The sequence below is a fragment of the Centropristis striata genome, chromosome 2 (assembly GCF_030273125.1).
Source record: "Centropristis striata isolate RG_2023a ecotype Rhode Island chromosome 2, C.striata_1.0, whole genome shotgun sequence".
Classification (NCBI taxonomy): Eukaryota; Metazoa; Chordata; class Actinopteri; order Perciformes; family Serranidae; genus Centropristis; species Centropristis striata.
The window spans coordinates 40,761,742-40,905,920 of record NC_081518.1 but is presented as its reverse complement, the minus strand read 5'-3'; the positions used below and the strand labels follow the sequence as shown (position 1 = coordinate 40,905,920).

At 40.0% G+C, this 144,179-nt stretch overlaps 1 protein-coding gene across 1 annotated transcript; it reads right to left on the bottom strand.

Annotated features, from left to right (window-relative positions):
* Window positions 1–40,551: 40,551 nt before the first annotated feature.
* On the bottom strand, window positions 40,552–113,811 carry adamts18 (ADAM metallopeptidase with thrombospondin type 1 motif, 18). The gene is made up of 24 exons (XM_059352651.1): window positions 113,518–113,811; window positions 113,160–113,241; window positions 111,593–111,906; window positions 95,236–95,518; window positions 93,944–94,158; window positions 92,782–92,865; window positions 92,514–92,673; window positions 90,926–91,031; window positions 89,607–89,744; window positions 89,348–89,501; window positions 86,417–86,512; window positions 84,031–84,179; window positions 76,392–76,564; window positions 75,288–75,418; window positions 74,277–74,400; window positions 73,729–73,973; window positions 65,123–65,243; window positions 62,549–62,675; window positions 56,060–56,264; window positions 51,497–51,691; window positions 46,639–46,709; window positions 46,308–46,473; window positions 43,489–43,687; window positions 40,552–41,467 (listed from the first exon to the last, which is right to left on the bottom strand). The coding sequence occupies exons 1-24, from the start codon at window positions 113,617–113,619 to the stop codon at window positions 41,352–41,354; spliced, it is 3,756 nt and encodes a 1,251-aa protein (XP_059208634.1). The 5' UTR covers window positions 113,620–113,811; the 3' UTR covers window positions 40,552–41,351.
* Window positions 113,812–144,179: the final 30,368 nt, after the last annotated feature.

Here is a 144,179-nt window from a genome sequence, read left to right as displayed (position 1 = left end):
TGACTACCACATAAAATTATATCTTTGACTGCATTGTAGTCACCAGAAGGATTGACAAACAATTTCTCTGTATGTTTGGCCTTCCATTCACACTCGCAGGTATTTTCACACGCAGCAAAGGATCTTTTTGAGAGTGGTCTCAGGAAAGATCATGTGTACTATTATCATTCTGTTTGCTGTCGATGTCAGTTGTCAGTTGGCATCTGTGGTACTGCGTTGGAGTGGTTCAAGTCCTATCTGACTGACAAAAGTATGAGTGTAAGCCTCGGTACCTCGGAGTCCAGCTTTGCTCCGCTGCTGTATGGGGTTCCACATGGGTCGATTTTAGGGCCCCTGCTTTTTTCTTTGTATTTACTGCTTCTGGGCTCCATTTTGAGAAAGCACAGCATCCCTTTTCATTGTTATGCTGATGACAGTCAGATATACGTGCCACTGAAGAAAAAAAGATGTTTTCTCTCTCACACCGCTCCTGTCTTGTCTGGAAGACATCAAGGCCTGGATGGCCTTGAACTTTTTAAATTTTAATGAGAAGAAAACAGAAGTGATGGTGTTTGGCCCTAGTGGCTCTTGTGTGACCCCTCCTGTTGACTTGGGCCATCTGGCTGATTTTTTAAGACCGACTGTTTCAAATTTAGGTTTTAAGATGGACAGTGATTTTAAATTAGATCGTCAGATTAGTGCTGTTGTTAGGTCCAGCTTTTTTCAGATCAGGCAGCTGGCTAAGGTGAAGCCTTTTCTTATGCACCAGCACTTTGAAACAGTAATCCATGCCTTCATTACATCTCGGCTGGATTACTGTAACTCACTGTACTTTGGAGTCAGCCAGTCCTCCATCACGTGGCTCCAGTTAGTGCAGAACGCGGCTGCTCGCCTCTTAACTGGAGTTCGTAAGAGGGAGCACATAACTCCCATCCTGGCCTCCCTCCACTGGCTGCCTGTGCAATTTAGAGTCAATTTAAAGATTCTTTTATTTGTTTTTAAATCTTTAAATGGACCTCTCTGAGCTCCTCCACCCCTACGCTCCTGCTCGGTGCCTCAGGTCAGCTGATCTGCTGCTCCTGGAGGTACCGAGGTCCAAACAGAAGCTCAGAGGGGACAGAGCTTTCTCTGTTGCAGCCCCCAAACTATGGAATAAGCTACCTTTTCACATCAGACAAGCCTCCTCACTGTCCATTTTTAAAACTCATCTTAAAACCTATTTTTATTCCCTGGATTTTAACCACGCATGAGACTCTGCTCTTGTTTTTAGTGTTTTATGGTTTGCTTTTATTTTTATTTTTTTTAAAGCAATGAATCTATTTATTTTATTGTTTATTCCTCTTTTTTTATTGTCTCTTGTTCTGTTTGTTTATGTACATAACTTTGTCGTGGCTGTGGTTGTTTTAAAGTGCTTTACAAATAAAGTTGAGTTGAGTAATATATATCTTGAAAATCTTTTTTTAAGTCTCCATGCATTTCTTCAGAGCTCTGACTGGATTTTTTTTTATCATCATGAGGCTCTTGAAGACTTGAAGTCTTTCATTTACAAAATGATTTTATTTCTTAATTGTGATCTCCATGCATATGCATATCCAGATTACCTATGTACATAGCGTGATTAAGTGTCAATGCCATTTATTGCTTTGAAGTTTTCTTTAAAACAGAATCAACTTGGATAGTGTACATGTAGTTGTGATATTATGACGTACTAAGTGGCCCTGCTACCATTTAAAGAAAACAACACATGAAATACATCCCTTACTTGCAATAATATTTGGAATTTTGGATTTTTTTTAGCTGCACTATCCTCCAGGGCTTTATCTCCATCCCAGCTCCACCTCTTCTTTGTCTCTTGTTCTCTCTTTTTTACCTCTTTCTCCACACTGCTTGGCAATGGTGGGTGGAGATAATAGCATTGATATTCATATTTCAATACAGATGTCATTTATTTATGTTTAAGGTTTAGGAAAAAAAGCACATCAGGCAATTCTGAACCAAACCGGTAACAAACCTTATTGAAAAGCTCTACATAGAACCATGTGCTCCAGAACTCATTACTCCAGATCCTGTTTTTATGTTTAATTTTGACAAGATGACTTTGAGATCATAAAGGCATGGATCTGATTGATGTCTAACTGCAGAAATTACTGCACTGAGACATCATAAACACTACAGTGGGTTTAACAGGTAGCATATTTGTTTATTTCCTTGTTCTGTTGTGGACAAAAGAAAAAGAAAAATATGTAAATGGAACAATTAAATTGTTAGTTTCGCTGTATCAAAACACAGTTTGGGCGATGATGGACAGCCGGTAGCGACTCAGGAAAGGAACCAGTAAAAGTCTTCCCCACTGCTTACCAGATGTTTACTGTAAGTTTTGAAGTTTGCTGACTGAAAGTGGAGGAAATTGAAGAGTTTTAAGTGTTTCAGTGTGAACAGAGATCTTTGATCTGCACATTTTCATGCATTATTGTGTTTTCAAATGGTGGCTAAAGACCATGTTCAAAACGGACATGGGTGCCAATGGGTGCTTTCTGTCTATACAGTAAGGACAAGTATCAAAAAGGTCTTATTAAAATGAAATATTTATCATAGAGACTAACATCATCACACATAAATCCTCAAGGGTCTCAGGTGTTTAGTCATACCCAATGTATGTAATTCCAAGAATGTTTAGGGAAACCAGAACGCAGAAATATTCAAATACAGAATTTTCTGATATCTGGATGGTTTATACCCCAAACTGCATGTAATCCACATAAAGTGGCCATGTCGGTACAGGGGACAACAATTTCAAAATGGCCCTGGCCAAAATGAAAAAGTCTAATTGTGGAGCATTACTTAGCCCCCCTCTTGACCAGTTATCATGACATGGTTTGTACCAATGGATGAGTCCACTACAGCCTCTTAAAGACAGTCATGTTGGCATAATACTGGCTGGAATTGTCATTGCTTCAGTCTGGATACATGAGTAGTAATTGGTGCTTAATCCTTGAACAAATCAAACAATATTACTTTCACCCAACAGCATTGATTGAGAAAGTTTCTGAATCTGTGATCCATAATTACAAAAGTCGTCTGTCAGCCCTCAAGTCTTTGCCAAGATTTGGCGATAACTGTCTTTGTGCTAATGTCAAAAGTACTGCTCTGCTTTGTGCTCTACTTTTCTTTTAACTGGAGCCAACAAACAATATTATTTTGATTTTGCATGCATGTCATCTTTAATCAGACCTTACAGAATGTAGTCCAACCTGACAGAGGCTCCTATAAAAAACAGATCCAGATCTGCAAGTAAATCAATTCACAGCATTCATTTTGCAAATGAATGATTGATATGTGAATTGACGTGTGACTACTGTCTGCTGTCTCCTCCCTGAGCCCACCCTTGCCCACGGTCTGTTGGTATATCGTGCTGCAGAAGCCATCAAGTTAATGCCCTCTATCAACACCTTATTATCAGACGCAGCCATGCTCCCTGCAGCAGATGAGAACTATCCCAGTTGTGCCTAATGCCTGTGGAGTGGAGGCTATCTGCATGGCCAGACAGGCTTAACAGGGACAGGTAACATTCAACACTCAGCCCACACAAACATTACATGCCTGCTCTTTATGGCTACAGTATGCTGCCACATAACGAGCCAAAGAGCGACGATTGGATCGAAAATTACAACCCTTTCAACCCCGACAGATGGAGCCGGGGACAAAATGAGAAAGAGAAGGGGTTTGCTGGGGAAATGACAAACACAAGTAAGCATTGTACGGATGTGTGTGTGTGTGTGTGTGTGTGTGTGTATGGGTAGGGGGGTGTTGCCCACTACCCACCCGCCACCACCTTGATTTTAATGCCAATAAAGGCGTGGAGGGCTTTAGCAAACACAAAGCCAAGGTTAACACAAAGATGGAGGGGGCCGATACGGTCACTCACGCTCGGCTGAAAGGGAACCCTGATGACTTTTCATTTCCAATGTTCATCTTGTTATCTGTAATTGTTAAAGGATTGGGCGCTGCTTGTCGCAGGCTGGGCCTTTACAGTCTGAGAGTTAACCGCCACGCAAATTGATGCTCGCGGTTGGAAGTGGAATAGGACGGGAGACGTGTGTGTGTCCGTGTGGGAGGTGGGAAGGTGTTTTTTCACACCCTGAAGGAATATATGTAGGGGGATGTTGGTAGCATGGGGGTGGGACGTGATTATGAAAATGGTCCTTACCCAGCGTGATGGATAGACGTGCTGCTGATGAGATGCAGGGATAGAAATGAAGATAACGGCGAGACATGAAAGCACGTTTTAGATACATGTGCTTACACACACATGTAGCGAGGGACACATGGGTGTGAACGCACGGATAGGTAATGAAAAGAATATTGATTTAAGAATTTACTCTTGCTTCTCCCAACCTGCCCATTAATATCATTATTGCAGATGAGCCGCATGGCCAAATGCTGTTAACATTAATCTCTGGGGATTTTACCTGCCCAATCATTATTCATTATTAACAGGTTGGATTGAGTCAGTGCAAGTGAGCAATATCAGTGGAACAGCTTCGTTCAGCACTGACTGTGGCTCAGCTTTTACTCTTATTCAGCTGTCTGGTCTTTGTGTAAACCACACTTTTCCAAAGGTGACAAGCATTGCATTCAACACTGGCTTTTAATAAATCTCTGTAGAGAGTGGCCCATTCTGCTTTCCTCGTCCTATCTTGCAAGGCAATGGAAGAAGACCCAAGTAACAACCTGATACTTCTGAACCACCTCCAGAGGAGCATCACTACTGAAATATCACCAGTTTAAGTGAAAAGTAATTCAATCATTTGGTGTACCAACTTGTACCAACCCTTAGTCTGTCTTACCTCTATATAATGATTGATATAATGATTTTTTGCAATTTAGTGCACCTTCAGTTTTGGAATGCAATGAACTTACACCGCTAATATAAAGAGTACAAACATTTTTTTTTATGATAACATAATATATGATGAAAAGCTAGTAAAAAAAACTAGTACTACGACTTTGCTAACACAGTCAAACATCAACCAAGTACAATAACACACAATGTAGCAATGCAGCTAATATTACCCCTGCGGCATTGTAGTGGCATTTTCTACTTTAAAAAATCAAGCTTCAAAACTCAGAAACTACACAATCTAACATGTTCCAGCAGGAATGTGAACTGAAATTAAGGCGAAATTACTGACATCACCAACCAAGATTACAGGTTTCCCTGACATTAGCATGTAGTAGTGATGTTCGGTACCACCGATTTCCTTTCCAATTCGAAACTGAGTAAAATTCAGGCTGGTATTGGCAATACCGATCCGATACCGATACTTTGGGCAAATACACCTAATGTGCCTGGTAAATCTAAAAAAGGAGTGTATTTCAAATGGCTTAAGAATACAAGGCAGTAGACATCCCTTTATTCTTGCAAATAACCAGCACATGTCTTCATACACACCATTTGGTAGAAGTGTGTCTAAGTGCCATCAGCAGGACCGAAGAAATGAGTAGAATCACCTGTGGTACAGTAGAGGAAAGGCTGTTCTAAAGTAAAACACAAACTGCAAAGGTCTCAAAGTGTGATGGAAGTGCTGGCTAGAAAGAGTAAAACATTTCTGTGTGTGTGTGTGTGTGTGTGTGTGTGTGTGTGTGTGTGTGTGTGTTGGTGTGTGTGTTGGTGTGCGGTGTGTAACAGATGTTAAGACTGCAGTGGGAGAAAATTGCCTCATAATATCAAAAAATCAAATCTACAAGAATAATTCAGTACCTGGAGATTCACTTTACTTTTGTGGATTACCAAAGTCTTCCACGCTCAAGTATCGTTTTTAGTCTTTGATACATCACAGAGAAGATTTGATTTAATCTCTCCCACCCTTTGGAAACTGAGAAGAAAAGTAGCAAAGAGGGGCTTTTTACTTTTAATTCAGAGTCTTCTAGAGATTTGGGATTTACTTCTGAAAACATTATCCTTTGGAGGAATGGAAATTTCTATTATTTATTTATATGAAAATTAAACACTAAGTGAAAGAGACATAAAGCATGTGCATGAGGATAAAAAAACATGTACTGGGGATATTAGAAGTCATACTTAAAGCAAAAGATAATAAACAGAAAAGAATGTGGTTGTGAATATCAGTCTCAGCAGCCCATAGCCATTTCATAAATGCAGTTGGCATAAACTATGCATCATTAACTATTTGTATCAATAGCCAAGACACATGTACATAGGGTTATAATACCACTTGACAACCGGAATGGTGTAATGGTAGTTTGGCTTACAAAGTTTCCAGATTGGGTCTTATTCACCAAACCGGGCTACTTTTTTGTGATTTTCTGGGGGGGTAAAATGGACTGTTTGCTAAAAAAAAAAAAAAAAAAAGCTACTTGGATGATCCCAGCCACCTCCATGAGGCTAACATTGACATCCATCCTCAGGATGATTTGTAATATTTTAGGGTAATTCCTTTTAAAAAGAAATAAGGGATCATACTTTCATGACTACATGACATTCACTCTAGCATCAAATGTACTTTGTGATTTGTGATAATTAGCAAATGTTAGTATGCTAAAATGCCAAACAAAGATGGTTGACATGTTAAACGTCATAGCATATGTTATCCATAGAATATGCATTACGGTATTGTACAAGTTAACATGCTATTGTTTGAGTATGAAAGCACGCCTGTGCCTGAACAACACACCGACACATAAACAGAACTGCAGAAAGGAAGAGCGCTAGGCTTTGAAGCCAATAAAGCTGCCATAGCGCCTGTCACCAAATGTTGACTGTTTGTCCGCGTCAGTGGAGGGGGTGGGGCTTAGCCATAGTTTTTTACAACTGTCGGATCTGTCCTGATGCCACGGGACAGACATTTTTCCAGTGACTTGCATTGTAAAAGACATTTTTTACATCAACTTTACAGAATGAATACTTCAATAGCACTTATTTAAATGTTGTAAAATGAACTAAAAGCAGAATCCAGAGGAATGACAGTTGGGCCCCACTGATGAGCAAAAGGCATAGACGACTGTCTATGTAGCCTACTAAAGCTGCAATACATTTTGGAGATTAGAGTAGCGTGACACACTTGTTCCTTGGTGAGGTTTATTGCAGTTGCGTGAGTGTTTTGAAAGCTGTTACAACTTATGTGATGGTATTCCTTACACCTTGTTCCCCAGAGATGCAAAGTCTGACTGCAGCTCATATAAGAGGACCACACTGCTTCAGGCTATGTGGAGTTACACTGTATATTACGGCAGCAGATGTTGGCCAGGGAAGGAGACACTTAAGCTGTCATGGCCTGTCAGAAACGAACAGCCTGCAATGATGAATGATGATCACGCTGTACTCATATTATTATATGCTGTGACATGATTGTAGTTGTTTAATTTTTAAAGCCATATGTGATTTATTATCTATAATCAACATATTTTCTTTCGTACTGTGTTAAACTTGTGACACATATGAAATATGTAGAGATGATGTTGCTGAAATTGACCCTTTTCTACATTTCAGATTCTTCATTCTTAAGAATATTGCATTTAATTGCATGTCCAGATTTGTGACAACTAGGGCTGTTTTGCATATTTGCTCGAAGCTGTAAAAAATTGCTCGAAAAAGCAATTCAAAAAATTATGAATGAATGAAAATGCAGTTATGTTATACTTTCTCTTAAATATTAAGTAAATATTTACCCTTGGTTCTCCTTTATACAAATACTTACTGTGAATTATAAAAGCAGTGGCTTGACTTGAATAAAATGTAATGATAACTTCATAACTGCTTATTAGTTTGATAATTTAATGATAAAAATGCAGACTGAATGCCTATTTTTTTGATGTACTGTATACATTCTTATTATCAATTATTGTTTATTTTTACATCAGATGCAAGTGGAGAAAGGATTTTTTTAAGAAATAAAAAGTGCATATATTTTCACTGATTAAAATATAGTTTTTTTTTTCTTTTAAGATATACAGTTGGGCAAATACAGGGTAAATCCATGTGTCTGACTGGCTATTCCTGCCCTGAGCAAATGTGATGTGATCCTGTCACCTGATAAACGTCCTGTTCTTATTTACAATGTACAGTCCAGTAAATGCCAAAAGAATGCATTTATATTTCACACAAATGACAAGATGTACACTACATGAAAACAGATACAGAAACTACAAGCAGTATATGACAATAGAAAAGACCCACCTGTCATTTTTTAAACAAGCCAGCATCAATTCAGCTGTGATTCCCTCACAGCTTTGGCCAGATTCAGGCTGTTTGAATCGATACGGCAGCATCTTAGATGTTAAGCTCGTCATATCGATTTGAATCGGTAAATCATTACACCACTAAGAGGTACTTGGCTGAAAGAATAACCTGTGGTTTTTCTTTTAAGTGAATAATATTTGAGCTGTCTAATAAAGAGGTAATGAAACCCCATTTATTAGTTTTATTAAATCATCTTCCAAATGTTCTCTTCTATAATGTAAGTTCCAGTGTAATCCAGTGTAATAGAGTGCGACTATTGACCACAAACTCAAAAGTAACTAAAGATTAGAGCTGAGTCAACAATGTCTGGTGCAGTTGGAACGTTGCAGGTTTACAGAGGTTGTGTTGCTTGCATATGTATTTGTTAACTAACTGGATTTTTCTGCTTGCTGACAAACAGTTTGACCAGGTAATCTGTTACTCAGAAGTTAGAAGCAAAGGCAGGTGGCAGCCCTCCCTGGACTTGTATTGGCCTCCCCTCAGCCTAGTTTTCAAATCAAATCAACTTTATTTATAGAGCCCTTTAAGACAGCGTTAGCTGATACAAAGTGCTGTAAATGGCGGGACAGATGAACAATAAAAACAACTAAAACAAAGCGAGCCTCATGCTAGTTAAAACATTCATGAATACAAGATTATCTTTCATTTCAATAATGACAGCTGAGAAACAAAAAAATATTTAAAAAATAACACTACAGTATTACTTGAGTTTCGTATCTTAATTCGACAATTCAGTGAAGAATGAAGATGTCGAACTCTTTCCTAACGAAAGAATAAATTATCTAAAATCCTCTAAAATTATTTATTTATGTTTTTTTTATTTTTTTATATATTTTTTTTTTTAAAAAGGGTGGGTCGGTACAGCTAATTATTAGTATTGAGGGAAGCATTGAACATTATAAGACAGATAAATTCTGAAGTAACTTTGTTTTTGATGAAATCCTATGAAACTGATATTGATGAAATTCTGAAACTGCTATTTGTTTATGTATTTATTTATTTTGTTCTTATGTCCTTCCTGGTACCTAATATGATGACCCACAGAAATTAATAAAATAAAATAAATTATAAAAAAAAAAATCTATAATCCCCACTTTACATAGAGAGAGAGCACAAACTGCTCAGTGTTGACCAATCATTCCTAAACATTTAATCCAAATGGCTATAATTTAATGGTTTGATTCTGCAAACTGTCTATTTAATTTGGAATTTCCTGTTCACAAGGAATGCTAACTAATTGTGGCACAATATTTTGTATAGCAGTGTTTGAGGTGGGAGCAGTTGCTAGGTAAAACAAGCACACCACTCACTTCACAAGAAGAAGACAGCAGACGAGTGAGGTAAGGATTTATTGCAGATCAAATTTAAACTAAGCATGACATAACATTTGAGCATGGCATTTCTACATTCTTGGATAGACGGCATAACGCTGCAGTTAGCTTCAGCCTATGGCACTTTGGGCTGCATAAATTAGCCTAAAAGCAGGTGGACCTTTCCTCTGCTGATAGCTTAATCCTCCTGAATTTCAGCCTTCATGCATGTTTTCTTATAATTTTTTTTTTAAATAGAGCAGCGTATATTGGCAGCGAAAGCAACAAGTTAGCAGATTGCCTGCTCCTTTCTCTCTGCTCTTCACCATATGTGTGCTTGCAAAGCCCTACCCACGGTGAACCACAGAGCTCAAAGGAGAGGAGACAAAATTACAATATTATGCAGTAAATTCTCTCACAGTGAGCTGAAATGGAAACACTGCCTTTTTCTGATCAAGGTGCGTTCATGTTGTTTCAAAAGCTGGGAATTTCTAGTTTACAGCGATACCAAGCATCAGATAGTAAGTTGATAAAACATTTTTTAATCACAAGTTGTTCTCATATTTACAAGTAAGTTTATATGCTAGGACTTTTATCATTAAAATACTGCGAAATAAGCCATAGTTTGGACAACATGCAACCCAGTTCCCAAAAAGTTGTGACAGCTGATTTACATTAATTGAATTAGAATGCATCAAAAAAAGATTTGCAAATCATTCCATCATCACTGTTTTTATTTACATTTTTTTCACAGTGCCCCCATTTGGAATAACAAATGTAGGTTGGTCTACAGTTTTAGAAAGTTGAAGACCTCAAGAACTATTATGTTACATTAATATGTGATATCAATAGATGATAATGAAATAGCAATTTTTTTTATAATTACACAATTGGTTGCCTCCACCAGCAGGGGCTTTCTGGATTAGGAGATTCAATTAATTTTGTTTTGGAAACTTCCAAATAGCCAGTTTGATGATTTTGTATTGAAATATTATAATTCAGTGGATTTGCTTTTGCTCTGTCATTGATCATTATGGGATTTTGAATAAAGACTATTTGTCTACAGTTGATTTATAAATGGGTGCCCACCCAAAGATAGTATTGCTCATCATTGCCCATTGCTCATCCCCCAAACTACTCAGAATTGCTACTGGACATCAACCCATACTGGAGGCATGATGATGTTCGTTCCACCTGAGATGATAAGGGTTCTATTTCATCTTTATTCAGGTCCAGTTTGGCATTCTGTCAGATCCATTAAATCCCATTTTGTGAAGAAAGTGCAGTTTTTCTTACCACTGCCTACATCAAAGGGAAAACTACCTTTATTTTTGACCTAGTTTGTTGCTGTAATTTGCCTCCTGCGAACAGCAAGCCTCCAACTTCAGCTGAGCTTTATTTGTATATTAAGGCTTTCGACCTGGAGCAGCCAGTTTGTTGTCCTAGAAAACTATTTCTCTTCATTGAAAATCATTACACTTGACATTTGTTTACATATAAACCATGCAGCTTTGGGTTTAAGCTCCCAGAAATGCTAGAAAACGATTCTACCCATTTAAAATGTTTGTTGCCCTTTAGCACATATAGCACATTTTGTGATTCTTTTGAAATAGGTCTTTTTTGAGCTGCACCACATTATCAGGCATAAAAACAGAGCAATGTAAGCACAACACAGTTGTTAGCACTTGACTTTTGGTGGGTTGCTCTTTTGGATGAAAATGCTATGCTGTCAGAAACATTAAGATGTACAGAGACAACAAGCTTCTCCAGCGGCAATCATGAATTTCTTTTGGCAAGAATACAGAAAAGCAAGTATAGAGGGAATGGCAAGGCTCACTGATTGATTTTGATGCTTGTGTATGTGTGTGTATGATAGAGAGAGAGACAGTCGGCTATAATATCAGACCTCCAAATTAAGATTCCCTAAGTCAGTAAGCAGCTGTGCACTTTCTATTCTGCCCTTCACACTGGGAGTTTCTAGTTCAGTTCATGAATAGAAAACAGCTCATTTTTGATGTGGCTCTTTCGTCTAAATGGTGCTCAAATCTGTGAACAACACTTCAGTTTTCTCCCCAGTGAATGAGAAATCTATTTCTCTCTTTATCTATCTTTCTGTGTCTTTATCCCGCTCTCCCACACCCTGATCTTAAAGTCTGTGTGTGTGTGTGTGTGTGTGTGTTAAAACCTTTCTCCCACTGTGACAAAGTGGTGCGACAGGCCATGTCACATGGTGGACAAGTGGTGGATGGGCGCTCACCAACACACGATAAAGCCTGTCAATCTCCAAGGCAATGTTACTAGCCATCTGCCACCTGGTGTGTGGCCTGCTATCACACACACACACACACACACACACATGAACCTGTCTTAACCCCACATCACCTCCACTTGTTTTTCTTAGCCTGCAGGCCTCCTCATGCTGCACTTGTAGTTTTGAGAAAGTTGTCTCCCCAAACACGCACAGCTGACACTTTCCCTGCAACATGTCCTTCTTCAGACTCTTTTTCTTCACTTACACGATCATTTGAACTGGGCAACAAGCTACAAAAAAGCCCCTCTAGACAGCAAAGTGTACAGTCTGGGAGCCCTACAGTATGAAATTCAGAAATTGGATCAGGCAAAGGGGGAGGAAATATATTCCCCCGAAGGATGAATTATAATAACTTTGATGATCCCTAGTACCAGCATAGGTCAAAGCTTTAAAGGGGACCAATATTGGGGCAAATCTTAGAAACATCGACATGCCATTGGCTCTGTGAGCATGGAAGCATTCTGATCTTAGCATGGCTGGAAACTATTTTGCTGTGTCTCATTTTGGATACTTCCATGTAATACCCTGTGTACCCTAGTTACTTGCTTTTGTGAATTTCAACAGGATAGTGTTTCAAATCCAGCACAGCTGTTGTGCACTTACCAGAAATTTCGATCACAAGAGAGAGTTACAGATGTAACAATACATTCATACATTCTGGATCGCTGCCAGAGACCGTACATAATACCTGGATATACAGCGTATACTTGAGCCGGAGGTCGAGACATAATACCAGCAAAGTCATATGTGACCTGGGTGACGAAAGCAACCTGATAAGCCCACTTTCATACAGTTTAATGTTGCTGAAGGTGAGGCAGCTCGGTGAGAAATTTAGAATTCGGTGGGAAGTTAACAAATTAATGCACTTCCTTCCCTCTCACTTCCACTGAAATGCCTTTAGGCAGTGAGGCTGCCAGCAGAAGCAGACTTTGGGCAGCTCCCAGGTCTAAATATGTGTATGGGAGTGAAGTCGAAGGTTGCTGAGAAAAAGCTCCCTCGGTCAGCCTTCTCTGCATAAATAAAGGTTAAAAACTGTGAGCCTTCTCTTTTGTCTTCCCCTCTCTTCACTGCTCTTGCATTTTTATACCTTCCTCCTTCTGTGCTCAAAGGCAGCCCATTAACATTTAACTATACACAGTTAATGAGGCCGTCCTCCTGTAAGTTTAATCCTCTGCTTGTTTCATGGGCATATCATCTCACGACTGATCTGCAACGCAACAGACATCAAGGAGGGAACACACACGTGCACACAAAACACACAGTTTTGACAAGAGTCTTATTAAACAGGCTTGTAAAATTATCTCTGGACCCTCCCTGTCCTGCTTTCAAACTGCCTCCATCAGGTGCAAACTGCTTCCATTCAGTGAATCTTCACAACTAGAGATAAGGAGGGTGGGAAGCCAGAGTGCGTTTTATGTCTACACTTAGTCTTAATTCATTAAGTCTGTGAATGCACTGTGAATGTCGGTCACTGCACTATAATTGTCTGCGTAATTGGGACAAATAAAGCAATTCTGAATCTTGAACCACACACACACAAACACATGGACACACAAACACACACAAGTGTGGGCTCCCTGCTGACAGACACTCAAGGCCACTTAATATTCTCAGAAGAAAACAGACAACAAGGACGGCAGCTAGAGACAATGAGAGGTGAAAGAGAGACAGAAGGAAAGTGGGAGGCAAAAACAGAGACGCATAGAAGAGTGACTGCCCTGGACCAGGAAGACCTTCACCAATTAGAGACCCTCCTACACCCACTCACATAGGAAAAACATAGGAAAGCGTGTCCTTACTTCCTACTCGTTTCTATCCCATGGCCCTTCTATAACTTTCGTGGAGACTCACTCGCAGCAGATCTGAGAAAATGCAGAAAACATTCTCTCTAACTGTCGTGTTGCACCCCAAGTTAGAAGAACTGCCTAAATGGCTGAAAATTACTGAGCAATTTTGACTGTGAATATTATGGTTTTAAATTGGGTAAAGGTTATTACTGACACTCTCTCAGTGGTATTTGTGGAGGGAAGAGAAATAGGAATTTTTGGAAGAATTTTACAGTGCAGAAGCACAGATATGGGGTTTCAGTCACGCCTTCTTTTCTCTAAATGTTCATATCAACATTTGGGTAGAAAAGCTACTCAGATCTTTATCTCACCCACTCAGTCTAAGCTAAAAAGCAGTGATGTAGGTCACCGCAGTAATCTGTAAATGCTAGAACTTTTGGAATTCGAGACACAGAACATACAGCGATCCAAAAGTCACACAATAACATAAATTAATAGTAATTAATGAGGTGGCGGTAATGTTAAACCATCCTACATTTTGTGAGATAAAACTGTTGTTTTTGTCAGTGGAATATGGTGGTTCTAAACAAAGCAAAGATAACAAATCAGATCAGATTGTAAAGGGTTATCCGACCACAAGGTAAAGGTGAAAATATTCAAAATATTACACAATATTACCAGCCAAAGACAAGCTGGTGGTCCAGAACAACTTGAGTCCAGCTCAGTAATGGTGGACCCCATGGCTAACTATGAGAAGCAATTACAGAATATAAGCACAATGAATGGCTATTGCTGAAAAAAGTAAACCATAAAAATGTCCACGGCTTGATTTCATTCAAATATTAATGATTATAACGTGGTATACCCATGGTATTATATTAATATATTTGTTTAGGCTGTTTCTAAAGCAAGGTACACATCTCCTACTTCAGAAACATTTCATAATATTAAACTTGCTAAACATGGAGTGGCTTTTATTGTGAAGCAATGACAGAAACACAAGGTATTTGTCAAGGTTGGTGCAATCATTCATAAAAAAAAATGTCTTCAGGCAGTTTCCTACATTATCTAACAGTAAAGTGAGCCCCTCTAATATTTTGAGCAGTTTGGCGTTTTATTGTGTTTTTTTTTACTATATATTTCCTGGCTTGATCCCACGGCTGTTTAAATAAGCCGACGTCTTGTAAAACAATTTTGCAAACTTTCTCCTCACCTCCCATCCTGAGTAAATTAGAAGAGAGAGAAACTATTTCTGTCTGCGCTTCAGGGTCTTTAATAGCAGCTGATATCTGCCGTCTTGTCAGCCTTTTGTCATACCATTGTTTTCTTTGTCGCTCCTAGTAATCCACATCAAAAACGAAAGCCCTCCAAGCATCGTGTCATTACTCTGCTTGTCACGCACTGCTTCAGAATCCGTTTTATTCTTCAGTGTCGCTCATTTGTACCATCCGTCGCTTTGCAGAATTGGACACTTCAATCCATTAGGCTGTTTACAAGTAAAGTTTTTCTGTTTGCTTTAGTCAAAGTGGTGCCATAAATTGAATATATTTGTCTCCTTCAAACAGAAGAGGGTGCTGACAAAATTATCAACAAAATCACTGTGAAAAAGAGATCTTATAAACACACCAATCAATGCTCCCTATTGACTCTTCAAAGAGGAGGGGGCAGCATTTGACGGAGCTGGAGACAGTGAATGTTGGCAGAAAAGGACACTTGATGGGATAAATGTGACTTGGGTCATATTTAGTTAGTGATAATGTGGCTGGCAGTTAATGTGACGAGATAAAGGCTCTCTAATGTGTGTGTGCATTTAGAAATATAGAAATATAACATCTTGTTTAAACTTTTTTTTTTTTTTTTTATTAAAGTATTTATTTAATTTTAAATTTTTCAACATATAATACAAACACTTACAAACAACCGAGACAGACACCAAAAACAGACAGGAAAAAAATAAAAATAATAAATAAATAAATAAAATTACGGAAGCCCTGAACCGCAAGTGAAGAAAATTTTTTTTGAGATGTTATCTTGTTATTTCGTGATTAAAATAAGAATTAAAAAAAAAAAAAATCTTCCAAAAATATTTTTTTTTACATAGGTGTGTTATCTCGTAATTATGAGATATTATCTCGAAATAATGAGATAATATCTGAAGAAAAAATTTCTTTTTTTTTTTAATTCTTATTTTTTTTTTACATATGTGTATTATCTCGAAATAATGAGAAATTTTTTTTTTTTTTTTTATTCTTATTTTTTTTTTACATATGTGTATTATCTCGAAATAATGAGATATTATCTTGAAATAACGAGATATGATCTCGAAATAACAAGATAACATCCCAAAAAAAAAATTCTTCACTTGCGGTTCAGGGCTTCCGTATAAAATAAATGAATTCAATTAAATTAAAAAAAATAAAATTAAAAATAAAACAGGCAGTCAACCCAAAACGAGGACAACAACATATGCTTTCTGTGACAAGTCCTTAATGTATTGAACAAAATAATCCCATACTAAATGATTTCCTGGCAATCATATATTCAAAAGATGCAGTCTCTGTCATCAGTTGGGTCCACTCTATTTTTTCTTGATCTTGATGCTTGCTACCTTATGCGACCGTGTGCTCCGAGAAGCCCCGGTCGAAGGCGTACTTCAACCAAACAACCAGTGTCCAATTCCTTCTCCTGCAGGTTAGGGTGTCTGTTACACCATTTGTCCCCGTAATCTTCCCCTCCCTTTTATTCTCCATCGCTCCCCTCATCTCCTCCCTCCTGTGTTTCTCTCCAGAGGGCTTGTGACAGCTGTAAAACCTTGTATCAAGGCGTTGACCTACGGTGTGCTGCCCCATCCTCCCCCTCATCCCTCCCTCACTGATTCACCCCTTCGACACTTTCCTGAAGTGTAACCCCCCCCCCCCCCCCCTCTCTCCTCAGCTCCACTGGCCCGTTCTGCCACTGCAACGTAGCTATCTGCAGCTGATGCTGTGGAGCTGATAACAGTCTCTTTTATCTGTCGCTTAGCAGCACAAAGGGACCTGGGCATTGATCAAATGCCAGCAGACTGATGGCTGCTCAACAGGCTGCTTTTTACGCCTGCGACACTGCCTAGGGGACAGAGGGAGGAAAGGAGGAGGAGGAGGAGAGGAATCAGCTCTAGCTGAAAGTACAAGGCCTAAACTGACAGCCCGATTCCATGGTAATAGAGAGGAAATAGCACAAAATGCTTGCTGTTTTGGTGAGCTCTCTGCAATATGGGGAGACAATGACATGAGATTGTCTGGCCTAGGCTGATGCTAACAACTGATGCCAGCAGCAAAAGTGCCAGGAGCAAGGTGGAAGTTGTTGTTCCACAGCAGGAATATGACTGTAATTCAACCCAAAAACGGGTAAGCAGGGCAGATGTTTTGTAACAAGCAAACCCTAACATGTAACCTTGTTGTCATGTCCAACATAACTTTTTTTTTTCCAGATATCTCTATCAGTTAACCCTTAATAGGGCACTCATTGAAATACTTGCAAATTCCAAATTTCAACCCTAGAGAATATTGGAGGATATTACATACTGCCAGAATGTGGACTGTGGAATGTGTAGAGGGGGGTAATATTTTGAGAAAAAAGTTTACGAGATTAAAGTGGCAAATCTACGAGAAAAAATGCACTGATTTATGAGATTTAAAGTGGTGAATCTGCGAGAAAAAAGTTGCTTTTTTCCCACTTTTTTCTAAGCATTTTTTTCTTGTAGATTTGCCACTTTAATCTTGTAAACTTTTTTCTCAAAATATTATTTTCGTATGTTTTTTTACACATTCTGGCAGTATGTAATATTCTCCAATAGAGTGTCCTATTAAGGGTTAAAGTGGTGAATCTGCGAGTAAAAAGTTGCTTTTTCCCCACTTTTTTCTCGTAAATCTGTGACTTTTTTCGCACAGATTTGCCACTTTAAATCTCTTAAATCTGCAACTTTTTTTCTTGTAGATTTGCCACTTTAATCTAGTAAATTTGCAACCTTTTTCTCAAAATATTACCATTTTGGATTTCCACTGAAGTTACCAAATATGGTTCTTCGCCTGGTAAAGGGTTAAAGTGTGCACTATATTTAGAGTGTTTTCACAGCTTTACCTTGAATTGAAGCTGTTATCTAAAGCCACCAGACTCCATTGACAAAAACAGTAATCTGACCTCGCAGAATGTGAGAGTTGCTGATGTATCACTGGCTTGATTATAATTTATTTGCGTTATTGTGTGAATTTGGTGAATCTGAACTAACCCTTGAAAACACTGAAGTCACACGATAACACAAACAAACATAGTGATCCAGACCAGACAGTCTGTTATGCAAGGTAAAAATTATGTTTTCATGAAAGGAGTCTGGTGGCTTTGAAGAAAGATCTGTTAGACTGCAAGGTAAAGAGGTGAGTACATAAGTTGTGCATTTAAGTGACTGTGCTGGAATGTTCCTGTTGTTAAAATTAAAGGAAGATTTTGCTGTCAGCCAGAGGAGAAACAAACTAAATATCTCACAGCAGCTGAGAGTTATTCCACTTGCCCCCAACAGACCTTTGAAGGAAATTGTAATTGCATGACATTTTTAAGAAATGCTTTTATAAGTGATTGACCTGTAACAGCATTACTGTTCTCTACTAAGTGCTAAGTGCTCATTTTGTGAAATACATAAATTATTATTAAAACACATATAGTGTTTAATTTTCTGGACACATCAATCTGATTTTCAGTCCAATATTTGGGCTTTGAATTCCAGTAATGTGTATACTATATGGACATAGAATTATATATAGAATTCAGTTGAAAAGATTGGAACTATTGTCACGATACCCGATTCAGTTATTTGAGCCAGTATCAGCCCAATTTCTGATCTCAGTATCAGCATCTGTCATGAATGGATTACTACACAGGCCAACTAAACATAAACCCAGGGCCCAAAGTGTCGGGGACCCATCTGGCTTTCACTTACAAATCAGTCACTTAAAGAAACACAACCGCAAACAGACTCGGAATTACTACAAAGAAACATAAAACCACTACAAAGAGACCAAAACCTCAACAAAAAGACTATAAAGACACACAAAACAACCTGGTCTTTTTAGGATCGCACAGCACATACGGTAGATTACAAAATAAAACAGATTTCAAAATAAAACACAGCGGATCGTCTTTTTCTGGTGAGATCTTCGCCACAAAGTGATTATTTACATTCACTGAGTGAACATTTAGAAAATAAAACATATATTTCTCGCTAGAAATGTAATCAAAATCCATTTTTATGCAGAAACAAAGTCAAAATATTGAATTTTTTCACTAAAAATGAGATAACTGTCCGCCATGTTTTTTGTTCCGACCACCGGAACCTTGAAAGTCACGTGACTTGGAACAAACCAATAGGAAAAAATACCAGGTTGGGATATGACTGTCATTAACTTGCATTGTAGCGAAATCCGTGTCAATTTCACGGAAATTTGAGTGATTCCGTGGCTTTTCCACGGATTTTGAGTTAAGAAAATCCGTGGCTATTTCACGGATTTCTGTGAGACCAGGTTGCACACAAAACAACAACAAAGAGACACGGGAAGACTACAAAGAGATTCAAAATGGCTGCAAAGAGACACCAAATGACCACAAAGAGAAAAAAAAGACCAAAACAATTACAAAGAGACACAAACTACAACTAGAGGTATGATTACTACAAAGAGACAACAAAAACATCAAAAGAGATCTAATTCCTGTCTGTGTATCTTGCTCCTACATAGCAGAGTTGATGGGGTCTTTTGCATGTTTGTGCCTTCGGGCCCATTGTCTGATAATCCATCCATGGTACCAGTGCATCTCCAGTTTAGATTCAGTGGAATTTGTACACCCTGCTAGGATTTTGTTTAGTGTGCAGTGTGATTTGACTGGATTCACATAATAACCACCACCAGTGCATTACAAACAAGCAAATGTTGCTGACACGAAAGACACGTTGTTTTGTTCAAGCTGCCACTTGTCATCATCATTTGCACTGCATGCCGCAAACATTTTTTTCAATACCAGACTAACACTATGTGTGTATGGGCCTAAAAACATGGAAATCATCATCTTTTCCATTCCAGCTAAAAATGCAGTAATTACAACTGTTCCATCTCCAGTCACCAGAACATTGAGAGTTCAGCAAAAAATACTTTTATGATATTAAACTTCACTCTGACATCTCTATACGTGGCTGTTATCTTGTCTAGATAATTCTTTCACAGCTCTAACTATTATTAGAGGGAGTTGCCTGTGCATTCATGTGTTTTATATTCTGTGAACACAATATTAAAATCCTGTCAGAACTGATGTCATGTTACAGTGGTGCTTTAGTTCCTTTTTGGGAATTACATGAAATTGTGAACTTTTGTGAAACCACACGCCACTTCTCTGAACAAAGCCAGACATGTGGGAGATCCCTGCAGCAGTCGCAGCTAACAATAGAGATACATAATGACATTTTAATTTTGTGCTGCTAACAAACCCACTGCTTCCCTTCCTCTCTTTTTTGTGTGAACTATCAAAGCCTCGACATCGCTGCTTTCAGAATTAAACAGAGGGTGTCAAAGAGGAAAAGCCGAGAGTGGCATTGCTTTCTGGCACCACTGCGACAAGAGCCACCTTTGGATTGTTTTCAGACTGATACTCAAGAAGACTCATGTCAGCATTTAATTATGGTGGAATGGTAGCACTTCATTTGTGCCTTGGTGCATCTTTCTGTGAATGGGGCAGGCAGCAGATTAGATTATTCTGACACTGTTCTGACATTTGGAAGTAATTAAAAGGATTCTGTCTTTAAAGGGTCACTTCACCCTAACAGCTGGGCCATTCAGATTGTTCTGGTTTGATCTGCAGCGGTTTGGAGATATCACTCTCTGGGTTTTCAATACAATGGGGGTGAAATTGAATCAAATGGAGTGGGGTTTTTTTCAAAGCTCAGAGTAGCTCAAAGAAAATCCCATTCACTTCAATCTTGGTGGCAGCAGTTTCAGAATTGGATATCTCAAAACCTTGGCAAACAAAACCCAAAGTTAACAACTAGATACCACAAGGTTTACGTTTTATGATGTTTGGTAATCTAGGTAACCTGGGTCTTTAAGGTATACATATAGAGACATATACATGCACCTGCCACTAATTTATGTACAATTGTTCAACTGCTTATAAAGGCAAATATCTATTCAGCCAATCACATGGCAGCAACTAAACGTATTTAGACATGTAGACATGGTGAAGACGACCTGCGGAAGTTCAAAACGAGCATCAGAAAAGGGGAAGAAAGGTGATTCAAGTGGCTGAGTGGAGTATTTCACAAACGATTGATCTACTGGGATTTTCACACATAACCGTCTGAAAAAGAGAAAATATCCAGTGAGTGGCAGTTTTCACAGAAAATGCCTTGTTGCTGCCAGAGGTCAAAGGAGAATGACTGGTTCGAGATGATAGAAAGGCTACAGTAACTCAAATAACCACTCTTTATACCCAAGGTATGCAGACCTTTGTTGAAGCAGATGGGCTACAGAAGCAGAATAGACTAGCAGACTAGAATGCCACTTTATTAGGTACACCTTGTATCTAGTGGCCGGTTAGTGTATAGGCTTCTATATCTTGAACGCTAATATAGAAAACATTATTCACATTTTTTGGTTCACTTTTACAGCTCTCATAGCATTTCCAATTAACAATTAGCAAGTGAGCATTTAGCAGCTAAAGAGTCAAATATTTCACTCAGGAGTTAGTGGAGAACATGACAGAACTAAAAGGACAATGAGTATTGGGCTAGTGATGTCCAAATGAAGCTTCATGAACCAATTTCCTATATTGACTTTAATGGAATGGCTGAAATGGCACTGACAGAGCATTTATTTATAATGTATCATCAACATGGATGTTAAAAAGAAAATGAGTTGTATTTTATTGCCTATAGTGTTTAAACAACACTGATAGTAATTTTGAGTATTTGCATGACAACAAAAAACTAAGGGATGGATCAGGTGAGGCATGAAAAATGATCAAGAAGTAATTGTTACAATAAATCCAACACCAACAAGATTGCATATAATATATAATATATAGCTATTGTGCTTACAGCCTACTACACTGCCCCCAAGTGGCCAAAAAATCATATTCAATTGTGATCTATCAATTTATCAACGTATAAGAATCCTTTATAGTTTAGTCTTTTTTTTTTTTTAGTTCTAAGCACTCTGATAGATTTAGATAATATGCCATGGATCCAAAAGGTAAATCACTCACAAAATGATCCAATCATTTCTCTCTTACTCAGATTTTGCCTGTGCACTTGTCAGTCAAACAGCTATTGGCCAGTACTGTGACCTCTACTGTATGTCCTTGGACTGTCTATTGTTGAAGTATAGGTTTCTGTTAAACTGTGCTCTGTGCAGTTATGGGGGGCAAAAAGGAAACGTCTCCTGTATGCCAGAAAATGTTTTACTTACAAACAATTGGTGTTGTTCACTACATGTAAAAGTTTCAACATTTTTTTCAACTACCATTTTGAGTAAAAATGTTTCATTCCGTGTCCTCACATTTTCAGCTAACATTCTCAGACTTTACCCTTAAATTATTTCATGATCAGCATTCCATAAATGTGTGAAAATATACGGCACACATACTTACAATCCTTAATTACATATATTTCCACCTTTGATGTGATAGCCCAACAGCTGTTGTTTTTCTTGTGTCTTCCTGTCCACCACTCGTCTGTCAGGATGGTGAGAATTCACACATGTATGCAGACACACACTCTACATGTATACGCACATCTTTCCTGCATTATTTTCTCTGACATGAATCAAAACATGCCAATATGCGTTTCAGCAGGGGTCAGTAGGTTACATAAATTCAAAGGGGAAAAAAATCTTCAATTGACCTGCTATTGTATCAGCACTCCCCCCTTTTCATCCTGAATGCTCTCTCCTCCCCACTTCCTCTTCTTTCAACGTATATCCATCTATCTTTTGATTTCCCTTTCTTTTTTTCTCCAAAAGTGACAATGGTCCTCATTTGTCATTGCATCATTGACACCACTGTAAATCTAAGCTCTGAGAAGATTGGGAAAAACTTGTCTCAGCTGATTTATGAAACCCCTCTAACTATTGATACAAGTGCAAAATCCAATGTGAAAGGTAGCCTGGTGACATTTGTCAGAGCCATGCAGTGGATACAGTTTGCATGCAGTTTCCTGGTAAAAAGAGAAATAGGCCATCTTTGTTGTTTGTGAGGCTAGGGCTGAGCCTTTCCTTTGAAATAGTTTAGTTAATTCACCAAAGGCTATTCTATTCAAAAGGGATGTGTGCTGTGACAGGAACATACTACCTCAGAATACAAATGTGTAACACTGGAGGTTGTCATTTCTTGCATAAGGACAGCATAAACAGGGTTTAGCTGATAGTTAGCTTCTTATCTTGCCTGCATTCAGACTTAATGTAAGGTGGACGCTTACTGTGCCAGCAAAATTCAAATGATACATTTCATGGATGCCTCCCCCTCACTCTTCTCCCTCTGACTTTTTCCGAAATGAAAGGTAAAAATAACATAAGGAGATGTGTACCCACTTGCCTCCCTGAGTATTCAGCTATCATTGCTAATTCCAGAATATTGCAGCCACTTCAGCCACGTCGCTGCACCCATGCCACAAGTGGCTCTTGTGGGCTTTTTCATGGAAATTCAAGGAGGGTTTTCTGGCTTTTCGGTATCACACAGGTGCAGAGACAAAGAGCAATTATTCCAACCTTTTCGCAAAAAGCCACATTGAGACGTGGGTTGTGGAAACAGGCTGTGTAATTTTCTGCCCTCCCAAATAAAGAATGCATATAAAACCATCAAAAGCTTGAAGCCCTGTGAGGACACAAGTGTAGGTTCGGTCGATGCCTTATTTCCAGATACAATGCTCTCGGGTATTCATTTATGGCAGTGTAGTCAATGGAATATATAGTGCAAAGCTATTGCAGGAATAAATTACACTTTTGATTTGTGCATTTATTTCCCATTGCAGATATGAGATATGAAAAGCACATTCCAGGGTCACATTTAATCACAGAGTTGTAAGTATTCACTTCACAGGCGTTATGTTTTGTCTTTACTTTGAGTAACGCAGCTTCTGCTATTGACATTATGCATTTATTAATTAACACTCACCCACTCACTCACACACACACACACACACAGACATAAAGGACATGTAAGGCATCATCTCTTGACTCTGATGTCAGTGGCTTGTTGGGACTCGTCCACAAAGTAGGTCTATATTTTACAAACTTACTTACAAACATACTTCTTATGTTCTTCTTCTCAAAGAAATCTCTGAGAGGGAACCTTGGTTTTGGATGTTATTATAAATCTATCTGTGTGTTTTTTTTTCATCCTCAGCTCTCTGAAGCTAGGCAATAACCTTGAATTTTAAGTTTATAAAATGTATCCAAATGCAGGAATATGTAGGATATCACTACAGACATTCCTCTACTCTTACGTCATGGCGTCTGCTGCTGCTATTGGCTGGTCCGACTGGACCCAAGCGGGCAAACCTGGTGTAACCTTCTACTGTAGTGTTGCCTGGTAGGTTAATAAATGTAATTATTAGCCAGAAAATATATGAAAATTGACAAAAATAAGAAAATATCACCACTATGACAACCAGGCAAAACAAATTTGTCAACCCACCCAAGATCACTTTTAATGACATAATATATCTTAAAGCCACCAAATTACATGGACAATTTCCAAATTAACATTTCTTGGGTGTAAAATTATCTGCCCCAGATTCAGTCATTTTCAGCAACATACTGATGTGGAGCAGCATGCAGACAAAGCAGTAGGCAGTGATTTTCATCGCATGTTTCTGTAATAGTGTATGATTTATGTGTAATACGGCATGTAGTCCTTAATAGCTCATAAGTCACTGATCGTAATTTTAGAAGAAATATTATGTTTAGTTATCTCCCTCTGACAATAAGGTAGAGAGGCTTTTTTGCAATCTTTTCTAAGAGAAAACTTTTTTTTTTAAAGTTTTGTTATTTTTTTGGCCTTTTTTCGGCTTTATTCAATAGTGAGAGCCAGAGGCGAAGACATGCAGGAAATGGCTCCGAGCTGGATTGGAACTCAGGCATCTACTCCTTTTAGAGAGTACTTCTATCTTGTTTTTATTGCAGAATTTGAAGCAATTTGTCCTTTTTTTATCGCAAATATCCTGCTTTCCCAGCCTTGGGCTCAGGACCTCAAGATGTGGTCGCCTAATATGCAATCACATAAAGTTGCTAAAAATTAATTGATCAATATTGAGTTAACTTAATGTCAAGTAAAAAACTTTTCTGTGATGCCTGCCAGGCCTGTAAGTTAGCAAAGTGGCTGATTGATCCATTCAAAGTATCAAAGGTTACTTCTCCAGATTTTGTCATAATAGACAATATGATAAAGTAATTGAAAAGAGTAAGAAAAAGGTTCCAGTAAGTTAGGACAAGGCCCCCGCTACAACTTAAAGAGGAAATTTATGTAGCATATGGTATAAAATATTGAGTAATGTATACCAATGCACAAACCTCAGACAGCTTGTCCATATGTAGGTGGGAAGGAACTTCAATCCAAAAGTCTGTAAACTAGTTTTTGCAAACTGTGTGAAAACTGTAACAAAAACAAGGCCTCTGAACAAAAACTTCCTTCACAGCTGTGCTGTTGACTGTTTCTGCATTAGAAAAAAGACTTGTCTCTCCCTTGACTTGTTGTAGGCAGGCAGACAGGAAAATGGAGAAAAAATGACAGTGACACTTGTAGCTGTGCGCCATTGTACCAGCTGAATAACTAATCTGCATCTGCCTGCTGATTTCAACAACACTATATTCCAGACACCCCCAAATAAGGCTGGGTGGTGCTGGGTTGGGGGATGTCTTGCCTTGCAATCAGTCCCCAGCAGCACATGGAGAGCTGCTGTAATTAAGGAACAGTGTCCCCCATGAATCGCATCCGTGAAGCAGGACTTTAATTCCCCACTAATTGAGGCCAACGCGGGGAGGGGCGGAGGGAGAAACGAGGCATTCGAGGCTCCTGCCGGGTGGACCGACCACTGAGTTAGATGATTAGCTGAGGTGTAGCAAAGGTAACTAGGAAACTGAACCTCGCCAGCACAGCGAGACACACCTGCCCACCTCTCCCTGCTTCCCTACTCACACCCCACAGCTCTCCGAAGGAAACCCGACCCCGAATGGAAGCAAACTTTCCCATTTTAGCTCCACTTTATCGGCAGCTGTTTTCTCTGCTGGTGGGAGGCAGAGTGGGGAGAGGAAGGAAGAGGAAGAGGAGCAGGCGCTTTGATTGATTTGCTTCATTTGGATTCGATCTATTGCAGTTGTGATTGCTGTCGACAGTGGTTTAGACAACTCCAGAGAAGAAAAGAAAGAGAGGTGGGGATAGATTTAGAGAATGTGCAAGTTGCTAATGAAAGGAATCATTTGTAAAAAATTGGATTCAATTATTCTGTTGATATTAAGGGGGATGTTTTATGCTAATTTCCAGGTTCATACTAGTATTTTGGGTTTTCACAAGAACATGTTGTGCTTATTTGCGTAAAGTGTCTTCAGTACCATCTGTCTTTACAGCCTGGAAAATGACTAATGGAATATAGCGCCATTTTTTTACCCTGAAAAAATCAAAAAACAAAAACTACAAAGTCAAATATGTTCCAGCAGGAATGTCATTCAAATTTGGTCGGGCAAAGGCTTCTATCCTTAGACAGTATAAAAAGACTAGCTCAAAACCTACTATATGGCTTACCACATTGGGTCAATATGATCAATTTTGTTGGCAATATGTTACAGGAATAGTTAATGGTAGTTTCTATAATAGGAATATTTCAACCTGGTCTCACAGGAATCTGTGAAATAGCCACGGAATCACTCAAATTTCTGTGAAACTGACACGGATTTCGCTACAATGCAAGTTAATGACAGTCATATCCCTTGGCTATTCCAACACATAAAGTGATTATGTACATTCACTGAGTGAATATTTAGAAAATAAAACATATATTTCTTGCTAGAAATGTGATCAAAATCCATTTGAAGAACTGTCCGCCATGTTTTTTGTTCTGACCGCCGGGACCTTGAAAGTCACGTGACTTGGAACAAACCAATAGGAACAAATATCCATGGAATAGCCACGGGATATGACTGTCATTAACTTGCATTGTAGCGAAATCTGTGTCAGTTTCACAGAAATTTGAGTGATTCTGTGACTATTTCACGGATTCCTGTGAGACCAGGTTCAAATATTTTGATGTCAAATGTTTGGCTACTGCCCGACCTCCTTTACTGATAATGATACATGTAGCCTAATACGTTTAGTGCAGTAGTTGTGTTGAGGCAAGGCTTAGTGATTTGGTAGTGTGGCTCCACACCATGGAGTCTCAATCACTAACGTAAACTGCTGCAGTTAGCCAGTCTCCCATAGCTGGTGCGGGCCGACCTAGTACAGTTAGCTACCCATCGAAAGCCAAGCAGCCATCAGCCACCACTGCCATTGATCAATACATAATTAATTTAATAAGTTCAAAACAAATATACAGTGGGATATATCTGTGATTTGAACAGCTGTCTATGCAGATTATCATTCACTTAACGTGACCATCGGCCATCATTTTGCATGCACAGAATGGATCAGGAGCCGGAATGATGCTACGGCAGTTTTGTTTAAACAAATTCTAATTAAATATGTTTTATTATTGACAAACTAACCAGAAGCTGTGTCATAACTGACATTCTCACTATACATGAAATTTCAAAGCATTTCATTCATTTTTGGAGCTATATTTAGAGAAAATCCAAACTATCTTGGCAACTTTCCAATTAAATGTGTCAATGTTTTTACTCCTGAAAAAAGAATCTTTATCTTAGAATATTTAAAGTTAAATTAGTGGATGTAATAAAATACAATTCTTATTTTGTCTAAACTTCAAATGTACCCGCAATTCTGAAATGTGTATATATATATATATCAACTATTTTTTTCTCAACAGATTTCTCAGTTCTCACTTTATAACTCAGGCATGAAAACTAAATATATATGGGAAGAGCTCAGTGTGCTCAGTGTAACCTCAGTAAACTGTGATCGTACATTATGGATATGCTTTGCACTGAGAATCCTTTGTTGTTGAAAAGTCTGTTTATTTCCAAATCCTGAGCTGAGCATCCAGGTGCTGGGTCTATGTGTGGTGAAAAATGATCTTGAATTTAACGTAAATCAGAACATAACAAATGTGATATTAATGATATAGAGTATGATACATAGTTATTAGGTACATCGAGCACTGAGCGTAACTACATTATCCTAAATGACCTACAGGTAGCTCCATCTACAATATAATTAAGCTATCAATCAATTAAGCGAGTTAACTGTTTTCTAGTAGAGTATTCTAAACAAAACAACTTGACGGAGTAAGTAAGAAGGTTTATTTAGTTATGATTATTTACAGCGCAAATGTCATACCTTACATGTATGTCTTAGGATTAGGATATGTAGGCAGTCTACCAACAGGTCACTACCATCATGAAGGCAGGGAAACCCTCAGTTGGTCAGCTACTGCAGACTGAGGCAGGACTGCATGCATCTGGGCAAATGGAGAGAGAGTCCAAATGTGTGGTGTCACCTTATTCATTTAAAAGGTGGAATTGGAGTGTTTTTGTTCAAGTGAAAACATGAGTAGGCTAGTTATATGCATTTATGTTTTGGGGTCCTATTTAAGCCATATGCAACTCTTTGGTATTTTTTATAGAATAGAATATATCTTTATTGTCTGTTCAACAGAGCAGAAATTTGTCTTTCGACACGGCTATAAAAATTCATGCAAAACACACAACAATTACATGAAGTGAGATAAAACAACAACACTTCAGTAAAAACACAACATCAATAAAGAGAATGACGTGGGAATTAACACATAAAACGTTGAGAAATCCACACTCAGACAAGCCGTGTTAGGAGTCGCCACGGAACAGCGCCCCCCAAATGACTTTAAAAACTGCAGTCTGGTTTATCAACAAGAGTTATCCTGTGACTTACCTGAGCAGACTTATAAACTTATAGAACACTTTGCTATCATATATAAAAATGATTTACTTGGGATTGATCAACAACATGAAAAATGAAATGCATTGTAGAGGGGTAAATTAACAACAATGGCAGACTAGAGTAGCTACAGCTTTTCCCTGAAGTTAGCATGTAGCTACACGTAGCAGTTGAATGACTGTAACGGAGAAAGCAGCCATGAAGAATCGCCAATAGAAGGTTTTTAAGAAAATACTAAACAATCGAAGGACAGCATGAATGTGATCTGAAATTGTGGAGAAATAAGCAACATCAAGCAACAGATCAACCAAGATGAGCCTACAGGGCGCTACATGACACTACATAAGGTACACCTAGCTGGACCTCCTTTTCCCTTCAGAACTGCTTTAATTATTGGTGGCATAGATTCAAGAAAGTGCTCTTCACCATGTTGATTTTATGTTGATTTTATGATTTTTTGTTTTTATTGTATTCATGCATACTTTATTTTGTGCGGGCAGTACATACATTTTATTTTATTTATTTTTATCCCATTTTTAATTTATTTTATCTTATTGCATCTTACTGTTCTATTGTTTACTACATCTCATTGTATTGTGTTATGTATTTATTGTTTGTGCAGCACTTTGGAAACCTTGTGTTTGCTAAAATTGTGCTATATAAATAAAGGGGATTGGATTGGATTGGATGTCTACATGCCTAAATGCATTAAATTGCTTAATATTTAATTATTAAGCAATTAATACTTAATATCTGTGTTAACAAGCAGTTGAACAGGTGTGCGTGTGTGTCCGTGTGTGTGTGTAAGAAAATAAGCACAATCATAATTCCTAAGGTCCCCTTAAAGATTTGCATGGACATGTGTCAGAGAGCACTTTTTAGTTTTCTGCTTATCATATTTTTACCATTTAAGTTCATGGTAAACAAACTAAAAGTAAGGTAAGGAGAGGTGTCAGATCCGCTGACTCCGGCTTCAGGTGACAGTTGTTTTGTATCTGTAATGGTGCCGTTCACCGTCTTGGCTGCATGCGATGCCTCCTTCACTTTCATGTGTGTACTTCACCAGAGGCACTGGGTAAAAAGCACTGAGGAAGTGGCTGTAAGGCACATTGTCACTGAAATCTGTCAGACTCCTCTCTCTCACTCTGTCTCTGTCTGTCTCTCTCTCTCTGTGTCTGTATATATATAAAAATCTTTCCATTTCAGAGCACCTTCTGACAGCCGCAGACGCTTCAGCGGGCTGAGATCTACCTGCAATTGTCACTATTGTCTTAGGAAAAGTTGTGATTTATTCCTACGCAACTCCGCAGTGTGCGCACACAAAAACCTGAGCATGCCGGTGCACACAGCAAAAACCAGCTCATGCACACACACATACAGAGTTCACTGCAGTAAATTGCTTCTGCTTCTGCTTGTGCTGTTTGAGACGTCACAAAAAACAACCATCAATGCTTCTTTCTCTGATTTAAAGATGCAAGCTTTACTGTACACCAAACAGCGTACAGATGGACCGCTTTGGCACCATTTATACCAATTTTCTGAAGCGTCCTGAAAACATTTTAGATATTTTTTATTTAGAAGGCACACCCAATAGAGAGTTATTTAGGCAATGTGAGGCCAAGGTAGGATGAAACACAGAACCAATTCGACTTTGTCTAAACTCGTCTCGCCTCATAGAACGACTTTGAGATTTTATCAAGTTATTCTGATCCATTAAACTGATCTGAGCTGTGAAAAGACCAACTCTACACAGCAGTGATGGAGAATGTGTCCTTTCAGAATGATTCAGAACATCTTTCCATTGAGTTGAAATAGCAGCAACTAAAGCAAATCTCCCTCTGAAATGACTTCAGAGACATTTTGTTCAAGCATAGGGCCTTTCACTTTCAAAATGCAATCTGTTCAGTCTCATAAAGGCCTCAATTAGATGAAAGTCTTGTTGAAGGCAAGCCTGATGTGGAGGCTCTTCATCTGCTGTGTGTGGCACTCAATACAACAGAACATACTATGGGAGGTCAAGTAATGGGGAGTGCGAGCCTGCGGTGGGAAGCACAGTCATTATGTATGAGGACGTCGGCAACTATATGTCTGAAAATAATGTATCTACTATAGTGTGACCACTGCTGTGTCCTTGTTTGAAGCGCTAGCATGGCTTTGATTTATTGAGGTTTGTAACCTTGGCCAATTACCTGCAAATACACTCACTAGCTGTTTTTTAGACAATAAAGGAGAACACATCACCCCCCCCTTTTACACTTTTGTTGCTTGCCTTGCACAAAAAAAGAAATAGTTAATTGGTAATAGTTCTGACCTTGTTTCTTTCCGTCTGATGATGTTTCCCCCTGATTATTTGTAATTCAGCTTTGCCCTCAACGTGCTGGAGAGCACTTCATTTACTTAGGAAATCAGTGGTGGTCTAAAAAATCAAGCCTGGCTTGTTTTCCGCCTATTCATCTTTTTATCCGCAAGGGGCGAAAATGAAGGATCGCCTCAGAGATTCAGCTGGCATTCCGGACCCAAAAAGTCTGAAAAATTGATAGGTTTGGAATTTACATATGTGTTGTGCAATTGTATTCCCCGTGGCCAGCGTGAGTGTGCAGTTCATCAATAAAATATGACTGTCTGAGACACAAATATTGAAATCACGCCCGTCAAAATGAAGTTTGGGAGTGTGCGCGTAGTCGAGTGTGATAGTGTTTAACTAAGCGACTAGAGGTCAGAGAAGTCAATGCTTTTGTTTGGCGAGGTAAGGAAATCAAGGGAGTTGTATTTGCATACATCTCAGGTGTTATGATTTATTTAGCTGTTGCTGTTCTTTGTTTATGTTGTTGTTTGTCATTTGCATTTAAAATGTGGTTTAAAATGTGCAGGAAGAGGGAGATAAAAGCCTCATTGTGGAATTATTAAGTAAGCATTGCCCTCTGGTGGGCAGACGAGGAACTGATCATTGATGTATGTCGTTTTAACAGCAGGCCCTTCAGCGTGTGTGTGTGTGTGTGTGTGTGTGTGTGTGTCAGCTTTCCATTGTTAAAAACAGCAGGATATCATTTCAAAGGTAGCCTGTGAGCGCACTCATACGTGTATTTATGTGTGTACATGTACTGTATATGGCTCTATATGAATAAATTGATGTCAAGCAAAGCAATGCATCTCCAGGGAGGAGGAGGAGGGACAAACATCAACTCCTCTGAGGATGAAATGGATGAGCTCCCTGCTTTACATTGATTAATTCGCATACATACCCAACAAAAACAACAAGCAAATCTGAACACGACATAGACAAGAAGGGCAGACACAAGCAGGGAGCACGGTCCTTTTGCAGGTACTTGGATGCTGTTTCGTCAAGGTCGAAGGGTTAACAGGCAGGTGGGCACTGCTGCAGCTGGTGCCTACAGGGCCCCAAGGATCCTAATCAATTCTTACATTTCAGGGGAAAATGATGAGAAACCGGCTGCTCAAAGGAAGATAGATGAGAGAGAGTTGCAGCAAACACACAGATCAATAATATTCATAGCCTCAAGGAGAAAATACGTTAAGTAAAAGCTTTTTACTCAATGGATCTGTGCAGGGATGCTCAATGAAGCAGCTGCTGTGTCCACCTTTATGCTCTAGAGAGAGAAAATGAGCTTGTATGAGCAAAAAGAAAGAAATTTCGTCCACTGTCAAGGTTCTGAAACATAACTATGTGCTGAGGGAGGATGAGGAAAAAAAGGCTCTGTAACACTGGTTAGTATATTTGTACATTTGTGAGGTCGATAACGTCTAAAAAAAATGAACAGGTAAGAGTGGTGCTCAAGCAACCATTGGGGCTTATGGTATGGGTCTAGGAGGATTTTTTTCTATGAATGTGTATTCTATATCAAATTTGGAGGCATTATTTTTCCATACCTATGCCCAATAGCCATATCAGAAATTGGGTTTCACCACTTCTGATGCATGTTCATAGTTTCATACAAGCAGCCACCTTAAAAGTGCAAAAAGTAATTTGGGTCTGCTCTGCCAAAGCGCTAATGTGGCAATACTAACTGGTTTGAGCATGGGTGCAAAGTTTTGTAGGTTTTTGCAATTTCTAGTTCAAGTCCTTAAACTTATTTGAAAAATTACAATTAATGTGCAAAATCCAAGATGGCTGACTTACTATCAGACAGTACTATCAGACAGTAATGGTGCTAGAGAGCTTGTTGGCCACGTCAGAGCCAACTTTGCAATTTTGCCAGTTCTCCAAGCCTAATTCCAAGCCCAATAAACATGCAATTGTGCATGCTTACATGGAAGAAGAAGAAGACGAAGAAGACAAATCTCTAAATAAACAACAGGTTCCTTGCGCTTTCATTGCCAGGGAACGAAATTAAAAGTCAAATTTGCGCGGTCAAAAGGTCATTGACAAAAACGTTTATCCTTCTGAATAGATAAACCCCAGAAGAAGAAGAGGCTTTTCCTTTAAAACTAAATTTGAAGTCTTGCATCAACACCAGCTGTGGTTGACTCCCAGATGACACCCACTGCAGACAGAAAACACACAGCAGGTGGGGTTATAAAGTGATCTGGGTGCTCCAAAAGCCAAACACTACAAACTTTTCAGAGTTTACAAAAGCATAAGCAAAGGTAATGAGATGAAAGGAGTGAGAAAAAGGTGATGTCGGTGTTGCGGGTTAGAGAAATCAAGGTGGAGGAGAGGTGCTGCAGACGAGAGAAGAGGAGAGGCAGGAAGAGGATTTAAGACAAAAACAGATGGAGATGAATGGAGGAGGAGGCTAATGAGAGGCAGGCTGGGAGCGTGTGATGGGCAAGGATCGGGGCGAGGGTTCAGGAGAGCCGAGGAGGTTTAGTTAGGCGCAAGCGAGATATCCACGGGTCTTTACCCGACTCTTAAATCACCCAGCGTGACAGAGACACAAAGGCTTGCTTCGACGCAGAGCTGTCAGTCGTCTTTTGAGCTGTTAATCATGGAGATCTGTGAGGGGCAGATCTCTTAACGTCGGAGGAGACGCCTGGCAGCAACAAATGAGCCCCACACTGCGACTCCCACGCAACCGCACACCTCTAAAGCCTTGCCAATGCCGTGATCCACCTGCAATCACCCTGCAGCAAATACCAGGCTCTCCCCTGTGCAGGCAGCCACATTGTCTGTGTGTGTGTGTGTGTGTGTGTGTGAGAGGGAGGAGAGGGGTGAGAGAAAGCCGGGGGAAAAAATGGAGAAAGGGGTAAGAGTGTGTGTCTGTTATCTTTTTGTATGTGTGGGCACGCGCTCAGTGAACTCTGCTTGATACAGAGGTACTGATGGTAGAGGTGGCGTTGAAATATGACAGCTCTCACTTGTTCTGAAGCCTGCCCTCAGAGTAAGCCCTGCAAGAAATAGAGAGATCAGTCTCACTTTCTCTCAGTCCACACACACACACACACACACACACTACACACACACTAAGATGGAACTCTGTTAAGATGTGATTAGGCTGACTGTCAGTTGTGAGGGGTCCTATCAAGGTTCACTGCACGCCATGCGCACACAAACGGCCATCTTAGCCGGGCTGCCTGACAGTCGGCTAGTAGAGGAATGTCGAAGCTGGAAATAACAGCCGGCCCTGACTTACAGCTGGACCGACAACGGCTGGTGCTTTGCCAAGTAGAAAAAAAAGATGGACCTGGAGAGCATGTTGAAAACAGGAAAGAAATACCAGCATCGATCAGCCTGGGTAGGGAAGGTATTAAGAGAGACAGGCCTATTTTGGAGTTGACAGACCAGGGCATCTACTTTAGCTCAGCGTGCACATTGTGTACACTCTTTCCAAAAAGGCTGAATTGGTGCACTTACTTTGCTTTAGACAAGCTTTTTTTTTTTTTTTATAGAAGAAGCTCTTCACACTGGTCATGAAAAAAAGTGATGAAATAGGAATTTTGACCAAGACTAAGAGCTACTTTATGCAGGGTGTTCTAAGGCAGAGCGGTGGTTTCAGCTATATGTTAATGTCAGCATGCTAACACACTCATACTGACAATGCTTACTTATGTGTAGCAAGTATTATCCAAGTATGTAGGAGACCTTACAGTGGCCATCGCGGAAACATAAAAGCATGAAAGGCCCTCTATAGTGCCAGTGTCTGGTTTGTCGGTTCGTGTCGACTGTATACATACACTCAAAAAAAGAATTTGTTCCCAGAACGAAATAAAATTATGGAAATAATTTCCACCTAAATAAAATGCTTTAATTTAGCGAGAAACAGTTTTGTTGAGTGAACAAAATGTAAATATGTCGGGTCAACATGATGTATTTGCGTTATTGTTAATTAATGACCAGAGGTCAGTCCAACTAGATTTGTAAGGGTAATTGTAACATACTAACGTAATTTTCTTGGGCCATTTAAACATGTATGATATTATTAAGAGTTACTTTATTTAACAGGGTAGTTACAACTACTTTTTAAAATAGTGCAGTACATGAATTAATTGTGCTGAGCCAACAAAACAAAGTTAGGTTGAAGTGGTTTAGCCTTAAAGATTACCTTTATCATATGAAAATGAACATTATAGTAATTATTCAGGAAATAAATAATTTTTAGACAGAGTATTATATTCAGCAATTTAATTAGGTTGTTTTAACATAAAGTATTCTAGTACATTTTAAAGTGTTGCGTTTTATGCTAAAACTACATGTTTTAAAGCTGTTCAACAACAAAACATCATTTTATTTAGTGGAAGCTACATGTTAGACTAAGGAGAAGGTAACAGACACCCAGTTTGCTTTTTTTGAGTGTATGGCAGTGCAACATGGACTCAGTGGAGGAGGATATGAAGGGTTCATTTTGAGCTAATGAAAACACTGTTCTTAATTTTGTGTGATATACACTAATGAAAACCGAGCTATGAATACTATGAACCATTTCTGGCAATACATCTCCCTACTGCTGAATTAAATGAGTAATTATCTTTCAAAAAGAATGAGTCTCAGCAAGCATTTGTTACTAAGTTTTCAATACTAGATGCTACATACACATTTCTGGTTGGTACTAAAAGGTATTAAGGTTCATAACGCAGCCCAACACGTGGGTACAGATCCAAATTCAAGTGAGAATACCAATAAAAACACCCCTCAGTTTCAGTCTCTTTATTCCAGTCTTGGTCTCTTTATTTCTCTGCTGCAGTAATGCTTAGGGTAGATGTGGCTCCCTGTGCTAAGATAATCAAAATATGTCATTATGAACCAATATGGACGGGGGATATTGAGTCCCATCTGGAAGTGAAAGCAGGATGGAGAAATAGAAATTCTCACATCGGCTCAGCAGTAAAATTGCTGCCCCACTGAGAGGTAGACATCATAAGCCGGGCTGTAGGGACATACATATGTATTGTACAAACACACTTTCTCCGTGTCAGACACACACACACACACACACACACACACACACACACACACACACAGTAAATGCATGAATTCACACAAACAGGCATATGGGAAAGCATGCAAAATGTGCATGCACACCCAAATTGCACAAGCATGCTCTCACCCACACAAATCCAAGCACAGTTAATACACACCTTCACAGCCAGCATGATGCTCAATGAACACGATATATTTGTGTATGTTAGGTGAACCGACATATCTGTGTGTATGTATGTGCGTGGGCCCCAGCTTGTGGTGTCTGGCTCACAGCATGCTGAAAAACAGCATGCAGCTGAGACGATGTGGGGACTCCAGGCTCCATGATTCATGCAGACGGGTTGATTAAAGAGCAATCGCTGCCCCCGCAGTGCGAGAAAGGGTGGCATAATCACCGTAAGAAAACACAGTTTGGTAGCATAAATCTCTGCACGCTTCAAGTTATGAAAGTTTGGAGTGGAGCAAAAAGTTCACAAATGTCTAAAGTTGCCAAAGAGGCCATTGATAGCCCAAGCAGATTCCCACTGAGTGGCCAGATAAATAATGTCAGTGTGTAGCTAACTGAGCATGATAATAAGTGTTTTCATGGGGCGGGCAGAACGGTTTAGCATACAAGAAAACACTGATGCCATACTTTAAAGCTGCTCTATCAATATGTTTGTTATAGAAATGGATTAAATGAGCATGCGTAATGTGAAAGGGGTCTTTTGTATGAATTAACCCACAGAGATCTATCAGCAGACTCTGCAGTTCCCCTCAGCTCTATGGAGAATTTTAGCAACTTTGCACAAGCACATTAGTTTGGTTTAATAGCCCACAACTTTCATGTTTTTATTCACTCTGATCAGCATCTTCAGCTATAGTTGGATGCTGTTTTCAGTGGCAAAGCTCTGATAAACCAAATGCACATTATCAACCTTGCAACATGATCTCACAGAAATCCGTGAAATAGCCACGGATTTCGCTTAACTCAAAATCCGTGGAATAGCCACGGATTCGCTCAAATTTCCGTGAAACTGACACGGATTTCGCTACAATGCAAGTTAATGACAGTCATATCCCGTGGCTATTCCAACATACAAAGTGATTATGTACATTCACTGAGTGAATATTTAGAAAATAAAACATATTTCTCGCTACAAATGTGATCAAAATCCATTTTTATGCAGAAACTAAGTCAAAATATTGATTTTTCACTAAAAATGAGAGAACTGTCCGCCATGTTTTTTGTTCTGACCGCTGGGACCTTGAAAGTCACGTGACTTGGAACAAACCAATAGCCACGGGATATGACTGTCATTAACTTGCATTGTAGCGAAATCCGTGTCAGTTTCACGGAAATTTGAGCGATTCCGTGGCTATTCCACGGATTTTGAGTTAAGCAAAATCCGTGGCTATTTCACGGATTTCTGTGAGACCAGGTTGCAACCTTGCATGGTGCGGTCGCTGCTCGACTCACTTTTGGTACCAGTACTTTTCTCTATCTCCCTTCATCTCTTTTCTCACACCACTGAATGGTTTGGACTGGTTGGAGATGGAGGTTTTCAGGCCCAAGGCGGGGTTGTTAATGCTGGTAGGAAGCGCTGCTCATGTCGTGCCAGAACCAGAGCAGGGGGAGCGAGCAGCAGAACTGGGTTCAGCAGCCTCTATGGACATCATGGCAAAGGCAAAGAGAGCAAGGACAGCGTAGACTGAGGAAGCTAAGAAGAGAGTACAGAGTGACCTAGCAAGAAGCTGTCGGACAAGAGACTTGGACTGACTTTTAGTTGTCAGTGAGAGCTTTGTGGCATAAAAAGCTCCAGACAGATGCAGAGCTGATGCTTTTCACTGTTGAACTCCAAAGTAGTATTATCTAACTTGCTATGTCTTGTGTTCTTGCACTTGCCTGATGTTTCACACATTATTGACTATTTCTTTTAAATATAAGTAGCGTAATTATAACAAATGTCATTCACCCACATCCTCCTCATTTGGACATGAGAGGCTGATAAACCATTAGGTGTTTTTGTTGACCCCATTTGGACATTGTTAGAGCCATTTTGTATATTGTGGAAAAGCTGATAAATAATTCAGATTTGTAGTTCATAGTTCATAGTTATTTATTAAGGTTGTAAGAATGCCTATTGGTTCGTAGGAATTGCACTCTTCTTATTGGCTGAGATGTGTGTAACGTCATAATTGCTTACTTTGCTTTAATTAGGATTATGGAGACGAGGAGAGCACACTAGTTTTTGACCGTGCTCATAATGATCATTTTTGGGATTGCTGCAGTTTATTGTTTGTAATGCTCAAACGAAAGGTTTTCAATAAACCATAAGAAAGAAACTGTGGGATTTTTTCGGCTTAAGACACGCGTCAACTACATCCTCACGCTCCATAATTGAAGTGTGCGTTTTAAGTAAAACTAGACATAGCCACACTAACAGACATGATGTACAAATTAATCTTCATGAACCATTCGTTGTATTGTTGACTCACCTAGATAAAGAAACAGGCTCAATGAATGGCATACCAGTGTACTTTCAAATCCATTGCTGAACAGTGGACACCATCTAGTGGGCTAAGAAAATACAGCAGATGGATCATGAAGCTTAATTTGGCCATCACTACTAAATTATGTTTTTACAAAAGCCTCTGGACTAGTTGAGTGCATTGGTTGCTTATTGGATTTCTTTTAAGAACTGGTTGGTTTAACTGAAGAAATGGATTGATGTTGACACTGTCTGGTGGATAATATAGCTGCAAAATAATATCTTGCTACAGCTGCCAGATTATGTGAAAGAATTATTTTGTGTGTGACATACAAGAAGTTTACTTCACATTTGTTTGTGAACACATCCGTGAACACACACAAAACACATCGATGTGTCAGCTTTGTGTTCTGGATGTCAAGTTCTTTGAAACAAATATAACCCAGTTCCATTCTGATCTGGCATTTTATTTGGTATCTTTCAGGGAATTTGAACCATCACTGCGTAGCTCGAACAAAAAGAAAAAATATATAAATAAAGTTTGAAGGAATTTGTAGAGCCCAGGAAATATTGACTTGGTGTGTTCCAGGAAAAAAATCTAATAAAACTGATTTAATAATTTCTTTAGATATCTACAGTAAATATTGCTGTTCTTTCAACAGCATTTCAAAGACTACATTTCATCATGTAATTAGGACTAGTAAAGCTTATGAACCATTTTCTTTATTTTCTGAGCCCACTAGATTCCTTTCTGTTCCCTGCCCAACAAAGGGTTTGAAGCATAATGTATTACCATTCCTTCAGCCTTTCTATGAAACCAAAAGTACTATCTAATGGGCTGAATAAACACAGATAATGGTTCATGAAGCTTAATTTGGACATCATAAGTTAAGACCTGCTTTAGACTAAATAGAGTCAGACAGTAAGTCTGAGACTGACATGGTACAAAATGATAATGAAGAATAATCTAAATGTATCTCTTGATTTATTATTCTGATCAATGTGCAAAGGACTGTGAGTCGCATTAAGCCTTTAAAGGAACACTCCACCGTTTTTTCATATTAAAACATGTTATTCGGGTAAGTAAGACGAGTTGATACAGACCTCTTGCGTCTCAATGCGTGCACTCAATCGCCCTGGCGCGCGGAGCTACTTGGCTAGCATTTAGCTTAGCCCAGTTCATTCATTAGGATCCACACAGATGGACAGTTAGAAGCGACCAAACTCCTCCACGTTTTCCCTATTTAAATACAGCTACACGAGTAGTTAAACGACCAAGTATGGCGACACAAAATAAAACGTGGCGCTTTTCGAAGCGGATAAAAAGGATAACTATAATGTATGGCGGAATAGCACTTGGGAGCACTTCGACTCGGCGCAGTAATATCATCACTTCCGCTCCCTCTCACTTCCGTCAGGAGTGATGATATTACTGCACCGAGTCGAAGTGCTCCTAAGTGCTATTCCGCTAGCTAAGTGCTAGCCAAGTAGCTCCGCGCGATTGAGGGCGATTGAGTGCACGCATTGAGACGCAAGAGGTCTGTATCAACTCGTCTTACTTACCCGAATAACATGTTTTAATATGAAAAAACGGTGGAGTGTTCCTTTAAACCATTTTGCCATTCTGTGAGTCAGACCCTGCTCAAGTGGTGGCTGATTAGCACCAAACTGAATGTGATTGTGTCATCATTCAACTCAAGTCCACCAGCCAAATCTCTGCCACATCAGAGCTGCCTTTTGACCAGACTTCTGCAGAGAGCACACCTACACTGTTCTCTCTTAACAAAGCAAAACCTCATGCTATCTAGACTGCACCCACGCTCACCCTGTTATCATCCTCTTTTCTCCCTCTAAGCCCAACTCTCCTCTCCTCAAGGCCCCGCAGACAGTGCAGCATATTATTCCCCTCATTGTGGCTGTAATCGATAGAGAGATTGCATACAAGAAAAGAAAGACAGGTAGATGATCAAGTTGTATTACCATACCATACAGGAGAGCGAACACTTACAACGTGACTGGATAAAATGTTTTACGTACACAGATAGTTTTCATAGCGTGAATGGAATGCACAGGAAAAATGGGTTCCAGCTTGTTCCAAATGATTCAGCAGCAGTAAACATTACAAGCGGAGGGTGTGTGAAGGAGGAAGTGCAGAAGGCATCTGACCATTGATTACTGATGCCTCATATAAAATCTCATAATGTGGATCCAAGGGTGACTGGCACAATCCTATGGTATATCCAAACATAGAAATAACATGACACAGATCCACTGTACACCTGACAAAATGTAAAATCATATATTACGAACCATAATAACTTAAATAAAGGTGTATGAAACCAGACGCCTTTAAAAATACAACATATAAGCAAGCTAAAAACACTATTGTCCTTTCCTGTTCTCTTGATGGCTTGTAGCTTTAGAGGTTTTAAAAGGAAAACACTCAACAAAATGACAACATATATATTACATCAACAAGTCTTCAGATGCTCTGTAATTAGTCTTTCCAGTTCCAAGGATGACATGATGACTTGACTGCAGATGAGAATCAGCAGCCCCACTGCCTTCTTTAACAAAAGGAGTCCTGGGTTTCTCTCTTTTACTTCTTTTTTTCAAAATGCATTAGTCAAGTACTCCAGGAGGAAAACACACAAGTGTTGAGCACAGTTCTGTGTGTTGTGAGTAATGGCCCCCAAATGGCCTCTGTGGTGTTGTATTCCTCAGAGGCTTGAAGCCACAGACTCAAAGGTATCAGAGCTCTATTGCCTCTTGCTGGAGCAGGACTTGCAGCACTGCTGTCCATAGAACTTGTGGTTACAAACACCGTGCTGGGGAACCAAGTGACACCAGCTGAAATGGTCCACGCAGTGCTCATCTGCAGAGAAAACAACATACAGGAACATTTTAAGCAACAGTTCAAACCAAGGCCACTGGACTGTAGCAAAGTAGGGGCCAATCCTATAAATGTCCGTGAAAAAGTTATTCCACTGATCAGTGAAGTTGTTTTTTCCCCATTGACTGTTGTTTTTTGAATATGCAGATGTTGCTACCTCTTGTCAACCATGGAACCTGGTCTCACAGGAATCCGTGAAATAGCCACGGATTTGCTTAACTCAAAATCTGTGGAATAGCCACGGAATCACTCAAATTTCCGTGAAACTGACACGGATTTCGCTACAATGCAAGTTAATGACAGTCATATCCCGTGGCTATTCCATGGATATTTGTTCCTATTGGTTTGTTCCAAGTCACGTGACTTTCAAGGTCCCGGCGGTCAGAACAAAAAACATGGCGGACAGTCAATCAATATTTTGACTTAGTTTCTGCATAAAAATGGATTTTGATCACATTTCTAGCGAGAAATATATGTTTTATATTATAAAATATTCACTCAGTGAATGTACATAATCACTTTGTATGTTGGAATAGCCACGGGATATGACTGTCATTAACTTGCATTGTAGCGAAATCCGTGTCAGTTTCATGGAAATTTGAGAGATTCCGTGGCTATTCCACGGATTTTGAGTTAAGCAAATCCGTGACTATTTCACGGATTCCTGTGAGACCATGTTGCAACCATCGCAGTCAGTTTCTCCGAGTTAGAATTGCTTCAATGATCATTGTTCAGGAGGTTTTTATCGTGAGATAAATTTATCTGGTAAACTGGTAAAAGCCCAGAATACAGCAGTTTCACTTTAAATATCAGAGTTTCTCAGAAGGGCTGTGAGCTGAGCTGCTGCTAATGTTTGCTCAGCTTCTTTCTCTGTCAACTTAAGATCCAGATGTTCAGGAGTTTTTTAATGGGAGCAGAATTAACCGCAGAGGTCTCCTTCTCCACAAAACAAATGGATTGGATGATTAAAAACCAGTAAAAACACTGAATAAAGAAGTTTCACATTAAAAATCTTGTTGTTTATGTTTTTGCGGAGGTGCTGGAGCCGAGCTGCTGTTAAAGTTTGCTCAGCTTTTTTCTCTGATAACTTGCAGACGTCTGATGACTGAGACATTCATTCTGTTTTCCAAGAGATCAAAGTTTGGAGCTATGGGCATTTTCCCAACTTTAATAGAATATAAACTTGGTCTTGTGTTGTTTGACAAATTAAAATTAATGACACAATAACACTTAAGATATGTAATCAAGAATGAAAGATTGTTGAAAATAGCTAATATTGTTGGATCTATTAAACTGAAGCAGTCCTTAATTATTATTATTAGTTATTAATATAACCATGTCATATGATGTAACTTAAGAACACACAAACTTTTCCAGAATTTAATTGAAAATGATGCCGTTTAATGTCTCAGTGTACCCTGAAATTAATGCACATTTGCAACATTTAAAATTATTTATTGAGCATGATAGTATTTTGAAAGTAAAAAAAAGATTCAAAATCACATTTTATGTTGGACTAAAGGACAAAAAAAAGACACAAAACGACAAAAAAAGACACCAAAAGCCACAAAATGACTAAAAAAAGAAACAAAATTACCAAAAAATAGGAAAAAGGTCTACTTGTATAATTCTGAAATGTACATTATTTTTCAGTTTTGGTTAACCTTACCTTTTTTTATTTACCTCTGGCAGTTCACCACTTACCTTTGTACCCTTTCAAGCTGTTCATTTGACTTGAACTGCTTGAATTTCAATAAAAAACTGGAAAAATTGGTGTGTTCTAAAACTTTTGACCAGTAGTGTATGTAAACATATGATGTAAAGATGGGCAATTTACTGTTGAATTCACTTGACCTACTTGCCATTGTACTATAGGAAGGAATACACCAATAAGAGCAGAAAACTCAGGCAAAAATACGGAATATAAACTCCACACTACTAATTTCATGGTTATAGGGAAATGAAAGTGTATGAATTTGTCTTTTTCCCTCAGTGGAATTTACCTTTCAGTGTTGGTCCAGCAGCTGTGACCCGGCCTGGCCGTTGTGCTGGAGCTGGGGGAGCAGCAGGGGGGCAGAAGTGTGTGTTGCACGCCCTGGAAGTGACAGGCCTCTGGTGGGGAAGGCAGCCAGCTGCAGGGCGACCTTGCCGGAGACACTGGATAGACCGAGTCTGGACTCCTCCGCCACAGGACACAGAGCACTGAGACAGAGAGACAGCAGAGACACAGAAACAAACAAGAAGTGCAGAATGAGAATGAGAGAAATGAGGAAGAGGCACGGGGATATAAATAGGAGCGGAAGATCAAAACGTTGAAGTGCACGGAGAAAAAGGAATCGTCATAAAAAGAAGCGAAGGAGAGGGATGGAGGAAAAGTCTATGCAGAGACAAAGAACAGATGAAGAAAACAAACATCCCATCCAGCATGTACTTGCCCTCCAGCTTGCTGTCAGGAGATATCTTCTCTGGTGGAAACATACAAGGATCACAAGCTTGAGATCAAGCAGAATACGACACTGTGCTATAAGAGGTTGCCCTTAAGACTTTTTGCATAATAGATGATACAACACATAGCCTACACAACCTGCCCCGATAGACTCTGTATCAGAGTGGAGCTTTTCCATTGCATCTGGGGCCCATTCCACACACAAGAACAAGAACTCTGCTATGCCTGAAAACTACCACCACCTACACTCTACAGGCTGCTGCCTCTGAGGTTTTTGGGGAAACATTGGTATTAGAACAGAAGAACCACTTATATATCTTGTATCGATTGATTGTCTTGGCCCTGACTCTGTGTTGCCTTCCTGATCATGCCAGGGCCTCCCAGAGAGAGAGGCCTGGTAAACAAAAATCAATCAAAATCTGAAATTCTTTTTAGTAGGGTTTAGAAGCAACCGATTACACAATGGGCTGATTTTGCTCCTAGATAACTTTTAAAGAACGCTGATGTTATTGGCAGCAGAGCACAATACCCACTTCCATCATCTTATAAAACTCATTTAGAAGAATTGACTTCTACCCCCTTTCTATTGCTTTGACTGTAGAGCTCTCTGTTATTGCACATAACCACTTAACGACTAATCTCAAAATCCATCTACTATCGTGTAGCTGACAGATAGCTGACAGATTAGCTAAATTAGCTAAGAATATTAAAAGCTGAAAAATGAAAATTTTCATCAGACGATAGCTGATGGGTTCTGAGATTTCATTTCAGCCAATGCATTCCATCTTTTTTGCTTTCCAAACAGGTTGTTTACCTGCAGTCAACCAACGCCTGCATCAACACGACTGATCAGTACCACCGGAACACTTCAGATACCAAAATATACTCCTGTCGCTTAAAGATTGTGTATTCATGTGCATATATCTTTTTATTGAGATTACTTGAGCACTTTAGTAATCTTTTGGAACAATGTATCCTTGATTTAACACAGCCGTAAACAAAAGTAGACTATGAAACCCAGAAGAAGAACTGTCTCTGGTAGGCCTGACAATGAATTCAAGACAATAAAATTGTATTTTAAGAACATATACACTACCGGTCAAAAGTTTTAGAACACCCCAATTTTTCCATTTTTTTTATTGAAATTCAAGCAGTTCAAGTCAAATGAACAGGTAAACAGGAAAGGGTACAAAGGTAAGTGGTGAACTGCCAGAGGTAAATAAAAAAAGGTAAGCTTAACCAAAACTGAAAAATAATGTACATTTCAGAATTATACAAGTAGGCCTTTTTCAGGGAACAAGACATGGGTTAACAACTTAACTCTATGGAGTCTTGGGCTATTTTGTCAATTTTTTTATTCTTTTCATGTCTTTGTAAGTCATTTTGTGTCTTTCTTTGGTCATTTTGTTTCTTTTTTTGGTCATTTTGTGTCTTTTTCTTAGTCCTTTAGTCCAACATAAAATGTGATTTTGAATCTTTTTTTTACTTTCAAAACACTATCATGCTCAATAAAGAATTTTAAATGTTGCAAATGTGCATTAATTTCAGAGTACACTGAGACATTGAACTGCATTATTTTCAATTCAAGTCTGGAAAAGTTGGTGTGTTCAAAAACTTTTGACCAGTAGTGTATGTCACCATCAAAACTACATCACTTTATTCGCAGTATGCTCTACACTGGTTTCGAATGTTACAATGCCAAAGGAACACTGCTTCAATGCTTAGTGGACTGTAATGTGGATAAACATTTTTGTTCGGAGGTTCCTGAGCATTAGAATGATAACAAAACTGAAAATCCCTTGTTGGCCAAAGCTGTGCATCCTGGGTGATTATCCAAGTGACTATACTCACTAAAAGAGTGACTGTGCATTATTAGACCTGTGTCTCTAACAAGAAACAACTACAGGTTGGAAAAACTGAAAGTATAAATCAATATGTGACGGATCTATCCATGACTAAAGAAAAGGAAAGTTGGCTGACATTTGCTCTTAGTTTTTTTGTGATGGAAAGACTTGAAATAAAAAATTGTCCATAGTAACCGCAGAGTATCTCTCTTATCGGTGCCCCGTGGACATTACTTCTGCATGTGGAGAAATACAAAGACTTCAGCCATTCTCCCAGACACAGATAAACGTGCAGGTAACTGATGAGAGATCTAAGCGTCGTCATGGCTGTGACAAAATCGAGTTTGAGCCTCCAGTCATACGTTACGAGTCCCAGGAGTCAATTTTCTCCCAAATATCCGTGTAGTGTACCTCATAACTGAGCTTCACGTGGGAGAAAAGCTCCAAATTGGAAGACTGTCAGCTGGAACGACTTGGAGCTCTAAAAGTCTCTCATGTAGACAGATTAGGATCAAAGCCTGAGCAAATGTACCTGTTGCCAGGGAGATGAGTACCAGCCTAAGACCACAGCACTGGAGCTGGTCCTGCCAGGGACGACCCGAGGGAGCTCTGGGCACGGACCTCGGTTGCAGCCCTGCTGGAGATCCACCAAAGGTTTGGGCATATTCCTGCACCTCCGTATGGGAAACTCCACTAACCTGCGCGGGAGAGGACAGGTTGTCAGCTCACAATGACAATTCCTACAGAGCTTACAATTCTAAAAGCATTTTGACTCTGAGGATAGTACACAGATGACACAGTGGGGCCTTAAGTGTGTGTGCAGATCTATTAAAGTGTCTTGGTGTGCAGTTGAAGGCACATACCCTCCCTGTGAATCTCTCTCCCCGCAGCGAAGCTCTCTTTTCTGGATGCCTGAACCACAAGACCTGGAGCACTGAAACAGGCAGGAGGGACAATTTTACAAAATGAACTCTGTGAGTGTGTGTGTGTGTAATGCGGCAGGTTCCCGTAGCAGGAAACACTACAAGGTCACTGATCGTTGTAGTAATACAGCCAAAATACTCTACTGAATGTCTTTCAGTCATTCTATTTGAAGAGCCGACAGCATATATGAACTAAGTGAGTGTGTAAGTGCCTGGCCCCTTTTTCAAAATTCAAACCACCATTCTGGGAGCTGCAGAGGTATCTTCACTGTGTTTTATCTTGCTAGTCTTGTGCTGCAACCCTAACCCTTACACTCACCGTTTCATTTCACATTCAGCAACATGAACTATTCAGCATGTAACTGAGTGCCCTCTCAAACTACTATACATGAGAACAAAGAAGATTTTACAGCAGCAAGGCAGGTAAGAGTTCACAAATTTTTGGCACAAACACTAAAAAAGTATGCTGTCTGAAATACGGTAACACTTTACTTGAAGGTATCGTCATAATAGTGACATGATACTGTCATAACTGTGACATGACACCATCATAAACGTGTCATAAACATTATGTCAATGTCATAAACGTTTATGACTGCTGTCATTAAGTGTCATTCGGTTTTTGTCATGACAAGTTGACATTCCTTGAGTTGTCTTGATTATGACAATTCTAGCAGTTTTGGGTATCTTGTCGGTATTCTGTCAAACATCTATGACCAAGTGCTAGAATTGGTCTGTAACCTTGCACATCTAATTATAATAATCATTATGCCAACTTGCCATAAACACAAATATAGAAACATATTTTGTTTATGTCAAATTGCAATGACAAAGACATTTTGTGGTAATGTCACTTTAATTAAAGTCAAGTTGTCATAATCAAGACAACCCAAGGAATGTCAACTTGTCATGACAAAAACCGAATGACACTTAATGACAGCAGTCATAAACGTTTATGCCATTGACATAATGTTTATGAAACGTTTATAATGGTGTCATGTCACAGTTATGACAGTATCATGTCACTATTATGACGATACCTTCAAGTAAAGTGTTACCTGAAAGGCTTTGTATAAACATAGATTAAACTTTCTAGATATAAAAATACTAATTTAAATTATATCGATTAGCTTTGGAGAGAGACAGCATATCTTGGGAATCGTAAGCGAATCCTTGATGGAGTATATTGTTTGACAACATAATTTGTTAGCATAAAAACCTTCATAATCCCAGGAGTAACAAAAACAAGAACACTGAACAAAGTTGGTGGTATAAAGTGGATATTTCAAGTGATAAGTGGTGGTCAACAGCCTGTCTGTTAAAATTCTGCCCGCATATAATATATTTTTCATTGTACTATCTGGTATATTTTTCATTAATACTTAGTAAAAGATAAGATACACCTGTATTGATCCATAGAGGGGAAATTGGGCTGGGTAGTAGGATTCTTACATCTATTTTTCAGAGTTAATTGAGGCATTTTTCAAGCATTTTTAAAGGGAATGTAAACAAAAACTTTCCAGACTCTCAAAGCCTAAATTGCTAGTTTTCAGAATTTCTTTATACCACACTATACTGTCACGTTATGTATTTTACCAGCTGTCCATATTAACTTTGATTGTATGTTTTGATCATGATTATTTAATGCGAGCTCATTTCCAGAGTAAGGGATCAGGGACTTATCTAGGAGGATGAGTATTGAGGATGAGTGAGAAAAGAATGTTTCATTTTAAATATTCAAAGCTTTCTGGGTTACATGAGTGATTGTGCGGAAGATGTTTTAAGATAAGTTGGTGTTTCAAGCACTTTTTCAAGGAGCATATTCAAATTCAAGCAGAATTCTCAACCTTGAAAGCATAACGGTAAAATTAAGCATTTTTTCAAGCTTTCAAGACTTTTTAACAGTAACCAAAAAGTAAAATGTATATATCTGTTATAAATGATAACAGCTACATAAACTAAAATGATAATATATTACATATAAACAGGTCTATGTAAACAGTGTACACCAGACTAACGGTTTTTAGTGTTTGTCTGTATTAGCATAATAGAATACAATGCAAGACTAAATGTAACATATTTATATACACTGAAAAAAGAAAATAGTTGAACCAACTTAATTGAATTGTTTCATTTGGTAACACCTAAATGAATTAAGTTCTTTCAAATTAATTTAATAAGTTAGATTAACACAACCGATTTTAAATAATTTGAAAGAACTTAATTCATTTAGGTGTTACCAAATGAAACAATTCAATTAAGTTGGTTCTTTTTTCAGTGTAATACAGCATATTATGGTGCATTATGGAGTATGAAGCAAGGTTATAATAGTTTGGATTTTTCATTAGTTTTAGTTTTAATTTCGATGTGAATTTTTGTCTTCAAATTCAGTTAGTTTTAGTTAGTTTTTAGAGTGAGTTTTCTAGTTTTAGTTTAGTTTTTATTTTTTGAAAATGCTTGGTTTTAGTTTAGTTTTTATTAGTTTTAGTGTTAGTTTTAGTTTTTTTGTAATGGGCTATGTGTTGGGTGCCAGATTCAAAGAGGCCATAATAAATTTTGCCTTTATTTCCTTTGGTTTATCCATCTCAGCCCCAATAAGGTTATTAACTCTTACAGTTCCGAGTGTTTTGAATTTTGGTTCGAGTGTAGAAAGTCTCAGTAAACATATTTACCATGTGTTGCATGTTCAAATAGAAACACTGAATTATGAATGAAAAAAGTTGACAAAAACAAAAACTAAGGACATTTTCACGATAATTTTAGTTAGTTTTAGTTCGTTTTGTAACCACGCAATAACAGTTTCAGTTAGTTATCGTTTTTTTTAAAAACTCTAGTTTTTATTTTTATTTCAGTTAACGAAAATGTTTTTTCAATTCTAGTTTTCGTTATTTCGCTAGTTTTCGTTAACTATAATAACCTTGGTATGAAGAGGTAAACAATAATCTGTCCAGCAGAGAGACAATGGAGAGGGAAAGGTGAGTGAAGCTGACAGTGAGGAGGAATGCTGTGTGTGCTGGAGTCTGTTCACTCTGCTGTTGTACAGTCTGATAGCAGCAGGTACAAAGGAGCGCCTGAAGCGTTCACTTTTCAGCATGTCTGGGGCGACCTGGTGGCTGAATGAGCTGCCCATCTGCCACAGCTCATCTTGGAGAGGGTGAGAAGGGTTGTCTAAGATAGCTTTGATTGTGCCCATCATCCTCCTCTCCAGACTGTCCAGCTCCAGCCCAACAACAGAGCTGGCCTTACCTAACAGCTTGTTGAGTCTGCTGGCCTCATCAGCCATCACAGCACACCATCTCCCCAGAACAGCACAGCAAAGAACAGAGCACCAGCTACTCCACACTGTCAGCAGGATGTTATATGTCATGAAAAATATCTTGCTGTAAAGCAGGGGTGTCAAACTCTGGCCCGCGGGCCAAATTTGGCCTGCAGTGTAATTTTATTTGGCCGAGGCAATACCAAATTATTATATTATTATTGTACTATAAAAGCTGACCCGCCGGTATTATACGGCGCAATGCCCTGCTGTTGTTTTGGCGCGTCAATCAGGACAGGACCCAGAAACGCTCCTCTGTGACAGTCGTCATAGCAACCTCAAGCTAGAGCTGTCTCCGAGCTACCCCTTCCAAAAAATGGCGAAAAGAAAGGCAGAATTTATTAACCTGTTGAAAAAGTTTATTTTGATATTTAAATCAGAAGGATGCAAATAGAAAAGAGGCATACAATTTTTATTTAATTTCTATTTAATAAATTAATGACATTGATGTGTTTTTTATTTGAAATTTGATTTTGCATGTCTGCACTATTTAGTTATATATTGTATGTTTATAAGCATTGCTGGTTCTATATTTAATGTTAAAGCAAAACATGTTTGGTATATATTAAAAGGTTTATTTGTTCAATGTTGGCCCGCGATTTTATTCAAGTTTTAAATTTTGGCCCATTGTGTATTTGAGTTTGACACCCCTGCTGTAAAGTATCTGGTAAGACTTTTCATATTACAGTGATTCAATCTCATCATGATGATGCTTTACAATTGTTGGCTTTTGTCAAATCACCAGTTCAAAACATAATATACATACAAATACATAAAATGAATCTTCACATTTGAAAATGGTTGCTTAATAAATAAATTGACTAAATTGACTGTTTTGGTATTAGCTGCCATAATCAGTGTGACATCTTATCTTGCATTGGTTTCAAAGAGGTCAGATGCTTTGACACTTTTTTCACATTTTTCCACAATTTGTCTTATTTTTCCACATTTTTATTTATTTTTTCTATTTTTATTTATTCCTTCCTTTACTCCCAGTCCAGTTCCTATATTTCCTGCATTTACTAGTTTACCTTCCAGCTAGCTCAGTGTTAGGATGTGACGTTGAGCAGCACTGATAGTTTTTCTAGCCCGGATGAAGTCGTGCTGTTGGCCTTGTGATCTATAGAGGCTGTGAAACTTGCTTTCTCTGTTCTATGATGGAGTTCTCCCTGTATGGTTGTTAAGTATTTTTTGAAAATGAGCGCACCATGAAGAAGCCTTTGTTTTCTTAACTCTGAAGGACTGACATCAGAGTTTACTTCTGTTGTTCTGTAAGGTTGCAAAGCATAGCTGGAAGTGTTCCACTGTGATGGTTTGTGTTGTCTACATTTGAAGTGAAACAAACCACCACCAAAAAAAATAAATGGACCCACAAAGAGTTTTTAAGGTGTTTTTTTTTTCTCAAAATTATGATCAAACTGAAAGTTTCTGAACACATTTCACCTCTACGGCTACTGCTTCTTCATGTCTCTTTTTTCCTACCTCTCCCCAGGGGGTAGGGATCCACTGCAGCCTTTCGTTCTTGGGGCAGCGCCGCAGGACGCAGGTCTCTTGGGCTTTGGGTTTGTGGTGCTGTCTGCACATGCTGTCGGGCACCACCACCGCTTTGGCCCCTGGGTCAGTGCTGCGGCAAAACACGCTCCGCTTCCTCAGGCCGCGGCCACAGGTCTTGGAGCACTGTGAGTGGACAAAAAGGAAATAAAGGAAGTCACAAAGTCAAAAGCAGACACAGATGAGCAAGTTTGTCCTCAGGAGAGTATTGATTCAATCGCCGAAAGTTTAATGACCATAAATTGTACATGCAAGCACATAGACTGTAACTGAGCCTTGTACTTTCTTATTAATGCTTTATCCTTCAGCTTTCATCACATTTAACAGAGGTTAAATCCTTGGCACGGGCACTGTGAATGTATTTGTGATTCACCACATGGTGTACAAGCAAACAGAAGGTCACCGGTTTGATGACAGCCCATTATGGCCTAACATTAAATACAATAAACCAATAACTCGCCGATGAATGTGACCCCAACCTATCAAAGTATCCACCAACAGCAGTCTGCTGCTGTAAACTCCAGCTGAAATGCAGCGGTGGACGACAGAGTCCAATGACTCCGCTGGGACTGACAACCACAGCCGTTTATGTGACAACATCGCATCAATCTATTAGACAAAAGACACATACACATCTGTGTGTGTTCATTTACATACACTACAGTGCACTCACATATCCCAGTTGTCTTTTGTCACTGAAAGGTCCGATTGATCTTTGAAAGGGACACTGGCCTTGGCTCTGCGTGACCGCCAGCTGAACTCGGACTCGTGTGACAAAATAGTCCGGGCAAACCACCCGGGCGTCCTAAAGAATGATGGCTGAACGACAGCTGAATGTCCGGACTGTGCAGGTCAAAGCAGCTACACATCAGATCTGCTGCCAGGCTATTAATATTATATAGAGGGAAAAGAGCAAATAAAAGCCGTCTAGTGTGTGATGGACTGTGGTTACAGAGGAACCAGCCAAAACCATGTCATACTTGGTTAATAGCCACGGGATTAAATGGTCTAATCAAAAGTTGGCTTTGCAAAAAACAAATGAACACAATCCTGCAAAACAACATCTTACAAGTTCTAATCACCCAAGACCTGATTGAAAACCAGACAAGGATCACGTATGATCACTTTTGTGTGATTGTTTTGTGGTTCATGGGTGCATTCAGGGACGTGGGAACTATTTCTTCAGAAAGGGACTACTTCACCCGCCGCACCTTTATCACTTCTTTCATGGTTCCCCCTATGGACAGCGTGTCCAACACAGCAACGCTGATTAGACCGAGCTATTAATGAGCCAAGGCTTTAATTTCTAATAATTAGAAGAGAAGTATACAGATATTCAGAATATTAGAAAGTAGGATTTACATGTTCACAAAGCATCTTCATTATTATGACAATAAAAAAATTGTTAATTTCAAAGAGGCATAGCTGCTGTCACACAGTCTCATTTGAATCATGAAATGAATTTTTAACCCCACAACCTGACTGCAGGTTTGAAGGGCATGTTGTCTTTTTTAAAAAAAGGATACTAATAGCACCATTCATTCGCCAGAAACTTTGAAAAACGAATCATGTGTGATGAATGTGTCCGTCACTACAAGATAAGATAAGATATACTTTATTATCCCATTGGGACATTCGTCTTGGGTTCCAAGCCACTGCAAAAGTAACCAAATCTGAGGCTAAAATAGTGATATTTCATCAGAATCAGTTTATTCTATCTATTTAATTTAAGATTGCACTAAAATAGTCGTAACTATATGTCACTAAGTTTGACTGCATGAGGAGAGAGGCTGAGCATTTCTGATGACCTTAAACAAAAGTCAAAAGTCAGAGAAATTTAAGCAGCAATTATTTGACTGTGGCACCCCCTATACCCCTACTTAAAACATCTATAGGTATGTTTGTGTAACATAGTTAATCAGGTCATTAGTGATTCCACTTGCCATCTCTAAATAACCACGGGTGTTGAATGCAGCACCCCTGGGGTTTAGTGTGGTGCACCCCGGGAGCAGCTGCATTCGGACCTTGTGGTGTAATGGTAAGGTTACGGGCTATGAGCTCCGTCTTTTTTTTAATATTAATTAATTTAATTTCACTTTATTTAAGTAGAAACTTGACAGTGTCTTTTAATTTTATATTTTTCAGAGGGATGCACCTGTTGTTGTCTGTTACCAGGTATGATTTTTGTATTTTGTGTTTATTGTAATGCAATTGAGGCATTCGGACCTTGTGGTTTAATGAGGGATGCACCTGTTATTGTCTGTTACCAGAATAAATGGCTGGATGCCAATCAGATGTCCTTGTTTCAACTAAATAACACAACGCAGAGAGAGTGCTAAGCCGCTACATTTGCTTACTACATGCAGGTAGAGTTCATTCTGATTCAATTGTTCAAATTAAATCTCACAAGAAGGAGAATTATAAAAGAGAAACAAATTTGTGGAAATAGAGTGTTTCAAAAACTAGCAGTGATGTCTGAGTGGCTGAATGGCCCTGACAAGAGTCTCATTTGTATCCAGACACATGGCACTCTATTACATTTGTAGTTTGTTTTCAATGTTCTTCACATGTCCAACAGAGGGCAGCAGAGTGTAAAGAGAGAGTAAAACATCAGACAGCTCAGTGAGTGTGTGTGTATGTGCAACTCCTCCTACGCACAGATGTGTTTCTGTCATGCAGATGTCTAAACATGTGACTGTGTTTTAACCTTGGGTCGGCGATGACTTTTAGCCGACAAATGAATTCTGACAGAGGGCACATGTAACCTGGAAACCCTGACAGCAGCAACAAGGATTTTACAACAAACAAAGACGAGACAGAGGTAGAGTACCATCATCAGGACTGAAACATGTTTTCCTTTCTAACTTTCCTTCAGCACTCTACTTTTCTATGCTTGAACAGCAAGTATGAGAGTAACTACTGGCGGAAAAACAGACGTGTATTGTAAATAATAAAATGAATAATGGCTGAATTCCATTGAGTTGCTTCAGTTTCAGGGTTCTGGTGTTGTGCCTAGAGGCTCACTGTCATGCTGTCATGGATGTGGGATACTTGAATAGAACAATCAGCCATTGTTAATGTTATTAGTAACACCTGTGCTTTTCCTAGTCTGTCAAGATCAAATGTCTCCTGTGAAAAGGGCCTGTAACAACTACATAAATAATGTGTTATTCATTTTTGCAAAATCATTTTGTTGCATAAAATTTTTTTTAAGCATCAGAGTTGATTTGTATATGATTTATATAAGGTTAGCTGCACTGCGTCAAGTAAGAATCAAACTACAGACATTGGAAAGTGTGCTTGAGCCGTGAGTTGCTGTAGCTTCACAGACCAAACTGTAGCATACAGCCAGATTATCTTTCTAAGTGGGAAATTATAACAAGTCTAAGGGCATGTTATGTAAGAACTGGATAGCCTACCAGCAAAAGGTTAGCTACTTCTATCACCTTTTCCACAGAGAACTACGTGCCTTTATTCAGTTATTGATTAACACTTTTTTCTCCTGTTTTTTCTGCGTGGTACTAAAATCCACCCAGATTTAGTTAAAATAGTTTTTTAAAAAGTCCCAATCACTAACTCTTTGAATCAAACATGTAGTCTTCCCTGGAGTTGATGGCAGAAGTAGCGAACAAATTAACTATGTTACAAATGGGCAGAAGGGATTGGGCAGGATGTGCAGATGAGGTAGTGACAGCTGTGTTTGTAGCTGTCGGCTGTGGCTCCGTTAGTCAACAGAACAGAAGTTGGTGGTTCGATCCCTGGCTGCTGCAGCCCACGTGTTGAAGTATCCTTGGGCGCTAGAAACTGAGTGCTGTCTGTAGTTTAAAGCGTTTTGAGTGGTCGCAAAGACTAGAAAAGTGATATACAAGTTCAGACCGTTTAGCTCACTAATGCATATGATTCTAGTTTGCAGCTTCACTTCTGTGATATCGCTTTTAGAATTAACCATCGAGGGACCATGAAGATCTTTACCAAATTTTGTGCCAATCCATCTAGAACAGTAGTTCTCAACCTTTTTGAGTCGCGACCCCCAATTTAACATGCATGTTGTCCGCGACCCCCGCTCACTGAACAGAATCTCACGCGCACAGTTCAGATCACCCAAAAAAAGACACAAAATGACCAAAAAAAGACACAAAATTACTAAAAAAAAGACACAAAATGACTAAAAAAAGGAAAAAAATGACCAAAAGACACAAAATGACTTAAAAAAGACACAAAATGACTTAAAGACACAAAATGACCAAAAAGAGACACAAAATGACTTAAAAAAAGGACACAAAATGACAAAAAAACGACAAAAAAACCCACAAAATGACAAAAAATATTGTGTTCAAAATGATTTGGCGACCCCCAGAAATCATCTCGCGACCCCAATTGGGGTCCCGACCCCAAGGTTGAGAATAGCTGATCTAGAAGATATGGATACATATGATAAGTATGAGGCATGTTGCTAGTGTGACTAAAACAATTCAGAATCTGCCACAAACCCACCTGTGACCAGGACCCGGTGCTCCACTCGGGTGGGCAGGCCTGGGTGTGGCAGGGTTGGACCTGGGCCGGAGAGATGACGGGGCAGAGGGAGTGCACCACCACCTCCTCCCTCTGATAGGTCACCTTCCTCAGGCAGCGCAGCGTCCTGGTCTGCTGACCGCCTCCACACGAGCGACTGCAGGGACCCCAGTCTCCTGTTGCCCAACTGTAGGGGGACACAGAGAAGGAGATGATGAGGGGGGGACACCCGAGGAAAACGCAACATTCATCAGTGAATGAATGGGTATATGCTAAATTGTGCATACATACATTTGAACATATACACACAGACACACAGACACACACAAGAAGCAGCTATAGACATAATTGCAGCCTCTGTCATCAGGATACCAACCACATGACGCAGCTCTTAATCAGGACAGTCGACCACAGGTTCAAGCTCTAATCTGCTGCTGATATTTTTGGGGCCAAACACAAATACACACATTTCCACCCTAAATTACACCTTATATCACACCAAAGACTCAAGAAAACCACTTATTATTAGGCGGTCAAAAACTCCAACTGGTGAACAAGCTGGGTTTTTCTTGCTTTTCCCAAAAGTTATGATTCATGAAAACCTAAACCCTCTGCTTTTAAAATACTCACAATATTTGCACACATTGATCTTTGTCACTGCACAAATTGGTAGTTAAGGACAAAGAAAATACACAGGCCAAAATATATATATTCATATCCATCCATCTGATCTGAAACTAAACATGGCGACCATATTGTATATACAACTCTCCATAACTGCTTTCCCGAGTCTCCAAAGGCCAACCACAATGTACAACATGCAGGGCTATGGACAGATGGGGACTACAATCCATCATCCATCCTGTTTTTTTTTTTCATTCCTCTTTCTTTCTTTTCACTTCTCTTCTCACCTGTCCTCTCTCCTACCCTCATTTTCTATCCATCTCTGATGTTTTTTGCCTCTCATGTCCTCTCTCTCCTTTAGTGTCTTTGAAATCCTGCTCCGCCACTGATGAAAGCCTACTGCTGTCTCTAAAATAGCTTCTGTCTTGGCATCAGGGCCGAAGGGGGAGATTACAGCAAATGAGTGGTCTGACAACCACAGGCTTAGAAGAGGGAGATGGAGAGATGGGCAGATGGTTCAGTCCAGTTCTGAGACGACATGCTACCGCAAAGACCATTCCTCCACGCCGCCGACCTGCTTCAGGGAGAGAAAAATGCTTTCATTCTTTTTCAAGCGCCACAGACAAATGAAGCAGCAGGACTAAACTGCAATTTGGAAATGGAGCGATGTGAACCATTGGGACCTGAAAGCATCGGTTTTGGATTTTTGGGGACTGTTTTCCTTTTTTCCCCCGCTGTTTTGCCTGGCTTATAAATAACAATATATCATTGGGGAAAAGTGGCCTAAGTGCCACTCCGCTTCGCTGCAAACCACCACTGACCTAGCTGTAATTTGTATCTCTGAAATATTTCAATAACTGACATATTTTGAGGTAGAAGAGTGCAATGCTGCAGGGGAGGTTCTGAGAAGCTCACTTGTGCATTTTTAGCACACTTGGCTGCACATCAGTTACCACCAATGAATGAACATTTATTCTTAGCCTAATGTTGAGTTTGAGTTAAATTTAGTTGCTGAATTAGATTGAAATTTTCCTCTCTGCTAAACATGTGGCTCTGCTCATATTAACAGGGCTCTAAACATTGTTTTTAAATACTTTTTGAAACCAGGTTTATACATTTTGACATGTGTGTGGTTTGTTGTTGGACATTTTCTGTTTGTACTAATTTTGCTTGCATAAAAAACTTTTCTACCTCTCGCCTTTTTTTGTTTTCTCAGTTTCACTGCAATACGGTCATGCAATGGTTCCAACAGGCTCTGACAATTGCATTCCTGTTTTTTAATCCTTTAAAATGATTGTATTGATAATGCTGCTATAGGTCTTATTGAAAGTTTGGATATAAGCCTACTGAAGTGGACCTTTTTCACTGAAGACATTTGACATGTCAAAGTGGGAAAAGCACAGGTGATAAAATTAAGGAAGGCTGAATTCCATTTCGCTACTTCAGGGTCCTGGTTGCACACTGTCACACTGCCATGGCTTGGATAGAACAGAGCAATTGTTATTGTTATTAGCATCTGTACTTTTCTTATGATGACAAGTTAAAATGTCTGCTGTGCAAAAGGCCTATTTACTTTTAGGCATCTATATTTCAGCCAGAATTGATCAAACTTATGAAAGTAAAATTTGGACCTACATTTACAGTTTTAGTTGATTTTATGTCTACATTTGATTTCTTATCTAGAATTTAATGCGGGTGCAAACAACATATATACAGCTGACACTGCATTTTGTCTACAATTGTCAATGTAGTAGCCTAGTTAATTAATCTTTCTCTGACCTGGTCTGGTCTCTCCTGGTTATTTCATGTGTTAATTGCTACTGGAGAAATTAAAGGCATACTATCACAAATGTATAAAGAGAACTGGATACAGTGTTGGATGTGGGGCTCTGTTAATTCCTATTAAAGCTCCTTGGTGGTACATGATGCCAAAAAACTTTCATGTATAAAATTACCTGGGTGTTCCACATATGCTTTGGTATTATGAGCCCATAGAGCATACAAGCGCACTAGCATTACGTTTAGCCATGCCTCCCAGTCGCTCTTTGTCGGTCTCATTCACATGAATGGAGGAAGGAAAATCAATCTGGATTTGGCTGTAAACTTTACTACTTTCAGGACATTTCACTGATTCACAGATGTCTCAAACTTGGTCCCCTTCTCTGCAAAAATGGCTTAACGTGTATGTTTAATGTTTAAAAGTTTGATAAATATAAGCACTGGTCAGTTTCTTCATATTGTGCCTCTATTTCCCTGCACATCTTCTCTGGCACAGGTACAACATGTTTCATTTTGATCTGTCGACATGTGCAGCTGCATGATGCACAGAGAAATCCCCAACTTATGGTAAGTGACTCTACAGATGGCCTCTGCCAAGAGAAAGCTAAATTACTTCAAACAGCAGAGGTGGAACTACAGAGGAAAGTAAGGTTGAAAGAGGTGGGGATGGGACTGTGCTGTGGAAAAAAGAAGGGGAAAAAAAGACATTGAATTTTTAAAAAAAATCTATGAAATATGAGCATGCATCTCTTCCGAAATGCATGCTGGGCTGGAAGATTGAACTGACTTCTTAAAATTCTCCCTGCATCCCTCTTTTATGTTCAGAAACTGCTGCTACACCACAGTTGAAAATCCCAACTGCCTGACAGGCTAACAGCAGTATGGGGAGTGAAGGTTTTAAAACACATCTGAAGCAAAACTGGGTAGATGGGAGTGACGGGGTATGGGGGTGTGGGGGGAGTTTGAATGGCTCTGCATGGCTAGACTGGCCGGGCCCCGTGGGAATCCTGCCGTCTCTGCACAATAAAACATGGATAGGCCTGTCAGCACCCGAGATACACGCTGCAGAGATAAGCAGCCACTTTTACATTCCCCCTCCTGTCAGACACACACACTCACACAGAGCACACATGCATCCCACCTCATTGTCAATTTTTCTTTTCTCTGCTCGGCTCTTGAATGCGCGCCCATACATCCTGGAGCTCTTAATGCAGTCATTAAAGCTTTCATGCTGCTCACTCAACTCAACTTTCTTCCTGTGCTGCGCCCATAAATTGGCCCAAACACACAACCAGCTGAGAAATGGTGTCAGCTACTGTATAATAAGATCCATGGGTGTCAAACACTGCTTTTTTTTTTGGAATGGACAACCACACTGGTGTTATTTATCTGGACTATACCATTTTCTCCTCTCCAACAAAAGGGGGAGAGGTCGGGACATGCAACAAGGCTGTTTAATACCTTTCGCCAAGATAAGAGAAATGGTAGGCCCAAGATTAGGGGCAGGAAATGCCCTCTCGGGTGGTGGGAAACTTAGCGATAAACAGAGGCTGTATGTTGAAGGTGTAACCGATAGCTGCCTGGCTTGTTCAACCCCTGACACAGGAGAAAGTTCAGTCTGGACTTGTTGTGGCATGGCTAATGGTGGACAAAATGACAACATAAACATCAAACAGAAGAGGCGTGTATTACTATTTTTGCCTCATGGCTTGGTTTGGAAATACATTATTTCAGCGTCATACACTCGGAAAATGTGTGTGCATATAAACTGTAATTGTGCATGCCGCCCTGTGCATGTGTGTGTGTGTGTGTGTGTGTGTGTGTGTGTGTGTGTGTGTGTGTGTGTACTCTCTCTGAACCCAAGACACGGTTCCCTGCCTGTTCTTTGGAGCAGTGCTGTAAATCAAGCTAGCTCCAGTTCCCTCAGCCAAAGGCCTACATAGGAGAGAGGCCATTTATTCAGTGCTGTTTCAACTTGTTACTCCACTGCACTTTAGCCTGGTTTCCTCCTTTGCTTGCTGCACTAGTCCCCAAATGCACAGTCTTCTTTAAAAATGCATGTCATTAAGCATGATGTCTAGACAACAGAGATAAAACATGGGCAGGTTTTGCAATTGAGAAAGTCGGGACGATCTGGGCTGACAATTCCTGAGAGGGACGATATGCACTGAAAGCAACAATCAGGCTGAGTAGGCTTTGATGTCTCCCTCCCTCTCTTTAGCCTTGTCTTTCTTTATTTGTCTCTCTCTTTCTTATCCTCAAGTGTTAGCTAAAGTTAAAAGTCCATTCCAGACTTGGAAACTTCATGCTTTATTTATTTCATGACAAAACACAGTCAGCCATTTGGTTGAACTTTGTGTCAGGGGGTTAGACTGGAATATGAAGCCTGTCACAGGGCCGTAGCCAGAGCCCCACCCACCATAGAAATATTTGACTTGCCACCAACCAAACTCTGTATAAGTTCAAGGTACTAAAAAACAAGTCAAAGAGTCTATGCTAGCATCTCTGTGGGTTTGTCTAACAGTGTACCGACATGGGACATTATTGTTCCAACAAATTTCCCACTGGACTGAAATCCCTTTTGTCCGACAGGTCATTTTCCCAAACATAAAACCCTTTGCTCTGCAGGGACAACAGTCAAAAAATACACCCTACTTAACTACTTAAAATAATTGTGTTGTAACCAATGCTGAGGTTAAGGAATGGTTAGCTTTAAGCACAGAAAACATATAGTTAAGGTGAGGGAGGCATAATGGTTTGGGTTAAAATGATCACTTGTGCGTCCAAATACAATAATATTATGGGCAAAAAACTCCATAGAGAATGTGTATTTTCAGAGCAATGGGGCTTTGGAGCAATATGTTTTCCTTTACATCAACGTCAGACATGTGGATTTTGGTTCATTGGTACCTTAGTCGGACCATTGGGCCACCAGAACAATGGCATGCACTGTTTGGGCTGCATGGTGCAGCTCTGCTCTGCTCATAATGAAAAAAAAAAGAGTAAGTTGAGTTAGCAATATAAGCTAATCAGCTAACTATATACCTATGTTTCATGCTAACATGCTTACAGTGATGATGCTAAACTAGCTGATGATTAGCAAGTAAAATGTTTACCATCTTCACATCCTAGTTTACTGTGTTAGCATGCTAACAAGGGCGAGTTTACACTAAACACAAAGGAAAGCTGAAGCAGTCTGTAGACACACATTTGAATTACATTTAATGTTTCATTTGACAGCTTTTTTTCATGTGAATTTATCTTCCTACATCATTGTCTAAAATTGCTTAATTCTTTACATTGCTGGGTATCTCTAACTATGGTCAAATGAAGTATGTGTGTGATCACAGAATGTGAACTCGTCCTTGTGTCATTTAACCACTGAGGATCCCATACATATTACTGAGCACATGACCTCGCTGACCTCTATGGTACTGAGGCTACAGCCCTGTTTCTGAACTCATTTGAAGCCAGAGTTTGGAACAAAGTGAAGTGAAGTGTTGACAATAATGGCGAAAAATATAAAATTCATGGATATTTACTATTAGCTTTGAAATAAATATTCAGCTCAACATCACAGACATGAACACAAAAAAATTGGTGTTACAGGAAGCTGTCAAGCCAGGGTGAATAAAATCCACTTGACATGCAGGTGGACAAACAGCTACAGAAAATACTGCAATGGAATAAGTAAAGACTGATGCAACAAGACAGCAGATAGTGAGGGCTTTCATTAGCTTTCTCAAATAGGAAAATGGGAAAAAAACTTAGAGAAATTAGAGAGCGGGCAGAAGAGGGAGGAGGACGGAGAGAGGAGAAGAAGACAGGCTGAACAGAGTGGTGGCTGGCCACAGCAAATGGACCACAGGCAACCTCTAGACTGCTCAACCACAGAGTATGTGTGTTTTCATGTGTCTGTGTGTTTGTGAGTGTAATAAAAGCAGCGCCTAAGGTTCCTGAAAATTTGGCAACATAAAGACACATGCCACATATCCCACAGCCAACTGTACACGGAGAAATGCCCTGACCCACACACACACACACACACACACACACAGCAGCACTTACTATGCAGGGCAGGGCTGTGTGTTGCACAGATGGGAGCCCAGTGTTGGCCTGGTGTGGGGATTACACATGGTGGAGTTGACCTGAACCTTCTGGTCCTGAAGACAGATAGCCTTGGTTGAGATACGACCTGATGGGAAAACAGGAAGAGAGTTGGTGTGGTTTTTGGATTCAATTTAACAACTTCAGTGTTTGTTTCTCCAACATGGGAAATCTGGAAAGCACAATCTTGTAACTGTCATAAAATTCTAATCTAAATTAGTGTGAGCAAACTGTTTTAGCCTTTGGCTACAAGGTACAAAGACAAAATACACACACACACACACACACACACAGCAGGGGTAGCTGTGAGTCTTTTGGAACCAACAGAGTCTGAATTTCTCAGTTGACAAAGGTGCTTTTCATTAGCCTTGACACACTTCCTGGACTATACTGGACTACAGGAATTGTACACAATACACAAAACACACACACACACACACACACACACACACACACACACACAAAGACAGACATAACACACACAAACATACAGATAAAATCTGACACTTGCACACACGGGTGGTCACAAGAAAGTTTCAAGTTCTTGCACTTAAGTCCCAAGTCAAGACTGACAAATCCCAAGTCCTACACTTTGAGTTTCATGTCTCAAACAAGTCATAATGCATACTTCATCACATATAATGCCATTTTTAAAAGTAAGTTTTTATATTTAATTTTTTATTTGCTCTCAAGTCGGTTTTTAGACCACCAGGGTTACAGCTGAAAGAATAAGGCGAAAAGTGTCACATATGTCATAAGAATACATCTAAGCAACACAATTTAATTTAAAAAAATCTAATTATAGTCATGACTGCGATAGTCTGGCGACTTGTCCAGGGTGTACCCCGCCTCTCGCCCAATGACAGCTGGGATCGGCTCCAGCCCCCCGCAACCCGATTGCAGATAAGCGGTTAATGGTAATGAATGAATGAATGAATAATTATAGTCAGTAAAAGAGAAAGACTCCATGTGCACAGCCAGTATAGGTGATCAGAAACTGGTAGGTCACAGGAACAACTTTGGTGAAGATAATGAATAGCACCACACAATGGAATGACTTTACTGTGATTTATTGAGAGAAAACAACACGTTTTGCCTGAAGCTTCATCAGGTTCGATCTGCACAAATTATAGTCAGATCGACTAGGCCCTATGGGACAGTTTTAAGACATAGAATGAGTTTGCACACTAGATCTAGCTCACATATATTTTCTCTGCACTTATATAGCGCTTCTATCCAAAGCACCTGCCACCACTGGTTCAGTATCTTGCTCAAGGATACTTCAACATGTAGGCTGTCACGGTCAGGGATCGAACCACCAACTTTCTGATCAGTAGGCGACCTTTCTACCAACTGAGCCAAAGCCAAAGACAAAGTCTGGTAACCTTTCCAGGGTGTACCCCACCTTCTGCCCAATGTCAGTTGGGATTGGCTCTAGCCCCCCACGACCCGAATTCAGATAAGTGGTAAATGTTAATGAATTCATTAATTTTAAGCATTCGGCTCTTTTGCAGGTTATTTCCGGATTTTTTTCAGTCATTTACATGTTCTTTATTCCAGTACCTTAGTCTGAATGGGCCTTTATTCATTTTTTTGCAGTGATATTATATAACTATTTATTTATGCAGTTTTTTTCAAACTCATTATTTCTGCATTTAGCTGCTGTAACTGTTTTGCTTTTAGCCTGGATTGTGTGTTAATTTCTTTGTATTTGCCTAATATTATAGTTTGCTCTTCATTTGTTAAAGATACCAGACTTGCTTGTGTTTGTGATTGGTCACATGCTGCACCCACCCCTATCAGGAGACTGTGCTCATACTACCCTGGGTTAATTTACCAAGTTGATAACAGCAGCTGTTACGTTTAGTGAAGCCATATAAGGAAAATATATTCTGTTATATTACATATACACTACTGGTCAAAAGTTTTAGAACACTCCAACTATTCCAGAATTTTATTGAAAATGATCCAGTTTAATGTTTCAATGTACTCTGAAATTAATGCATGGGCATTCTTTCTACAATGGAAATCAAATATTCTTCAGAAAGTTCTTCCCAACTCTGTTGCAGAAGTTCCCATAAATGTGGAGCAACTTGTAGGTTGTAAGTGATCAAGAAAAGTTGGGACACCTGTAGGAATTGGTAGCAACTTAGCAACTTTCAAAGCTTGATCAACCTCCGTTGCTGCAGAACTGCTTTAAGTTTTTAACCCATTTCTTGTTCCCTGAAAAAGGCCTTTTTGTATAATTATGAAATGTACATTCTTTTTCAGTTTTGGTTAACCTTACCTTTTTTTATCTACCTCTGGCAGTTCACCACTTACCTTTGAACCCGTTCTAGCTGTTCATTGGACTTGAACTGCTTGAATTTCAATAAAGAATTGAAAAATTGTGTTGTGTGTTCTAAAACTTTTGACCGGTAGTGTATGTTATACAGTACATATTATGTTGAGCTTGCGTTGTAGTATGGGGCCCTGGTTTCATCCCTCAAACACGCATGCACAGGCCTACAAATAAACACAAACACATGGTCTCACCTCCAGCACAGGGAGCAGAGCAGTCCGAGCGCACCACACCCCAGCTGTAGTCGGGTTTCCTTTCAGTGCGAGGCAGGGTGTACTCCCACACCACACCCGGATTCTTTCCCTGCAGAAGGATCTGTCAAGCAAGAACACAGTAAGTCAGAGATGTGTCATATATGTGAATATAATCACTTGATTAACCTTAATTCATCGAAGCACAGTGAGCACCAACATCAACAGTCCTATTTAAATTATCTTTTGAACGATGCACAATCTGGGTGCAGAGTAGGACACAAGGGGAAAAGGGGTTTAATTTAGTCTCTTAATCAATCATAGGTGTGTGTAGTAATATGAAACTAGGAAATTTCCTCTGGGGAAATTTTTAAAGGGCCACGGGGGCTACTGCCGGTGTGTGTACACTATGATGAGATTCTTCAGAGATTTCAAACTATGCCCTTTAACCTCAAAATGTGTGTGTGTGTGTGTGTGTGTGTGTGTAATCAAAATCACATAAAGTTACTGTGTGTGTGTGTGCGCGCGCGTGCGTGCATGCGCGTGTTTGAAGCAAATAATCCAAATCAGAGCGTCAGAGTGTCACACCCTGAAACCCACTCCCACCAGCAGGAAAAATATCTGCATCACAATTTTTAACAGAGGGTTGAAACACGGAGAAAATACCTGAGCTCCATGTTTTTAAATCTTCACATTAAATACTTTCCTAAGGGTCAAAACCAGCAATTATCTGTCCCCAGACTACCAGAAAGTGAAATAAGATCATGTTCACACATTTAAAGGGCCAGCCAAGAGACGTACTGCTAGAGCACACTACAGTGGTGGTTATTCTCTCATCTACAGCTAATAATCAACTTATCATTACTGATAAACCTATCATTACTTTCTTTTTTCAAATCATTGTTTTATTTATACGTTATCGAATAATGACATCTTCCTTTCACAGTATTTTAGAGCAAAAGGCGACATCTTCAGATTGCTTGTTTCACCTGACTGACAGTCCAAAACTAAAATGTGTCATTTGATCTTAACATTTGAGAGGCTGGAAAGAGCAAATGTTTAGAAACAATTAATCAATGAATCATTTCAGCGTGAGACCCATGCATACTCTAATGTCCACACTGATTTGTGTATAATAATTTTAAACTAACCATGTCCACAGCAAACAACCATAAAATGTCTTTCCCTTCGTACAGTTTGATGTATACCCTCTTTCTGAGCCAAGCTGTAATAAATATATCACAGTGTTTTTTTTCTGTATTGGTAGAACTCCAAGACCTCTACAATATGCCCTATACTGTATAAACCAAAAGGTCCATGTGCAGTAAAAAAAAAAAAGGAGCAGAAACAAATGGTGCATCTGTTATGGATACCATTGCAAGAGACTTAAGGTAAGATCACTGACAACGTGGCAGCCTCATTCTGCCATTGTGATCCCTCTGAGGTGTTGGGTCAACTACCCACTAACTAGAAGGTTTCAGGAACATTAAGATGTGCTTTGTTGCTTCTCTAGTCCAAACTGGCTGACCACACGAATATAAGGTCATTATATTTGGACAGTACAGAGCACATCTGAGGGACAGTTTCCATTTTTTTTGAGAGTTAGCTCTTTTTTTTACCACATCCTTTATACTGGCTGGTGAGTCTGAGTTACCTTTTTCTGTACGGGAGATTTATTTGGACATTGAAGTCAAGCAGAGACTAACGGATGAATGAAAGCAGACATACCCATTACAGGAGAAGCATCAGGCTATCATTAAAGCAACCCCATGAGGATTCACTACCATGGTGAAGAATTTAGTTTGAGGCACATTTGCATAGTCAGCTCATAGTGTGTCATTTTAAACCATTTCAAAACACTGCACTGGACTGTGTTCAGTTTGTCTCTTTTATAGTCCACCTCGGTTTAGTTCAGGTTGGGTAGGTATTTAATCCATTTGGTAAATTGTATTAAGTCCAACTGTCAACAGACATTCCAACACATGAAAAAATATCAAGTCTATCAATATTTGCAATAATGATTTTTGACAAGTGTATTTTCTTTGGGGTATATCCTAAAGTATGAGGAATCTACCATCAACCATCCAACTTAGAAAGCCAAGCACCTCCTGGGTTCGATCCACATTCAACAGTCCTGGGGCGCGTCCACTGACTGGACCAATCACTTTCTGCTGCATGTTAACTATTCCATGTGTACAGCAGCCCAGCTCCAGACAGGAGTCAAAAAGAGATGAGGAGAGGAAGGAGCAAGGAGCTGTCTAATATCAGACAAACACGTCTACATATGTTGGTACAGTGTATACAGACGTATGAGTAGCTGGAAGCACATTTACATGCATATTATATCCCACTTTAACAGAGGCAGAGACATGAGGCAAAGATGCATGAGGTGAAATGGACTGGGGCATAATAGTGTTCTTAAAACAACAGGACGTCAGTTATTGCAGTTTCCCTGGTGCTGCAAGCTGAGACAAAAAATGTAGTTATTCTCTGAATCATACCTAGAGCCTGACCAATTTATCAGTCAGCTGATTGTTTCAACCCATTATGGCCTGTCACAGGTATTAGTGTATATGTTGTCCTATATGTGCTGATATGAAAACTTTTTTGCAGAACATATAATGCAGAAGAATTAAGAATTGGTGCCATTTAGCTCTTTCATTTTTAATTCATCTTTAAATGATCAGCAATTGACTGATAACATACAGTACTGATGCTAATTTAACTATATATTAATTTTAGATTATTTTCTCTAGAATTGGTTGACAATGTTATATATTGTGTGTTTAACGTACAGGAAAGTATAAAAATGATAACTATTCTTTATTAAGTATTTCTTGAAGAAAGCAGCCATCAGAGTACGTCTGCATTGTGCAAAATTGGTGCACAATCCAAACCAAAATTTTATGTTTTCACACTCACTGTCTCGGACTGTGTCCTGCTTTTAACTTGGGCGCATCAAGCGTGAAATGTTGAAATTGTGGCTCTGGCCTCTTTCAAATTGCAAAGCCAGCGACACTTTAAGACCAACACATCTTTTGCTGATGCTACCCACCCAAACCAAGCCCGAAGCCAATGCCATGAAGCAACTACCACCACTAACCACACCAGGACTTTATGCTTATCCAAGCAGACCGACTCTTACCAACATTCCTGCTCCTTCGGCAAACAACCACCAATGATGTGAACCAGCTGCTATAAAAACAACATTCAGCAGGATTTTTTTATGATCCCTTTAATAGATGACCTACACATCATTGAAGCCACTAAATAACTGATCTCTCTTTCCTAAGCAAGTAACAATGTTGAATATACCTAACCAACCACTGCGTTAACATTGTCCCAGAGGAAACCACTAACTTTCAAATAATAATTTCAGACATATCCAAACATGTCTCCTCTGCAGTTATTCAGTCTGGGAAAACTGCCGCCAAAGCTCATCCCCCGACTGAGAACTAAACTCCAAAACCAATAACTCATGTGTTGTCTTCTGACTAGATTTGCTCGTGTTGTACTTTCAGATGTACGTTGCCTTGGATAAAAGCATCTGCAAGTGCAACAATGAATTTATTTTCTTTGTTGCAGAATTGATGCTGCCATTGTGAACTGGTAATTAAAGCAAACCAACAGCAGCAACTACTGCTCATTTAGGCGGCTGTGGCTCAGTTGGTAGAGTGAGTTGCCCCCCAACCGGAGGGTTGTTGGTTCGATCCCTGACCGGCGCAGCCTACATCAGCAAGATACTGAACCCCAAAATTGCTCCCAATGCTGCGTTCATCGGCTCAGGGTACCCTCTGCCACCTGTATGAATGGGTGTGTGAACGGGTGAATGAGCGCAGTCTGTAGTGTAAAGCGCTTTGAGTGGTCGCAAAGACTAGAAAAGCGCTATATAAGTACAGGTCCATTTAGGAGGAATGTCCAAATTAAGCTTTATTAACCATTAGTTGTATTTGTTGACTCCACTAGGTGACATTCTTTTAAAGAAAAAGTCTCAAACATTTTAATACTTCGACTTCAATGCTTTCAACACTTTGTTGAACAGAAAGTGACATCTAGTGGGCTGGAAAAAAAGGTTTATGAAGCTTCATTTGGCCATCCCTACTATTTAGTGTGTAAAAAACACCTAGACAAAGAAAGTGCTGTTGTGGCCACCATGCGGAAGGATGAAACATTTGTAGGTTGATTGTAAATTGTCAAATCCTAAATATTTACATAAAAAATAGCACTACTCCTGCTCTTGTTCTTTGACTTGACTTATCCTTGTTAATGACTCCCCTTGAATGTATTTTTTCCTGATATAGCTACATCTAAAATCATCACATATATTGAAAAAACATATATTTCCTAGAGAAAAAAACTCAGCATGATGTGCCTGCCAAGTTCTGGTTTTCACACAGCACTCATCAAGTCTGATGAGATGATGATAAATTAGAGTGGTGGACAAAGATATCAATCTCACTTGTGGACCCACAATGCTTTTCCCTGGACCAATGACCTCGTCTTGCCATACCACAAGGAGGGGAGTAATCCTGCTTGGTATCCACTGAGGCCTCGGCCATATGTTCTTCTCGCTCTTGTTAGCTATTTCTTCTCGCCCCTTCAATATTTTTTTTTGGATGAGCTGTAAGGGTCTGAAAGTGATGGGTGCATATACCCTCCCCGTCCTCTCTCTCAGTTCTTCTGTGACAGCAGCAGTTAAGTAGAATGTGTGAAACAGATGAAGATCAGTTGCGGAGAAAAAAAAAAAACCTACTCGCTTTCCTTCATTTGGCTCTTTTCATTTGTAGTTAAAGTCTCTGTGCCCTGACCTTAACTTCTCACATCCAAAGAGTTCAATTGCAGAATTCTTAATCTTTTAATCTCAGTCTCCCCCCTCTCCCTATCCTTCTCTCTCTATCAACCTCTTTCTCGTTTTTGTAATTACAGGACATACTTATAGAGATTATACTCGTGTCATCTGCAGATCAGCAGCATGCTACCGCTGAGTGCTCTGCTGGACAGATGTATGACTGGAACACATGGACAACCAGGAGCAGCACTATCAGTCTATCAGTCTTAGCAGTCTGTTCTTTAAAGAATATTTAGGGTTAGAGCAACTTGGGTCTTGGGTCAAATGGTTATTATAATACTTTACTCATCAAACTAAGTGGTGGGAATGTGGTGACATTGGTACCATGAAGTATGACAGGGCAGAATCTGATCTGACGATCAGATGGGTTCAATGCAAACCAGTGATTTAGCCCAATCATCTAAACTGCTTTATTTAAAAGTTAAACCAAAAGTGACTGCACCCAAAATTGTTCCTGATGTTCACTCAATGCAGAGGAAACCTGTATGCTTGCACAACTCCGCTAAATCCTACAGGTCAAACTTGAACAAGTAGTTGGTCTGCAAACTTGGTGTTTATAACAGACAATTATACTAGTTTGCTTTGGATTTTCGGTCCAAAGCACTGTCCTCAGAAGTGAAAATGACAGTCAGCACCTCCAAATCTAAGGCCATGATTCTCTGGTCTTAGTCACAGCCCCAAGTGAAGCGGTCTAAGTATCTTGGGGTCAGATGATTTGGTTCAGCAGTGATGCAAGTACCTTGCATTGTACCTGACTGTCATGGTGAAAAGGGAACTGAGTTGGAAGGGTAAACTCTCAATCTTCCAATCCATCTAGGTTCCGAACCTCAGCTATGTAGTGCCTAAAAAATTAAACTGCTGATCCAAGTGGCCGATACTAGTTTGTTCAGTAGAGTGGCTGGGATCAGCCCTAGAGATAGGGTGAGGAGCTCAGACATCCGGAGAGAGCTCAGAGTAGAGCTACTGCTCATTTGAGTCGAAAGGGGCCAGTTGAGGTGCGTCTGGCATCTGATCAGGATGGACTGATGCCTTTGGATTACTCTACCGCATAAGGTTGACTAACCAGGCAGCTTCTTCAAAAACACTTGTGTGTTTTGCACCCATTTCAGTTTTTGGCAACGTCATCAAGTGCCCAGAACTCTTTTTGTAGCGTGTTAGAATGCTATGCTACTACAAGCTAATCAGCATGACCCACAAAATACAAACGTGGCTGACGGTAATGTCATTAGTTTTGCAGTCACTACATCACCAAACAAAGAATTCTCAGAACGATAAATCTTTGTGCTCACCCATCTAGTAGATGTTTGGGGGGTTTCTCAGCATGAACAAAAATAAGTGGCTCTCCAAAGTAGTTAAGATTTATCATCTGGGTAGCATTGTTTGTACGAAACGTCATGACAGACCAAAGTCAACATGAACTATCCCTAAATATAACCACACTCAGTGAATGCATAATTATTGCACTGCAGATTGCAAAAAAAAATGCAAAAGCAGAATGTGTTGTAAGTTGCTAAGAAATATGTTGCTAAACATCCTGGGACTGACAAAATAAGATTGTTGCCACTAGTCTGCAACTCTGCAAGCATTCATCTTGCAGACGGAAACAACAATGAGCTGTTCAAATGCCAAAAACAGCAGCTAGTCCGCTAAACTGCCCACAGACAGAAGTCTCTTTTCTGAAATAGCTACAAAATCACTCAGACATTTCCTGATGGCCAAACAAGTGGCCAGCCAAGCATTTTGGAAATTTCACACTGGTATTCCGCCTGGATTTACAGGCCGATCATTCCTGCTTCAACCACAGGATTTCAGTAGCCCAAGGGACAGAGGGGAGACTAGCTTTAACATGACTACCGCTTCACCGAGGTGGAGGGGGGAAAAAAACCAAATGTCTACTCTTCACCTGGTTTCCACTTCTGTTTCCACACCTAAGGTTCAGAGTTCAAGAGAAAATAAATGCTTTTGCTGACAAAGTTATGTGAGAAGAACATCCCACACATCCCAACACCATTCACTTAAGTCTACAGAGTCATAAGGATAATGACTCAGCACTTGTCGAATATTAGTTCTGCTCTCAGGAGGATACGCCTGTCCAGTATCACATTCTGCTGCTCCAGGACGGGTAACGACTCGCCCTCCCCTCAAAGCTCTGGTTTCTGACACACCACTGATTACAAATGTGGGGCAAAAAAAGTACCACCAGCTCATAAATCACCTCCTACTATGCAGAACATCTCACTCCAAGCAAGCATCTGATTTTATACTTTTCATCCCGGACTCTAACGGGCAGTTGACTTAGGGATTTTACTCGCTCTATTAGCCACAAATCACATGGCTGCAACAAAGCACTTTTGAGATCAGTGGCCAAGGGGGCCACATCCATGGCTTTGAGTATGCGTATGTGGACAAACACGTGACTGTGTTACTGGAGCCAGCAGTACCAAGGAAGTGTACTGCATATAAACAAGGGGCAGGCTTCTGCCATGTGAGAACGAGCTGAATAGTGAAAGTGGCACAAAGGCTGATTTAGACTAATTGCACCACATCTCCCTCTTTTTGATGTCTGCAGTATCCTAGTTATTCTGTTGATGCTTCATGGATTGGTTCAACAAAATTACACAAAACACATTGGGCCCTCTCTTACACCCGGCGCAAAGTGGTGCACATCGTTGTGCAACTGTCCTCAATTGAAGGACAACTGTCATTATTTCCTGATATTTTATAAATAAACAAAAAGTGCAGGGGAAAATAATTTTTTATAGATAAGCAATAAAGAACTCAGAAGTGTGCTCTGGCATTACCTCCTTTAGATGTAACTTTTGACCCTTTGTATGTGTAAACATGATGTGAGACAATGGTTACTGGTTTAAACCCTTAGAGAAGCCATAAAAAAGTGTTTAATGTGAAGATTTGAAACTTGGCCCCTATCTTACACATGGCACAATGCAACGCACAGGACAGCACATCTGTCAATGCTTGTTTCAGGCTATTTCCAGATAATGCACCATTTAATGAGCACAAGTGGAGTTGGACACAAACTAAATGCACCGGCACCATGTGCTTTACACCATGCAATATTGATCATTGAAATGGGCCAATTTTCTCACCCTTATTAGTCTGAGGCAATGCAGAGATATTAGCCTCTCAAACTTCTGCTGCTGCCCCAATATAAGAGAGAATAGCACTGAAATATGTCTTCAGACAGAATGCAGAGTGGATTTTAAAAGCAGCGTGATTGCATATAATAGACAGACACAAGGGGGGGCACAGATTGAGGGGAAGAGGTGATTATTGAGCTTTCTGTCTGAAATTCACTTTGACAGTGTTTTCTGGGTGAACTGACAATTTAAACTGCTGGCTTTGATGTGAATTAATCCGACATATGGTATGAACCTTTTTGGTCTTCTTCTTCTACTTTTGACCTTTAAATTGTCTTTCTTCCACTCACAAAGAAGACAGCTCTGCACAGGACAGGCTGTTTGAACCCCTCAAAAAGCTATAGATTTTTATGATTAAAGTTTCCACACCAGCCACCCATCCCCAGATCATCCCTGACGTAACCAATCATCAAACACAATTAATCCCGCACAGAAGCACTGCAGACAGTTACAACCACCCCTGTTCTCACTGCCACCCAAACTTCTTTTTTCATCTAAGCCTATTCATATCCAGACGTAAAAAAAGAGGTGCGGCAGCTCTGCCAGGGACCCTGTCACTGTCAATTGCCACAAACGGACATCACCCAGCAGTGGCGGCTTACTTCAAACACCAGCGTCTCATTAGTAGGTCCAGCGGCATAAAGGCTCTCTGGCTTGTTGAAAGAGCGCTGGTAGTCAAACACTGTCCCACCAAAGTGGAACTTCCCTGGCCAGTCCACAGTCCAGTCCCCGGTAAGGTAGTACTTCCTCTTTAGGGAGCGGGCAGCCAGGTAGCTGGTGGAGACCTCCATTTCCCGAATGCGAATGCTTCGTGCCCCAGCTGGGACTGTTAACATGGAGTAGTACTCTATGGAAAAAAGGACAGGGAAGGAAATTCAAGGCTGAATCGTGCTTAGATATTTGTTTATTGCTGTTCACTATGTACCCATGGAGGCACACAGCATCATCACACCATGCTTTGCCTCAGCATGTGCTTTCTCTGTGTCTAAGTGTGTTACTGCACATAAATGAAATGAATCAGTCCATTATGAAGTGGGATTAGATGTTTTTGTCTGTGTTCTTGTTTGTTCGCTTAAGTCTCCCTTTGTCTTGCAGAAGAACTCAGTTTTGCTTACGTGCACAGACTCACTACAAACAAAGGCAAGCTTACCGTTAGCCCTGTGTTGAAGGGTGTATTGGCCCTTGAAGAACTTGCAAGTGGAGTTGTCTCCTTTACATAGTCCACAGGCATCCAGAGAGGCCTTGGAGCCCAAAATCTGGTCACAGCCTACTGCCTACACACACACACATACACACACACACACACAGATACACAGAGACAGACAGACAGACACACAAAAACACACATGACATCAATGTGGACAGAAGAAGAATTAAGAGGGAATGAATAATGTATTCTGACAATCCAGGGGTAACTTTAATTCCATCTGTGTTGATATCAGGTGGTTCCCATAACTCCTGCACCTGACATCTGGATTCTAGGGGCAAGATAACCCTGGTGGGTTTGTGCAGTTAAAATGGAGGATATTCTCCTTCGACCATTACACTTCATTAGCCAGGTTTTTAAGTCTGACACTCACATGTTACTGTAACGTTTAAAGCTGCTGTTTGTTTCTGGCATCATTGGGCAAAAAGTCCATATTAACCTTTCAGCATATTTTAATAAAAATCGTCTGAGAGAAAACTAAACTTCAGCATCGCTTCCTCGTTCTTTGTTTTGGTCATTATGTCATTGTGCATACTATAAAGCAATTATAGGACATATTGGCAAGAATTACTCCTCAAAGGGCTGCCAGTATGGCAAGCCATATGACTGCTTTTGACAACTAGACAGGTTTTAAACAAATCCCCAGTTTAACCCAATTATCCAAATCTCTTAAGTGAAACTGGAAGTGAACACACCCAAAATGTCTACCGTGATCAAATTTTGTACGGCAGTAGGTCCATGAATTGGCATTTGAACTTCAAACATTTGCCTTCTGTTCAATACAGGGGTTGCAAATCACAAATCCTGGTCATCCACCCAAAAGTGCACAGTGCAACTTGATTCTGACACATGTCCTACAGCAAGAACACAAACATTCATCTATGTTCTGCCAGGTCATATTTTTTTACAACTAGAAGAATCATTTCCAAGAGCAAAGTTTTACTGTGGATGTACCTCACACACTCCATCAATGCAGACATCTCCTTTTTGGTCAGAGCAGGCGGTGCCGTCTTTGACCTTGCTGGACATGGCGAAGAAGAAGTCAAAGTCTTCTGCAATGCAGTACAGCTTACAAATGTCCTCATCTGCACACATAAACATGCATACAGTAACACTTGTATCAGTTAAAAAAGGGAGCATGAGGAAAATTTGCATTGAATGTTCTTCCATGACTTTAAAGTTGCCGTAGCTACTGTACTGTAACTTGTAACACACAAACTATGTACAGCTCCTGCAGAGGCTGAATTGAAAAAGACAGGAACTGACTATGAATGCACCCAGGGGTATTCATGTGGGGCTACAGTTTTATTTTGTGGTTCAGATCAGTTATCACAGACAAGTCTCTACAGCCGTCTTTGATTAAAATAAATGATGGTGAAGGTGACTTGGCCCAAGGTCCCAGAAGGCAGTTCAGAATCTGTTCCTCTCTACATCACTTCCCATTCATCAACAGCTTAAACAGGCCTGGGACAGCATCCAAAAAGCACTGCTCTCCTTCATTGCACTCTCCCTCTCTCCCTCGTTCTGTGTAACAAAGCTGGCCCGTAGGCTTCCTTTTTAAATCCATCCCCACTGTGTCAGAGGGTGCAGGTGGCTACATGTCTCCCATGCACATTACACAGAGTGATAGTTTCCTCCAGCTTTTTGGCCCTAATCATTGCAGCAGTAAATAGAGGTTGGCATTACAGAAACACTTTATAAAAAAGATTAGGACTAGCAGAGTACAGTGGGGTACAGAATGAAAAGATCTACAGAATTAAGACAAGAGGAAGCTTGCCCTGAGCAATCTGCAATTCTTTGTGTATTTCGCAGCATTGTGTTCTTTGAACAATGAGATTTCTTTACTTGTTCCAAGACTAAAAGTAAAGATGTCTTCATAATCCTTGGAAAGTACTGTGTTTTTCAACATAGGAAATTGTATTTTACAAAAAATCTCACAATAACAGATGCAAGAGAAATTCCATCCAAAACATCCTGGATTTAGATTTAAATATAAATGAACCAAAGAACTGAATGGACTTTGTACTTGCTCGGTCTGATATCAACTGACGACCTTACCGTCCACTTTGGTGTAGGGCTTCCACTTGTAGTACCAGCCTCTAAAGGGCTTACTGTTGTACTCAGCGCACTGCTGGGCCCGAAAGTCCACAGAGTTAAGAGGGCACGGCCGAGTGTTGCACAGCTGATTGAGACGGCTGGAGCCTGGGCAAAATTTACCGTTGTTCTGTGGCCTGGGTGAAAGACAAGACAAGACAAGACAAGACAGGGAGGAAGAGGGACAAAGAAAAAAAGGTTTATGGATCTGTAAATATCACTACATAATACGACTACACAGACCAAATGAAAACAGCTCAACAGGCATTAAGATCCACAATGCACACTGTGCAAAGCTGTGCTAGTACCTATATTCATACCTACAGTTCTAATAGCAAGCGAAAAGGTTCCCTGTGGAGGTTTTGACCATTGACCATAGAAAAATGGTCATAGCCTCCAGTTTTGAAAAGTGAAGCCATTACCTTAAGGCAGGGATTCCCAAAGTGTGGTGCGCTGACCCCCAGGGGTGCACGAACTGCCGCTAGGGGGTGCGCGAGATGAAGAATGTAATGCCGGTCTGATAGTTACACAATTAATTTTTTTCCCCCACACAATAAAGACAAATAAACATTTCCTTTGTAAAATGTAAAATCAAAAACTGTGATATTAATTAATTTATTAATTGCAGGTTATTCAAAATGCACTTCATCTTAAAATGAAGTGTAAAAGTTATCTTCTTCCATTTTTGCAACCTGTGTTATGATGACGGGGTTGTGTAACCTCCACGCTCATTTAAACTTGCTGCAATTTTTGTGCAACGCGGTTCAAAATATTATGACATTTTCCCAACTTATCTGCTCTCTGCCTCTGATCCTGAGCCTGTCATCATCCTCTTTGCACTTAAAAGTGGAAGCTTGCGCATAACTTTGTTGCATTATATTGAAACTGTGTTTCAGATGAATTCAAATGCAATTGTTGTGATGGTGATTATTTTATTATATGTGTGTTCTGGTCATTTGAGCATGATTAAACATGCCGCCTTTAATATGGCTATAAAAAAGCTTATTGCATTTTTATTTTTTTTTAAGGTGTGGGGGTACATCAACCCGGTTGGGACATAGAAGGGGGTGCGCGGCTAAAAAAGTTTGGGAACCGCTGCCTTAAGGCCTTGAAGGCCTTAAACTTGCATTCTTTCTAATTGCCAGCAGGGGACTACACTGATCGCAAAAAGAAGTCTGAGAAGTCAATGAAATAACCCTAAATTTGACTTAATTTATTACATCCGTAGCACCCCAATTAATATCACAATTTCCCTGAATTACATGTACATGTTAACCAAGCTAGCTAGCTAACATTAGCTGATAAATTCCTTCTGAGCTCCACCCTCTCATCCAAGTGTGGTCACTTCTGGCTCGAGTCTTCAAACCAATGATGTCATTGTGACTACGTCAACTTATTTTCCTCTATGGTTTTGACCACTTGCAACCAATTGGTTGCATTTTGCAGACTTTTGGAAAGTATGCACATAAAGGGTTCAAAAAGCCCTTGAAACTTTGCCAAAGTGATATTCAGGGTGCAAATGTTTTATAAGGAACACATTATTTTTCTGTTTGCAAGAAAACTAAACAGAGCAGCTCTCAGGCTTCATAAGGCAAATTTGCACACAGGCATCTCCCAGCTCATCAGTGTGACTGATGAGCCGAGACAAAGGCTTTCAGAGCATAATAAAATCCAAAAGATTATCATATGAGAGTTTCTTTCTTACATTTCCCTTCATCCATGACAAATGCTCTGACTTAATACATCAGAATGTTACCATCTTATCTGTCAATGTAGTGTTAGCCCTGATTAAAGGCTAAACTGGAGTTTTAAACAGGATTAAAAACCACATTAATTTAAAATAGGACTGTCAAACAGGAGTTTGCATGTCATGTCAGATATTTCTTCGCCATACAAAAGCAACACCTCTTTAACCACACAGGAATAAGCTGGAACAGAACATAAACAAGTAATGGCGCTTTAATATGTGATTAAAAGCAATCACGACTTGTTAGAAAAAGACAAGCAGAGTCTTGACATTTAGTAAACATTAGGATGCCATGTCTGACTTCTCAGGCTTTCTAAACTCATGCCAGGCATTCCAGCAGAACCACCAGCAGAGAAAATTGAGTTAAGCTATTTACCAAAGTGGTCTGCAAACCCACAGACACACACAGAGAGACTGGGGACCCATGCTGATCAAACATGTCTAATAAAAACAATTCACTAAGTGATACAAGGTAATGAAACGCTTTGGAAAAGGAACTGAAAAAGTGCCCAACAGAAAGAAGTAAACATCAGGAGAAGAATTCAACTAGAACCACATTTTTCTTTTCACCAATGCAACAGTATTGAAAATGTCTGCGTTAAATGAATGTCAGCAACAATCAGAAGCAAAACTGCATGTTGCTTCACTGAATTTTTATTTAACTCCAATCGTTCATCCCCCCCCATTCAGACCTGGGCTCAATCAAACAGTGACTAAGCTGCCAAAAGTGATGGAGCTCCTCTAGGTGTGTGTGTGTGTGTGTGTGTGTGTGTAAATCTGCTCGGGTCCAAGCTTGCTTCCCTTGGTGAGGGGAGGGATTTGGCCCAGGTTTCCGTAGGCCTGATCCTATTAAGACTTAGCGGCAGACAAATGCAGCCCATATGGTAATGTGCTTATGGCAGGGCAGTGGGGGACTACACCGTATACTGCGTCAGTCAAGGCCTTCTGATCAGAGGCGAGCGTAAAAGGGGGACAGTTTACTTGAGAAAGTTGAATGCACTTCATGGATTATGGACAGTCTGACCCTGAGTTTCACAACCCTCCTGGTTTCTCAACCTCTTTCTTCTTTTTCTTCTCCACTACTTTCCTCTCTCTAGATCATCAACTATCACTGCAACTGTAAATCTACTTCCAGCAACATGACAGAAACCAGATATGACAAGTTTTCAGTTTGTGTTTCAGTCATTCCTCTTCTGTTTCTACACCCCAACTCCAACGCAGCCCTCAGGACCCTTAAGGATGCTTAAATGTCTCAGGAGCCCAGTAAATCCGCCCGGCAACAGAAGCTGAGACTGAACTCCTGTAGGTCAGAGGTCATCATGTCTGGTCTTGTCTTCTCCTCGAGTCACCTGTTCCCCCCTGCTTCGCTCACAATTTTCTAGACATAGCCACATTCTGCTGCTCGGCTACCGGCCTAACCCCTGCAAAACCTGTTTACAAGTCTATCAGGACACAAAAAGGTCCCATCTAAGCACCATCACCCCCTCATTACACAGCCCCACTCCCTTTAAATCGAGTGTGTGACAAAATGTGCTCCCTACAAAACCAGGTCAAGATCGTGAACCTAATCTCCTCCTCGGCTTGTTGGTGAGGATTAGGTTGACTGTGTTTGATCTGGCAGGTGGTCTATGGGGAATGGTGGAGTGAGGAGGGAAGTGGAGGGAGGGACGGGTCGAAGATTCATTCTCCATCTCGGAGCGACTCCTAGATGGGACGGCTTTAATCGGCTGATCCCATTGAACTCTTTTACAAGACTCAGCAAAAGATACACGATGGCCTCATAAAATGGATCATCGAGAATCAAATGAATGATTTTGTGGAAGAGCAGAGGTGACAAATATACTAAGAGCTGTCATATGGTCAACTTCCACAAAATACAGGATTTTATTAGATTTTAGCTACAATTTGAGATTTAGATTCGTCAACCCAGTTGCCAGAATAAAACCACAGATACATTGAAATTTAACATTTTTTTTGATTGGACATTTGATATGAATGTTTCTGAACTGCTGCAACCCATTGTCATTGTCACTGTCACATGACAATCACTCTTCTAAACATGTGACGATCACTGTTTGGACACCTTAATAACACTATAAAAACAGTTTGGTTTATGTTTGGCACCAAAACCGCCCGGTTAAGGTTAGGTAAAAATAACAGTTTTAGACTTAAAAACACAAATTCCAACAACAGGACACAAAAACACTACTTTCAGACCCCCAGTTTAAAGTCCTGAGTGGCTTTTAACGTCATATGGCTTCATCATCGAACAAAAAAACACAAACATTACAAATCAGCCAAAACCTAAAATGCCAAAACACTTTTTGCTGGGCTGATGGTCGCAGACATGTCATTTAAGCATACTTCTATACATACTGACACAAATCTCTATGTTTGAAAAGTATCAGTGATCTTTTAGGAGGCGAGTCCAGACTGTCCAGACAGTTCAGTTTGGGGGTGAAGATGACATTAGAGACAAGCAGTCAGATTCAGGCTAATCCTTGTCCTGCTCAGATTAAGAGCAGAGGGGCCCTGCCAAAATAATCACAGAGATTACTGGGGACAAACAGACTCTGAGTCAGGGACTAAAACGTGACTCAGGGGTACATGCTGCAGTAAGGATATGGTCTGCATGTGTTTGGTTGGCTGGGTCCTTTTTGGAGAGGCGGGGGTTTGTGTTTTGGTGGTGGAGTTGTGAATGGTGACAGAGGTGAAGAGACTCCATTAGACATACACCAGCCTGATTCCATTGTCTTCACATAAGGGATCTGACAACCCGTTGGCTTATTGTATGTTTTGGAAAATGGTATCATGACTGTAATGTTTAGCCTTCCCAACCCTTCCATCCCCTCTCTGTCCCACTGACCCCATAACTCAACATTTAGCAGCATCAACCTATTTTTCAGGGGCTGCAGCTACAAAGCACTCTTTAGTGCCACAGGAATGATAAATGAACTTGACAGCTAACCTGGTTTAAAGGGCTCTGTGGCCCTTTTTGCTCTGCCAGTTCTGGTGTTTAATGTGTATCATATGAGGGTCGGTCTGCCTCTGAAACCTTTTGGTCTTTGATCCCTCACAGGGATTAAGAGACGAGTCGGCTGTGACGGACGGAACAGCCACATCAGTGTCTGCCCGGCTGTTAAGTAAGCACGGATTAAGCCAGTGGAATAAAACAATGATATACAATAGTAGACGTGTCTGAATATCTGAATAGACCTCTTAATCGAGGGGATTTGTTGAAACAAAGAACGTCTAAAATACTATTTTCTAAGGAAAGGGTCAAAGGAATGGCCCCTGGGCCTGTGGATGGTAGCAGCCAATATACTTTTACTGAGAAAAGTTGAAATTTGTTAGAATTTGAAAAGTGCTGAAGGAAGTTGAACATTCAGTTAAGATTTAAGTACTTTGCCTGAGCAAAGTTGAACTGTCCAGGTGAAAGTACTGAAAGGACTTGAAATGGCCAAAGTACAGATAAATATTTGAACTTGAAGTGTCTGTTGAAATCAAAGAAATTAGAACAACTGAATTTGTGTGTAGTTGGAGGAGTTGAAGAAGTTTTTTTTTCCAAAGGCGAACCCACAGACTTCAAAGGGTTTAAAGTCAGTTGAAGTGTACTCACTGAAAGCACAACACCTCCAATAAACAATAAGAATTCAAAGCATTCAATGTATCAGTTGACATGTCATGACAAGAGATGAAAGCAGGATTGTGAGTTGTAAAGTTAAAGGTGAAAGCATTTGAAGCGCCAGTTGAAGAGTTGGAGATATATTCAGATGAAGTGAAAGAGCTGAAGAAAGCTCGAGTCTGTGCAGTGTAAGCCAATCAAATGTCAGTTGGCTCATGAGCACTGACTGTTAAATTTAACTCTAATTTCTTGAGGCTGTCTATTAATTGGCATTATATATGTCTTTTTAACAGAAGGCATTTTGATTTGTCACAGCAGGAAAAGCACAGGTGTAAATAATAAAAATGGATGAAATTCCATTTTTCTGGTTCAATTTTAGGTTCACTTGAACACTTGAAAAGAATAGAGCCATCATTCGTTTTATTAGTAACACCTGTGCTTTTCCTACAATGACAAGTCAAATGTCTGCTGTGAAAAAAGGTCCAGTGACTCAGTTCAGGCTCCTGTGTATTTGATTGACAACCATGGAGACAGTGCAAATGTCTGTGCTAGATGATGATATGAAGTAATTCTTATACTCAAGTCCCATGAGAGTCACATGCAGACTCTACTGTCTAAAAGGCAGTATGGAGGGGCAGCAGTAATTAAGAGAGCAACTGTGTCCCTAGTATCCTTGTCATCTCACCTGCATCACAACACATAGAAAAACACAAATGCAGACATGTTGGATTGGATGTGACATGCCACTATGATCTAACCAGCTATGACTAATTCTTAAATGATGGCAATCATTGACAGTACAAAACTAACAGCGATGAAGTCTAAGATCTGTTCACCAATCAAGGTGGTGGAGTGGCCTTGGATGTTAGCCATGAGTCATGATCCTTATTAGTTTGGTATGAGAGTCTGGTTATATTGTATGGATGGATGATTACGCATGGATATGGTTTTTGCATATGTGGCAATGCAGTTTCCTTCAATGGTTGTAGAGCCACATGTTGATCCATTGCTGAATAACAGACCATAGAATATGTAAACATTCGCTGAACAGACATCTCGCTAGATCCAGAAATCAATTCCACCTCATTTTTTTTATATTAAATATATAAAGTGCCCTTTGACAGCTGGCTAGAAAAACAAATAGGAAAAACATTAGTTTTGCTGTCTAGGAAGTTGTGTTGACTTTGTTTCTTGTTGATTGGCCATGGCTCCCACAAGCGAAAATAAAAACACAGTTAATTAGTTCCACCATCCACATCATGACTGTTCCTGAGTTACAGTACAGAGGAAATTACTAGTATAAACACTCATTCTCAAAAGAGAAGACTTTAAACCCTTAACAACAACAATAATTGGATACAATTGCAACATAACGTCAGTATGCTCTGTAAGACTGACTTTGGTGTATGGATTACACATATTACACAGTAAAGGCAGGAGGGGCTGAAATTGCATGAATGATCAAGAAGTTAATCCATTCCCTGAATATCCTATTTTAGACATCTTGCTTGTCCTGTATTCAATTTAAAGGGCCAGTGTTGTGGGGACTGTCTAACAAACTGCAGGCCGAGACAATTAATTAGCTGACTGCAGCAATGTGACAGCAATAAATGTGGTAATCTGTTGTATGAAAGTCAAATAAAAGCTTAAAAACATATAATAAATCTCCTGATTGTTCCGGGGAATAACAACAAGGGATTGTAGGTCTGTTATGAAACATTAAAACTGAGGATTTCTCACGTGCCTGTAATGACATGCACAGAGCTCTTTGCTAACAAAGAGATACGCACTGTGGGATATGGGTCTGCAGAATTATGTTTGTGTGAGTGAGCAGCAATGGGGGACGTTTACTGACTGTCTTGGCAGCTTTCAGAGAAAAAAGGCATGCTATTAGGAGGTTTTTTAGTCTGGAGCATGGGGAGAGATAGTCTGTCTGTCTGGACTGTCAGCCTGACTGATGAGAGCCGTTATCAGGCACATGTGAGTGTGTGTGTGTACGTGTGCATGTCTGTGCTGACAGCTACCTGGCAGACAGCGCTTTCAGGTGTTCAGAAAGGAAGGATTTTGGGATATGAGGCTTTCAAGAATTCCTTTCTGGCTCAAACAGCAACTCAGATTTTCATTGTAGAAGAAGCCACGTGACAACATGAATCACTTTGTCATCTGTTTGGCTAGTTAATACCATTAAAAAGGAGGTGCTGATTTAGAAGATTATGTGAGTGTGTGTGTACCTTGGGCTGTTGCAGGAGCGCTCCCTGTACATGACCCCACCTCCGCAGGTCCTGGAGCAGTCTGACCACTGAGACCAAGCAGACCACTGGCCGTGGACCGCCCTTGGACCATGCTCCCCATATTTAACACACTGACCCCTCCGACACCACTGGAGAAAAGAGAGAGACAAGGGAATGAATGAAGAGAAAAAGACGCACCGAAATAGCTTTCTTATCTGAACTTGAGTGTTGGCCCGGCATCTTGCCTGAGTTTCCTGGTTTGGACAAATGCCCAGCACCACACCTGGACACCCACACTCTCTAGCTACAGCCAAAACACACACACACACGCACACACACATTTATACACACATTCACATGCACCACACCCGGGTTCATCCAAGCCAAACTACATTCACACACATCACCACCTCTCTCTCTTTCTAAATATCATCTTTCGATATGTGAAAAGTTCCAGCCGAGAGAAGCAAAAACACTTCTGCAGGTACATGCATGAGCAGCAAAGATGAATACATGATTGAGTTTTCATTAGTAATTGACTTTCAATCAGGTAAAAAAAAAATCTAGTCTGAGCCCTTCTTTGCCTTTTTGAGTTGCAAGGATTTACTTTGGCTCATGAAAGTAAGAATACTTTAACTTAAAAGACGATTACGATTTATTTATACTTATACTTCTTACAACATTTTACTCACTGAAGTAATTACTGCGATATTGGAACACTGTGAAAACAGAAAAACAAACAACAAAAACTGATTTATTTAAACGACCCCAAAAAAGTCAGTATTCTTCTGTCATTCTGTCAGGTATGTGCACTCACAGCTACAATAAGAAACATCAGATCAAAGCTGAGTCAGAAAGTTCGGCTGTAAACTGTGATTAATGTTTTCACCAGATGGTTCGGTAGTAAATTTGAGGTTTATCCTCATTTTCTCTTGGATAACATTGACTAACTGAGGATTTGTTTAAAGGAATAGTTTGTTATTGAGGGACAGAAGTTTATTCTATTTCTTGCCAAAAGTTAAAGTTATCAGCCAGCCGAGTTAGCTTCGCTTAGCACAAAGACTGAAAACAAAGAGGGGAAAAGCTAGCCTAGCTCTGTGTAATCTGTAAACAAATATCTGCACATGAAAGCAGAAATGGCAATGGGACGAGACGTTTGTAAAGGAAACGTTCTGGTTTTTATAGTCTGAGCAGTATTGACCAATCACGTTTGAGCTGGCTTTGACTGCAGGTAAACTGCAGGTAAAGAGGCAAACACTAACCTCTAAATACAATCTCAGAAACAGAGGACAATTTACTGATTATAATTTAGCTTTTTTTTTTAGCTGAGCTAACCTAGCGACTTGTGAACTAAGCCAATCTTAGTACAGTCTAAATTGCTTCAGATTGTAAACAATCGGCGCACTGAGGAGGACGTCTTATGGACTGGTATGTTATCTGTTATGTGGATATCCGAATCCCAGAACTATTGTCTATTGCCCCCAAGATCAGACTGATATTGATCGCCCCCTGGTGGCTAGCTGCAGTATAGGTCATAAACCCCACCCCCTTCATGTTAGTTGATGGGTCATGGTGAAATTAATGAATCAAAGTATACGTCCTTAATTCTGTTATTCTGTAATTTTAGTTAGTCACGTTCTCACTGATTTATGTTCAAGGGTTCATTTTTGTGATCATATATTCACTTTTGTACAGTGGGAGGGGTCGTCGGTTCTTTATACAGTCTATGATTATGACAGATACTGACGTTTGTAGTTAGCGGAGTGTAAAAGCAAAAGGTGGAACGGAGTATAAAGAACTACAAGTATAAATAACCATAAGATCCACTTTGGTGGGCGTGGTGGATGTGACAAACAGACACAGAACTTTTACCAAGGAGTGTGTAAAACCAAAAGTAAACTATGTTATTTGAATTAACCTAACTTCAGCGTGTTGTGTTTACATAACCAACGTAATTACCACACCTACAGCATTTTACCTTTTGTAACACCTTTAACACCACTGGTAAGGGCAGTCATTTTGGAAATGCTTCTGTCTGTCATATTTGAAAATATGAACAAACAACCTATGTTGTCGTTACTTTGACTTGTTGTTCTGTGACAAGTGAGGCTGATGTCGGACTTCAGTTTAGCGACATCACACCATTCCCACATCTGTTTCTGTTTTGTTTGTCTAATTAAATTTGTGCTCTCAGCTCATTCATTTGCAAAATATATCCACATTATGCATCCAAATGAGACACTGATAGGCACTTATTTGTCCCTTTATCACTAATTAGAAAATGTATGTGTGGTGTGTAATTAGTAAAGTGAGAAAATGTATCAGGGAGCAGAATGAGTGACTTGCTGCTGTGATTCTTCACAGGGACAAGAAGATATTTCCTCACCATGTCAGGACCACAGCTGGTGCCTTCAGCAGCAGGCATGAACTTGGTCTCGCACCGGTGCCCCGTACGATGACACCACAGCGACTTGCAGATGTCCTGTCAAACGAATCAAACACACACACATACACACCCAGGATGAGTTGTCTGTCAGATATGGTGTTTTTTTTCTTTTTTTTTTAATGATAATCTGACGGCCTTTTGGCACTGTGTGCCTCCCCTCTCTCCTCTTCCTTGACCCGACAGCACCTGCTTGCTGCCAGGACCACCATCACGCTGCTTAGCTTCTCCACAAAGCCTAAGTGTCAAATCGAATCACTGTACTTCTTTAATGAAACGGGCTATAATTGTATGTGTCATCTGACCCAACAATACAGAGACAGAGCGAGCGAGTGAGCACAGAGGGAGAGCCGGGGTCGAAAGACAGGCGGCAGAGTCTGGCAACCGGCCCAACTGCAACTGGCAACGAGAGAGAAACCAGAAATGAGGGAGGGTAAGAACAGGAAAGACCACTCCGGTGTGTGTGTGTGTGTGTGTGTGTATGTGTGTGTGTGTGCACGTTTGAGTCTTTGTCCCCATTCTCTGATGCCGAGCAGGTGGTTGACAGCCATACTGACATGCTGAAAAATCATTCTACATGAGCCCATCAGGGACAAAAAAATAATAAGGGGAAAAAGTGTGAAAGGCAGCCCTAAATCCATTGATAATCAGCGTGTAGGTTAATTTACCACCCACCAACTTGCACACAGGTCTAAGAAATGCAGATGTAGTATTTGATCTTCTGTTAGGGAAACATAGCTGGGATTTAAAGCAGTTGTGAATAGCCAAAGCGATGTCATGTGTGCTAATCCGTCATATATACGATTTGGCAAAGTCGATTTCCCAGCAATTACAGCCCTGGAGAGGATGCCCCGTAGTATTTTAAACAGCATTTACATGTGAATCAACATCACTGAATGCACCCAACATAAAGGCCTATACCAAGACCCCAAGGCTTTTTGGGGGGGGGGTAAGCTAAGGATTCCCATTCAATCTATGGAATGCATTTAAATTGCGTTTCAAATGTGGCGGGTTTGAGGTTGTTGTGCAAAGATCATGCTAATTAATAAAGTGCCAATTAAGGACTGAATCATTCGCGCTGTAAAGCGGACAATTGAAGGTGCTGTATGATCTGGGTGCTCCATCTCATTACTGGAAGTTCATCTAGTGAGTCTTGGTTGAGGCAAAGGGACACATGAATAATACTTGATTTAGGAATGTTGGGTTCCATGTAAAAGCAGGACTGTTCAACTGGTTTGGTTGAAGTTTTTGGTCTTTATAACTGCACAGCACAGGGTTAGTTTAAAGATCAAATGTAGGGATAATCCTTCCTTACTTTAATGTATAGTGTCTGTTTTTGGTTCATAAAATGGGCTGTCACTTTTGTCAGAACTTTCTCAAAAAACAGACTTAGAATAGACACTGGTTATCTTATTCTTATATTTTCTTATTCTATTTGTTTAGAACAAAAGAGAGCAAAACACATTGTAGCTGTGTGTGGATAGAGGCAGCAGCAACATTAATCAATCGTCACCTTTTAAGTTCAAATTGTCGATTGATTGTTAGCAAACAGTTGCCATTTCACACACTCAGCAGTTGTGGAAAAACACTAGCAACTGGAGTTTTTGGCAGTTTGAGTATTTATGCCCGTCTGACAAATTCAGTCCCTTCCAATAATTACTTTCCTTTTATCTTTGTTTTGTTCAACCAACTCCTTAGGGAAATATCTGGCTCTTTGGTTATAAAAAGCTCTTCTTTGTTCACCAGAAAGTCTCTAACTCTGCCCTTTGGTGCTGGGGATTTAGTGTATACTGGGGTTATTTTTAGCATTATGGTGAAAACAGCGGCCTGCTGCAGCTGAAAACAGCCTTGATGAGAGTAGTTAGAGCGATCCAAAACAAAATTGTGGGCAGTAAAACCAAACCAATGAGCTTAATGGTCCAGTGTTTAGGCTTTAGAGCGATCTATCAGCAGAAATGGAATGGATATCATTAGTGTATAATCGCCCGAAACTAAGAATCATGTGTTCGTTAGCTTAGAACGAGCCCTTCATGTCTACATAGGGAGCCGGTCCTCCTCCACGGAGACCGCCATGTTGCACTGACATGTTTCTACTGTAACCCAGAACAGGCAAAATGTTCCAACATGGTCTCACAGAAATCCGTGAAATAGCCACTGATTTCGCTTAACTCAAAATCCGTGGAATAGCCACGGAATCGCTCAAATTTCCGTGAAACTGACACGGATTTCGCTACAATGCAAGTTAATGACAGTCATATTTTTCTGGCGAGATCTTCACCACAAAGTGATTATGTACATTCACTGAGTGAATATTTAGAACATAAAACATATATTTCTCGCTAGAAATGTGATCAAAATCCATTTTTATGCAGAAACTAAGTCAAAATATTAATTTTTTCACTAAAAATGAGAGAACTGTCCGCCATGTTTTTTGTTCTGACTGCCGGAACCTTGAAAGTCACATGACTTGGAACAAACCAATAGGAAAAAAATCCTAGGAAATAGGAAAAATCCATGTCAGTTTCACGGAAATTTGAGTGATTCCGTGGCTATTCCACGGATTTTGAGTTAAGCGAAATCAATGGCTATTTCACGGGTTTGTGTGAGACCAGGTTCAAATAAACTGGTTCTGAGAAGGGCCTTTCCTAATGAATCTGTTACCTGAACAACACTACTATAGGCTTGGAAAGGGGTGGGTAAGCAGAGGGGTATTCAGTTGGTTGAAATCTGTAACCTCCTTGCTAGGAGACATATAAATACGCAACAAATCTCAATAGAGCTAAATGGAACCACAGAGTCATGTTATCAATTGTTAATATGTTTAATAATATCAACTTTTAATCATGCTATCAATGTATAATGTGAATATCTCACCTTGACAAAATCGAGGCTGCACAGTTTGGCCTTGGAGCCAAACTGCCACTTGCACTGTGTGTCTGCGTTGTACAGCTGCCCGGGAAGCTGTTCAGGGTACTTGTACTGACCGATCTGCTTGGGCTCGTCCACCAGACAGGATGCCTGGGCTGTTCTGGTGAACACAGCAAATCACCCGTGTCAGTGAAGAAGAGAGCAACAACAACTGACTGATACATTTGACAGTGTTTGTCCACTTGCACAAGGTGTGGAGGCCTACCCAAGGAAGCGGCTGAGGTACTGTCGACTACAGGTGGACCAGAAGAAGACCCCGTTGTTCCCAGCCAGAGTGGGAGACATGATGTTGCCTTCTGTCTTACGACAAGGGTTGCCTTCACCATCATGGATCATCCCAAAACTACAGGGAAAATAACCAAAAAACTTTAGAGTTTAGACATGAAGAAATTTTGTACGTTGTAAGTTTTTCTTGAGTACAAGTGGAAGGTTTAACCCTTAAAGACCCACATGGGGGGTCTCTGGTCTCTGGTTTGTGATTGTAAAGTTTCATGAGGCTGTGATTATCCTACAAGTCACAAAGGTAATTTTTTTACAGTAAGATGAAGTTTAAAAAAAGAAAAAAATTGAATTAACTCCCAGTCATACCCAATTTATGCAATGCTTAGACTGTTAGTATGCAGAAATATTCAAAGACACCATTTTTAGAAAAAACAACAATAATACATTTACACTGCATGCAAAAAAAGGAATGCTTTTCCCCAAACTGCATGGGATTAGCATAAAGTGGGACCCATAGGACCCCTTTTTATTCAGATATCCTAAGGTCAGAAGGACCCATTTTAAAGAGCCATGACACCATTTACACTATATAATAAACAAATGATAAATAATTGAATGAAATATCACTTGCTGCATGGAGTTATCAGAAAATCATACATGCTTGCTGAAGCACGTAGCTAAGATTGTCTGCTTTGCTGACTTGTTCATCACTTCGACATATGTTTTACAATTGCTTCTTAGTTAATTTGTCAGTGATTAACAGTTCCAGGCCTTGGGTCAACATGTTTCTGGGCATGCCTTCGACATCGCTGGCTAGATTCACAAGGATATGGCAGCTTATAGATATTCTGACATATCATCACCTAGGTGAAGGAAAAACAACACATTGTCCCTAGTTTGTGTTCAGAGCATGCCAGACAGACAGAGGAGTTGTACCTCAACATGAAATCTGAAAAATGTAAAAAATAAACGGTCTCCTATCTCACTGGAAACGTGCAAACACAAATAGCAAGCCATGTGGCTGGAGGCCGTTTCCATCATCCTCTTATAAAGTGTCATGGAGTGGATGAGGTAGTGCTCTAACGTAATGCTCTTATTTCAGAGTATTTGTTTCTTTAAAATCAGACCACATTTATTTCATTTAACATAGATTCATTTGATCCACTCCCATTACATAGCCAATATAGTGACTGGAATAGTGTAACGCTCTAAAATGACACTAAAGTCTGACATAAGTCTGTGTGGTCTGATGTTGTGTATGGGTTGTTTAGCTTGCCATGAGGCAGTTTTTGTCAAACATACTTGTGTCCAGACTCATGAGCAATAGTGAAGGCCAAGCCCAGTCCTGTATCCTCATTGATAGTACAACTCCTGTACTTGCTGCACATCCCACTAATGGGGGCAAAACCTGCATAGAGAAAGATAAGAGAGAGATAAGATATAGGATACATGGTTATTAAAAGTGGAGTCAGCGATTCTGGATAAAGGTTGTTGAAACATCCAAACAAATTAATATTTTTTTGCCAAGCTGACAATACAATATTATTTGTGTTTCATTACTATCATGGTGTAGCTGGGGATGTCACAAGAACCGATGCTTCAGTACCAAGTTAATGCAAATTTCTGATAATGATAGAACTCATTTTTCTACAGTACTGCAGGTACCATAGGTACCAAGAATGCAATTCTTCTGTACTTGACGGTGGAGCGCTTTCAAGTGTTCTAGTCAGCAGAAATCACATTTGCACTCCATTACTTTCCAGAAAAAGGCAACATGCTGATTTGATTTACATGGAGTACATGGGATTTATTCTTGTTGGGTTTTTTTTGTATTTCATATTTTTAGTATTAACTCAGGAATCCAGAATCTGGAATCTCCCGTGGGGACATCCCTAGGTGAGGCAAAGGCATGGAAGAGGAAGAGCAACCAGAATAGCATAGTATTGCTAATTTTTCTCATTTACAGAGCCAAAAATGTGTACGAACACCCACATTAATGACAGCTAGCAAACTGTGAGGATACACTTGTTTGACAAAAAAAGGGAAATTAATTGGAATCTCTGAAAGTACCATTGACTATAATTTACTGAGAGAATACAAAACTTGGGTAAAGGTGAACACAATCTGTAACATAAATTTCTTTAGTCTCTTTTTCTGTCGTGTAAATGAGCACATTCTTTCTTTTGAAACCTGATCTGGCAGGCAACACACATCTGTCATATTAGCATATCGTATAAATGCTTGTATGAAAGGGGATTTCACACCAGCTGCAACCCCATAAGCCCTGGCCAACTAAACTTGAGTTTGTTCCGAGACTTTGATAGCCAGTCAGTTTGGAGGAGGACTACTGCTGATGGTGGACCTGACAGCATGAGGAAAAAGATAAGTGATCCTAGATGTGGGATTTACTCTCACTGACAAGCTGATGAAAATATTCAGTTGTCACTGTTCTTTCTCACTGTCTTTCCTGGCAACGGTTTATCCCAATGGATGCAAAATCTAAAAATATGAAACATCAATATATGGTTGATGAAGTAGCTTGTGACTTGAAGAGCCAGATGTTAAACTTTAACAACACTCAGAGTATATAGACACACAGTAGTCACATACGGTTAATAAATAATCGTAATTGTGGGTGACCTTTCACCTTTTTTTACCTCATGCAGTTAATGAGATAAAGTTCTGCCCTGAGATTACTAACAATAAGTGGTGTGAAAGCAATATGATTATGGTATTAGTCAAGCTTAGTTGGCTACGCTGATGTTGTTCCAGCTTCCTTTTGTTCCTACAAGCGTTAAGAGTTTTGCGTAAACTGAACATAAGCATTTTTGCTGCTTGCCATTTGGCTAAAAACACGGGGGGTTAAGCTTGTTAAGGTTAGCAGTCTTACCCAGCGTGTCACAGGGCTCATTCTTCCAGGAGCAGATGTCCAGTCCAGTGAGGAGAACAGCGTGGTCATGCCGTTTGCCACCTTTCCCCACCAGACCTGACTGCCACTGACAGAAACTATTGAGGGACTGGTCAGCATGGTGATTGATGGTCAAGCCCAGCTGGAAATGAAAGGAGAGACGTAGAGATACAGAGCAAGAGTAAATTCATCAATCACTGGTGCAAAGAAACACATTCTTCTAGAACTAGTCTAGTCTGAATCTACTCACTGGGTCCTGTTCCAGTAGTAACAAGCTAACCACTACAATGTTGATGTCCGACCCAATGGTGCCATCTTTGAAAAGACTGGAGACCTGCAAAAGAAGAGAAAACACTTTACTATCCAATGCATCAAATCTAACATTCATGGTTTTCTAATTTTCCAGTGCTTTCCTGTTATTAAAAGAAAAATGTGTGGTGTTCAGCCTTAAGTAGGATGCATGCACTGTATTTATCTGTGTTAGTTTCCAGGTAGAACAGCAGAAGAAGCACTTTCTAGATCTTGAAATATCTTGCAATCAAAAATTTTGAGGGAAAAGGTCCAACTCTTTCTGCCCTTCCAACAATTATGTAGAGCTGCCCCCTGAAAATCGAAGATTCAAATAATTATTTGGAGGCCCGTCAGTGGAACCATACAGACTGCCTTTTCAAGAAGTGATATTTACGCCTCTGTGACGTTACATCTACAGAAGCTTGATGGGGGGACCAACTCATCCACGCTCTGTACCGCCTTCTGAATTAGCAACAGAGGAGTTAAATTGGCAAGATTAATGTGAACTGGTCGAGCCACAAAATCTGTGACCTGTCATCAGAACGCCTCTCAATTGAGTCCATCGGTAATCAAAATGCAGAACTTTGCTTGAGTATACAAAATCTCAACAGCCAAAAACAGCAGTGCTGTAAACAGACCACAATGCTGGACTACTTGTTAAGGCAATATAGCAACAAGGGTAGGAGGCTTGAGATACTTCACATCGAGCAGTCGGCTTTTGTTTTGTCAGTTAGTGTGCAGCACACTTTCAGATTTCTAAGACAGTTACATGCAGCTGCAGACCCACCAATCCCAATTCAAAAATCTGGCAGTTCAATAATCTGGCAGCCACTAAAAGCTATTGGTCACAAAAGACCAGTTAACGCAAGAGAAGCAAAACCCCTAAATGTATTGGTTGGTGCGATTTAAGGCTAATGATTTCAACATTTTATGTGTAAGATAATAAATCTGTAATTTCTTTTAAAAGTTCATTGCCTCTGTTTGAGAGTTAATTTAGTTTAAATTACTTTAGAAGACTCCAGAATGTCTGGCTGGAAATATTGCAGAAAACATGTTTGCAGATTAGCTTTGCATTGCGCTCCACCTCCTCCTTCCCTTCTCCTCCCTTGTCCCACCCTCACCATGTTCATGACGGTGAGGACGTAGGTGGTAACGTTGTCCCTGCCGTGTTTCTCCAGCATCTTCCTGTCTGCCACCACTAGGGTCTCCACATTCAGACCTCCCACCCTGTTGGAGTTAATGGGCGATCGTTTCGCCCTTCCTGGATCTTCTGCTTCAGGTATCGCAAACTCGTCAGGCATGATGAAACTGTCCTCAGCGGGAGGCTTGGGAGCATCTAGGAGGGCAAAAAAGGGAAGGAAGGGAGGAGAGCAAGTATGAGGGAGAGAGACAAAGACAGAGTGAGAGAGGGAAAGAACTTGGCAGTGAGGGTCAAATGAATGAACTATCTTTTTCCTGGCTCGTGCCGGGTGATAAGAGTACAGGCTCTGGTGTTGAAAGGACAGGAAATTCACTCCCCACGCTGCTTCCCACCTCTCACCACGAGAAGGGAAGATAAAACTGTAAACTAGCCTGTGGGCTGGGCAGCCTCAGGCTGATGTAGCCTTGCTAACAATGGATACAGTGCACTCAAAAACATTTCATACAGACATTCATCTTCATAATAAATGTAGACACACGTAGAGACTGCAGTAGTTTAGAGTTAAGTGCTTTAGTTTGTAGAAAATGAATACCTATGTCTTTTTAATGTCTCGTACTCGTCTAACCTGTCTACCTATATTGTGATGTCTCTAAACCACATATATATTGGACACCATGCAAAAATATTAACTTCAGTAGAACATGTACAGTACAGGCCAAAAGTTTGGGCACACCTTCTCATTCAATGCGTTTCCTTTATTTTCATGACTATTTACATTGTAGATTCATCAAAACTATTAATGAACACATGTGGAATTATGTACTTAACAAAAAAGTGTGAAATAACTGAAAACGTGTCTTATATTCTAGTAAGCAAAGGGTGGCTACTTTGAGGAATCTAAAATATAAGACATGTTTTCAGTTATTTCACACTTTTTTGTTAAGTACATAATTCCATATGTGTTCATTCATAGTTTTGATGCCTTCAGTGAGAATCTACAATGTAAATAGTCATGAAAATAAAGAAAACGCATTGAATGAGAAGGTGTGTGTCCAAACTTTTGGCCTGTACTGTATATACTGCCAAATTAAATTATAATGTAAAAAAAAAAGTCAGTTAAAAAGTACATGACTAAATCACTACTAGTTTGCCTGATTTGCATCATATTTCAGTCATATTACAGTCATGTGACATACCACTTCTTGGAATGTACAATTTGTATGAAGGGTGCACGTAATAAGAGTATAAGGAATATAAGGTTCCCTTACATACATTGCTTGCGGCGTCCGCAGAAGTGTTGCCTCTGCAGCTTTCCATGCTGGTAGTCATGGTGATGCTGCTGCTGCTGATGATTGTGAAGGTAGGGGTTGTCAGGTGCGGAAGAACCGGTGCTAGATGGGCTGTTAGATCTTCGGTGGACAATGTGTTCTGCTGAGCGTTTGTAGACTACGTGCGGGTGGTGACCATCGGGGGCGCTGTAGTTGTGTTGTTCAGCCAGATGTTGGGGTAGCGGGGCGATTAAATACTCCTCCTGAGACACACGGATCAAACCTGACTGGAAAACAAAAACACAAAAGACACGGACAGTGAGTGAAAAATAAAGCTACTCACAAAAACCTGTAAATCTTTTTCTAAATCTTTTGTAAATATCATGTTTCTTGATTAACTGCTTTAAAGAAAGTTGCCATAATGACATAACATTCTACATACTTCATCATGTAGCGTCACAGAGCATTTATCCACCTCACATCATGGACAAAAACACTTGGTTACAATGCTATTTGATAGCACAAGGCTATCCAGTCTCCAGTCCCTGGCCTTGATGGAGCTACAGTGTAGCTGAAGCAGCTGCTGAATGAGGCCAACAATCATTTCTACTCTAAACAGAGCACTAATAACACACATTTCTCTTCCAAACCCAACCAGATCAGCCCCACCTACACTTACCACCTATCCTAACATTAGGCAGATGTGCACAGTGCGACAGCATACAGTTGTTGAGGGGAGGAGATGTCTTATTTTGTTGAACGGCAGAATAGCTTGAAATCACTATTTTCATGGAGAGTTGGGCTTTGTTTGTGATTGATTTTTACAACATTTATATCATTTGTGCAGCTTGTAGGTTCAGTCCAAGTCAGGGCTTAACTTCAAAACACAATTCACTCAAAGCAGTCTACATTGCAGTGCTTGTTGTTGATATATGCATGTAATTTACAACAGTGTGTTTCTGGCTTTGGTTCCCAAAATAAAGTGTTTTGAGTAAAACTTTTCAATAGTACATTCAAATAAATAAAAAGCATGGTTTAGATTATTTTAATGGAAAATCTTTTGCTCCTGATTTTTTTTTTAACTAGGATCAAGTCTAGGGTATGTACCGCATTTAAAGAGTACAATGAAATTGTTACGATAAATGCAAGTCTGAAAAATAAAGTTTGCAGAATTTCTTGATACCCCCAGCAATCAGTGTTTATTTTAACAGTTGTGACTGGCTGCTTGCTAATTTCAAGAACTGGGATCTGGTAGGGACACCAGGAGACAACAAAAAAAATACAATAATGGGATTATTTTATTTCAAATAAATAAAAATATTCTTGGTTTTATGAGTTATTGTGTAGACACCAGATTATGTTGAAAATCAAGCATTTTCCAAAGAGTATGTTCAAGTTCAAACATATTCCTAACCTTGTGAATCTAATGGTTAAAATGAAACTTTTTCCAAACTTTTAAATCTTTGTATGAAGTCTGTAAATCTAGATAATATGGCATTTTCTCTTATACCTCTTTATCTATTAACTGGCACATACTAATCACATTGTGCTCACAACTTTGACATAGTCAACTAATGTTTCAATCAGTAAACACATACTATATGGCTATGTCCATTTTTCTAAATGTTTTACAAGCCACATCAACAACCAATTTGACTTGACTGCTGCAGAAAAAGGCAATTTTTTTAATTGAATCTGTTTTTCCACACAATAAGTATTAACATGTGCAGCGTATTACCACATGTCATAGCAGCAAACTAGCCAGTGTTTTGGCTCTCTGTTGTAGTCGAGTGGCCTTAGCTGCACTCTGCACTGAGAGACTGAGCTATTGAACCTTAAACATTCCGTCTGACCACAGAGTTCTACCTAATTCATTCTACCACCCACCAAATGCACACAAAATAGCTGTGCAATCAATCAGACACACAGACGCATACATCCATGAGAGCACATGCTTGCTGGATTTATCAAAAACATGTATATACACCCATTGACCCAATGACCGTTGACCTTGTTGTGTATGTGTGTGCTTGTCATCTACTTGCACAGCAACCTACTGCGTGTGTGTGTGTGTGTGTGTGTGTGTGTGTGTGTGACAGGACCCTGCTCCTGTTGAACTGACCCCATTCCCCCCAGAGAGCAGGTGGCAAAATAAACAGAGGCAAGACAAAAGGGAAGCCATGGCGAGGCTCTTGTTGTCAAAACAGTGCCTGGATTCATGGCAGGCAGCCATCATCAGTCCCATCCATTCCTCTTACTATCCATCCATCCTTCTCTCCTTCCATCTATCTATTCCTCCAACTATCCATCCATCCATTCCTCCAAATCTCCATCCATTCCTCTAACGATCCATCCATCCTTCTCTCCTTCCATCTATCTATTCCTCCAACTATCCATCCATCCATTCCTCCAACTCTCCATCCATCCTTCTCTCCTTCCATCTACCTATTCCTCTAACTATCCATCCATCCATTCCTCCAACTCTCCATCCATTCCTCCAACTATCCATCCATCCTTCTCTCCTTCCATCTATCTATTCCTCCAACTATCCATCCGTCCATTCCTCCAACTCTCCATCCATTCCTCCAACTATCCATCGATCCTTCTCTCCTTCCATCTATCTATTCCTCCAACTATCCACCCATCCTTCTCTGCTTTCATCTATCTATTCCTCCAACTATCCATCCATCCTTCTCTCCTTCCATCTATCTATTCCTCCAACTATCCATCCATCCATTCCTCCAACTCTCCATCCATTCCTCTAACTATCCACCCATCCTTCTATCCTTCCATCCATCCATCCATCCATCATCCATCCATCCATCCATCCATTATCCTTCTATCCTTCTATCCATTCCTTCCTCTAACTATCCATCCATCCATCCATTCCTCTTACTATCCATCCATCCATCTTTCCATCCATTACTCTTACTATCATCCATTCTTCTATCAATCCATTCATCCAACTATCATCCATCCTTCTATCCATCTGTTACTCTTATTATCATCCATGCTTCTGTCAACTTCTTCCTCTAACTATTCATCCATCCCTCTAACCATCCATAATCCCATTCACCATTTCCTCTCATCATCTATCCATTCTTCTATTCTTACCTCTAACCATCCATCCCTCTATCCTTCTATCCTTCATCCGTCCTTTCCTGTATCTGTCTAGCTGCCAGCACATCTTTCATCTGTTCATAAATCCTCTTCTCCATCCATCAGTCTCGCATGGTGCAATGGGAAGTTAACTGTCAAACTTGATTATTTTCACTACATGTAAGGTCCACATGATCCACTGCTTGGAAGTTTTGTTCTGCAGTGTCAAGCTTTTGAACCCCAGCACATCAATACCTGCCAAAATAGCCTTGAGCTAGATACTTCACAGCTACCTGCTCCCAGGGCACCGCACTGAAAGGCTCAATCTGCAAGCACAAGGTTGGAAAGAAAATGTCTCTCTGGGCCATGAATAAAATATTTCAAATCAAAGACTTGAATTAAGAAAAAGGTCCTTGGCAAAAGTGACGGCAGCTTCCAAAAATAGACTGGAATTCAAAACAGAGCTTGAGGAGGTCAAAGGAGGTGTCTCCCATCAGCACACACTGCTGTCGCCTCTGATTTGCCCATCTTTTCATCTGTCTTTCTGTCTGGCCTTTACAAAAGACCTGACCTGTAAAAACACACACCTCATCACATTTTTCTCTTTGAAAGATGATACATTTTAAATTTTTGTATTTTTTGACAGCTCCTTCCATCAAATATTATCAGTGTAATCGTCTCACAACACTGGCAGATATTTTCATTTTTTCTCTCCCCTCAACTTACACCTTTAGAAGATTACACCAATTATATTCTTAATTACATTAATACTTTTGAATCTGAATATAAGATTATTTTGTAGTGTATTGTCTTTCTTCAGTACATATCCTCTAACTTATTATGATACAAATTGGTGTAATTAGTGACCAAGACCTAAACTGGTCTGGCAGCCACAGCAATCCAACAATAACACTATGAAAGATCCAACTTCGTGAAGAGACGTCATTAATTTACAACTCACATCCATGATCTCTCGCTCTGCCTCACTCTCTTTTGCTGTGTCACCATATCTGCCAGCTCTCCACTTTCTTTTCCAGCAGTTAGCAGATGGAAGTGTCTGTGATTATAATGACTGGAAATGAATTCCATCTGTAGGGATGGTAATAATAGTGCAGTGTGTGTGTGTGTGTGTGTGTGTGTGTGTGTTATATTTTCTTTTGTCAGCACATACTATATGTTTTAGTGAATACCAGACAGAACAGCTAATACAACAGAAAAGTTACCCAACGAACCCAACAAAGGAGAGCATCACCTACTGCAGCCCTAATCAGAACTGCACCAATGTATCAACACTGCATTTTAATCCTTAAAATTATTTTTACAAGCATGTTTTTAAATATTAAAGGGATAGTACACTTTTTCTAACATGTTGTTGTATGAGGAATGCTACTTGTCCTGTTGTAACTACAGTGGAGTTCCCAGTTTGGAGAAGCAGACATGAGTACCAAAATAGATGGTAAGCTAAGTATCGCTAAGGGCAGAAACAGCAGCAGAACCTATTTTAGCCACATAAAAAAGGCTCACCTAAAAAAATATCTATGCTTGAATCCATTGACATACCCCATAATTTCGCCTCGAAGAACACAGAGTTTCTGGTCTACCGCTGCCCTGATTGGTTTTATTGGTGTTAGTGAGTGATTTTTGCTTTTTAAAGGGTGCGTTTCGAATTCACTAAAGTCACACAATACCACATAGAAACAACCTAACTGAGGCAGTGGGAGACCAGCAACTCTTGTGTTCTGCAAGGGAAAAATACTCATTCATTCATTCATTCACCTTTATTTAACCAGGCAGGTCATTAAGAACAAATTCTTATTTACAATGGCGGCCTGACAAGCGACAAGGGCCACTTGAGGGAAGGGGAGGTGGGCTAGGGAGTAAAACACAGTTAGGATCGTAAAAACACAACAACAACAACAACAATAACAACAACAACAACAACAGTAACAACAATAACAAATAACAGTATATATATATATATATACACACACACACACATATATATAAAATTACAACAATATCACAGACAGACAGACAGACGGACAGACAAACAGCAGTCAACAAAAGAAATATGGAAAAAAAATGGTGAGGTGGTATTACATGGTAGAAAAACAGTTGCAGGAGTCAGTGAGAATGTCTGAGAGAGCAGCTTTGAAGGCAGGGACGGGGATGAGCTGGTCCAGTTTGAGGGTTTTTTGCAGAGCATTCCAGTCAACAGCAGTTGACCAGTTAATGAAAATACTGTTTTTTCAATGGAGTCTGAGGGCTTTGATGAGAGCAGATCGACTTCAGTTCCCCCTGTGTAAACTTAAACATGGCTGTCTTATGGCAAAGCAAAGTGGTGAAAATATTCAGCATACACTTAAACTGATATTGATTTTTTTCGGGCAGCCTAGTGGTACTGCTTCTGTGCCAGTATTCCTACCTGTTTTTCCAAAGTGGAGGTTAGCCAACTGCCATCCACTGTAGGTGACTGACTATGGACCAGTATCCCCCATGCAACCACGCCTCAATAAATTCAAAGAATCCCTTCATTTAAGCAACTTTCAAGTAATACATGTTGGCCGACAACATTATTCCATCGTCAAACAAAATGCCCAGCTGCTGGCCTTTATGTTTAATGATGCACACTGAAAAGATAGATGAGCTGTAGAGAGTTTCACAGAGTTCACTGACCACAGACACCAGAAAAAAGCCAGCTGTCGCGTTGACACACCAGACCTCTAGTTCTCTCTTTATATTAACACTTGTAAGACTTGGCTTGATTAAAGGGATGAACGCTCTCTGCTAAACACCACTTTACTTTACTCCCACGTTTACATGCAGACTCACACATTTCTCTGACTCTCACACAGAGATTCACGCAGTTGGATTACAGGTTGAACCAGGTCACTTCCAATCCAAGTGAAGGTGCTATTTTCTACATGACAAAAACTCTCTGGGGACATTTCCTTTCACCATGGGTAAATCCAATTTAAACTGCTCCAACAAACAGCTCTCTCTATTTGGCAACATATCGGTTTATGTCAGGGGAGACGGCATCTTTAGCGTGTCTCTGTATAAACTGTAGTCTCTTTTAAGGTTTCCTACCATGATATTATAAGGCAAATGAGTAAGTGCTTACATGCTGTTAAAGACTAGTGCCGAGCGGCGAGAAGCCCCAAGCTGGTGATTACAGAACTCTAAAGCACATCTGCACTCAAGCTCAGCAGAGAATCACGTGAACGCTGTGTGGCGAGGGGGAAGAATCATACAGGAGCAGAGAGGCCCCTCAGGCATCAAACTTATTCAATAGAATCATAATCTGGGTAATTACAGTTTGCTCGAGTGAATTATGTGTCTTTAAAATGGGGTAAGAACCGGGTAGAGAAGAGATGGTTATTTTGGATCTTGACAGGGTTATGCCCTGTCATTGCATCGGATGAATTTCTCCTCCTTTAACTTCAAATGACTGTATTTCACAGTACACAGTGGCGTTCAAAAAAACCCCAACAGGATTGGGAAGGAGCAGCCATGCTGTTTGCAGCCACTCCATTAGAGATAGTATGTCTTGATAACCCTCGTCATGTATGACTGATTAGGATCACAATGTGTCAATAGCCAGGGGTCTTGCAGTCCTTGTTTGGGCTCACTAATTGTCTTTGAACAACCTACTGACACCGTCTGAGCATGTCTAGGGAACAAAGCAGAGGTGGGCACACACAAAGAGAGAAACTGATGGTGTTGGGTGAGTCTTTTGTCATTTGCAGACTTTGGGCAAGGTCCCACTTGTTATCCCGCCTCGACACCGCAGGGAACAGGGAGGACTACTCCCACACCAGCCCAAACAAATGGAAATGTCCTCCTTTAAAGTGCTGTTAATTGCACTTTAACTGGGTTACAGTACAGGGCTAACACTTTTACTGACTTAGAAATACAGTGCTGCTGTGATGCAAATGATGGGAAAGTGTAATTTAAATTATCTTAACCTAATGCTGTAATATAGCACCTGGGAATAGAAAGGCGGAGGCTACAGAGATGGGAAGTCATACCCTAACACCCAGAGGAGCCAAATTAATTAAAAGTTGTAAAGGAAGCGAAAAGATTCACTTTTGAAAAAGGTTTCTACAGTAGATCATCATATCCAGTCATGATAAAACAACCCAGATGAAGAAATACATGCTGGCACCCCCAATTCTGTGTTTAATGGGGTGGAATAACAAAGGGGTTAACTAAATAAAGAGTTCAGTCTGCTCAATAATATCAATCGTCTTTGTCCATTAATAAATGTACAAATTAAACACAACACACATTTTTATTTTATGTCTCAGAACCATGATATCTATTCCTTGTTTTATTCACATTTCTCTAATCTCTATAACAGACGTGACAAATGAAAACGATATTCAGAATGGCCACAATCATATGTACCAGAAACAGGTTGAAAAATAGCAGATATCCCTGTTCACTCGTTGTGTTCTTTAAAAGTACTATTCTGACAGTATGAAAGAGGTGAAAAGCTATTTCTCACAATGTTAGACAGAGGGGGTCTCATCAACCCTCCACATGCTCTGTAAACTGTTTTCTCAACATTCCTCATATTCCTACTTTGGCTACTATTCGTGGTTTCTTCTTACCCCACCATTCCCCGTAGTGTCTGCTAGGATGGAGGCAATGTAGTTTCTGAAAAGAGGAGTGATGAGTGTGACCAAAATCTGGATGGAGTTCTCAACAACAGATGCAACACTCGAGATAGACGATCTCTTCCTTTACATCCAACAAACATAGCAAAGATAACTTTCCCGCTTCAGCTTCCAGACCATGGTTGGGCAGCAAAGGCCTTCCTTTGCTTTACTTGGGTCTTGACGAGCTGAAGCTTCAGAGACAAACTGAAACCTACACTGCATATTAATAACCACTTGACAAATTTACAGTTAAGTATTTCTTTGCTCGGATCACCAAGAGCTGTCCGCTCTGAGTTTAGTCACTTCCACACTCCCTTGCTCACCATGCTCTGACTATGCTCTCAGTGTGAGTTATTCCTCTATATGATATGAATCAAACTGTGTCAACACAAATATAAGATTGTGCATAAACAGCCACCATGTATGTTTTGAGGAAGTGGATCTGACGATTGATCACAGAGGCAAAGATGTGACCAGCAAAAACCCTTTCCACTTTCGATTCCAACGCCCTTTTTAGAGGGCTGGGGGACAGAGGATTAATTCAAAATGCAGCTCTTCACTTTGTGACAAGTTTGTCTAGTCAGAAATTACAAATAAAATAAATCACTAATAAATAAAGTGTATAAGGGAGTAGAGAATTGTGAATATTTTTGGTTCATTCCATGTGTTTCATGGAACCTGGTCTCACAGGAATCCGTGAAATAGCCACGGGTTCGCTTAACTCAAAATCCGTGGAATAGCCACGGAATCACTCAGATTTCCGTGAAACTGACACGGATTTCGCTACAATGCAAGTTAATGACAGTCATATCCCGTGGCTATTCCAACATACAAAGTGATTGTGTACATTCACTGAGTGAATATTTAGAAAATAAAACATATATTTCTTACTAGAATGTGATCAAAATCCATTTTTATGCAGAAATTAAGTCAAAATATTGATTTTTTTCACTAAAAATGAGAGAACTGTCCACCATGTTTTTTGTTCTGACCGCCGGGACCTTGAAAGTCACATGACTTGGAACAAACCAATAGCCACGGGATATGACTGTCATTAACTTGCATTGTAGCGAAATCCGTGTCAGTTTCACAGAAATTTGAGTGATTCCGTGGCTATTCCACGGATTTTGAGTTTAGCTAATCCGTGGCTATTTCACGGATTCCTGTGAGACCAAGTTGGTTTCGTGTGAAATGCAACCATTTTTGATCATGAATTGATCCAAATGAGCAAAAATCTCTTTCCAAAATACCACATTAAGACACCAAGAACTTGAGGAACACCACAAAATGCAGTTGTTGCAATGACAACCTCCTTCTCAACACGTGCAAGTTAAGAATTCATCATTGACTTGAGGCACCAAAACCTCCAGTGAAAATGGCAACTGCCCCTCTATTTCTACATGACCACTAATGAAAGTGCCCTACTAGGAACTGAAATGCAGACCACATGGGTTATACTATGATGTAATGGTTGAATGTGGCACTCCTTCTCAACCTGGCAGCACTTGGTACTTTACTTAAAGCCTGCACTGCTTTACCACAGCACCAGTGAATGTAGTGCAGTGATGACAATAGTGGGTCAGATTTGATGTATGGGCTCTGTTTGTAGAAGTCGCAGCATCCACTTGAAGACCTCAACACAAGCCATTAGTCTTGTGTGAGAAAGACCTTGCACAGACTAGAAAGGACATACAAACACACACACAGACACACACACACACACACACACACATACACACAAGCATGCAGTCTTTCTTTTTTTTTCGCTTCCTTTCACACACACAACATCCCACACCCATGCTGAGAGCCTGACCCCCCTCTCCTGCTGGCATCTAACAGTGGGCACTACATCACTGTCAGCATCCAGACCACCAGGGAACGGCTCCGGGCCACTCTCCTCTTGTAGCGCCAAGCTCTGAGCTCCTCTGTGGCCCAGCCCAGGCGCTGAATTATGGCCAAGCCAGAGAGGCATATTGTAGAAGGGAGACGTTCCAATTTGTTGGCCTTTACAGAAAACAGACAGGTACAAATGGCCCGAGTGCTGGCTGGAAATCGGTCATTCAGGTGTCATTTTAACTCTGCAGAAGCCTAAGGGATTTGAAGCACACTGACAAACACACACACACACATCATATGTTGTCTCAGTTCCCAGCCCTACGGATGAGTAATCATATATTGTCTTCGCTCCATGAGAAGTCTAATGGGATTACAACATCTACACATGTTAAATATTCAAACAGAACAAGTGAGTGTTTAAATGCATCTCTTTTGGCCAAGTAGTTTTATTTTCCAGATGTAGTGTGCGGACACTTTTTCAGACATTTGAATGTCATTTCAAAATCCCTTACAACAGTTTTGGAGTAGTCTGACTTTTAAATCATCAATTATTCCTGTAATACATATTCAATTTTACAGAACAACCAAAGAACTTAAGAGGCTTTGAGGCCAGCAGCAGTTTTGCAAGAGAGGATGTCACATTTTCCCAACATGTAATGGAGCTTGACCTCTCATATATTTACACGGTGATGTGTTCTATAACCACAAGCTCTCCAGAGGCTGCAGTACATGCAGCATCAATAACAAGGCCCGAAAAAAGAGCAAACACATTCTTCACACCACAGGGTGCCCCATGCATGGTAGAGACAGACAGAGGTCGTAGGTTGAGCTCCCCTCTTACAATAGTCACTGGTGGTTGACACAACATGCGGCACCGTGTCAACGACAGCCATCAGACAGGTTTGATCTGAGCTGCCTGAAAAGATGAAGGGAGTAAAGGGGAGGTGTGTATTGACACTTTCTCTAGTGTTTTTTCTCTCACACATGGGTGTGCAATCACGCATTCAGGTCATAAACTGAACTAGCTGGGTTGCAGGGTCAGTAGGCCCACTTCAAGAAGTCTCCCAGGCTTATGCGAAACCAAATCATGGTTTAAAAAAAATGTCATCACACATGGAACCACATACAAGTTAATTAGCTCAGAATGTTTCCTACATGGACTTTGCAAACAGCAACAATATGTTGTTCTTTTGTATATATAGCGGGGTAAAATCAAATCACAAGTGGTCACTCAAGACACATGTGGAGACACATTCTAATGCCAGCTGTGACGTTCTTAGAGCTGTCCACTTGTGATCGGACCACCCCAGATGCATGTTCATGCCAGTTGTGAAGAGAGTGGAAGAGTTTGCATTGTTAGAAGCTCATGAGGATTTAAGATATTTTACTAAGGGAATAGAGACAACTTACCAGAAAAGAGAACTAAGGGCTGTTCACACCTGGCATGAACATGTACATCATTACCATTTGCAAAGACCAAATATGTTGTTGTTCTTTTTAACCGGTGGAAAGCTCCAATACACTTCCTGTGCCTAGTCTGCCAGAAAAAAAAGAAGAAATCAAAACAACGCAGACTGGATCTATTCCTTTGTATTCCAGGCTGATCAAAACAGCCAGAATGTTTGATACATTCATAATATAGCTCTATGGGCTTTTTGAAAATGTTGGGGATAAAGCCACAACAGCATGCAAATGGGTACATACTACTGCTTATGTTGAGGAGGTGGTCCTTCAATGTTTGTGTGCACACTGCTTAAAGTTTACGGTCATATGCGGAGCAGACCACCTCCGAATGTGGTCTGAGCGATCAGCTGCAATGCGTCTTGAGTGCATTCACACCTGTAACATACAGGTTGAAATTAAGCATTTTCCAAACTCTCAAGACTTTGTGCAATCCTTGCAAACATACAATGTGATCAATCAAACCACGTTTCCTGTTGTGCCCAATCAGACTGAATCAGACAGAAGCATCTCGTCTCATGATACTTTTTGTTTCTAGAGGACGGTCTAAACACTCATAATAAATGTCACCTTTGCCAATTTGCTCCTCTGCTCATTCACCTTAAACCTGAATATATCTCTATTTCTTCTTTGACTGAATAACTGAATAACATCCACAGAAAAGTAATTAAATAATACTGCGCATGGAGTATTAACCTAAGGAATTATACAGTGCTACAGGAGGAGAAAAACTGATCCCATGAATTGCACCTATTGGTCACTCTGAACCTGAGAGCTCAGTTTCCATAGAGCCTAACCTGTGTCTGACCTGGCCTGCAGGGGCTTGGGAAAGGTCACGGTAAAGGTCATGGTCGGCTCGGCCATAATGTGAACAGTCAGCCTAGCGTGGGATGTATCCAACACTCAAATGTTTCAGTAATGAAGACATGCCATGTGAGTAATGGCCTAAGGTGTTATTTAAAGCAGTCATACAGGGAAACTTCAAAAATGTGGCAGCAAAGGTATTTCTTAAAGCCTACACCATCCATCAATCAGAGAGAGTACATGCAATTTATAACATCACACATTACTCTTAGATGTGGCTGCACAGCTAAGTGACAATAAAATAAAAATCCCAATTTGGCATCTGCAGGTAAGGTGTTTAAGTTAATGTTTAAGTGAGAAAATTGGTGGGATTTCCCCTAAAATATGGTATTAAGACACTCCCCATATGTTTAAAGAGTAAATGTATGCAATACAAACAAGTGTCAAAACTCTGATTACATCCTGAAGCTATATAGTGTGACTAAGTTTCTCACGAACGCCAGCACAGGCTCGGCTCCGATCTGCCCTCGTCACCCCACAGAGAAGAATCCTATCCTGGGAAGGGGCTGGAAGGACAGAGGGGAGCAGTAAATCAAGTCTCTTCTCTGCATTCACACGAGTGGTGAGCAGCTCTGAATCCTCACTACATACTAAGAACCTGTGAGAGTTCAGGTTGACACCCCCTCACCCACCCACCCACTCCGATATACACGAGCAGAGAGGATTGGGGTCAACCAGCAAAGCGACCTTAGAAGAGAAACCCTCAAAAGAAGAAAGAGAAAGCCCCCCTCCACTCCTCTTTCAAATCAAAGAGCATTACATCTGAAACGACAGCTTTTCATCTCTCATGCAAAAGAGACAGACAACTTAATTTCACTCGGAAACACGAGTGTGGTGCTTTGTAAGGACATGGAGAGAGTAATTAAAAAGCAACAAATAACACCATGTTCGATTAATGGGGATTTACAGTCGAAAATCCCTCTTTGCCAGTCATCCATCCGGCCCTGTTCTTAATACCATCTCGCCCTGGTCTTCATTTAAACAGCTGAATCCCACTTCCATCTGCTTGGCCTCGGCCAGGGTGAATGTTTAAAGGAGGTTTGGCCCAGTAGCTGGTGCTGAAACCTCTGCTGCTATTAACGAGCAGGGTCAAGTCCAAAAACCCTATTTCAGACACTTTCTTTTCCCCCTTTCTCCTCTTTCCTCTACTCTGTTGAAAGGAGACAATGACATGAAGTACGAGGAAGCTCTTTTTTTTTCTTTCCTTCTCTGCCTCTCTTGCTCTCACCCCATTTCTCCTCCAAAGCCCTTTGATATAAACAGTCCATCTCTCCAACTCTCTATAAAGAGACAACCCAGCCTCCCTGGGAGCTTCCATCCCAGACAATGAATTCACATTATTCTTGCACGACAAATTTTCTCTATAGCGCTGCACTCCCTCCCCAGCCCAGCTCACTACTCATTCATTATTTCACCCTCTTTGCTTTTCTCTCTCTCTTGTGATTCGGTGGATTTCCCTGTCTTCTTCTTTTTTCTGACTTCTTCCTCTTCAGCATTGTTTTTAATCCCACCTTAATCTCTTTCTCGAGCCCATCACTGCATCAGGCAGGCTTGAATGGCTCTTTTCTCATTTGTACTTAATCCAAATATTCTGGGTGGAGGCCTAGATGAATCGCAAGGGTCAACTGCTTTCGTTGTTCTAAGCCTCACAGCAGTCCAATAACATACACAGACTGATGCACTAAAAGAAAGAGACAGAAAAGGAGCGCCCCAGAATTCACTTTCAAAGCACTTGTCATTTTGTCTCACATTATTTGTTCATCTTCATCTTTCTAACTGTGTTGCTCATCTGCCAGAGATATAACAACATGAGTCCATTTCACAGTGAACATCCAACCAACAGTGTCCCTGGGGTCGCATTTGGGAGAGGGGGACAGGAAAAAAACTAGGCAAACGCTTGGAAGGAGTAAAAAATAGATCAAAGTGTTCGTCGCGGCCCATTCAAATGCAATCATGACCCAATCACATTGTGTTCTCGCAGCGCTTTTAAGAGGACGGGTCAGTGGTGTTTTATTGTGAGTGGGAGCTAGCCTAATGAAAGGGACAATGCGAAGATTAGCAGTGCCAGCCAGGCGGCTCAAACTTCACCCTGGCTTTAATTGCTGCAAACAAGAGGAGATGTAGAGGCAGGGCAAACAGAGGACAAAAGAGCAGGGCGAGCGCAAAAGGAGGAGGCAAGAGGAGGTATGAAGCCTGGATGATAAATGGAGGTATGGCTTTTATGGAAGTGTAGTGTGTCCATCTGGTCCAGGCTGGTGTGAGATGTGTCGAGGAATGTGTGTGTGCTGGTGGGCCAGAGGGTCCAGGCACCTCATAAACCACTAATGAAAGCTGAGGATCTTGTAATTATAGAGTATTTGTGGTGGAAAAATATCTGTACCTTGAATGTGAAGAGTTAAAACCATAGACTGTATAAAATGGTTAAAACAAATCAATCAAAGTCTATAACTGACGCCCAAACATGGCAACACTGATATAATCAATGCTGTGGTTTGGTTTAGTCCAGAAATAAAGTCAAGTCAGCACGCCATAAAAACTTTGTAAAGTATTCTCAATTGTTTAAATTCTGAGATAGAGAATCTTGATATCAATCTAATGACTTATAGCTGGAGTCAGACTGTTTAGCTTGGTTAGCATAAAGACGACAGGCTGAAGAAAACAGCTAGCTAAGCTAGCTCTGTGCAAATAAAAAAAGGTGCTGTGAACAGAATAGAAATGTAAAATTGATTGTTTTTTTATGTGAGAATAATGTACATGTTGTTGCTATTCTTGACTAACAACAGTTCATCCGTCTGGTCAGTGTTTCAATGCAGCAGTTTCAGCTATGGTTTGTGGCCTAATGTTAGTGAGCTAGCTAGGTGCACGACTGTTGTTTTGGACATTTTTATTTCAGTACATATTAAACTAGCTGGATACAAATAGGTTAATTAGCGAGTTCAAGTGGTGTTGGTAGATGTTTTATCCCAGTTTCCCCCTGCTTCCAGCCTTTAAGGCTAGCACTTCTTAGCTTTAGATGACGTTGCTGAAACTCACACCTTAGGGGGAAAGTATATGCTTAAGTAACACTTTTTACCTGTTATACAACCCTTAGGTAATGTATTTACCTGTGACCCCACAGATGCACTTTGCATGGAAATATAACATGTTTGCTGAAGGCTAACAGCATTTAAATCCAGTGTTTCCAAAGACTGAGCCAGTCACTGCCACAGCCTGTGCAGTGAACTTGATGAACATTTTAGCCAAGAAAAAGAGCAGCACAGTGTGTGGAAATATTGTATTCACACATTATGTTTTGTCCTAAACAAACATTCTGTCATTCCCAGTACAAAGCAAACATCTGTTGAGGACCTAACCTGCTAAAAATAATGTAGCATATAGGGACCACAAGTTGTCTAAATCAGAAAGGGACTGTAAAAAAGTAATTGATCTGCTCTTTAAACTCTCTGAAAGAATGGCAATTCCACAAAATGTTGAGCAGTTTTTTCATATATTCATTTGCACATCACACCAATGGCCGTGGGTGTGGTGACTGACAAAAAATTTGAATAGCAATGACCAAAATTTTGCATAGATGCACACAAAGGCAATGACATGGAAAATCTGATGAAGACACTTCCACAAGGCCACACAGTCAGTCCTCCACTTAAAGACAATCATACAATTAGCGCTAGTGTTACCAGCTGGACTTGTGGACCAGTGAGACTGTTCACCATGTCACTTCCAAAGTCAATGTGTATTAATGTTTTTTTTCAGTAGATGCACATCTACAACGAAAAAGCTTCCCTCAGGAGTTATATAAATGACAGAAATGTCCTCTCTGATCAACACACTGGGTGTAATTGTTATGTGTTCTGGCACTACAATAAACAGTTCAACTAAATGATGGCCTGTTTTCATGTACTGTACTGTTGGTAGTGTGACATTTCCCTCCTCTCCTGCTCCATTCCTTTCATCCTTCCATTCTCCTTTTTTCACTCCTCCCAAAGTTCAAAGAAGTGCCTCACAAAGCACAAGAAATTGATGCTTACACTCATGGGTAATGATGTCATGTTACAGTTCACCCATATTACCAAGGTTTGCATTGTGCAGACAATGATGCATCAAAACAATCGGGTCAATAGAGGACAGAGAGTTTTTAGAGCATAAAAGCATGGAACTTGAAGTAGGGGTGGAACACAGATTTTGTTGGAGGAGCCTTTTATTTCCAAATTTCCTTCTAACTTTTCAGAAAATGAAACACAATCCTATTAGAATGTTTGTAGATCGTTTAAAACTAACAAGATTTCACCAACCTGATACATTTTCTTAAACCGTGTAGAAACCATGTAATCCACTTAAAGAGAAACCCATGCCATCAATTTAAAGTGCAACAAAGTTTCTCCCATTACAAAAGCTTGCAACATCTCAAAAACCATGAAGTTACTGGCAGACGCTTACCAGTCCAGAGCACGTCGATATGGCCGCAGAGGATTCTGACAGGTTACGGATAAATCCCTGATACAGACAGTTGTGGAACCCCACATCACCCATCACAGTGGCGATGCCATCCGAGCCAAGCGTCTGCACGGTGAACCCCGGGCCGACCACAGGGGACGGGTGCAGGTCCAGGTGCATGTCCTGCCCGAAGGCCGAGAGCCGGTAGTGCAGAGAAGAAGAGAGGGACCTCCTGCTGCGACGGCTCCGCTTGGTCACATCGTGGGTCAGGTATCCTCCCTCAGAGTCCACTTCCACCGGGGTTACAAACACATAGTCTGATAAGGACAGGGATGGAAAGGAAAGTCACATGAAAGTGCCAACATCATAGATAGTTCTGGTCCTGGAGTTATATTGTGACTGATTTGTGTTCTTAGGCATACACACTTTCTAACATCCTCCTTCATCTTCTTTGGCTTCACTTAGTTCTTTCCAACATTTTCCGTAATATATTTGGCCAAGGACGAGTGCAAACATTTGGCTTTCGCACTTACTTACACAGATCAGAGGAGAGAGTGACATTGACCCTGATAATAGTATGAAAGTAAGTTGTAGCCCTTATTCAAAACACATCTGGTGAATGCAATCTAGCTATATTACTATAAAGCTGATGTTTTATACCTCAAGATAGGTATGCTTGCTGCATATCATTTTCTATTGACATCATATCTAGCCACCAAGAAATGCACCCAGATAAACAACATACCTCACCAACCTCTTAACAGGACTGTATAGGAAGCAATAAAATGACAAGATTGCATTGGAGAGAGAGGTCCACAGCTGTGGCTCAGAGCAGAGCTTTTCATATGGATCACAGATGGCTTTTAACAGAAGCCATAATAACGTCAACATCATACTTCCATGCATGTCAGATAACGGTCAACACTTCAGAAGCAGAGCTGGTGAATATATACTGTTCTGATTTCATGCAGGTGTCATGGTCAAATAAACTGTTAAAATGATTTATTTACCAACCATTTCAACACAGCAAGGCAATGAGAGATTCTGCAGTGAAAGCCGAAACTGTAGCAACTTCATACAGTTTTTGCATAATTTTCCCTCTCATTCAGCCATGTTCATTTGACAAAAGCTCTGACTTTCTGTGTGTTCTTCATCTCATCCCTTTAATGATGTGACTACTGGGAGGAGGCTTTTTCACAACTAGATAAAAAGTCCAGCTCCCTTTTTCCCTCAGTAAATCAAAGTAGGTAAATCATCTTAAATCGTGTCCCTGGTGTCTCTGGGTGAAAGCAGCATAGAAGGAATCCCTGCAGTCATTGGCTGTGCCTCCACAGCAGAGTCAGCATTATTAAGACCAAAGCAACATTTTTACCAAATAAGCACCCATTTTTACAATTTGTAAAATATTAAAATTCCTCATTGTTCAATTCAAGACCATCTGAGAGCCACTGGTCCAATAACTGAGCCCATCACACTGCCTTACATCTCATTATATTCACATTCTCTCTACAAACGTGGAATCGTGCCAGCTGGAAGAAACATCCATAGATGTCAAAAGACATGCACTCACCGTGATTTAATCCGTGGCTGTCGCTGGAAGAATAGCTGGCCGTAACGGTGTGGGAGGTGTGAGAGCAGTAAATGTGCAGCGTCTGCAGAAAAAAAACATAAATGGACAGGTAGCAACAGGTTGCAGGCAATGAAAAAAAGTGGAAGCCAAAAGATGATAAATGGAGTTCCTCTGTTGAGACGTGTTGTTTAATTTGGGATGACAATCACTTGTCTTACTTTTCACCACAATCAATGACCACAGCAGTGCAGACACCACTTGACATAAATCATGCTGAAAAGAGACATGTGTTTGTTTGTTTTGCTCCCAAACTAGAATGATGCATGGGTGTATAGGTTTGTAATGAATTGCCACGTGCCTTGATAATATTCCAGGATAACAGGGTGGACAGGAGCTTGACTGAGGTGCAGCCGACCAGCGGGATGGGTAAAGTCCATATCAGAAGAAAAAGGCAATCCATGGTGATGGCATGCAAGCTTACACCTCCTCCGCTACCTCCTAAAAGAGCGCAAAAGTTGTAATAACCTGCGGTGTCGCATAATGCAATATGCACGCATTGTTTAGTGGTTTTGTTCTCCCGCTGTGCTCGTTCAGGTGAAGTCGACAGGTTGCAGCAGCCGGTGGTGCGCACAGGCACAAGGCGCACTCATGAGTAGTGTGTGGTGTGTGTGTGTGTGTGTGTGTGTGTGTGTGTGTGGTGTGGTGTGGTGTGTGTGTGTGTGTGTGTGTGTGTGTGTGTATGTGTGTGTGAAGTGGAGCGGTGGGTAGCGGCGTTGGGGATCACCGGGAGGAGCGCTGACTGAGCACTCAGCCCGGCTCTGTGAGAGTCGGCCTGCAGGATGGAGCACAAGTCAGCGGCCGGCAGCCAATCAGCGCGCAGCATCATTTACCACGCGCAGATAAAAGAGAAGAAAAAGTGATTCTCCTCTTGGCAGTAGCAGGACTGTTGCTGCCTTCACGTTCTGCTCGGAAATCTCTACTTTGAAAAGCTTCGTGAGCAGAACCGTGACTTACTGGTTTTAACACGGGTTTTGTAAGATTGTTGTCTTTGTAGTGGCAGAATTAAGGTGAACAGATATGACCAGACACGCGACTACTTCAGCTTTTTTGTTTGAAAGTGTAATAAGAAAATAAGAAACACAAATAAAGTGTTTTAATAGTACACTGAAAAAAATTGGAGTGACATTTACCTAAAAAAAAGAAAGTGTTTGTAATCTTTACTCTATTTCTAAGTAATATTTATTTAATAGAACCACTTTTTTATGAAACTACACAAGTAAATTGCAGATTCACTGATATCCCTCAATTACATTTTACTTGGAAATATCAATTTATTAAGCCAATGAACTGGTTTAGTGAGTATTACTTGGAACCAATGATTCAATTTACATACAAAACTGAGGACACATAATAACAAACAATCACTAAGTAATGCACTACATAAAAAACAGATATTTTAAAGTAAAAGCACTGAATTTCTTTGTAGAATTTATAAAGAAGATTGAAATAATAATAACAGCGCCAAAAAAAATGTTTTCAGTGTAGTGTTTCTTCTGTTTCTTTTTGTGGTGAAAACTAGTTGGCTAAAGTACTGAAACTTGAGCAAAAATTTGTACTCATAGACTGTATAAATAATTGTACTCCACTACATTTGTGTTGCAGCCGTAGTTACTGGTGACTTTAAAGGGACAGTTCACCCCAAAATCAAAAATTCATAGCCTACTTGTTATGTCACATGTTGTGCTATTTATAAAACTAGATTCTTTTGAATTGCTGAGTGTTGGAGATATTGGCCATAGATAATTCTGCCTTCTTTCAAATATGATGGAACTATATTGCAAAAAATACATTAGAAAAACTCAACAGCATTTTTGTCTTTGCAGAAATCATGAATCAGTTACTCAAGATAATCCACTGACCTTGTTGTGAACACTTTTATGTCCAAACTATTTTATCAGTAAATTCCTTCAACACACTACAAGTAAGACACAGTTATTTATTCTTGATTATGGGTTGAGCAGTCCCTTAGTAGTATTAGTAGTAGAATATTACCTAAAAAGAAGCATGTGTCATGCTTACAAAATATAATACAATTGTCTTTTATCTCCTAAAAGCAGTGTCCATTTGGTGCTATATTTCAAATGTCATTCACTTTTGTTACTCTTACCTCTAGTGAAGTATTTTAAATTGCTGTGTTAGTACTTAGGCTATACTTACAAGGATATTAAAGTGCAGCATGTGATTCTAGAGACAGATAGTTCATTGTTGAGTCTCATTCCAATTTCAATTTCCAATTTCAATTTCATCAGATTCACCGTTAATTGGTCCTTTTATGCTTTCGCTACCAAGTTTGATATCAGTAAACTTTCTATAGCTCCCCCATTTTGAGGCAACACAAATATACAGATTGACCAGATGGTGGTGCTATAACTGGGAAATATTGTGTTCTGGCCCAGACCTCCAAAAGCATAAACTATATTATCTTATTCTGTAATGCTTATTAATGATATTGGGCTGGATAAATAAAACAAAAACAGATCAATAAACTTAGGTAAACAATAGATTAGACAATATACTTCCTCCACCACTGCTGTAAAGTTTATTTTTTGGACATTTCAATTGTATTATTCATGCATATTATAAATAAATACAATCAAGCTATTGCTTTCATTATCAATCTTCATATTCAAGACATGTATAAAACAACAGCATGTCAGTCCAGGAGCTCTTCAGGATGATCACTGGTCAGAGCCATGAATAACTACAAAGTCCTTTACTGGATCCGGTCTTGACTGCAACACAAGTCTTCATCAGGGTGTGTCAAACATTTGATCTCAATCTATGTGCAATTTCAACTTTTGTTTTTATTGTCCTACAACTCTGCCTCGGTCATTTTTACACACAAGATATTTCACTTTCTATGCCATGTTTGCTCTTTGTACTGCATCATTTTTGACTTATTGTGTTTGGGCTGCACATGAACAACTGTCAACAAAGATGCACAAACAACAGAAGATGCATATATCTTGATGGTGCTGAAGGCTCAATCCTTACCCATTTAAGCAGAACATGATCATCTGCAGGATTCCCTGAAGTATGTCAGGCCATATCGGGTAGTGTTTCATCTGCAAATGTGGAACTGTCAATGAAATGTTTTATATTAAGGGTTCAAAAAACACAATCCTTTCATCACATTGCATCAATATGACAGCAAACGCTATATAACAATGCATGGGAATAAAACATTTTCCAAAACATGAACACATGAGGACAAATGCACAGGATAGAAAATGAATACAGACTGGAGCTTAATAAAAACAAGGAGAGGTCATTTATGTGGGGCTTATAGTGAATGTGGTCTGCATGTGTTTTCTAAAAATGTTTTTTAAATTAACTAACCATTGTGTTCTGTGGTGCTTAAAATGAAGTCTGCCATAATGTTATCTGTTTTCATAGACTTTTCACATGGAAATTCTAATAAACTGACACAATTTCAAGGCAGCATTATGCTTCATTACTTGCAACAGTGTTAACTAGTTAACTAAGTAGCCCAAATGGATGCAAGCTGTTTAATTGTTTGAGAGTGACAGGTTGCACACACTTCATTGGCCTGTATTGTTAAAGCATGTGTGTAATCCTAAGTGTTGTAAACAGGTGGTCCCTGCAGTAGCCTTTTCCATTCTGGTGGCTGGCAAACACCTGGATAGGTTGCTGGAATGCACCGGCAGACACACAGCTGAAGAGCATAGGCAGCTCACTACACAGATATTCACACTCCGCCGAGCATAATAAGGCTTCTCACAGCTCTTGCCAGTTTTTCTGGCAGGGCACAAAGCGCAGCCTGAATCAAACATCACCTTAATAACCCCACAATAATCTCATGGAGATTATGAATGTCTGTGCTATTTAAACGTGTGTTTAGAGTATACTGACCAAATCACCATACATGGCTTTTTTTTATTTTTTAGTAATGGCATTAGAACAGTAACAGTGACACTAAACGCTGCCACCTGCCATCACCAGGAATTGATACACACACTGATAAACAGCATCAGAGCAAGTTGGGGTTCAATATCTTGCCCAATCTCGACATGTGGGCTGCCATGGTCAGGGATCGAACCACCGACCTTCCAGCAGGCGACCGCTCTACCAACTGAGCCACAGCCACCCAATTATGTGTTGCGTGCTACTTGTCTTTAAAGACAAGTCAAGACAATGTCCGTAGCTGATTTCCCAGACATTATCCACACTGTAAAAAATGTTTGTAGAAATGACAGTAAAACACTGTCAAATTGCATTAGAAATAGGTCGTAAAATTAAACATTGTACATCACCGTAGTAGATACTTTTAATTACTGTAAATCAAAGAATAGCATAAAACTCTAAATTCTACTGTCATAAACTGTAAAAACACACAGTTTTGCTGTAAAAACATAACATTTTCATGTCAAATTAATGGAGAAATACCATGATGAAACAATTATCCAAAAAGTAATGGGATTATCCAGTATAAATTACAGCTTTTGCTGGTACTTACATTTACATACGCTCACTGTAATTTTTACAGTGAAGTTCTGGCAACCCCAGCTGCCGGAATTTTACCGTAAATTAAATAGATTTTTTTTTACAGTGCAGAGTTCATATGAATATAACGATATAACGATATAAACGATAGAGAGCATCTGCCCAATCTACATGTATGGACACTGGTGGGGTTAGTGACTCCAACACAGCCCAGACATGTGCCAGCACACTAGAAGAAAGCTTTACAAGGAAAAAGATTGATTGTGTCAGACAGCAAATCCAAGAACTGTACGGCCGGTGCTGTGGGCCGACAGTATTGAGTCTTAGCTGAGCTGACAGATCAATTAAACACTAACATTAATTTCATCACAAAGAAGTGTACACAAGTCAGATAACAAAATGTGTGAAGAAATGGAAGGAAAATATGCTAAATATAGTGACCAAAATAACACACATACTTTGTACAGGTGGTGTCGCAAATTTGGCATTTGATTTTTTAAATTAAAATCTGGTTGGTTTGGAGCCATGTCAGATAAGAAGTTTCTTTCCCGCCTCAGCAATCTTTTCCCAACTGAAGTGGGCCACTCTGCATTGCTCCTTCATTTAAAGTGGGACTCACTTCACCTGAATGGACCTGCTATGCATCTCATTGCAGTTACAGGCAAACAGTTGCTGTAAGCGTCTCAAAAGAGCTTTGCATTCCTCGCAGCATGCCAAAGCATGCTACAGACATAATCAGAGGAACATATTTAGCAGCAGTGTTTGGGCAAGTTATTTGAAAAATACATCAATTATTCATTACTGACTGGTAAACCAAAGTTGTTATTGTGCTTCTGGGAGTTTTACCCTCTCAGAAGATGTCACTTTAAGGAGCCAATCTCTTCATTGGATTAGACAAGCTTTTGATATCATACTGCATTGTCTCATTACAGATGTAAGATGCAATTTTGGTGGCCCTGTACTTGGCCTAAGTGTGAGTGTCAGTGATTTAAGGTTGCTGGGAAATTTCCTGCACTGTACTTTAGAGGGTAATTGCACTGTCATCTACAGAGTGTGATGGAGAGTTAGTGAGGAAACACAACCGCACTGTTTCCGCAAGTTCTCGGTGAAGGTCCCTGAGTTGTTGTACAAGCTGCTCATGTTTGACACTCCAGTCGACTACCTAATTGCTCTGCTCTGGCCCACCTATTTGTTTCCATATGCAAAGCCACATCGAGACTCACATAACATTAAGAGTGGAAAGCGGGAAGATGTGCGGGCTGAGAAGCTGTTTCTAATGTGGCTGATGTGGTTCCTGTCCTTTCTTTTTATGCTATTTATTCTCTTCATGTGTTTCTCTCAACATGGATAATTCTCTTCCTCTTCCTCTGAAAATCTAGTTTATATTGTCGGTGGAGGCTACAGATGTTTTTTAATCTGAACAGTGTTACACCCCAGCACATCACAGCTCGTTGCACCGTGCCACTGTGTTGACAGACAATGTGCTTATTTACGGCATGCTAAACTAACTGTCTGAAACACTTAGCAGTCCCTCCCTTTCACATAATGTCTCACCCCCAGATGGGCTGTTGAGTTACCAGGGCCTGTCAGGCCAGTCTGTTGTTTGTTTCCCAAAAGCAATACAACATATCTGGTTGCAGTGGGAAATATAAGCAGTTGGGTTTTCTGGCCGGGGATGGAAATAGATTGTGAGATTTAGAGACCACAGTGAGACAAGGTCAGTCCCTCGAGCCTTCTGTCCTGGGAACACTACGTGAGAGGAACCAAAGTAAAGAGCCCTTTGAGAAGTTAATGGTTAAGAAGTAGTAGACTGCAAGAATATACCTCCACAGACATATCTGAACTCACAGGTAACAATGCAAATAATTACTTTCAAGGTGGTTCCCAAAGCTCTTTATCACGATGGTAAACATGTGCATGATCTGGTGCTATGAAATTTAGTCGGATCAGTCTTAGCTACTCTTAAGTCTAATAATTTAACCCAATGTTAGCAGATGTTAGCATTTCACTACTCATTCACAGATTATTAGACAATGGGCACAGACATATTAAAGGCCCCCACACCTTCTACATCAGTAAAACCAACCTTTGTTTGTATTTGCTGAGTGTGTCTTTATGGCCATTTTGTGTCTTGTATTTGTTTTTGTGTCTTTGCAGTTGTTCTCTGTCCCTTTATAGCCGTGTGTGTGTCTTTAAGGGTCATTTTCTGTCTCTGTTGTAGTTGTTTTTTTGTATTTTTGTGGTTAGTTGTATGTGTCTTTGTGGTTGTTTGATGTCTCTTTTTATGATGTACCATAAGTATGTTGGAGAAATTATGGGTTGTTGTTATCATTACTGCTGGCCATGAAGTGATACCTTAGAGCGACTACTCTGTAAGAAATGGAATTAAAAGAATGAACAGTCTATCATTCTACAATTCAACCAGAGCTCAAATGATGCTTGATGGTATAGGAGCTAGTCAAATCTTCTTAGATATAGCAGACATCATTTGATCATTCAGATAAATAAACAGACAGCAACAGTAAAATCTATGTGAAAACAGTAATCAGTAAAATAATACAAATTGCAGGTAGCTTGAAATTTTAATATTCTCTTTTCTGGTGTCATGTTTTAAGTGGTTATTGCTTTGGCTTTTTTTATCTATAGCTGTGTTCCCACTGGAGCTATCTCAGCTATGTTTGTGCAGTAACACAATTTGGCTTGGAACAAAAAGCAGCCCACCCACCAACCTGATGGTACACAATACAGAATGCAGACGGAAGTGAAGGTTCACGGAGGTTTCTAAAAAGAATCATTTGTAACTAATAGCGAAGTGCAGTTAAATGCAGCAACTTTAATAAAATCTATTTTGTTTGGGGTCCCTTGAAGTCCCCCTCTAGATAGATAGATAGATAGATAGATAGATAGATGGATGGATGGATGGATGGAGGGACGGACGGACGGACGGACGGACGGACGGACGGACGGACGGACGGACGGACGGACGGACAGACAGACAGACAGACAGACAGACAGACAGACAGACAGACAGACAGACAGATAGATAGATAGATAGATAGATAGATAGATAGATAGATAGATAGATAGATAGATAGATAGATAGATAGATAGATAGATAGATAGACTTTATTTTTCCCAAGCTGGGAAATTACAGTGTAGCAGCAGCATTACACACAGAGACAATGACAACACAATTAAATAAAAAGAACAACCTAGGCATACTTCAAGCAATAAAATATAAGAATACAATAAAATACAATAAAAAATAAAGTGTCTAAAGAAGGAGTATGTATTAAGGAGTAGAATAGAATTCCAGTGCAGAATAAATATGAATATACAGTATAAAAATGTTGGTGCTATGAAACAAATAAGGTGCAATGAACAGTGTGCAAAAAAAAAAAACTCCAGGTGGACTGCAGACCACCTGCTATAAGTGTTTGCTTGATGTAGGGAACAGGCTGGGCTGCACTGGTTTGAACACTGGCATCTCTTATCATCACTGACATGTTTCTTATTTTTCTGTACCACAGAGTCACCCATCCTTCAGCACTGGCTGAGAAAGTAAATGCACTCTGTTTCTAATCAGACGTAGGGCCTATTTACTGAACAGTCAAACATTTCAGAGAAGCAAAGTTTCACCTCAGGAATATGTCAGCTTTTCCCCACTGATTTCTCCCCCCTTCACTTTTCTTTTGTTTGTTTGTTTTGCCTGTCATGTGGCACTGCTTTTTTCCAGCATGGGCTCCAGGATGTGCAACTCCAGCTCCAGACATCCCTCCTCTCTCCTGTCCTGTCCTCTCGTCCTGTATCTGGTCCTCATTTCAGACCTTATAATTTCCCTGCTGCTTGAATGTGTGGAACTTTTCAGGGTGAATTTCTGTCTGTTCTTGCAGGATTATTTTTGGCTGTGTCAGCGGTTGCCACAGTGGCAGGCATCTGTTCGCCTGTCACTCATGTCTCGTCCTTTGTGGCCCTGCGTGATCTCCTCCTGCATGTTGATAGAAATAGATCCAGTGTGGCCCAACCACATACAGTATGTGTAAAAATGTGATAGCTTGGAATTACTGTATGAAATACCATCAAATCGGTCAAAGTACTCCAGAACCAATCTCCATATGAATGTGTGAACCTGGTCTCACAGAAATCCGTGAAATAGCCACGGATTTCGCTTAACTCAAAATCCGTGAAATAGCCACGGATTTCTCTTAACTCAAAATCCGTGGAATAGCCACGGAATCGCACAAATTTCCGTGAAACTGACACGGATTTCGCTACAATGCAAGTTAAAGACAGTCATATCCCGTGGCCATCCTATTGATATTTTTTCCTATTGGTTTGTTCCAAGTCACGTGACTTTCAAGGTTCCGGCGGTCAGAACAAAAAACATGGCGGACAGTTTTCATTTTTAGTGAAAAAATTAATATTTTGACTTAGTTTCTGCATAAAAATGGATTTTGATCACATTTCTAGCGAGAAATATATGTTTTATTTTCTAAATATTCACTCAGTGAATGTACATAATAACTTTGTGGTGAAGATCTCGCCAGAAAAATATGACTGTCATTAACTTGCATTGTAGCGAAATCCATGTCAGTTTCACAGAAATTTGAGCGATTCCGTGGCTATTCCACGGATTTTGGTGAGACCATGTTGGAATGTGTATGCATGCAGGCTCTGTATGTCTCTGTGAGTGTGTGTTTCCAGCGTTAGTCAGCGTCACTGATAGCCTCATCCTTCACTGAGTGGCTCTTCTGCAGTCAGACCTTCTGGCATCTCTCTCTACCCCCCACCAGCATCAAAGACGTGAAATGCTATAGTTTCGCTCACAGATGGTCCATCTAGAATTCTAAAACAGCATCTGTGATATCAGTCATCGACAGAGTTTCAAAGAACAGTAAAGTTAAGGTTACACTGCTTTACAGCGAATGTCTGACCTCAGTTTACAGGCTTCTGAAAGGGATTAGTCAGTTGGCATAATTCACAGTTTACTTCTTAAAGATATACTGTAGGATCATTGTCATGTTCAAGTCTATTTGCGAGCCATTTCCCCCAAACTGATATTGACGAATCATAGTTCAGCAATGCACAGCAGGCCTGTCAGGTTTTGGATGTCTTTCTTGCCTTTGCAAAATCAAAAAGAGCAAAGATGTAAGGAATGAATGCTGTTCTCTAACATATGCTGCTATGCTTAGCATGCCCTGCTAACTAGTTTTTTACCTACATCAGTACCTGAGTGTAGTCCGAAGCCAAGGAGCATAGCATTAACTACATTAGATACAAATTTTTTCTATGAAAATTCACAATTGACATACACGTACAGTGTCATATCTATACAGTAAAGTTTCCTATGTTTATATATCACATTATTAAAAGTAGTTTTGATCCTACCTAAATACTGATTCTTATGCTTATGACAATTTTATAATAATCAAATAAAAATAGCATTGCACTCATGGGCCAGAATCTCAATAAATATTTTACTTTTTTATACTCTAAATAATGTAGCTATTAATATGTATGAATTTTGTGACATCGGTTGTGTACTTGAGATGGACTTTTCTAAAAGTGTGATATTGCTGCCTGTCCTGATTTTGATTTTATTTTGGAAAACTTAAACATGGAGGTTAGTCATCCCAAACGCTTGCCTTGTAACTGTAGCTGTACACCACCATACAAGTACAGCATTATTATTATTTTATTTTCATGTCTTCAGCTGGTGAGGATGTTGACTTTTGTATGAGATTTGCAGCTTTAGCTTCAACCTTTTAGTACAATGTCATATGTAGCCATTGAGCACATACATGAGTGTTCATATACATATTTAAATCTGGTTACGTTTTGTTTCATATCATGCATTTATCCATTATGCGCTCTGTTTGTTGTTAAATGTCTCAGTTTTCACATGCTCGTAATGACATAAACACACCTTTCTTGAGAGTCTGTATTTGAGAGTTTAAAGGAAATGACAGCTATAATCTCACATCTTACTGCTAGGAAGGAAAATGAGATAAATGCATATCCTTAGTCTTTGTGTACGTGTGTTTGTGTGTGTGTGTGTGTGAGGTGGGATTCCCCTACTTTCACTTTGAAGTCAAAGTGATCATTACATGAAAAGGGAGATGTCATCAGTTGTCAGCCAGGTGCCAGGAGTCGGGGGAGAGCCAGAGATACCATTTCCTGTCCCATCAGCACCTGGGATTTCTTGCTTTGATGACATCATAGGGTCCATGCCAGTGGAGGTGCTAACTGCCCGGTGTGAGTGTGTTTGTGTGTGTGTGTGTGTGTGTGTGTGTGTGTGTTTGATGTCTTTCAGTGTTTGTTGCCAGGCAGAATAAAAACCTGCTGCTCCTGTGGCACCAGGCCAGACTATTTTCAGCTTAACTTCTGGGCTTTAAATTCATTGTGAAATGTGTGTGAAGTATCTGTCATATGGACAACAATTCAGACTCACACACACACACACACACACACACACACACACACACACACACACACACACACAGGTCCAGATACATGCAAATACCCGCCTAAGACATACAATCTGAAATAATAGCTGTTTATGAAACAATAACCTGAATGAAAGCCATTGTACTGTAGGTGCAGTATTAATTCCAGATACCTTTTCATGGCTGTCCTGTTAGTACAGTGTTATAACACAGCCTTAATGGATCCTGTATCTAGTTGCTTTTTGTGTCTTGGAGGTCTTTTCAGGGAAATCTGATCTTACACACAGGAAATATGCATTTTATTTCAATCCAAGGGACATGGCTCTGTAATAGACAGCTGGCTTATCCTTATTAAATTGTAAAAACTGTTTTTAGTACTAAAGATCATGATTTAAAAAGGCCCAAGGAGGATTAAAACCAAAACGAATATACACCTATCTTCAATTTTTTTTATGGCTCTGCTGCTCCAGTATTGATCCAGCCAGTTTCTATTACCCAACTAATGAGGAAAGTTGGTGGAGCACATACTTCTGACTGGGTCATTTTATTTATCTCATACAGCACTTTGTAACAATGTTTTGACAAGTGTTCAATAAATAAGTCTAAGTGTAATAAAAGTCAGAAGAGTGAATCAATAAACAGGTTGATGTACAAAATTACTGTTAACTGTTAACTCAGTTTGAATCAGGAAAGTCCATTTAATTTGTCTTTTTTAGCCTGAGAATAATGCTACTTTAACAAGAGGAATGTTTTTATTAATCCACATCCTATAATAAAAACAATCCTAATTCAACTCATCGAAGCGGTACCAATATTCTGCATTACACTGTATTTAAAGTAGGAATCTGTTAAAGATATAGCAGTACTAAACGTTCATTTACCATGTAGATTAGATTTTGAAGAAGAAGAAGAAGAAGAAGAAGAAGAAGAAGAAGAAGAAGAAGAAGAAGAAGAAGAAGATTACTTTATTAATCCCACAATGGGGAAATTCAACCTCTGCATTTAACCCATCCTTTTTTACACACAAGTGAACACACCATGCAAGGAGCATTGGGCCTTACATTACTGCGCTGTTTTGATCCATTGAGAGGAAAAGAAATCCTTGGTGGTCATGTTGAAGTGAGAGGTGCATGCTGGGAGTGCTTTATTCCTGATACAGCCCACCCTTGAAGGTAGATTATGTACATTTATACAAGAATGGAAAATATGTAAAACAAGCCTTGGATTGTTTTCCATATTTTCCATTATTTTCTGAAATTCGGACTGTGCTTGAATGCCAGTTCCAATAATGATACAGGTTTGGCGTGTATGTATATACAGGAGTCTGAGCTGAAGGAGGTTTTGGAGAACCTGAAGCGGCAGGTATTAAGAATACCTATATATAAATAGTCAGTTTTCTTGCTAATGCTCATGTAGAGGCATCAATTTCAAATTAAGAGGGTTTAATAACCTTTCAAAAGCAGCTTGTACTTGCATAAAGCAAGTAGTTTAGTTTTCAAAACTGCAACTATTTCACAACATTAACCATGTGTTTAAAATAGCAACTGTTACGTTGAGGTATGAGGATGTGTTGCTCCCCAGGAGGGGCGCTAATTTAGGAGCTCCTGCTGTTGGACGTTTTTGCAGAAGGAAACAAACAACCTAATCGTGGTATGGGACTTGTTGATACTTTTTCAGTGAATTTCATAGAGAAAATTTGAATTTTTCTTTCGTGGACTCTGAGTGTGTTCTCTATTTTATTGCTGCACATTCTTATATAACTTCATTGATGCAGCATGCACTGCTCCAAGTTTTTATTCCTCCATCACGAGAGTGGATGTACAGTTTCAGCTTGTCCAGTAGCCAAGCGTAGGAAGTTTCCAACTGTTGTGACGAGGCTGGGCAGAAAGATGACTGGGCGATGTTTTAATACGCTGTTTAATTCCCATTAGATACGGTCTGGTGCTGCCCTGGGGTTTCACTGTATGTGGCAGGCTTCCCACACACACACACACACACACACACACACACACACACCACACACCACACACCACACACCACACATCAGCATTGTCTGTCCTCCTTTTACAGATCTGATGCTATGTTTTTGTGAAAATCTCCCTGATCTGTATCAAAGGGGTTCCTTTGAGAATTGTTGTGATGAGGCAGAAGCTCAGTAAATCATCCTACAGCAAACAAACCACAACAATTGTTTCATTCACAAAGGAAGAAAGCCCTTATTCCATCACACTACTCTGAAGTTGCTGAAGTTTTGAGCATGTTAAATTGTGTTGATGAACACTATTGTCCTTCAATGCAATGGCCCAAACAACAATTGTCTAGCAGTTATTCACAGCTGAACAAAATTATAATACATTAATGACATGATATAAAATGAAAAATTAAACATCTTCTTAAATCTTAATGCAAACATTTCTCTTTGTACAGTTAAATGCATGTGTGTGTGTCCATGCATTGTAACAAAATGCATGGACATACTTGTATTCATGTCGCAGAATAGACAATAATTATGCATCTCCTTCAGCAGACTATACACTATGGTAGACTTTATACTGTACTGTATGAAGCAAGTATTTATGTTGTGCCACTGTTTTGTTTGTATACTTTACCACTGATTGGGGAAATTTGGCACAGCATATCTGTCTGTCTTATCATAATACAGTTGTAGCATAGGCCGCCAGTGAAGTCACCCCCACTACTACTACCAGACAGAAGGTGAAAGGTGTTTAACCGGTCTACTTGGTACAGAATTAGGGATACTGGACAAGAATCTCTGTATGGAGTGACTGTTAACATTTTTTGTGGGAAGTCAATCAAACAACGACAATAATAATACAAAACAACCACTAAAAGATGCAAAAAGACTAGAAAGACAGACAAAGTGGACAAAAAGAGACAAAATAATATGCAAAAAGAAAAAGAGATTCAAAACAAGGTCAATGCAAAGTGACCACAAGACGATCCTAAATAACTACAAAGACATTAAAAAAAACTACAAATAGTTCCCAAAATAACTACAAAGAGATCCCAAGGTCCAAAGCAACTACAAAGAGATCCCAAATAACTATAAATAGATCCCAAGATCTATAAAGAGATCCCAAATAACTACAAAGAGATCCAAAGCAACTACAAAGAGATCCCAAATAACTATAAATAGATCCCAAGATCCAAAACAACTATAAAGGGTTCCCAAATAACTACAAAGAGATCCCAAGATCCAAAACAACTATGAAGAGATCCCAAATAACTACAAAGAGATCCCAAGATCCAAAACAACTATGAAGCGATCTAAAACAACGATAAAGACAGAAAACTATGCAAAACAAACCACAAAAAGACGCAAAATGACCGAGATTCAGTCGAGGTGTCTTGATCCTTTGTAGGAGTATTGCTATTGGTAATGTACCGCTTACCCCCAATAACCATCCAAACTCAAGTCAGACGGGTCTGGAGTCAATCCCAGCTGACATTGGGCAAGAGACAGGTCCCTAGACTATCACAGCACTGACACATAGACTCATCTCACACCTATGTGTAATTTAGAGTCACAAATTCATCTAACCTGCATGTCTTTGGACTGTAGGAGGAAGTCGGAGGACCAGAAGAGAACCTGCTGACACAGGGAGAGGTTGCCTGTTAAAACTCTTTCAGCAACCAATGTTTTTAATCCAGTCTCCAGTTACACGCTGCTGTCATTAATACAATATACAGTACACAAAGTGTATATATCACATTTAAAAGGTTTGTGAGATTCTGCTCAGCCACAAAACCACTGACTGACTCACTGTTTCCCTCTGGAGAGAAAAGCATCCCAGGAATCATGTTTATGGAGTCATTTCATGTGTATCGTATTGATATTTAGAGTTTAATTGCATTTGCATGGACACTATTTTTTTCAGTTGCAAACAGAAAATTGCAAAATACTTTCTAACTGTAAACATTGTTTAAAAAAAAAAAAGGCTTTAGCTTTGCCTGAACTAGATCACACAAAGTCACAAGCACACACAGATATCTACTCAAACAGAAGAAACTCTGTCAAGAGATGACTTAATAGTGAATTTGGCCAAGCATTATGTCAGTGATGAATAGGATGACGGTGAGGCTGAAAGGTATAAACTGTGCCAGTGAAAGAAAATCCAAGCAGCTGTCAAGTCCTCCCCTTATCCGCTCTCCAATGAAAATAGGAAGCCTTTAATAAACCCTTATTGGAGCAAAAATATTTACAAGGCTGACTATAGGGGTAATCCTTTGATATCTTAATGCCCCTCAAGAAGAGGGCAAGCCTGAGCTGGAGGTAAGAGGGGGCAGGCTCGGTGGAAGAAGCAGACTCACTGAGCGGAATTTGTCCTAGAAAGAAAACGGTCGGCCCACTCTGTTTATCCATCAGACAATAAGGGATTATGGCCTGTGTGTGCACGCCTGTATCCATGTACATACGAAGAAAATGTTGGATTTCTGCGTGTGTGTGTGTGTGTGTGTGTGTGTGTGTGTGTGTTCTTGTACTTCCTACATAGTGAGGACCGGAAGACGTTTTTAACCAACAGAGTGAGGACATTTTTGCAAAGTGGCCGGTCCTCTCAAAAATGAGAGTTTAAAAAATGAACTGAAACTGTATTGTGTGGTTACAAAACTAACTAAAATTATAGTGAAAATTTCCTTCATTTTCATCTTTGTCAACTTTTTGAAGATCCATAAGACAAAGGAAATAAAGGCAAAATTTACTGTGACCTCTTTTAATCTCCCACCCAACAAATACCCCATTACAAAAAACTAAAACTAATAAAAACTAAACTAAAACTAAAGCATTAAAAAAAAAAAAAATACTAAACTAAAACTAGCAAACTCTAAAAACTCATGAAAACTAACTGAAATTGAAAACAAAAATTCACAACAAAATTAAAACTATTATAACCTTGCAAGGGAATTTACTATTACAATGAGGGCCCTCACAAAGATAGAAGTACAAGAATGTGTGTGTGTGTGTGTGTGTGTGAAAGACAGAACAGTTATCTGCATGTGCACATATCATGTAAGCAGAGCAGCATTACCTCACTCCATTTCCCCCAGGAACTGCAGGTAAAGAATAACAGAGGGCGTTTGTTTAGTGTCACACGGCGCCCTGGCGGCCTCAGATACCTGCTTAATGGCTTTACACAGACAGAGTTGCAGGCTTCAGGTGACAGGTGATAAAAAGATCTAATGTTTGGCAAAACCTCCCAGTCAGCACTATTCCATTCATAACTAGGTCTTTTTTTTTTCTTAAGGAGAATGCTTTTCTTCTTTGTCTGCCTCCTGTTCATGGCACCGGGGACAGCTGACAGTGGAAGCCTCCAGGTCACAGTGCAACACAGTACCTGCCTGAGCATCGCTTACGACAGCTCAGCTTGTGGGAAGCACACAGACACTGACACCCACCACAGAGGAAATGAAATAAAGCTTCTTGCCTTGAGTCAGGAAAGCGTGTTATTAGTCTTTTGAATCTGAAAAGGTTTTTGCTCCAAAGTTGTCACTCATCTTGATGAGGTGTCTTTTGAACAGCGAAGGCTCATCTAGCGTTGATATTCTCTCCAAAAAGTTTTTGTAACATGGTGAGCATAGAAATGAAAAGCTAAGTGGGAAGTTTGCACAGTTTCTTGACTCTTATCTGCAGAGGAGGAATCAGCTTACATTAATGCTAAATACAAACTATACTAAAAAGAGATCTGTTTCAAGTATCACTTTAATGTAAAGGACAGAGAACTCTCAGTTTTGAATGGGGATATATGAAACACAATCATTTGCATGAACCATCCAATAAATGCATGAAACATTCATGTTTCAATCATGCATAAAGCCAAAACAATTTAACTTCAGTTTATAAAAAATACCCAGATTTTCTGCATATACACTACTGGTCAAAAGTTTTAGAACACCAATTTTTCCAGTTTTTTATTGAAATTCAAGCAATTCAAGTCAAATGAACAGCTTTGTAAGTCATTTTGTGTCTTTTTTTGGTAATTTTGTTTCTTTTTTTAGTCATTTTGTGTCTTTTGGTGTCTTTTTTCACTATCATGCTCAATAAATAATTTTAAATGTTGCAAATGTGCATTAATTTCAGAGTACACTGAGACATTAAACTGCATAATTTTCAATTTAATTCTGGAAAAGTTTGTGTGTTCTAAAACTTTTGACCAGTAGTGTATAAATTGCGATTTGTAATTCTATCATAGTGATAAAACATCTTATCCATCCTGAATTTATACGCTGTCCTCCTGACAGCCCTGTTAATGAATTGCATTGGTCAACAAAGGAGAAAACAGTAGCACAATATCTTCTATTGTTTGGTGTAGGGGTGTTCAGTTTAGAGTGGCAGAGCAGCTCACGGATGCAGCAGAAGAAGCAAGACCAGCTTCAGATATTTAGCCTGCTAGATATCTGGGCGGTGGTCCTTGAACACTTCACACATAGCAATTGCTGGTGACAGGAGCGAGCGCGGATTCAACGCCGATTTTCCTCTGATCTAAGGTTTTTTTGCCGAATAGCTCCAAAAGTTGTTGGTGAGTGGAAAATCAGGGCTAAAGTCAAGTAGAGTGAACTCAGCTGAAAATATGCTAATGGTAATGTTGCAAAAAATATTTCAGCTTACCTAATACAGGACACTTTGTGAATCTATGAAAGAAAAGAGGATAAAGATGCCGCAGTTAAACAGAGATCAGGGACAGAGAGTGAGAGTGAGAGTGAGGCCGGTGACAGCAGCAACAGAAAAAGTTTGCCTCAGTGAGTCACTTCAGAGCTGATGGGATAATGAGGTCCGGCCAGGAGCCCCAGACTTGCGGTTCTGTGTTTTCCACCGTGCTACAAACACAACGTGACAACTGGCAGCACTCATCGCTCTCCATCTGGGCTGTGCCGCCTGCCAATGTCCCTCCTGTCTGCCCTCCCCCTACACATCCACCTCCACCCCAAACCCATCTCAGTCAACACATGGCCCACTGTCTGTTGGCTCGCCATCGGTGCAGGACCAATGGCTTGGCCCTGCATACTGGGATTTCCCATAGTCAGCCCTAGTGTCCCCCCCAATACCCAGTACCCCCTTACCCCACCCTCCTCCAAGGCCAGTTATGTCCTGGGGGGACGTGACAGAGTGCAGGTCTGTAGCTGTACTGTTATGGAATAGTAAAGTGGGCTAATTGCTGCCTGGCTCTTTTTTTTTAACACCACAGACACTGATTGATATGATTGAGGCTGAGACCTTGACTCAATCCAAGCCCTGATATGAACTCTAGGATTTGATAAGCATTGTCCAAATGTTTAAAGATCCAATATATAATAGGGATATAGACAAGGATGCTAGCTCCACTTTTCAAATCAGACACTTTTATGACAAACAAAGGCAACATGTACCATTGGATGCCAAAACAGTATCTGGAAAACATGTGGGAATCTGTTTTTGAAAATGTGTTAATCTGTTGCAGAGTCAAATGAATAGTTGACTTGGCTCAGTGGTGCACTGAAAGTCCTGTGAAGTTCTATAGAAAACTATTTTTTAATTATTCAGAATGCTGACTAGGACTGTGGGAGGAAACTGGAGCGCCTGAAGGAGACGCATGCAAATGTGGGGAAACATAAACTCCATGCAGAAGCACCCTCGATGCCACCCAATGGGCCAGACATGGCATAAAGACAAATTGGGATCTTAAATTGCAAATGTCTCTACACTGTCAATCAATATGTGCTGTGTGTGAGTCTGAGTGTGTTTGTGTGCGTGCATGACTAAATGCGTGTGTGCATGTTTGTGTATGTATACTTACAGATGTGTATGTGGGAGAGGGAGGGGAGGGTTTTGTCATTTTTATTGTTTGTTTTTTCTTATTTTTATATATATTTTTTTTCTTTTTTGTAAAGCACTTTGTGTTGCATTTTTATGTATGAAAAGCGCAATATAAATAAAGTTTGATTTGATTTGATTTGAAATGAATGTCAATGTGGTTATCTGTACATCCAGTGTGATTTAGGGCCATGATGACACCATCCAGAATCAAACCAACCCTGGACTTTTGTCTTTTTGTCTGTTTTTCTCCTGTTGTTTGAAGTGATGCCTGGAAGTAGTGATTTATATGCCTAACCCTGTTAGTTTTTCATAACCTTAGGAAAGTGGTTTAAATGTAACCAAAGACAGCCCTTGTCACGTCATGTCTTGTGGGATACCATACGAATGGCACGGCAAAAGTTCTCATAGGAAATCATACAAACCCATTCATGAGAATAGGCTGAATGTATTGAAATCGTGGCTGTATTAACTGTTGCAGCGCCGAATGGCATGTTGGGAAAATCTTGCTCTACATTACACTACATTGAAGAACCAGAGAGATCTGAGATGTAACATTATAGCAAACTGAAACAATTGAAGCACCAGTGAGGTAACTTTAGAAATAAATACTTTAATTTCTGGAAACAGCCTGGTCCTGTTAGTAAATAGCACATATACTTGCTAGGAGACTTAACTATGTCATGGTATGTGTATTGCTCAGGGCCCAGGAACGCGAAGGTCAAGTTTGAAGTTGTTTGTTTGGGCGGTTCTCGAGAAAGCTGCAAGCAGGAATACCAGAGGCCAAACAATCGATCAAAACTTAATATTTTGCTCCAAAAGGATCAACATGTCCTGAAATTGGACTTTAAAAGTAGTTTGTAGGCACTGAATGTGACTTATGCTCCATGTTTTAATAGGCAAACTGTTATTCGTCTGAAATACATATTTTCAGAATCACAGCTTCCAAAGTACAAATGAAAATGAAACCGTAACAAGCAGCATTTGTTCTTCAGCACTCAGTGAACAGAAGTGAGAGGTGATGCATGTTGCATGAGTGTTACTGTATCAGACAGAAGGGAAGCTGTGCGAGCAGCTCGGCCTCATTCTGTGCTAGTGGTCAGCAGCCACAACCTCTTTCCTCCCCCAGAGAGCAATAGACAGACACAGAGACGGATGGACGACCCAAAATTACAGCTCAACCAGCATTTTGAGGATAAACATCCCTTGTAAAAATACACCAAACGGCCAGGAACAGAAAAACCAGCAGGTTCACCAGGGCGCGACGGGGAGAAGGCACGCCGGTCTGCTGTATTTAGAATCTGTCTTTCTAGGGATAATCTCATCCTCTGACTTCTGCACATGGATCTCAATTTGTGGCTTCTCTGACGGCCGAGGGTGGAAGGGCCATCCTTTGATGTATTTATAAATATGTATTGCTTGTTTGTAAAATGCGCCGCAGAGTAGAAAAGAAGCACAGAGCATAAGAGAACTTTGAACCACAGGGAGGTCATTTGTTTTATGTTAAATGGAGTCTCACTGGCAAGACGCTCATAGCTTGAGAAGTGCTGTATTAAGCACAACCTTTGTGAAACGTCTTTTGGAAGCTAGTTTAAACAAGAAGTTGTCCTGGGGCACTTTGAAGAGACAATTTCATGCTGGATTCCATTAAAGTGATCATCTTCTGACAGCCAAAACCAAAAGTCAAACAAGTTGAGGTGTGAAGTCAAATGACCCCTCTGACCCCTTCTGTCTGAACCAGGGCCCTTGTTGTACTTTGTCAATCCTGGCCCCCTCCAAGGGCCCCATTGTCTGGGGGCAGAAGCTGGAAACCCTCCCCTGTCTCTGGCCTCCATGGCCGGACAATGGGCAAAGACAAACCCCTGACACCCCATCCTCCAAGGGGACAGCAATGGATTATTGCCGGCGATGTTGACTTTTCTATCTCCTCTCTTCGCACTGGTGTGTGTGTGTTGGTGTGTGTGTAGGGGGGGTAAGCCAATTTGCTTTTTCAATGAAAAGAAAAACACAGAAGGAAATACAGCGAGAGAGGAGAGGACAAAAGATGGAGGGCCTCAATGATGAAGTGACCTGAAGAGAGGTGAGATCATTTCAAATGGGATTACACACACACACACACACACACACACACCACACACATCAGCTTCATTGTCCCTGACCCTACTCAACCTACACAATACAGAGCAGGATATTGCTGCACCATGCAGTCTTTTCACTATGTGGTCTCAAGCCTGCTGAGTTAACAAAAGCTAAAGCTCAAGGTTTTCTAGGGTCGCAAGCACACAAAGTTCTCTTAAAGTCAGTGATGAAGCAAAGTCAATCAGATCATGCAGAGCATTTTTGTGCATTTCTGAAATATGAACAGAGATCAAATAAAATGCTAAACAGGTGAGATTGTTATAATGCTATTTCCAGTCAGATTTCTCAGGGGAGAAAACCCTCAACAACAATACACTCCATGTTCTGTATGCAGCCCCAGTGTAAGCATCATTAATGAAGCCACAGATTGAAATATTCAGAGCAGCAACAGGCAACAAGTGTTCTTCATCTTCATCTCCCTGGCGCAGGGAAACCCCCCTCCTCCTCTCCCTCCTTGCTTTTGTTTTGCGGGCACAGTCGATCCTGTTGGTCATGAATCTGAGAAGTTTGTTTTTGTGTCAGTGAGACAATGAGATTCTGTGTTCCAACGTATAAGAATAAAACAATATCAAAATATGAGTCACGGGCTGCCACATGAAATAATTGTTCATGTGGCAGGGAAGGAAATCTTGTCACAAGATATCACGAAAATCCTTTTCTAGGTTGTGCAAGTAATATGATTATTACAGATGCATCATTAACTACAAGCAGGAGGGCCGGCCACTGGCATGACAACTCTACGTGGTTGTTTAGAGCCACAACCACAGAGCACAGCCACTGTTCACTCATTACACTGTATTAGTGTCGTATTGTCACTGCTGCTTTTCCTGCTAGCTTCTTTGTGGGCCGCAATTGAGAAATCTCAAAGGGAAACTGCTTATTTAAAGCATATTTATATATTGAACTTTGTGATTTTGGTTTTTACTCCTGTATTACAGTGTAGCCCTTTATAGGGCACTCATCAAAATACTTGGAAAATGAAAATGTCAACCCAACTGTTATTGGAGGATATTACAAGAGTTTTACTTTTGTGACTTTTTTTCAAAATGTTTCATTTTCATGTTGGAAATCAAGGTCATTTGAGGTATTATTATATTATTATGATACTGATTAGCTGAGAGAAATCCACGTGGTTCTACGACCTCACAGAGAGGCATTGGGAACCCATTTGGATGTCAGCTTAAGAACCAAATGTTGTTTTTTTCTTGATAAAGGGATAATGTTTTTGTGTATGAAATATTGATCATATTATCTGCTGTTGTGTTGCCTTGATGAAAAGGTGTCTTTAATTTGAACTATTATTGTGACTTTTCCCCCCAATGTGATTCATGAGAATTTGTAAAGTTGTAAAATAAAGAAAGTTTAAATTATAAATGTTAATTATTTGACGTTACACATTATTTGTATAATAAGTAACACCTTAGTGTTCACTGCATTCATTTTGAATGTTGTGTACTCTTAAAGGTTATTGTGTAGAAAAATAATTTTGTTTGTTCATGTGTCATTCTACTCCAGACTTTTCCATATTCAAGTTTGGTTGCCTTCATTTGTAAAAAAAAAAATATATAATAATAATAATAAAATAAAATATGTTAACATTGTTATTTATTTTGGATACTTTCCAGTTTTTGTTCCTTAACTTTTCTAAAATGTTTTACAGTTTTCCAAAAGCCTAAGTAAGTAAGAGTTGTTAATTCATTTGCCCATCTAGTGTGTGTGTGTGTGTGTGTGTGTGTGTGTGTGTGTTGTCTTCAGTTACGAGCACAGTGTGTAATTTGGTGGTTATAGTATTTGTGGCAACAAAGAAAATCTTGTTCAGGGCTACCAAAATCCTGAGGCCGGCACTGATGTGTAACATCACGTGACATGAGTGGTGTCACAGAGTTGGCAGGCAGTTACACTGACTCTTGGCGGTGACAGTGAGAAAGACTTCAAAATGCGAGCGGTACAGTGCTGACTTGTGGAAGATGGACATGGTGTTCACAAATTACCAACCTGAATTGAAGGCTTGTGCGGCAAGAAAACAAAGCGTCAACTGTTAGCTTACCAACGCCACAGTAAACAATGAAGACTGGTATATCTTCCATTTGGCTCTGCATGGCTGACTCCAAATGGAAAGATTACTGTGCTGACTTTACCATTTAGAAGTGGCGGTGACCGACTTCTAGCACACCTTTGTTCAAGTCATCCTCAGCACGCAGTGTTCCCACAGTTTCAGCCACATTACCTGCTACTCTTTGATCATCGGTCGATAGAAATTCATCATTCAGCAGTTTTCCACGCTTGCTGATACATGTGGCGTGCCAGCAAGACCGAATGGAGCGCAGCCAGAGAAAACACCTAGTTGTGCTCAAAAACACTGTAATAAACTACTGTCAGAACAAGCCTTTGCTCATTTGCCAAAGATAAAGTATTTGTTTTAAATGATGGGGTTCAAAGGATGGCAGTGGATTCTGTCCTTCCTTGAACATCAAAATGTTCAAAATAAAATAACAGGCTGTGTTAACCAAAAACAAAAAACATATTCAAGACACAATAAACATCTGAAACATGGAGCTCTGATTCCAAACAGATGGTTCAGTTTATTTTAATGTTTTCTGAGTGCAAATGGAGTGACAAGTGAGACTACGTGTGCTTAATTGCAATGTGTCCCAACATCCACATGTGTGGATGAAAACTTCAAATGAGCTTTTTATACCTCCTTTTGAGTCCCAATTATAGTGAAATAGTGAGAAGTTGCAGTATATGGGAAATACAATACAAACATCAATTTGAAATACCCTGAAATACTGGAACATTAGACCACTACAGACTCTTCTCATTCATGGTCATATTTATATGTACGAAAATTAATGCAGTGCCATTTTTTTATGACCTATGTAAGCCAGGAGTACGCAGCTTATTATGTCCTACAGTGATGTTTGTTGTTAGGTGGTGACCTCTAGTGGGCCATAGTCAATATAATATTCATACTATGTTAATACATTTCAAATTTAAATTTTCTCTCTGTTTATCCATTCTCATTCCTACATTTTTACAAACAGACGCTTGGTTATGATGCCTTGGTGTTGTTAATGCATTGGGTATTTGATGTGGAAAACATGGTTAACATTGTAATTTCAAACAAAACAAATTATTTATATTTTGGAAAAGATCATGGTTAAAATGATTATTCTTACTGTTATTCTGTGTTTCTATGTTCCTGCTCATCATGTATTCATAAGCTCAGCCTAAACTTGATACTTAAGAATGTGTATTTGAGGAACTAGACTTGTGTCACCACTGACCACTGGAGTGGGATGTGAGCTATGAAGCTGACCATATATCATGTATGTTGACAACTTTACCATGTAAACACAATGTGTAGCAACTTTCAATGTAGCCAGTATATCTGGCACTGAGCCACGACTTTATAAATTGCCTCAACGTCCTTGTACTTGTATTGATTCTGCTGCTTGAGAGATGAATTTGAAGTTGTTCCCTGCACAGACTTTGTTGCTCTTTACACAACATTACCTGATCTCCAGACTACTTGCTTTGAATGGCCAATGGATCAAATGGTTTGCACTGCAGTTAGTTGAAAGCCTGCTGCACCTCACACAGACACTAAAGGGTGCCAAGGGCTGTGACAAAATTTAAAAAAGTATTTCAAAACTTTGGGAATGAGAACAGATTGCTCTGTTTTGACCATGCACCTTTTATCTCCAAGTTGTTCAAACTGTGACCTGTTAAAAAGGTGGTCCAGCAAAGTATGTAATATGGCTGAATTTGTGCTACAACGCAATGCATCATCAGTTAGTTAGCTGTTCAAATGCACACAAGCACACAGTTCCGGTAGAACATGCCACATCAGTAGCCATTTTTAAAAAAAAAATTAAAAACCTATCTTTTTTCAAAAGCATTCGGTTGAACTGTGTGCGTGCGTGTGTGCATGTGTGGTTGTGGGAGTGGGTGCACATGTGTGAGTAAGTAAGTGTGTATGTGGTGAATATGGCATAGCTTGTCTACCTGCACTCTTCAATTAATTTGTAATTCATTTTTTCTAATTGTTTGTTTGTTTTCTGTTGTTTTGTTTTGTTTTTTCACTGTAATTATGTACATCCATTGTGAAGCCCATTGAGTCTGCCTTGTGCATGAAATGCGCTCTATAAATAAAGTTGAATTGAATTGAATTGAATAGAACTGACATCACAATCACCTTACACTCAACTTACTATGGAAGAAAATAAATAAATAACCTTCAGGGATGTCTGCCAGAAAGGCTCTACATTAACCCAAAACATGTTTTCCTCAACCTGACTTAGCAGTTTTGTTGCCAAAATGTAACAAGATTACTGGCCGACGTCTAAAGACGACAACAATGCACCCCGGTTGCCAAGATGTCTTCCATGAAATCACAAAACTTTCCAGACTTGTCGCAAATCATTGTCATATGACAGTAATCTTAAGTGGGCTTCATTCTTCCAGCGTTCAGGTCCATGTGATCTGTTGTTATCCACCCATTATGTCCATGAAGGTCCAAGCTGACCATCAGTCCGGGTGTTTCACACTCCAGTCCAGTTAGTGGCACATTTGTCAAGAAGAAGAAAATTACACAAAATCACAAAATTAGTTACTTAAATAAGGCCCCGTTTACACGAGGATGCTCGCGGGTGAAAACGACAAAATATTTTATCGGAAGTGCCTTTCGTTTAGACGGTGACGGCGTTTTGGGGGCTTAAAGACGCAAAAATCTGAAACTACCCTCCAAAGTGGAAAAGTTAAATACGCTCCGCCGTATCGTGTCCGTCTACACTGACAAGACACAAAACTCTGCTCAGATCTGCTCACGTCACGTATGTGTTTACGTCACATACATGCTCCAGTACAGGAAAATAAACAAACGTGGGATTATTTCCATGCGTCGGACCTTCAAGCTGCTCTGGCAGCTCTAATAAACTTACAGGAGTCTTTCCACCAAATGTACAGGATATGTACAGATAGTATTAGTGAACAGAGAAGGATCTGGAATTACCTCCATCACATTTTGGATGCAGCAATTCGTCGGAGGCGAGCCAGACGGCTGTGAACGAGACCTGTGAGATCTAGTGATGGTGGAGAACTTTGTGGAAGGAGTAGTGATGAAAATGTGTGGCGTGAAAACTTCTGCATACCCAAAGATGCTCTTATCGCTTTAAGTGATGCCGCCTGGCTGCATACAATCGAATTTCACACACTTTTGCGTCACCGTATGCAGCAGATTTCCTCCTGAAAACGCTCATCTAAACGAGGAATAAAAAGTGAAGACGCGACGCCACTTTTGCGTCTTCTGTTCAGACCGTCCTCGTGTGAACGGGGCCTAAGTCTGCTTGGATTCATCGTTGTCTCACCAGTACATGACAATGCACACCACCAATGCTTACACTGTTTTAAGTGAGGGCTGTTTCACTCTGACGCGCAGTAATGTGACCACTGGTTGATAGAAGGGAGAAACACAGGGTCGGCCATTCGTAATGTATTCATAACTCAAAAGGTTTGAATTGTTTCCACTATATTCTGCCACATCTGATTCATGCAGTTTGTATCTCTGCTGGATAGGACATCTGAAAGTCATGTTTTAGAACTAGATAAATGGGCCTTTTCTCATCTGTAAATCACTGTAATGCTCTGAGCCAAGACAACTGTAAAAGCACACTTCACAGATGAGTTCTCACTTAAGATTCCAGCGCCAATTCATTCCCAGTTTAACACAAGCACAGAGACACCAAAAGACTCATCAACATTTAAATACCGTGTTAAAACCTGATGTTGATGCTTTTTCATGTAGTCGTTAGAATATAAAATCTGACACATTTGTATTCAGATTTAACAGGAATTCAGGAGTGTTCCGTGAGTTATTGTTGAAGAGAAATGTTCAGTATTTAAACGTTTCCTACACTGCGTGAGGTTTCATCTCTCAGGTGGTTTTGGCTGAAAGTGATTTAATATCAATGTCGAAGAGACAGAGAACTGAGGCTCATTCTTATGCTCTACAGCCAAGCCAACTAAAGGAAGCAGAGGTCTTCTTTTTATAATCTTTCATGATTAATGGAGGTAATATAATCATCAATGTGACAATGGCTCATTCTTTCTATTGCTGTAAGAGCCCTGTGACCAGAGACAGAGCAACGATATCTGCAAGCTATCAATGGCAAATCAGTAATTTTATATTCTTTATCACCATACACAGCATCTAAACTCATCTATGATGCCGCCAGAAGGTACTAATGTCTACTCTTACCTCCTACAAGTCATAGGCTCCCATTGTTCAACACAAACAGACTGACTGGGTTTGTTAACACTATGCATCAAAATAAATGATATATACTGTATATTGTAATTTTTGTCCTAACAGTTCTGCCCAATAAAATATGAAAACAAATTATAATAATTGAGTTTTTGGCAACTTTGGGGCAGTGCAACAAGCTTTATGAATCATTTTCTTTAATTTTTGAGCCCACTAGATGTTGCTCTTTGTTTAACAAAGGGCTCAAATTACTCTGAATTGCCATTCCTTGAGCCTTCTTTAAAATAAGAGCAAATGGGATGGTTTATGAAGCTTCATTAGGACTTCACTGCTTTTCTGTAAATGTTGGACATGTTACAAACGGTGGCTTAATTATAGAGAACAGAAACAAATCAATATTCACTCTTCTTTTCGCTCTGGTTTCCTCTCCTTGCATTTTAGATGCTTAATGCTCCACCATGCTTACCAGCTAGGCGCTAACTTTGTTTGTCTTTTGGTGCTGGGCAGTTAATGTCGTTGTGTTTATCAGAGCATTTTTAGTTGTAGGAAGCTGCTTTCGTCTGTAGACAATGCTAATGAGAGCAGTCAGAGTGAACTAGTGGTGGCCAAATTAAGCTTTGCTAAAAAAAAAAAAACGTAAAAAAAAAACGGTTTAACAAAAGTTTGAAGGCACGCTTCTTTGAGCCCCTTTCTTGAAACCAAGAGCACCATCTAGTGGGGCCAATCAAACAACTAATTCTTGAAGCTTATTTTGGACATCACTAGAGTGAACCAAAACAGTAAAGTTGTGGGCTGTATAATCAAAGCAACAAGATAAAAGATACTTAAACGCTCCATAGGGCTGAGGGGAACAAATGATATGTGAGGATTTTTTGTTTTCACTATACACATAGGCATTTGAGCCATTATTAATATAAGAATATTTGTTGCAACAATTTTGACATTTTGTTTAATTTGACAGTTAATTGACTCATGGTTTAGATATAAACCACAGTAAATTTAGTTTTTTTATTTTTCTGGATTTGACATGGTTGAAACTAAACCTGCAGTGGCTCAACATGATGTACTCTATTTGTTGAAGCAGCAATATTTTTCTCCGAGCTGAGAACAAAAGGAACCTCTGACTTCTAAAGGATGAGGCGAACTTGACAGTAATGATTTCTGACCGTGACAGATACATCAGTGGCTTTACAGACTTTTCATGGTTTCTGATCTGTGCTCCTGTCCACAAAGAAGCTGCATGTCAGCGCAACCAAACACTAGCAGTAAATAATAACAACAAGAGCAACCGCCACGCACATGAGCTCATCCTTTGACAAGCCCCACCCACAATTCAGTGGAGTGGCGGGGAGCTTCAGAGTGGTGACATGGCTCTTCTAGTCATCTGTTACAATAGAGGCCTGACTCGTTTCGTCTGATCCCACCGACCACTTTCAACTGCTGCCAGGGCCACAGGAAGCCAGCCGTGCTCAGTGTGCAAGTGAGTGTGTGTGTGTGTGTGTGTGTGGGAGGGGGTGTTTGTGCATGTGTGTGTGTGTCCAGCAGGGAAGGGGTCTCTTGTCTCTCGATTTTCCGCCCTGATTGGAGTGAATGAGTGGCCATTCTGTTGCCCAGCTGAATCTCTCCATCTCTCGTTTTCTTTGAGTTCACAGTGTGGAGGCAAAATGACACACTCTTACAGCTCTAGACGTGACATCATCCCCGGCCTGATGCCTGTTTACAAGCCAAGGATGCACACCGCTACAGACTATTAGCCTTTTATAAAGTCTTATATTTGATAAATTGAATCCTGTATCGTAGTAAAGATTACAAAGAGACGGGGAATATTATCATCTGCTTTTCTGCCTAATCAGTTTAATGGATGTTTCTTTATGCCTCCAGGCAATAGGCCAATAGGCTTTTGAAGGCAGAGTTTTAATTAATAACATTAGTGATGCCAGCTGTTACAACTGTGATTTTCAAAAATGTCAGCGATAGAAAAGGGTCTACTGGAAAAAAGATGTCAAAAAAATGTTAACACTGAAGCGTTAAAGACTTTTATACTTGACAGGAAAAGATTTTTCGGTCGGAAGTGTACACAGCAAGTTTAGTGTGAAGCCGTGTGAGCAGCTGAATCTGTTACACCTTATTTTTAACTTTACCGTCTTAAATGTAAGGAAGTGAAGAAGCTGAGCTCAGCCCGCGACTCCCTCATAAAGCAGCCTGTGTTTGAGTAATTTATAAGCTCAAGTTTCAAGTTTACCATGAATCTCACAACATTACATCTAAGAGGACGGGAACTTTACTTTCAAATCAGCACTCTTCCTTTCAACTAAGCTGCCGCCTGCAGCAACTCATATTAAATGACTGTATACATCAGGACATGTGGGGTCTTGACGGTGAACACTTTATAGAGTGTGCATTTGTGTGTGTGCAGCACAGAGTTTACACATTTTTACAGATTTGTTTTCACTGTAACCAAGGATTGACTTTAAATATGCTAGACCTCCATCTAATATCTCCTCAAATCCTTGTGAAAATTATGACTCAATCATCGCCCAGGGTAATGACTGTTTACACTCTGTTTTACAGCGAGGTTTTTTAACGATCAATCTGTTCAGTGGGAGTGTTAACGCCCAGACTCGTATCCCTTGCCTCAGGTCTTCTACTAATTTTCTTTAGTATAGAACGGATACGATAATGAGCGCTTGCAAAGTCCTTGGCCTGAAAAAGTGGAGCAGATAGTGTATGTATAAGTTGCTGAAGGTGGAGGGCCAAGAGTGAGAGGTTACATAGATTGAGGGTGCTCTGGCAAGCGTGTCGGCTCACATCCTCCCACACACCAGTGCCAAGCACCAAACCATGCATCATCTCAGACACAGAAACACACACATACCACACAGGCTGATGGTATTGCACACATACATACAAGCCAACATTACAACACACATACATGCATGCAGGCAGTATTCATTGTTGTATATATATACAAACATCAGAAAAAAAGCAGGAGCAATATACATTTCAACAAAATCTCCAACCTAAATGACAGAATAGACCATTTGTCAATACCACAACTACACATATGATCATCATTTTGTCAAAATGAGCGTTTCATGGCTAACAGTACTTAGGAGCATTCTAAAAAATACCACACATATCATTATGCATAAACGGATGGTTCGCGGTTGTAAAAAGGCTGCAGTTTCAGTGAATTTAGGCTTCAAAACCACTGATCTAGGTTAAGGGCAAAAAACTTTCTGGTAAGGCATTGTTAAAGACAGTTCAAACAGTAAATAAACGTGCTGAAATGCTAAGTGAAGTAGTAATGAGGGTGACGCGAACCACGTAAGTTACGTAAAAACGTAAGTTGTGTAAAAAAAAGTAAGCCAGGGAAGTTACATAAGTTACGTAAACAACATAAATTATGTAGACGTAAGTTACGTAAACAACATCAGTTACTTAAACAATATCAGTTATGTAGACAACGTAAGTTACGCAAACAACATTAGTGACATTAAAAGAAAACTTAATTCACAAACCGTGAGCCACAGAACTGAAATAAAAATGTATGTTACAAGGAATTTACTTTTGTTTTCACGCGGGACAGGAAGCCCGTTCTCCTGGTTAAAAGTCTGCCATTTGTTCAACCCCGAGTGTGATAGCCACCATTTCACTCTGCTTTGATGTCAATCATTACTACTACATCGGCAAAATGTCGGTGGAGGACCAGGCGGCAATCTCCGTGTCTCAGCATAGAGGAAAACCAGGAAGTGCCTTAAGCCTTCATTCTACCGAAAATTCCAGCAGGGGGCGCTGAGTTTGGCTGCAAAAAAAATCTGCCCATTAATTTCAGTGTA

What these genes read in the sequence shown, in the direction of transcription:
- adamts18 (XM_059352651.1), bottom strand. Translation starts at nt 113,619, where the DNA reads ATGGATTGCCTTTTTCTTCTGATATGGACTTTACCCATCCCGCTGGTC. An exon ending in TCCTCACCGTCATGAACATG is followed by an intron (nt 92,866 to 93,943) that starts GTGAGGGTGGGA and finishes CTTCTTTTGCAG; the next exon opens with GTCTCCAGTCTTTTCAAAGA. An exon ending in GCCCTACACCAAAGTGGACG is followed by an intron (nt 75,419 to 76,391) that starts GTAAGGTCGTCA and finishes TTATGTGTGCAG; the next exon opens with ATGAGGACATTTGTAAGCTG.